This window comes from Pinus tabuliformis, chromosome 4_1 (genome assembly GCF_031772625.1).
Source record: "Pinus tabuliformis cultivar Carrire ecotype Pingquan chromosome 4_1, CPIR1, whole genome shotgun sequence".
Taxonomy (NCBI): domain Eukaryota; kingdom Viridiplantae; phylum Streptophyta; class Pinopsida; order Pinales; family Pinaceae; genus Pinus; species Pinus tabuliformis.
Genome location: NC_142303.1, coordinates 550,464,729 through 550,608,907, shown reverse-complemented (window position 1 = coordinate 550,608,907; position 144,179 = coordinate 550,464,729). Strand labels below are relative to the sequence as shown.

The following is a 144,179-nucleotide window of genomic DNA, read 5'->3' as shown; positions in this document are numbered from 1 at the left end:
TTAATTTAAGGGATAACTCTTGCATGACTTAAAAAATACTTCTAACTTGAATTTCTCCAACTAATTAATTCAAAATGAATTAATTAATTATTTCCAAGTAGCTGTTAAGACTAAATTCGATTTTAATTCACAATTTAATTGAAGGACAAATTAAATTGGAATATTCTTGTTGCCATATTTCAACACTTATGAGAGGGTGTGCATCGATATGATATGATATGAATTGGTTAAATCTAGTTGCATTGGTTGACTAAGATTCAATGATTGATTTGATGATTCTGTTGGTTCAATGATTGAATGATTTGATTGGTTTTAGAATTGTTGTTTAGTTTGAGCTTAATGATGGAAGTGGGTCTAGTATGAAAATATGATAAAATGTGGTCTACTGATTTGATGTTTTGACTCAGGTGGATCCAATATGAAACATTATGAAACGTGGTCCATAAGAGGTGTTGAGGGTTGGAGCCTTCAAAGAGGGAGTCACATCTTCCTTCCAGTAGTAATTGGAGAATTTGTGCAGGGGGTAGGAGCTTCCTTCCGGTAGGAGATGATAAACGAGATCAGGGGGTTGGAGCTCCTTTCTAGTAGGTTCTGGAGAATGAGAGAAGGTTGTAGCCTTCTACATGTGGGTATGAATCTATGCTAGTACAAGATTGTAATAATTTTTTCTTTATAATAAAAAAATGATAGAGACGACGAAAACAAGGTTTTCTCCCACATTGGGTTTCCACCTAAAATCCTGGTATTCATGTGTGTTGATATGTTTCTTGTGTTTTGATGATCTATTTGCTTCATACTACTCATGATTACTGTTTAATTAATGAATAATGAAGTATTGACACTGTTAGCTTTGTTGGCATTTGGCCAAAAAATGAATCCAAAATCACTCCCAAAGTCTCCAAAGTTTGCTTGATATCATCTAAAGATCCAAACAAGCGAGGGAGGAGAGCCTTTGGAGGGACAGAAATGAACTATCGGGAAGCTAAAACACTTCAAAATCATGAAAAACCATGTATCGGAGGCTTAAAACTCAAGAATGCACATTAGCCGTTAGATCTAGCCGATCAACGGCCCATATCTAAGCGGAAAATCACAAATCAGCAGTCGCAGGCAGTGGCAATCGGCGCTGGACACCGCCGATCAGTGATTGTCGATGATCGGATCGACGGGTTGCAATCAGCAGAGGCGAATCAACAGTATCGGCGCAAACAATATGGAAGTTGCGACTGCGATCGATGATTAAACGTGGACCGTCAATCACGTGCGCAGATCAACGGTCCATGTTACATTACCGGATTGCTATCGAGGGAAACCATGGGGTAGGGCCTTTGCATATACTTATGGGAAACCCGATAGTCGGACCCAACGACATTATAAATGATGTTTCATAAGATTTCAGGTCGCGCCAAAGCCATTTTTAATACATTTTTAATACAAAGGGAAATAGGGGCAGTGCGATAGCGATGGAACCCAGACCCGATGGGTTTTGGAAACGAAAATATATAAACTTTGAAGTCCGCAAAAGCCACTTTTTAATGTATTTCAATGTTTTTCGCGTATTTAAAAAATACAAAGAGAAGACTGTGGACAGGGCTTTCTGCGACTTGCAATGGTGACATGGGCGGACTCGAGAGATTAATAAACTATTTTTGAGGACTTTTGAAGTCCAAAATACACAGAGAAGGCGGGATTTATCATTGATTGCAACGTTTTATGTGTAAATACAGGAAACAGTCAAAGGAAACCTGTAAAGGGATTATAGAGGCAGAAGACCCATTCCATTACATGGCAGAGTCTGGGAGGCGGGCTCCCGGAAAACAAAGATTGGAAAGGGAATAAAAGGGCCCACAGGGCAACACAGCACAACACAGACACATCAACAAACATTTTGGGGCATCTCTGGCATGAGAGAGCTCCCAGACAACGCAACAAACCAACCAAAATATCTGAAAGCGATTACTCTTCTGTCAAAAGGAGAAAACCTATGAGCCATGCTTGCCTATTGAGGGAATCAATCAGTTAAGGGACAGATTAGACAGATTAAGACTATGAGTCTCTTAGAGCTCAAGAGCATTGAACGGGCTATAAATATATGAAAGTAAGATGTAATACGGGTTCAACTTCTGGAGATTATTCCTCCTCTGTTCCTTCAAGCTTCTCATCTTCATTCTAGCAATATAAGCTTCTTTTGCCATTATATGTTCAATGTCCATTCTCTTTGTTGTTTTATGCTTGCATTTGAACGCTTTGTTCATGTTTTCTTTGTGTCTAAGGCCAGATAACTATCATCTTATCTCTACTTTGATAAATTAGATTTGCAAGCTTCTTTGTTACCTGTAGCTAGCCATTCATATGTGGTCATATATGCATCTTTCAGTACAATCAGTATTCTCTTTTGCTGCCTGTAGCTAGTCATTCATTTATGTTTATGTATGCAATTTGCTGGTATAGTCAATATTATCCATCTATCCATTGAATTTATAAATTATTGAGCATTAGTGGTCTAAAGCCTTGTATTGGTGAGAGTGTTCATGCATGTCAAAATAGAGCTGAAATGGTTATCTAACTTGATCCAAAACATCATTTATTCCAATAGTTATGAGAATAATATTGAAGATTATATGTTACCAAGCATATCTGACCTGCAACCTAGGAGAGTTTCCTGGAGTGCTAACATAATTGGCGCCACTGCCGGGAGAGGAGATTCCCTGGGAGACGACATAGACCCAGCTTTGATGATGGACAAAGTCTAGGCACTTTTTGGTTGTAATCATCTATTTGGCAACTCTATTGAAGGACAAACCTCTTGGCGACTCCTCTTCATAGTTCTGGCTTAGTTTGTGAGGCATACTCAGAGAAATCCTCAGAAGGCACAAGATGATCTAGTACCTGACCTTGAAAAAATCATCAAATAGAGAAAGGCATTGCATAAAGGAGCTTCAGGTTCAGGTAAGCCTAAGAAATCTTCTATATCTCTTCAAGAAAATCCTGCAATAAAACAAATACATGTTGAGAGTATAGCATCTAATACTAGCAGTAAAAAAAACTCTCAGAGATTTATAAAGCTCCTTATTCTTTAGGTTCTCCTTTTGTTTTAAGCCCAAAGGAAACCTCACCTCCTATCCATCATAATCCCTTAGCCCGATCAATCACTCCTCAACCCTCTATCATTCAGACTTCCAGTACTCTTATAGCCACCACAGCTATGGCAGGCCCACAAGCACCTACCAAAATGGAGAGAATCATAACTGCTAGGTATGGACCTCTAGTACTGCCCACTCCTTTGAATGCCATGCCTACTAGAGAATATCAAAAGTATATGCCTAAGTTCACAGGGACTGAAGGTGTTACAGCTGAAGAACATCTTGAATCATTCTATAGTTATGTTGATAACCTGGAAATTAGTGAAGATGATGTCTGGATGAGAGTCTTTGTCCAGAGCCTAGATGGAGAGGCTAGAAAATGGTTCAGAGAACTGACCCCAATATCTATAGCTGATATTGAGGCTTTAGATGATGCATTCCTAAAGAATTGGGGGGATAAGAAGGATCTCCTCTATTACCACATTGAGTTTGGGAACTTAACAAGGGAAAATGGTGAGATGTTGTCTGATTTTAATAAGAGATTTAACCGCATGTACAGCAAGATACCAGCTGAAGTAAAACCCACCACTACCTCTACTAGACTCATTTATGCCAGTGCCTTTGATTCTAAATTCTATTTACTGTTGACGGAGAGGCGATGTGCTACTTTCGCTGATATGAAGGATGCAGCCTTGGAAGTAGAATCAAACATCATTGCTACAGAAAAGCTCAAAGGTAATGTTGAGAGAAGGAGAAAGAGGGATGAATCTTCATCACCTGCAGATCCCAAGATCGATAAAATGACCAAAATGATTGAGTCATTAGCCTCTGAGAACTTCAAATTAAAGGTCGAGCAGCACCATGGGAAAGGAAGAGTTCCTAACACCTTTGCTCCTCCAGATCCAAATCCATATAGAAGAGCAAATGAGCAGTTGTAGATTTTGCAAAGAATCAAAGATGCCAATGAAGATCAAAGGGTGAAGACCATTTTCATAACAGAGTCATGGAGGAAGAGAAATTTGAGGAAGATGATGTGATCCATTGTTTTGAAGACAAAGGCAGTGCCCCCTTTTTGACCTTTGCTGCCTATGAAAAGTCATTGTTCAATGACCAAATCAGCCAAGCGTGGGACAATGACGCTGTTCTACAAGCTGAAGATTATCAAAGATATAATCTGAGGTCGAAGATGAACAATGCCAAGGAAACCCCTATTCAAAGAGTTTTTGTCCCTACAATACATCAAGCTAATAAGCAGAAGCAACCGGCAGTGGATCCTATCATCCCCAAAGCTCCAGCTCATGAGGTAAGAGGCCTTGACAAGTCTCCTTCTCCTTTCAGTTTTCAATCAGAATTTCAGAAGTTAAGAATACCTATGTCTCTGATTGAACTAGTGAAGAATGAATCCTTCAAAAGATCCATCCTTGAGGCCCTTGAGCCTAAAGCCATCCAAGCCTCCACTGACTATGTAAATCTGCAAGATGACAAGCCAACTATTGTTCTTAGCCCCATAATTGAAAATTGTGAAGAAAACTCCCCATCATTCTATGTCTCTCTGAATATTCATGATAAAATGCTTCACAATTGCCTTCTAGACAATGGAGCCAGCCATAATCTAATGCCGAAGGCTGTCATGGATAAATTGGGTCTTGACATTACCAAGCCTTATCATGACTTGTTTTCCTTTGACTCTAGAAAAGTGAAATGTTTGGGATTAATCAAGGATCTAGCCATCACTTTGTCTCAGCTGCCCATGAAAAGCATGATGATGGATATTGTGGTAGCAGTTGTACCCCCCAAGTTTGGCATGTTGCTTTCCAGGGGCTGGATCAAGAGATTAGGTGGAACATTGCAAAATGATCTATCCTATGCTACTGTCCCAGTTTTTGGAGGTGAAAGCAAGAGAGGCTCAGTTGGCTTATACAATCAGTGATGAAAGGAATCCCACTAATCACCCCATCTATGTTGAAGACACTGATTTTGGAGCTTGTTTTCTTCAGATTGAAGAATCTCAGTTGGCCTCCATGCAGCTTAAAAAACCAATTTTCCAGATCATAGAGGAAGAAGGCCCACAGATCTGGGACATGTTCTTTGATGGAGCTTGCTGTAAAGAAGTTGCAGGAGTAGGAGTAATCCTTGTGTCCCCCACACAAGAATGCATTGATTCATCTTTTATATTAACTTTTTAGGTCACAAATGACACAGCAGAGTACAAAGCAGACCTTATTATTCAACAAGTGTACAAAACCTTCCAAGCAAAACATCCAAGGCTGAAAGCATACAGAGATGAGGTGAAAATGAGACCATATTTGCCTGATAATTTCAAATGCTGGAAATTTTTTGAAGTAGAGGATAAAATCAATAGGCTTTTTCAAGTATTTGATGAATTGGCTGATATGCACATTGACCAAGAGAAAGAAACCTTTCATAGAAAGATAACAAGGGTCAATTTTTAGTTTGGTGACTATTTTCTCAAAAGGAATGCATCAAAGGAAGGAGGAGATATTTTTGATGGCCCATTCAATGGGCTGTTCTTCGAACTTTATTTCAGTTAAGGCTTTCAATCCTCGGTATTATAAATATGTTGTTTTCAAGTTTTTATTTCATGCTAAATAGATTCCATGTCCAATGCAACACTAGGAGGAAGATTTGATCTTGTATTTTATAGGAAAGGCATTGTTCTGTAGTTCTTGAAATCTCACAGGCAGGCTTTCATCCCCAGAAGGAGCCAATGTTAGCTTTGTTGGTGTTTGGCCCAAAAATGGATCCAAAATCACTCCCAAAGTCTCCAAAGTTTGCTTAAGATCATCTAAAGATCCAAACAAGCGAGGGAGGAGAGCCATTGGAGGGACATAAATACACTATCGAGAAGCTAAAACACTTCAAAATCGTGAAAAACCATGTATTGGAGGCTTAAAACTCAAGAATGCACGGTAGCCGTTAGATCTGGTCGATCAACGGCCCAGATCTAAGCGGAAAATCGCAAATTGGCAGTCGCAGGAAGTGGAAATTGGCACTAGACACTGTCGATCAGCAATCGTCGATGATCGAATCGGCGGGTCACAATCGACAGAGGCAAATCAGTGGTATCGACGCAGACAATATGGAAGTTGTGACTGCAATCGGCGATTAAACGTGGACCGTCGATCGTGCGCGCAGATCGACGGTCCACATAACATCGTTGGATCGCTATCAGTGGAAACCATGGGGCAGGGCCTTTGCACATACATATCGGCGACCCGATAGCTAGACCCGACGGCATTATAAATGATGTTTCATAAGATTTCAGGTCCGCGCCAAAGCCATTTTTAATACATTTTTCGTGTATTTCGTTATATAACGAAATACAAAGGGAAATAGGGGCAGTACGATAGCGATGGAACCCGGACTCGATGGGTTTCAGAAACGAAAATATATAAACTTTGAAGTCCGCAAAAGCCACTTTTTAATGTATTTCAATGTTTTTCACATATTTCAAAAATACAAAGGGAAGACTATGGACAGGCCTTTTTGCGACTTGCGATGGTGACATGGGCGAACCAGAGAGATTAATAAACTATTTTTTAGGACTTTTGAAGTCCAAAATACACAGAGAAGGCGAGATTTATCATTGATTGTAGTGTTTTCTGTGTAAATACAGGAAACAGTCAAAGGAAACATTTAAAGGGATTACAGAGGCCGAAGACCCATTCCACTACATGGCAGAGTCTGGGAGGCAGGCTTCTAGAAAATAGAGATCAAAAGGGGAATAAAAGGGGCCACAGGGCAACACAGCACAACACAACCACAACAACAAACATTATGGGGCATCTCTTACATGAGAAAGCTCCTAGACAGTGCAACAAACTACCCAAAATATCTGAAAGTGGTTACTCTTCTGTCAAAAGGAGAAAACCTCTAAGCCATGCTTGCCTATTGAGGGAATCAATCAGTTAAGGGACAGATCAGACAGATTAAGACTTCGAGCCTCTTAGAGCCGAGGAGCATTATAAATAGGCTATAAATATCTGAAAGTAAGATGTAATATGGGTTCAACTTCTGGAGATTATTCCTCCTCTGTTCCTTCAAGCTTCTCATCTTCATTCTAGCAATATAAGCTTCTTTTGCCATTATATGTTTAATGTCCATTCTCTTTGTTGTTCTATGCTTGCACTTGTACGGTTTGTTCATGTTTTCTTTGCGTCTAAGGCCAGATAACTGTCATCTTATCTATACTTTGATAAATTAGATTTTCAAGCTTCTTTGTTGCCTGTAGCTAGCCATCCATATGTGGTCATATATGCATCTCCCAGTACAGTCAGTATTCTCTTTTGCTGCTTGTAGCTAGCCGTTCATTTATGTTTATATATGCAATCTGCTGGTATAGTCAGTATTCTCCATCTATCCATTGAATTTATAAATTATTGAGCATTACTGGTCTAAAGCCTTGTATTGGTGAGAGCATTCATGCATGCCTTGAGTGAAAACAGTGTTGAAATTGTTATCTAAATTGATCCAAGCCATCATTTATTCCAATAGTTGTGAGAACAATATTGAAGATTATATGTTACCAGGCATCTCCAAGCTGCAACCTAGGAGAGTTTCCTAGAGTGCTAACAGACACATTGGTTAGAAGATGAATAAATGATGAAATATAAGAAAAGTAGTTAACATGGTATATGTTGTTTCTATTCGTCACAGTCACCTAAATACGCTAGTTACCTAAATAATAATATCATATGAAATTAGAATAAGAAAAGAAAATTTGAAGTGAGTTTAAAATACTGATTCACCACATCGTCGCCCCCCCTCTCAGTATTTTTCCCAACAAGGGCTAATAGAGAAACACTTTTGAAGAATGTCCCACATAGGGAATTTTCCATTCATAATACTCCACATGAGAATCTTACCCTTCGGTTGGAATTTAGATTTCCAAACAATCTTCCACCACCATTATGAAACAATTAGATGAAGCTCAAAAGAAATAAAGATATAACTAGTTTTTGAGGAATATAACCCACTCTTAGCCCTGACCCAAATGAGTTGATCACCCCTATCCATTATACAAATAGGAAAAAAATGTAAGGCATTAATATAATTGTTCCTGTCTTCCAGGAAAGGGTCTGGGATTTCCATCTCAGTCGCTGATTTCTAGCCTTGACACCAAATAAAATTGGTAGTCGGGTCAACAATGTGTCCTAACTTTGAATAACCACAATCCCAAAGATAAGTAATTAACAGGGAGGGGAGAATATGTGCATGGGGACAGCCAGGCCAGGGGTCTTGTCAAAGACGACGTAAAGGCCCATGCCAACTTTCCAAATTAGACCATTGCATAGTTCTCCATATAACATGGATGTTTTCTTGAGGTTTGTTTGACAGACGCACCCAATCCTCCACCGAGAGAGGTGAAATTTATTTATTAGTTAAAACAATTTTCTAAACGCTCTATGTGGTAAGAAGTTGCCATCCACATTTTGGAGCTAGAGCATGAGATAATATAAAGATTTTCTTTAGGCCCCAATCGCTAAGGGCCTTTCATTTGGCTATTTTGTCCCACCTCATGTAGGGGAGGGTTACCTTAGAATTGGAGCCAAACCATAAAAAAATGTAACATACATGCCTTATGTGCTCCAGTGCACCTTTTAGAATCCATGCAAGGGAGGACCAATACATAGGAATTGCTTCAAGTACAAATTTGATTAAAACCAACTAACTTGCCTAAGAGAGCCATCTATGACACCATCTTTTAATAAATTTCTTAACCTTAGAGATCAACTAATTTCAATCCATGATTCTATAAGTATTTGATTTTAGGTGAAAGCCCAAATATTTGGGACCATCGTCAAGGTGAGATATTTTTATCGAAAGTAATATAGTGATTTGTTGGATTTCATCCTCCTCCAAATTTGAAACAAGAAGGGAGGATTTATGAAAATTTATCAACATACCAGTGTCATTCCCAAATAATGACATAATGTTCTTATATATTTCCACCTCGTGGGGGTCTCCATTACAAAAATTAAGAATATCATCTATATGAATAATAGATGGGATCTAGCAAGAAATCGAGTTATCAAGCACCCATAGAAATCTCCATTTTGTTTAGCTTCCTCCAAGAGCATGTTAAGACCCTAAATAATCAACATAAATAATAATGGAGAGAGGGAATATCTCTGATGAAGACCCCTCTAGACATGAATGAAAGGAGACGCCACACCATTGATCAACACAACAAAGGAGACCATTTGAATACAAATCATAACCCATGTTATGAAATCGAGGCTAAAACCCACATGAGTTAAAAATAATCAGAGATAGATCCAACTGACATTGTCATAAGACTTTGATAAGCCAAGTTTGAAGATAGTGCCTTTGAAATTCATCATCTTAAGGCTATGCAAACCTTCCTACACCACCCCAATTGCTTTGTGAATTTGTCTACCTTCAAGGAAACTAAATTTTTATTTAGAAATGGTGGCAGATTATCAGTTTATGACGAAGAGCAATCACCTTCATGATAACTTTGTAAACATCATTGCATAATGAGATGAGCCTGAAATCACCAAAAGAAGTAGGGGGGTCCACTTTAGGAACTAGAGATATAATTGTAGAATTTAATGCAGGAAGCATATGGCGGTTCTTATGATATTCCTCGACGATAGATAATAGATAATTCTCCAAAATTTCATAAAGACCCATGCATAATTCAATACCCCATCCATCTGGGCTAGGGCTCTTGTCTTTTTGGAAGTTGTGTTGAACAATATTTAATTCATTCTTTGAAACTTCAACCATTAGTTCATGATTATCCTCCTCATTGAGAAAATGGGGGAAGGGGAGAGCCACATGAATGATTTAAGCTATTATGGCCTCCTCTTGAGCTTTAAAGAGATCTTCAAAGTGGCAGACACCCAATAAGGCCAGATCCGAGAACATAGAAACATCCCTTCTCAAATGATCCTTTAATGGAAAAATTGTGTTTTCCATCTTACGAACTTTGGAAAATGCTTGGAATAATTTTGTGTTGTTATCCACACATTCGAGCTATATAGATCTACTCTTCAATCACCATTCAACCTCATGATTTTCCATAATTGTTTTCCTTCTCTTTTCCAACTGGAAGAGTAGGTCTCTAGATTCAACAGACTCATAACTTCCACTTCTTGTAATTCAATATCCCCAAGATTGTCATCAATCACCTTAAGTTTCAAAGAATTTGTCTGTTTCTTTACTGCAACTTTCTCCTTTGTTTTCTACTATATTTTCTTAAGTTTTTTCACAAACCGTTTTCAAGTCGAAATCCCTGAAAGTGGCAAGAAAGAAGACCAATGCTCTTTAACCATCTCCATGATGAGGCATCCTTCAACAAAGTGGAATTCATCTTGAAAGGGTAGGTCGTCTTACAAGTGGCACCTTTAATTTCAAGGAAGATAGTGGAATGGTCAGATTCCCCCATTGGTGCAGACCCATTATTTAATGGAAAATAATTGATCAATGATGGCTTCTGAAATGAAGAACTGGTCTAGTCTCTTGGCTATATAGTCCAGACTCAACCTCTTATTTCTATAGGTAGGCCATTGCTTCAGAGGCTCCACATCTATAAGGGATATATTAACTAAGCAGTCATGGAAAAAATCAACCAACAAATCGATATTTTCTCTATCCCCCAAGATTTAGAGGTTCCCATGGAGATGTTTAGGTCTCCCAAAATTATGGGAGCATCATGATTTAAGAATGTGCTATTGAAAAAATTCTCCCAAAATTGTCTTCTGTTTTTAGTAGGACCATATGCATTGAGCAATGAGAAAGAGTTAGACAATTCCTCTGAAGAAATTTATATACCAAGCCCTGCCACCATGATCCATGCATTAAGGAATTTGAAACTTTGACTAATCCATCCCACCACCAAACCCCCGAGTGGCCTGCAACATTAATACTTTGAAAACTCCAATCGTATAGTAGGTTTTCAAGAGATTGAGAAATAATGGGTCCAAGGCCTAGGGTCTCTTGGATGAAAATAACACTAGGGGATTCATATTAGATAAGGTGTTTTAGAGAGAGTCTTCTAGGGAGACTCACCAAACCACTACAAATAAATGAGAGAATTTTCATAAGGGCACATTTAAGGGGGCTACAATTGTTCTAAGGCCCCCTTGAATTGAAGCTTGTCTTCCCGCGACCATATCAACCTTGGCACACTCTTTCGCTTTGGTGATATTGAACTTCTTACCCTGACCCCAAGAATTTGGGCAAGTGATCTAAATTTTACCTAACCCTAAATTAGAGGGTTTTTGAAAATTACCATTTGAATGAGGTTAGAGGTTGTATGAACAAGAATCATCACCCCACTGGTAGGATAGAGAATGTGAGGGGGTGGTAACAGGTGAGGATAAATCACATTGAGGTAAAGAAAATGAGAAAAGGCTCGGGAGGGAGAAGTAGATGAGGTGGGAAGATATAAAGGAGAAACCCATAAAGATGAGGGTGAGGGGAGACTATGATTATTATCAATAGAGGGAAATATATAACTATCATGAGAAAAAACAAAGGAGGACGTAGGAAGGGGTACCTAGAACAATATGCTCCAGGGGATCCAAAGAACCACCATCCACATGCATAGGATCTAGTTGAGGTGTAGTTGTTGTGGATACCAGCTCCTCCGAATGCCTAGGAGGAATACCCATCTCCCCACTAGAAGAAGGCATCCTATTTGAAAACCTCACATTTTCCCAAAATAAATTCTCCTCATCTGTTGATGCTGACTGAACCATTGGGAAATGTTTTACAAGGTGACCATACTGATGACATTTGCAGGAACGGATAGGAACACCTTCATAATCAAGATCATGAAAAAACACTTCCCCACCTTCGAGGTCAATTTCTTCAGGAATACCATCCTTGAGGTCCACTTTGACCAGAATAATATTAAGAATCCTTAACATGATATATGAATAATGATGAGCCAAATATGTGCCTATAGTGTTTCCAATATCTTGAAATATCTCATCCACCCAATAGTCTAATGGCAGACTCGGCAAATGAACCCAAAGGGGTACAAGATCCAACAGCTCCTTGCAAGCATTAAATAGCGGTGACCAAAATTTAGATGTAACATCAAACGAATGTATACGCAAAATCTCTCTTTGACAACTTTTGCATCCCCTGAGTCCGTAGATTTTAAGTAAATCCACTTCTAGTTGAGTATGAACCAAGGGAGTAATATCATGATTGGGCCACTCGCTTAGGGTTTGAATTACAAAACAATGGCCTTGAACCCTTCCTATGAGCGATGTTTTGGTCATGACCACAACCCTCTCAATACAAATGTCACCCCCAACGCCTAAGCCAACTTAGGGCAAGATTTATTACGAATGCAATAAGGCTTCTTCGAGCTAGTCCTAATATAATTAGAATTATTGATGAGATGAAACCTCAAGCTAGGTTTCGTGGGGAAACCCCTAGATTGAGTCGATCCAGCTTGAGATACGAGAGCACTGTTGTTTTATGGGGTTAGTGCCGATAGGATTTGGAAAATGAAAACAACTAAATTCCGGCAACGAAACATAGGCATGATTAAGCACTTCCAACATGAAACCACTTGTGAATCCCATAATAATATCAAAGCCAACCGAATCTTGAGATCCCCATTAGATAATGTAATGGAAACATTTTAACTCCGTGAAAATAAAATAGAAGTAAAAATAAAAATAATTCTACTTGAAAACATTTTTACATGGTCAAAATAAATAAAAATAATTTAAAAAATAACTTTAAAATATTCACCCATGGTATGAAAATCCATGGTATTGACAGATGTGATTCATGTGGAATATATCTTATTTAAAGGGGTAAATTAAACTAGCTTAGCTTCATCTTAACTCTAGATCTACCAAGTGTCTAGAGGGATCAAATCTCTTGAGATGCAAATATCTTTTAGAGTGAAAACATATTTGATCCCTCTTGGTCCTTGGTAGATCTGGAGTTAAGATGGATCTAGGTTGGTTTAAACAATTACAATGAGTTTTTTTAAAGCAATCAAAATATAGTATTATTTTATGGATATCATTGTAATCTCCAATAAAGAGAAAGAATAAAAACTATTTAAAACCTCCAACAACCCAATTTTCCATAATAATAATAATAATAATAATAATAATAATAATAATAATAATAATAATAATAAAATTGTTTTACCATAAGAATTATAAGCCTAATGAGTAGTGCACATGTGGACTAATGATTAATGCACATGTGGACTAATGATTAATGCACATGTGTACGATGATGCATTCCACCATCTACAAAAGAACATAGAAATAACATTATTTTTTGTTAAAAAAAATGAATGCATACAACTTATTTAGCATTGAATTTACAATAATAAGGAATCATACCTGCATTGAATCAATTTTGATCCCTATTACCTATTGCCATGTATTCATAATAAGTAGGCATAAAGAACACATGTAGGTGATATGCAAGTGGTAAATGCAAGCAAGCAAAATAAGGAAAAGTGGAGTAGTAAGTGAGAAGATATGCAATAGGTAATAGCGGTGGAGAGAGAAAGGAGTGAGAAGGGAGAGATGGAGAGAGAGTGAGGGAGAGAGGAGAGGAGGGAAGAGAAATAAGAGGAGAGGATAGAGATAGGGAGAGAAGGGGAAGGGAGAGAGATGGAGACATAGAGATGGAGAATAACAGGGAGAGGAGGAGATAGTGATAGAGTTGGACAAAAGAGAGAGAGAGATGGAGAGTGATTTGGGGGGGAGATAGAGGGGGGTGCGAGCTAAGGGATAGAGAGGAAGGAAGATAGAGATTAGGAGAGAGAGATGGAATTGGAGGGGGCAGGAGAGGGAGGGAACAAAAAAAACATAGAGGGAGAAAGGTGGAGAGAGGGGGGGTAATAAGGGAGTCATGGAGAGAGAGTGAGGGAGAGAGGAGAGTGGGAGGTTATAGAGAGAAGGATATAGATAGAGAGGGAGAGAAGGGGAAGAGAGAGATAGACAGAGAAGGGGAAGAGAGGGAGAGAGAGTGTGTGTATGTTTGGGGGGTGAGATAGAGAGGGAATAACAAAAAGACACAAATACAAATATTGATATTATATAGTATTATATAACCAACCTAGATCCATATTAACCCTATAACTATCAAGTTCCAAGAAGGATCCAATCTCTCGAGGTGCAAACATTTCCTCAAGTTTTGCAATAGAAAAAAAGTTTTCACCTCGAGGGATTGGATCCCTCTCAGCGCTTGATAGATCTGGGGTAAAGAGGGATCGAGGTCAGTTAATATGACATTAAAGTAATTTTATTTGATATTATAGTCTTAACAATTAAAATTTCTCTTCAAATTAATTTCAAATTGGAACTAGATCCAATTAGATTTAATGAATAGATTTTTTAAAAATACATATAATAATTTTTTTTATTAAAAAATATATTTTTAAAATTACAAATTATTAGAGATAAATAATGCAAAGTTGGCTCACCTATACACCATGTGAGGATGAAGAAGCGTTTAAGGAAGGATAACCTTTCAACCAAACTTTAACAACCTTTTAATCCCCTATCACTTGTAAGTTTAGGTTGCTTGACACAATTAAGATGACTAACATAAAAGAATGATTCATATTATTGTAGTACTTGTTAGTTAGTTGTATTTTTGTTCTTAGAATAAATTAGTAAATCATGTTAGTCATTTTTAGTTGTATTACTTATTAACTAGTCAAATATTTTAATCCACGACTAAATTAGTGATTTATGTTAGTCGTTTTTAGTTCGGTCACTTAAGATTGCTCATTTTTGTAGTATTTCACTTGGAAAAGATGTGGTGACTAACTCTTTTAGTCACCTAATCACTAATTTCTGATTTTCTACTAGTGTATTGATTGCAATAGGAGGAATATGAAAGAGAAATATTACAATTCTTTTGCTCCCTTTTTGGGTCATATAAGATGTTATACTTGTAACAAGTATGGGATTTTAGAAAAAGAATGTAGGAACAAGTCAATGGACCTCCACAGACAACATGACAATCAATTAGATAAAAATATTGCTTCCAGATGACTTGAGAAAGATGGATCCACTAGTGCTTCTCATAGTAAGCACAAAGAAGAAGAACAATCAAGGTGTGGTCTTACTCTTTGCTCATTCAAAGATGAAGAATAATAGTACATAGACAACAGATGCTCTCATCAAATGACTGGAGATAAGGACAAGTTTGAATTTCCCAAGAAAAACAAAGATGGTAAGGTGAATCTTGGAAATAGTGCTCCAGCAAGAGTTATGGGAAAAGGTAGAGTCAAACTTGAGAAGTATGCAAAAGAAGTTGGTGCATTATTCGTTCAAGAGCTAAAGAAGAATATTCTAAGTGTAGGTCAAATGGATGACAAAGGACGAATAATTATATTTACATCAACTAAATGCAAAGTTATAGATGAAGAAACTGGAAAAGTTAGAGAAATAGGATACATAAATCCAAACAAATTATATGTGTTAGCATAGAAGAATTCAGGCAAGAAGTATAGTTCCTCTTCCTCTTTAGATTCAGAATAAAAGAAGATAGTTCCCATTGTAGTCTATTTTGTTTAAAGCATACTTCTAATGGTGACTACAGAAGTGATGTGAGAGCAGGTGATGATTATCAAGTCCATAGGATCACTGATATATGATCTCAAGGGGAGATATGCATAAGTATCTTGGTGATTTTTGAGACTGTGAGCTCGAATATTCCACAGTCTGTATTTTTATGTCGTCTATGTTTCGAGTCTAGAACAAGACTCATCCTTAGGACTGAATCTACAAATAAGAGAAATGAGAGTTATAAATATGATCTGCTATGCTGCTAAGGTGGGGAGCCGACCAACTCAAGATGAATAATCACTTTTTTATTTAAACAAAAATTTTATTTCAATTCATTTTTTATTATTTTGACATTTAATTAATAAATTATTTTTTAATTTAATTATAAATCTTTTTATGATATTCTATTTTATTTTAATAATGATTTTTATAAATTAATTCTTTAATTTATTGCTAATATATTTTAATAAAAGTTATATTATATTCAATTAATATAAATCTTGATATTATTAAACTCATTACTAAATTTATGTTTTAATAAGAATTTATCCTTTCAGATTTTTGTAATAAATTTTTCATACTTCTTTAATAAATTTCATTTTAATTAAATTATAAATTCTTTTTTATTTTTGATTTATTTATTGAAGAGTAGTATTAATTTATCTCTTTACTAATATTTAAATATTTGATTTTTATAAACCTATGTTATTAGTTTATTGATAATATATTTTAATATAAATCTTAACTATACCTAATTTCAAATCATGTTATTAGATTATATAAGGAATATTACTTAATAATACTTAATATTATTATTAGGGGTAAGAGGGGTAGAGTTGGGTTAACAAAGGATTGGGTCAAAGAAGGGAGGGGGTCAAAAGGGGGTAGGCCTAGTAAAATTCTTGGTGATAATTCTGTAGTTTGGTTTGATATTCATTTGGTGATGCTTATACTGCTAACATTGCATTGACGAGCTAACAATGAACAAGAACATGCATGATATGTTCAGGGGGAGTTGATGTCATGAAAGGTTCAAAATTTTACTTTCTGTATGCGGATACTATGAAGGACAATCACGTATATAATGATCTTTGACCTAGACAGTCGTGTATGTTTTTCTGAGATGATGAAACAGTGAGAGAAACTCAAGGGGAGTTTCTGATATGCTTCAATCAGTTATTATTTGGCTTTTTGGTTCTAATATTGACTTGCTGCAGACTATTAATAATGCATAGGAGTAATGGTTGGTTCATGATGATTCATGAGATGCTGCAAAGTGTCATTGTTGCTTTGGTTCTTTTGATGGATGTGTTGATTGATGAGTTGGATATAATTAGATTTGATGGAACAGGTTTAGCAGGAGCATCTTCTATGCTTCTAATAGTGCATTGTTGGCATTATGGTTTCTTAAGAACTTCTTATTGCGTGATGGGTTTATGATGAGTACATATCTTTGTTGATGTTTAGTTGTTTCTGTTGTTATTGGTGAAGATACATAAGCCGTTGTCATTATGTCATAAATGATGCATGGGTTGCATGTGGTGAAGTTATGGATGATGCCTATATATTACTTGAGCTACATTTAGAAAAGTTATCGTTGTCAAACATTGATAAAGAAGATACATACGTTATGTTCATTATGTATATGATAATGGTGAATGATGTTGTTGATCATATTTGTGATGATTGAAGGTTCTCTTTGTTTGCACACATGTTGTTGATGCATATGATGATGTATATGCTATGTGTGAAGAGAGCATGCTGATCTTGATGATATGAGATCAAGGAGATGAGTTACTAACAAAGCTTGATTGCACAATCTTATGCTACGATTGGTTGATGATGAGTTCATGATTTACTCACTATTGTTGGCATCTCTCATTGATGAGAAGATATATACAAATTGTTGTCACTATGTCATGGGTTATCAATGATGGATGGATTGCAAATAGGGATCTTACAGATGATTACTTGAGTTTCATTTTGATGAAGTTGTTTATGGTGTGATAATTCTACTTGATACACTTGAAGTATATGTTATGGTCATTATTAATGTTGAACGTTCTCCTTGTCTTTAATGGATGTATGAAGATAATATGATGGCATTGATATTTCTTCCTCTGGATTATAACTCTTCCTATATGTGGAAAAGACATGTTACATGAAGTTAAGGGGATTTTTATTTATATGTTGTTGCTACAACTGCTTGGTGATGCTTGGAAACACTGCACATTTGGTCACATATTGCTGACTACATTGTCCTACATAATGATGACGAGGAAGTCCATGTTGTTGTGATTATATGTTGATGTTGCAGGTTCCTATATGGTATATGATGGTTTCTGATGACTATCATGGTCTTGTTACCTCACTAATGAGGTCTATGGTTTTGGTTATAAATGTCATAATTCTCTTGATGTAAAGGTCATGAAAAGACCCATGATGTAACCATTGTAATATTCAGTCATGTATGGGCTATTGAGTCATGCTTTGAGACATTAATGTAAGTTGGGATCAAGTCATTCCTTGTATGTAATCCCATTATTTTTGGAAATTATTGTAATGTTGGGTCAAATATGTAACCCCATTGTGTTCGGTGATTGACGTAATCATGAGTCATTGGCGATAGGAAATGTACTATTTGATTGACTCCTAAAGACTCGAGCTTTTATTGCATATATTTAGATTTTTTTTAGGATATGCTCAGGTGGAGCATGGTCAATATGAAAATCAACCCTACTATGATTCTCTCTACAAATGGGGAAAGAAACCTTCCTTCAAAATTTTTCAACCCTTTTCGCTTGATGTCAAAGGGGAAAAGAAGCTCAGTGTTTGAAGTAGAATGCTTGGTGAGAAGGCTTGGAAGAGAAGCTTGGTGTATTTTCAGATGTATTTGCAAGTGTTTACAGGTGGTGACCAAACATCAAAGTGGTTGCCATCAAGTCCAAATGGGGAGATTGTTTACATTATGGCTAATGTGTTTTCATTGATGGTAACCTATTTGATAAAGATGTCAACATTGTGATAACGAGATGTTTATACAGAATAATATAGATGCCACAACTGGTATGAACAAAGAAATGACAGTTCAAGTGACAGATGGAAGGAAAAGAAAAAGTTTAAGAAAATATGTGTGGGTCCTATGAAGCAAGATTGCGTACATACTCAAGAATTAAGAAGCAAATTCACGTACATAATATGCACCATGGTAATTTGAATACCAGGGGTCTTTACCATGGTATTAGCCCATAGTAATAGGTGCATCAACGATTATTTGATCCCAACAAAGAATACCAATGACATTGATTATGGAGTGGCTTAACGTATTGCCTAAGGTAAAAACTATATAGGGAGATGGAGATCAAACTGTTCTGAGCGTAAGCTATGGGTTATTAATGTGTAATATGATCTGAAACAACTGTGTAGCAAGGAGCATGGAAGACGCTTAAATATGATATATCTGAATGAATAGTAATGAATATACTTTCTTGACCTATTTGTGATTATAGCTAATAATGATAGATCTAGGGTGATAATGATACTTTGATATGAATGTGTGACAATAAAGCTAGGGAAGTGTGTGTTGGTGTTGTAGTGAAAGTATGATTCAGTGATTTTAGATTTGTATGTTGGTTTTCCTATGAAATGTCACGTACATACACAAATCATATTCTAGATAGTCGCGTATATATTCTACAAAAGGATTTCAATATGCTCAGAATCATTACGTGGGTGTTATGTATGATAAGTGTGTACATATGCTGATATGCTTTGTGAAAGTCGCGTATATATACTAGGGTTTTACAATATGGCTTTTTGATGACATTTGATCAGTTCTATTATGTTTGTTTTGGTTTGTTGATGATGTCTTTATCATGATAATCTATGTTTGACAGTACTGGTTGGGTTGAGTTGGTTATGGAATGAAATGTTGATTAGTGATGATGCTATTGTGTTGTGATCTATAATTGGCTCAGTGATCTGTGATTGATTCAGTATTTGGTTCAGTGGTTATTTCAGTATTACAGTGATTCAGATTCAATTGTCATTATTCTGAGATCTGTATGCAACTCTTCTTCAGAGGGATCACATACATACGTTGGTTTGCTTCATAGAAGTAGCGTATACATTCTGACATGTGTTTGATCAAGGTTTTCAGTTATAGTAATTGGTTTCTGTGATGAACATTATATGGTTTGATATACTTATGAGTGGGTGTGCATTGATATGATATGATATGAATTGGTTTGATGCATTGGTTGACTAAGATTCAGTGATTGATTTTATGATTTTTTTTTTTGTTCAATGATTGAATGATTTGATTGGTTTTAGAATTGTTGTTTAGTTTGAGCTTAATGGTGGAAGTGGATCCAGTCTGAAAATATGATAAAATCTAGCCTACAGGTTTGATGTTTTGACTTAGGTGGATCCAGTATGAAACATTATGAAGCATGGTCCACAAGAGGTGTTGAGGGTTGGAGTCTTCAAAGAGGGAGTCAGAGCTTTCTTCCAATAGTAATTGGAGAATCTGTGCAGGGGGTAAGAGCTCCCTTCTGGTAGGAGATGATAAACGAGATCAGGGGGTTAGAGCTCCTTTCAAGTAGGTTCTAGAGAATGAGAGAAGGTTGTAGCCTTCTATGGGTGGGTTCCTGCATACTGTTATGAGTCCGCACTCGTACAAGATTGTAATAATTTTTTCTTTATAATAAAAAGAAGATAGAGACGACGACAACAGTGGTTTTCTCCCACATTGGGTTTCCACCTAAAATCTTGGTGTTCATGTGTGTTGATATGTTTCTTGTGTGTTGATGATCTATATGCTTCTTACTGCTCATGATTACTGTTTAATTAATGAATAATGAAGTAATGACACATTGGTTAGAAGATGAACAAATGATGAAATATAAGAAAAGTAGTTAACTGGGTATACATTGTTTGTATTCATCACAGTCACATAAATACGTTGGTTACCTGAATAACAATATCATATGGAAATTAGAATAAGAAAAAAAAATTGAAGTGAGTTTAAAATATTGATTCACCACATCACCGCCCCTCCTCTTAGTATTTTTCCCAACAAGGGCTAATAGAGAAACACCTTTGAAGAACATCCCACATAGGGACTTTTCCATTCATAATACACCACATGAGAATCTTAGCCCTCAGTTGGCATTTAGATTTCCAAATGATCTTCCACCACCATTATGAAACAATCAGATGAAGCTCAAAAGAAATAAAGATATAACCCGTTTTTGGGGAATATAACCCACTCTTAGCCCCGACCCAAATGAGTTGCTCACCCCTATCCATTATACAAATAGGAAAAAAATGTAAGGCACTAATATAATTGTTCCCGTGTTTTGGGAAAGGGTCTGGGATTTCCATCTTAGTTGTTGATTTCTAGCCTTGACACCAAATAAAATTGGTAGTCGGGTCAACAATGTGTCCTAACTTTGAATAACCACAATCCCAGAGATAATTAATTAATGGGGAGGGGAGAATATGTGCACGGTGACAGCCAGGCCAGGGGTCCTGTCAAAGATGACCCAAAGGCCCGTGCCAACTTTCCAAATTATACCACTGCAAATGGTTTTAAAAGTATTTAAGATAGCTCTCCATATAACATGGATGTTTTCTTGATGTTTGTCTCACCAACATACCCAATCCTCCACCAAAAGAGGTGAAATGCGTTTATCAATTAAAACAATTTTCCAAAGGCTTTATGTCGTAAGAGGTTGCCATCTACATTTTGGAGCTAGAGCATGAGAGAATATAAATATGTTCTTTAGGCCCCAATCGCTAAGGGCCTTTCATTTGGCTATTTTTTCCCACCCCATGTAGGGGAGGGTTACCTTAGAATTGGAGCCAAACCATACAAATTTGTAATATACATGCCTTATGTGCTCCAACACACCTTTTAGAATCCATGTAAGGGAGGACGAATACATAGGAATTGCTTCAAGTACAAATTTGATTAAAACCAACTAACTTGCCTGAGAGAGCCATCTGTGACACCATCTTTTAATACATTTCTTAACCTTAGAGATCAACTAACGCCAATCCATCATTCTATAAGTATTTTATTTTAGGTGAAAGCCCAAATATTTGGGACCATCGTCAAGGTGAGAGTTTTTTTATCAAAAGTAATATAATGATTTGTTGGATTTCATCCTCCTCCAAATTTGAAATAAGAAGGGAGGATTTATGAAAATTTATCAACATACCAGTGGCCTTCCCAAATAATGAAATAATGTTCTTCAATATTTCCACCTTGTGGGGCTCTCCATTACAAAAATTAAGAATATCATCTATATGAATAATAGGTGGGATATAGCAAGAAATCGAGTTATCAAGCACCCATAGAAATCCTCATTTTGTTTAGCTTCCTCCAAGAGCCCGTTAAGACCCTAAACAATCAACATAAATAATAATGGAGAGAGGGAACATCTCTGATGAAGACCCCTCTAGACATGAAAGAAAGGAGATGCTACACCATTGATTAACACAACAAAGGAGACCATTTGAATACAACTCACAACCCATGTTATGAAATCGAGACTAAAACCCACATGAGTTAAAATCAATCATAGATAGATCCAATTGACATTGTCATAAGCCTTTGATAAGTCAAGTTTGAAGATAGAGCCTTTGAGATTCATCATCTTAAGGCTATGCAAGCCTTCCTATGCCACCCCAATTTCTTTGTGAACTTGTCTACCTTCAAGGAAACTAAATTTTTATTTAGAAATCGTGGCAGAGGATAGGTTTATGACGAAGAGAAATCACCTTCAGATAGCTTTGTAAAGATCATTGCATAACGAGAGATAGGTTTGAAATCACCAAAAGAAGTAGGGGAGTCTACTTTAGGAATTAGAGATATAATTGTAGAATTTAATGCAGGAAGCATATGGTGGTTCTTATGAGATTCCTTGACGATAGCTAATAGGTCACTCCCCAAAATTTCATAAAGACCCATGCATAATTCAATACCCCATCCATCTGGGCTAGGGCTCTTGTCCTTTTGGAAGTTGTGTTGAACAATCTTTAATTCATCCTTTGAAACTTCAACCATTAATTATTGATTATCCTCCTCATTGAGAAAATGGGGGAAGAGGAGAGCCACATGAATGATTTCAGCTATTATGGCCTCCTCTTGAGCTTTAAAGAGATCTTCAAAGTGGCGGACACCTAATAGGGCCAGATCCAAGAACATAGAAACATCCCTTCTCAAATGATCCTTTAATGACAAAATCATGTTTTCCATCTTACGAACTTTGGAAAATGCCTGGAAAAATATTGTGTTGCTATCCACACATTCCAACTATATGGATATACTCTTCAATCACCATTCAACCTCGTGATTTTCCATAATTGTTTTCCTTCTTTTTTCCAACTGGAAGAGTAGGTTTCTAGATTCAACAAACTCATAACTTCCACTTCTTATAATTCAATATCCCCAAGATTATCATCAATCACCTTAAGTTTCAAAGAATTTGTCTATTTCTTTACTGCAACCTGCTCCTTTATTTTCTTAAGTTTTTTCACAAACTGTTTTCTAGTCGAAATCCTTGAAAGTGGTGAGAAAGAAGATCAATGCTCTTTAACCATCTCCATGAGGAGGCATCCTTCAACAAAGTGGAATTCATCTTGAAAGGGTACTCCGACTTACAAGTGGCACCTTTAATTTCGAGGAAGATAGGGGAATGGTCAAATGCCCCCGCTGGTGTAGACCCATTATTTAATGGAAAATAATTGATCAATGATGGATTCTGAAATGAAGAATTAATCTAGTCTCTTGGCTATATAGTCCAGACTCGACCTCTTATTTCTCCAGGTAGGGTGTTGCTTCAGAGGCTCCACATTTATAAGGGACCGATTAACTAAGCAGTCATGGAAAAATCAACCAACAAATTAATATTTTCTCTATCCCCCAAGATTCAGAGGTGCCCATGGGGATGTTTAGGTCTCCCAAAATTATGAGAGCATGATGATTTAAGAATGTGCTATTGAAAAAATTCTCCCAAAATTGTCTTCTATTTTTAGTAGGACCATATGCATTGAGCAATGAGAAGGAGCTAGACAATTCCTCTAAAAAAATTTATATAGCAAGACCTGCCACCATGCTCCATTCATTAAGGAATTTGAAACTTTGACTAATCCATCCCACCACCAAACCCCTGAGTGGCCTACAACATTAATAATTTGAAAACTCCAATTGTGTAATAGGTTTTCAAAAGACTAAGAAATAATGGGTCCAGGGCCCAGGGTATCTTGGATGGAAATAACACTAGGGGATTCATATTAGATAAGGTGTTTTAGAGAGATTCTTTTGGGGAGACTCACCAAACCACTACAAATGAATAAGAGAATTTTCATAAGGGTACATTTAAGGGGGCTACAATTGTTATAAGGCCCCCTTGAATTGAAGCTTGTCTTCCCATGACCATATCAACCTTGGCACACTCTTTGGTTTTGGTGATATTGAACTTCCTACCTTGACCCCAAGAATTTGGGCAAGTGATCTAAATTTTACCTAACCCTAAATCAGAGGGTTTTTGAAAATGACCATTTGAACAATGTCAGAGGTTGTATGAACAAGAATCGTCACCTGCCTGCTAGGAGAGAGAATGTGAGGGGGTTGTAACAGGAGAGGATAAATCACATTGAGGTAAAGAAAACAAGCAAAGGGCTTGGGAGGGAGAGGTAGATGAGGTGGGAAGAGACAAAGGAGAAACCCATAAAGATGAGGGTGAGGGGAGACTATGATTATTATCAATAGAGACAAATATATAACTATCATGAGAAAAACAAAGGAGGACATAGGAAGGGGTACCTGGAACAATATGCTCTAGGGGATCCAAAGAACCACCATCCACATGCATAGGATCTAGCTGAGGTGCAGTTGCCATGGATACCAGATCCTCTGAATGCCTAGGAGAAACACCCATCTCCCCACTAGAAGAAGGCATCCTGTTTGAAAACCTCACATTTTCCCAAAATAAATTCTCCTCATTCGCTGATGCTAACTGAACCATTGGTAAATGTATTACAAGGTGACCATACCAATGACATTTACAGGAACGGATAGGAACATTCATAATCAAGATCATGAAAAAACCCTTCCCCACCTTCGAGGTCAATTTCTTCAAGAGTATGATCCTTGAGGTCCACTTTAACCAGAATAATAATCAGAATCCCTAACGTGATATATGAATAATGATGAGCCAAATATGTGCCTATAGTGTTTTCAATATCTTGAAATGTCTCATCCACCTAATAGTATAATGGAAGACTCGACAAATGAACCCATAGGGGTACAAGATCCAACCCATCCTTGAAAGCATTAAATAGCGGTGACTAGAATTTAAAAGTAACAGTAGACGAATCTATATGAAAAATCTCTCTTTGACAACTTTTGCATCCCCTGAGATAGTAGATTTTAAGTGGATCCACTTCTAGTTGAGTTTGAACCAAGGGAGTAATTTCACGATTAGGCCACTCCCTTAGGGTTTGAATTACAAAACAATGGCCTTGAACCCTTCCTATGAGCGATGTTTTGGTCATGACCACAACCCTCTCCATACAAATGTCAACCCCAGCGCCTAAGCCAGCTTAGGGCAAGATTTCTTACGAATGCAATGAGGCTTCTTGGGGCTAGTCCTAATATAATTAGAATTCTTGTTGAGATGAAACCTCAAGCTGGGTTTCATGGGGAAACCCCTAAATTGAGTCGATCCAGCTTGAGATACCAAAGCACTGTTGTTGTATGGGGTCAATGCCGATAGGATTTGGAAAATGAAAACAACTAAATTCCGGCAACGAAACATAGGCATGGTTAAGCACTTCCAACTTGAAATCACTTGTGAATCCCATAACAATGTCAAAGCCGACCGAATCCTGAGATCCCCATTAGATAATGTAATGTAAACATTTTAACTCTGTGAAAATAAAATAGAAATAAAAATAAAAACAATTCTACATGAAAACATTTTTACATGGTCAAAATAAATAAAAACAATTTAAAAAATAACCTTAAAATATTGACCCATGGTATGAAAATCCATGGTATTGACTGATCTGATTCATGTGGAATATAACCTATTTATAGGGGTAAGTTAAATTAGCCTATCTTCATCTTAACTTTAGATCTACCAAGTGTCTAGAGGGATCAAATATCTTGAGATGCAAACATCTTTTAGAGTGAAAACATATTTTATCCCACTTGGTCCTTGGTAGATCTGGAGTTCAAATGGATTTAGGTTGGTTTAAACAATTACAATGAGTTTTTTTAAAGCAATCAAAATATAGTATTATTTTATGGATATCATTGTAATATCCAATAAAGAGAAAGAATAAAAACTATTTAAAACCTCCAACAACCCAATTTTCCATATCAAAAAAAAAAAAAAAAACTTAAAAGAATCTTTCACCATAAGACTTATAGGCCTAATGAGTAGTGCACATGTGGACTAATGATTAATGCACATGTGTACGATGATGCATGACACCATTTACAAAAGAACATAGAAATAACATTATTTTTTGTTCAAAAAAAATGAATGCATACAACTTATTTAGCATTGAATTTACAATAATAAGGAATCATACATGCATTGAATCAATTTTGATCCCTATTACCTATTGCCGTGTCTTCATAATAAGTAGGCATAAAGAACACATGTAGGTGATATGCAAGTGGTAAATTTAAGCAAGCAAAATAAGGAAAAGTGGAGTAGGAAGTGAGAAGATATGCAAGTGGAGCCATAGAGTATTGGTAAGTACCATTTGTAAATCCAAGGACCAAGAGGATGGGGAGTTGACTCAAATTGAAGTTAATTCCACTCAGAGTTGTAAGCAGCGAAAGGATTCATCACAACTAAAGCTTTGATATTCCATACCCACTATTAAGATATAATTTGATGATATGAATGCATGAACTCCATATCAATAAAATTATATTATATTAAATAATTTTATCCTAACAAATTAAAGTACCATGGAAAAGCAATAATTTCAAATAATTTTATTTTTATTATTATTATTTTTTTAATTATAAATAATTAAGTCTTAAGGCGTTCCCTTTGGGAAGAACTCCCATCCCATGTCACTTTGGCAAAATCTGCACCATAGGATCAATTGTTAGACGATTGAAACATCTTCCGTCCTTAGATCCACCAATTAAAATTCGAACGGATTCTTTGGTGTAAGCAAGTTAACACTGTGTTCAACTGTTCATTTGTAACTGTTCTTGTTCATCTATAACGACCTGCCTCTCATGTGATTACTTGTTCATCCATAATGAGTTGCCTCTCATATGGTTACTCGTCCATCATACGTGCTACAACGTCCACAGTCGACACCCTCCTGTGGAAACATGTAAATTTTTAGAGGGAAAAGAGATTTGCATGAGTCTGACTTAACCCGGTTTTTCACTGCATGATCTTTTACGCGTGTAAATTTATACGAGTATTTGATATCCAATGAAACTGAATCTGAATGGTTCAATGAGGTCGAATTTATGTTATGGCGTACGTTCATATCTGAAATGCCATGGTGAGCAGGGTTTGCTTTAGAATGTTGTGGCCAGTCTCCGTTTCTAGCTCAGATTCTTGCTCAAGTACAGGTAATTCATGAAGGTGTGACACATCAGTGAAGACAACAACCAATTCGAAATAACTGTTTTTTTTTTTTTTTTTTTTTTGTCTTTTGGCTACCTTGCCTTGCCGTGATTTGGTCCAATCACGAGGAAGCTATTGACAGATTACCTTATTATTATTTTGCAAGAATTAAAATCTTGATCGGCATCAGAATACAGTGTGTTTTTTCTTTCTGAAAATTAAAGTGTTGTGTAAATCTTTTGTGGCTCCCCATGTTCTTTCACGTTTGTGGATGCACATGCTTCTCTCTAAATAATATTTATTTATCAGAAGACAGTGTTTTTCCTTTCTGAAAATTTAAGTGTTGTGTAGATCTTTTGTGGCTCTCCATGCTCTTGTGTCAATAGTTCTTTCACGTTTGTGGATGCACATGCTTCTCTCTAAATAATATTTATTTACCGTGCGTAAGTTTTCGTCTTTGTATTTTAAATCCATTGAAATTTTTATTTATGCTAAGGACTTTTTACGTGAGAAAAGAAGAGGGTGCAGGTTTCCTTCCCTTTAAATTGAATTCTAAGTGTAGGTTGAGCTTTAACCAACTTTACCCTACATTAATCATTTAAAACTTACATTTCGGCTCAAAAAACTCCATTAACGAACTCTATTGAATATGTATTTTTTCAAAACTCTATTGAATATGTTTTATATAAAGTATACAAAGTAAAACTATAAATATAACGTTATGGAAATAATCGGTGCCCAATTCCGAAGATACAACTTTACGGAAATGATGAATGCCCAATTTCGAAAAATAATATGATGCTTAATTCCGGAATGTAGTATTAAAATAAGAGTGTATACGGTTATGGGCCTGGAGTATGCCCTAAAACTGCTTCTGCTTGGCTAAGAGCTCGTCTTCCTCGGATGTAAGGAAACAGGTTAACGGCCCAAGACCCAGAGGCATCTGGCAGGAGTGAAAGCCTGCTCCCTTACGGACCACCAGCGGGTTATTTCAGGTGGCGTGGTTTTCCTTGATAACAGTGATGTGTCAACTGACATTCGCGGATAGCAGCCAGAGATGGCTGTCCTCACTGTTGGTTTGACAAAACTGAGTTTGATAGGTTTTTTCACCTTTTGAAAAAAAAAAAAAAGAGTGTATACGGTCATTTTTCATGTAAATATCTTTTCAATTTGTTCCGGAACTTGTTATTTTCTATGTTAAATAGAACCTTTCTATTATATAAATTTTAAATACCAACCTTAGTTCATCGATTCTCAAAATATAGGTTGTGCTTCCATTTTAAATAGAAAATGAAAGAAAAAAGAAGACTGCATTCTAATACTTGTTGTGCACGTCGTTAGGGTTGTCTTGAATAAGAAAAGAAAGAAGCACAGTGCATTGTAATACTTTGCACACCGTTAAGGTTGTGAGGAATAAGAAAGTTGGTTTTAATGCCTAGATTGGACAGACTTCTCATTAATCATCGAGTTTCCATGAAATGTAGGAATTGGCTTAAGTTTGGCATGCTAATTATAATATATGTGTAATAGATATACACAAGAAATTATATAAGCACACATTATTATTGATCAAACAATGTTACATATATGGAATGTTGTTCTAAGATTGACTATGTTGGACACACAATTACTTGGTTGAGAAAATTCCTCAAACACATGTTAATCTTGGAAGCATCTACATTTAAACAACTCCTATTCTTTACTTAAAAAACATCACACCTAGGAATTATATTTTCAAAGTGATATATTTCATTATATACACATACACATGAATTTATTTCACATAGACATTAATGATATCATACATATTTTAAAATTCTCTATTAATTTTATTTTATAAAAACAAAATACAAATAAATACCCATTAAACCATTTTTATTGTCTTGGTTTTTTATTTTCAAAAGCAAAACAACATATTTGTTTTCAACAATTTTATAGGCCAAAATCTTTGCTTAAGCTGAAAATCCTTATTTTGATTGAGAATTTTCCATTTGGCTTAGAGATATTTTCACAAACTGTTAAACTCACATGGACAGTAAGACACATATGAAAGATAAAACAGTGAGTTCATTTTTTTATTAACATAAGATACACATTTATAGTACAATACGTGACTCTTGGGATTCAGATCCCAAGGTCTCTTGGACTGCTTTTGTCCATTCGAATTCCACACTAACCCTTTAGGATTAGGTGTCCAACATTCCCCCCCTTAATCCGAAGGGTTATGTATGAGTCCAAGAAGAGAGCTGTAATACAACATGTGCAAAAAATGCATGGCAGCACTAGGCTGAATGTGCTCTATGAAATGTTGGTAGAAAAGGGCGGTGGTTTAAGGATGACCACCAACACTGGAACGCTTAGTGCAGTTCCCGGAACTCTTCCAAAACTGGCAGGAAACTGAAGTTTTCTGCTAGAGGAAGTGATCCTATTGTTTTAAAGAGGGAAACCTTCAACCATGAAAGGGAGATCTCACCCCGCATAAAAGGTAAAACTTCAACCTGAAAAGGGAAGTCTCAACCTGTGATGGTTTAAGGATAACCAACAACTCTGGAATGCTTAATGCAATTCCTGAACTCTTCCAAAACTGGCAAGAAGCTGGAGTCTTCTACTAGAGGAAGTGTTCTCAATCTGTGTTCACGGGCATCTTTGTCTCTGGCTGCAACTCTGAAACTGGTGTGGCAGGTTGTGGCTCAGGCTCGCTTGATGTGACTTTGAAGCTTGTAGATGACCATCATTTCCCCCCCTGTCAGATACAAGGTGAGAAGATGGAGAAAACTCAACTGCAAGACTGTTCAATACTCTGGAGCAAGTTTTGATATGTGTTTGGAATATCTTCTTGGCTGTTGATGCCCATTGCCAAGAAGTGATCCATCCAAGATGAATCTTTGTTCTTGCAGGATGTTTGTTTCTGAAGCATCTGTGTGAAGAATGGCTGGTTTTATGACAGTGCTTACATGGATGAAGATCAAAACAGTGATCTTTCAAATGGCCAACTCGGTCACAGTGTTGGCATTTCACGATCTGTTGTTGTTGTTGTTGTTGTTGTTGTTGCTGTGGAAGAGGGGCAGAATCTGGAACAACTGAAGTTGAACTGTCATGAAGAGCAGGTGAACTGTCATGAATGAATCCAGCACTTTGAAACTGAATGGGCTTGGCATAGTCTGGAATATGAAAGGACAAGTCCTTGTCATATCCAAGACCAGTTCTGTGCTTGTTGTGGACAAGTTGTTCCCAAGGTCTGATGATGGGCTTGGGAAGTGTAGACTGAACCTCTGCATCTGCATGTAACTTTGCTGCTTTATCTGAATGAACTGTAACATTATTGACTTGCTGTTTATGGGAGTCTGCTTCATTGTTCTGAACAGAAACAGGTTCAGAATGATGACTCCACTGGTGTAATTCTTCCTGCTGTAGCTTTGTTTCAAGCTGCAAAAACTCAATATTCTCATGTGCAGTTTGCAGAGAGGTTTGGATGTCAAAGAGAGTTTCTTTGTTAACTTTGACCATCTCATCAACAGTGGAATGAATTAGGATATTCAATAACTTTAATGCATCTTCAAGTCTGGCCATTTTTCTTCAATGTCACTTAAAAAACACAACTGAGGCAACAACAACAGAAAAATAATATTGTACTCTTACTACAAGATATTGTAAGGGCTTATCAAGTGGCAACAATGTCACGAAAATGGTTGATGGAGCAGGACCTGAGTAAGCTGGATGTTACCAAGTTAAACTACAATAAACATTTCTCGTCAAGCTACAATAAACATTGGTACAATTGGGCACATGGTAAATCAACAGTCCACAGTTCGTTTCAAGAATGAACTGGAGCATAACATCACCAATGCAAAAAATATATAAATGTGAAGATGAGCGCTGTCCTCAACTTCAAACTTCAGAGCATCTAGCTGCTATGGAAATCATGCAAAATCTCTACAAGAAACTGCTCCAAAATCTCTACAAGAAACTGCAAAAAAATGACTTCAAAAAATGTCTTCAAAAATGCTTCAAATTCACTTCACAATGCTGATCACTTCTCCACGAATCACTTCACTCAGAGGTTGTTTCAAATTGTTCCATGGACAACACCAAATCTGCTCTTAAAATCTGCTTGAGCATGTGCCAAGTCATAAAAAATTTGACTTACAAATCATCTATCAGTGTTAACTCCAGTTATACTGCATTCACCATTCAACAATACAACTGCAACGAGGCACATCCATTTGTCTATAAGCGAAAGCTTGTGCACAGTATCAAATTAAACAGACATGCATGTAGATAGCCAAATTGAATTCTGCTATAGAATTTCATCCAAAAAACTCAAATTCAGAGAAATGACAACGATAATGCTTCCCTGCTCAGAGGAATAATTATCTCCGGATACCATGAACTGGTTTTGATGTGACTCTCTTCAACTGCCAGACTGCCTGTTGGAAACTTGTTTGAGCTGAAGAAACTCACGAATTTGTATCTGAGTTTCAACAACTTACGAGGATCAATTCCAAAAGAACTTGCGAATTTGCCAGAGCTTCGCTATCTCTACCTTCATGAAAATCGACTCACAGGACGAATCCCTCCAGAACTGGGAATTCTTCCCAACCTTCGTCACTTAGATGTTGGCAATAATCACCTGGTAGGGACTATAAGAGAGCTCATCCGTATGGAGGGTTGCTTTCCATCTCTTCGTAATTTGTATCTTAATAACAATTACTTGACAGGAGGAATTCCTGCACAGCTTGCCAACTTGACCAATTTGGAAATTCTGTACTTGTCTGACAACAAAATTTCTGGCGTTGTGCCACCGGAGCTTGCTTCTCTTCCAAGATTGACCTACCTGTATCTCGACCAGAACTCTCTATCTGGAAGGATTCCAGATGCCTTTTACCAACATCCTTACCTAAAAGAAATGTATATTGAAGGAAATCAGTTTCGCCCAGGTGTCAATCCAATTGGTGTCCATAAAATACTGGAGGTATCTGATACAGAGTTCCTGTTCTAGTAGTTTTCTCATGCTTCTAATTATGGACAATTATGGGCAGTATAGGCAAGCAGAAGCCACCCAAGAGGAAGTTACTGTCACAGCTCCCCTCAAAGTTCACCCCTTTAGAATTCGCAAGAAAAAGTGCCGACAACCCTGCCACCGCAACTCCTCAGGGTTTGAATTCGCAACCTGATGCGAGCTGTAGCTGCAGCGAAACGGAAGCCCGGCAGGAGGACGCTTCGGACATGGACTTGGAGGCCTCTGAGATGTGCATTGACGGCGCGAAGGAAGACGAGATGTTACAGAATGCGACGCCAAAGTATCAAACTTTTGTATTTGATGTCAAGTAATCAGAAAAGGGCATTATCAACGCTTCACGCAACACAATTAGCAGACAAAAAATCACGTTTTCATGAAACGCAGGCATCAACAGCTTATTGAGATTCTCAGCTATGCTATGGTTATCACGAAAAATCACATCTATACTTCAGGAGCTTCAGGAACAAATGCAGCTGTTATTCGGGGGGCTTTAAGAGCCGAGAAACCTGACTTTCAAACAGTCCAATACCCCAAGCAAACAAAAAACGCGCAATGATACTATTCACCTTTACCAATAATCGTGTAATAGTAAAACTGGCCTAAACCACCGAACACTGCCTTGGTGTATGCGTTGAAACACCTTTTGTTGATTGCATTAGTTCGTGTTTTTTGAACAGTGAAATTGACCACCAACATTTACTCATTGAACCTGTTTTGTTCACGTACCTCTGGAATTGTTGAATTCCTTGGACCCGGTGGTTGTATTCATCCCCAAAGGAAGCTTTGCTTCATTCTCAGCCGAAATCCACCGTGGGAACGCCTGCGTACATAGCCCCTGAGATTTTGTCCAGAAGAGAATACGATAACAGTTTACGTTATGTTAGTGGGAGCATATTCGTTTGAAGACCCGGACGATCCCAGGAATTTTAGAAAAAACTATTGGGCGAATTTTGGGGGTGCAGTACACAATCCCAGATTATGTCCACGTCTCTACAGAATGTCGTTACCTCCTATCAAGGATTTTTGTTGCAGACCCTGACAAGCGAATTACTATTCCTGAAATTCGGAATCATGAATGGTTTTTAAAGAAACTACCTGCAGATTTAGTAGATGCAGCTGATATTATTAGCAATGAGTCTGACGATCCTGACCAGCCTAGGAAATCCCGGAACAACCTCGAATTTCAGAGAATAAAAGGCACATCGCAGGTGGTGCAGCGCTTTGAAATGGAGCGAGAGCGTTATGCAGATGCGTTATGGACAGAGGGGGTGAGCGTTATGCAGAGAACTATGTAGATGCGTATGACAGATACGTAGGTGACAGATGCGTTATTCAACGTAGCGTTATTGAAATGATGCGTTATTCAACTAAATAGATGCCATGCCATCGATGCTGCAATAATCCGGACAACAGAGGCTGAGCGTATATGGACAGTGGCAGCATGTCAGGAGCGCTGGAAAAGAATATGGCAGAGGGCCAGGACTGACATGCACATAACAGGCCACAGAAAAACAAGTGGCTCTGATACCATGTTAAACTCACATGGACAGTAAGACACATATGAAAGATAAAACAGTGAGTTCATTTTTTTATTAACATAAGATACACATTTATAGTACAATACGTGACTCTTGGGATTCAGATCCCAAGGTCTCTTGGACTGCTTTTGTCCATTCGAATTCCACACTAACCCTTTAGGATTAGGTGTCCTCCTTTTCACTAAAAATTTTGCATTTTAACCTAGGGATATGCTACCTTACAAGGGATTTTGCAAGTTTCATCACTTTCAGCCACATGCTGAAAAGTTTCATCACCTTCAGCCGCATGCCGAGGATTTTACGCCTTTTCACCAAGAATTTCAATGGTTACAAGCTTTCTACCTTTTCAACAAGCATTTTAATGGGTACAAGGTTGTTAAGTATATGTGGCTGAAAAGTTTCATCACCTTCAGCCGCATGCCGAGGATTTTAGCGCTCTCAACTTTTTGCCTTTTCACCAAGCATTTCAATGGTTACAAGCTTTCTACCTTCTCAACAAGCATTTCAATGGGTACAAGGTTGTTAGGTATGAGTATTTTTTAGGTAATAAACTTTAAGATATTTTTAACACTAGAAAGATAACTATAATAGGCTAATGATATTGTAAAAAAAACTAAACTAAAATATTTATATTAATTTTATAAAAACATACAATTTTATTTAAAAAGTTTAATTATTTTGAAATTTTATAAGTATATTATAAGTTTAATAATTTTGAAATTTTATAAATTTATTATTTAAAATCAAATTAAAAAGGATAAGAGAGATAAAAAAGGGTTTAATTTCTTAGGTTTAAGATGGAATGACCAAAAGCAATGCGAAGAAGCTTCCGGTCTCTACAACTATTTATCTTACATGTTGGTTTTCATGCAAAGAGTATATAGGTAAATGTGATATTAAGCCATGCACAAGGGAGAATAAGATATTAAGTTTGATTAAAACCCCAACATTAGAATTTTTCAGAAATATTTTACGTTGTTGTTATTTTCAAATCAATATATAACTTGTATAGAAAATCTTTCACATTTTCTGGTCGTCCAGATAATTATTTTGTTGAGTAAGCCACAACTTCTTTAGTATTTATAGAGTATCATGTTCAACAAGCTTCAAACTGAATAGCCACAAAAAACCACTAGACTGATCATATAACCACAGTTGAATATAGGCATCCTCAACTCTATAGGGTTGGTTGGAACAAAAAAAGTCAGTGAGAATGGTAATAGTTGGAACAAAATAATATTCTCTCATACAAAAAGGCACAAACCTCCACAAATATATACAGATAGTAAGTAGGCGTAAGCATCCATTTGTCAACCTTTTTTTTTCAAATTTAAGACAATAAACAATCGAATCAAAAATCCCTTAACACTTATTAATGTGGGACGAACCAAGAACCGAGATGTAGAAAAGAAGCAACATATAAAACATAACAGTGACTCAACCAACAGTTACCATAATGATGTTGCAACTTGTTTAAATGCATTCCAATTACAGTGGAGAAGCGAAGAAAGAAAATGTCCAGACTGTTATAAGATGGAACATCTGTTTGTCAAGCACTATGGTAATCGTTATAAAAATGAACATTTGTGTGTCAAGCACCATGATAATCATTATAAATTGTTTCACTGCGTTCCAACTACCTTCCCTTGCTATGATCATTTAACACCTTAGCTTGTTACGCGGTAAGGTGTTCCTCTTTGAAAACAACTCCTCGAGCTGCCACTGTGTATTATTCTGCACCATTGGATGGAATGTCAGAAGATTGAAGATTTTTAGGCCATCAAATTAATAGTTAATAGTTAAGAAAAAACTAAAAGTTAGAGTTGCTTGTTGCAAAACAATTTCTTGATGGCTTAAGGGTTTCTTAATGGTTTCACCAAAAGAGCATTTCTCTTATAGGGATTCTCAGTGTTGAATGCAAAATATCGTTTTTGGGAGATAGACCCTTCAAGGAAACCAACAATATTTACTACAGGGAAAGTTCTTGTGTGTTCTTTCATAAGACTCGTGTTCATTTATGTGTGGGAGAGATCACTGGCAGATTCTGACATTTTGACTGCTCCGGGATGTGATGCGACAAGAGTGGTATTTTGTTATTCGTTGCGCCCATTTTTTCCTTCTTTATAATGGAGGGTGTCCGTCCTACCCTACGTTCAACGCTATTCTCTGCTATGAGATCTCTAAGTGACTATGTGCTATTTCTAGATGGTGGTCTCAGGTTCGAATCTTGTCTGGAGGAATTGAGGGTGTTGTTGTGGCTTCTTGCAATGATGTACATGGGTGCCATGAATGCTTTCATTGGATCTCGGCGTGGAGGAAGGCAAAATGGAGTGTTGGCTCGGTGGTGAAAATATCGGAAATAAAACCAATAAGCTCTCGAGTGGCTTTGGCTTTCAATAGAGACTTGTCGGTATGAAATCTGCACCTTGTTGTGTTTCAGTCATGTAAATGATCCCTTGTCGAGAATTCACATGCTTAGTGATCTGGATGAAAAGAAACATACGAAACATAACCCATTAGATATGGAAGAGGTGTGGTGGTGACATACAACTAAATATGCAAATTCTAATTTTTCTACTCAACATGACATAATTAGGGGAAAATTGATTAATTTTGCACAATTAAAGGAGTCAGTGACAATTGTTTGTATCAAATTCAAGCATACAGAAGAAAGGATACATGGTGAAGAAAAGTTGCCAACCTTACAATAGACCTTGAGAAAGAATAATGTTGAATGTGTGGAATCCATTTTCCCTGATAAACATGACAAGTGCAATGAAAAATCATGGAACCTGGAAAATGTCAAGAAGCCTATCTCAAGTGCCATTCATTTAGATCTGAAGGATATGGAAGAAGAAAAGTAGGCCAAAGGAAACTTATCAAGAAGAGTTGATTCTTTAAAAGGAAACGATGTTGAAAAGCCTAAATAGGACCAAGTAGCAAAATTAAAAACATAAGAAGCCTATCTCAAGTGCCATTCTGATGCAACCTTATGGCTGCACAACCAGTATACCTTATTAGGATTTAAATCCCCCTTAATGGCCAATAAATTTTATATCTCCATCATTCTTTGTCAGCACAGGTTGGGACTTCAAGAAAGGCTTGAGTTTATCCGCAAGGAAGTCCTCTCCAAAAGCCTCGATGTTATCCGTATTTATTTCAACTTCAAAAAGATATTTGATGGGCTCTCCAGATAAAACACATGCGATTACCTTTGGTTCATCTCCACTTAAGCCAAAGTATTCCATAATTGGTTTCCCAACATCAGCATTGTCAGAATCAACCTGCACAAAAAGGATCTTTCCCTCAAATGCTTTTGCAGCGTCTTGAAATGATGGAATGACCTCTTCATAATCCTTGGCAGTTACAAAGAGCAGGGTTTGGTTCTTTATAGAACTGTCAACTATCGTATTAGCACCTTCCCTGGTGAAAGTCGTCACTAATGGGAGCTTGTTTGCAAAGGCGAACTCAGTTACGGCAGCTTTCTCGAATTTTCCATCAAAATGGGATATTTTTTTAGGCGCCTTCTTCAATAGTACCAATGCTGGCCTCTTTGTATTTGTGTTAATGCTAAGAACAACGACTACGTGTTCACTAACTATTTGACAAAAGAACACGTCATCTTCTTTCCTGGACGCTGCTTCAACTTCTTATTTTCAGCGACCTCTAATGAGTCAAACAAACCAACAATAGTTGTGGTTCCTGAATCCAATAGAGTTTTTGTATCCTTAGTTGTGATGAGATCAGATACCTCAGGTCTAGTTTTGTTTTTCCACCTTTTAAGCAGGTGTTGGCTACTTGAATTGTTTCTTGATTAAACAGTCGAGTACCACATTAATTTGTCAACCCGGGAAATTCCTTTTATTTCAAAGGTGACCTCGTACTATATGTACTTAATTCTAAAAGCATTAAAAGCTGTAGTATACACAATTCTATTTTCTGTCAAACTCCTTACTCTATGTTATAACAGTTAAAGTATATTGCAGAGATAAAATGAAAGCAGTTAACTAAGAATACAAATCTACAAAGAGAAATAATGGTTTTTCTGTTAGCAGAGGATCAGGACCCTATCCTCAGGGTAAGGATGTTCAGCACCTGCCCCTATAACCAAGTTGCTAATACACACTGCAATTCCAAATCACCAGTGAAGTATTCTTTTACAATATCAAGCAATTAACAAAACATAGTATCAGCAAAAGGAAATTATCAGAGGTAATGCTACAGAATCCAAACAGAGTACCAGCAAAAGGAAATTATCAAACACACTCACACACTAACAGGAAATAAATGGGTGAATCTTGTGAAGAAGGTGGGCCCTGTCCTTCTCACAAGATTCCCCAGAACACAAATGCTGGATTAGATGCTCAGAACAACCTTTTATTCATCTGCCAAAATGTCCAGTTACAATAAAGATTCAGACTTGCTTTTTGTTTTTCAAAATTTCCCTTACAACTTGTTTCCTTTTTTCTCCCCTTTCTAATGTAGATGTCTCCTCTTTATAGAGGAGACATCTATTACAATAGACCGTCATAGTTCATTCAGTTAAACCTTTTTGTCAAAAATAAGAAATCCATCCTTGTTACAGGATGTCGTTACAACAGTGTGACGGTGTATTCCTTCTTGGGTCTCTTACTGTTACACAGCTGGTAAACAAACTTCAACCGTCTTCTTGGAATCCTCGTACTATCCTTTGCCGCTTCATTGTTGCTGATTTAGTAAACTCATGCTGTTCCTGGTCTTTTAGCAACTGTAACCGTGTTTTACCCTTTCTGGACAGTTGTTGATCGTGCTGTGTCAGCATGGAACTCTGCCGATCTTCTGATAGTTGCTGTTTGTCATTTCCGGTATTCCAGTTTTTGAAAAATAACGTTTTCCCTGCTTTAGATAGTTGCTGTTTTTCATTTCCGGTATTCCAGTTGTTGCAAAATAATGTTTTCCTTGCTTTAGATAGTTGTTGTTGCTGGTGTTGCAGCAACTGCGTAGTTGTTGTTTCTGGTGTTGCAACAACTACGTAGTTGTTGTTTCTGGTGTTGCAGCAACTACGAATTATAATTTCTGCAGACTTTAGACAGTTCAACGGTTACTTAGCAACTTGGTTAACTTCTCCAAAGATAATTATAAAGATAACATGAATATGTAATGAATAATTAAACATATAGTAATGCGGAGAGTTACTTCATACCTTGGAATGATTAGATCATTATATAATCAAAGCTTTCAACTTATGGACTGAAGAGGGTAATATTATAGCAAAAATACAAGGTCAAAAATGGTCAATTTGGAGTCCTAACATCCCCCCCAACTGAAAGGGTTGCATGTCCTCATGCAATGCTTACTCTGAATCTGAGTCGGAGTACTGGGATGAACAGTGTAAATTACTGATACAGTAGCTATGGAAAGTGTTATCAAACTTGTCTCTGAACCCACAGACAGTCTCTAGTTGCCTCCATGCTGCCACCTCTTCCTTTTTGGATGATCCAAACTGACCCTTGTATTGCTGACCAGATAACCATAAGAGGGGAAATTTAAATCTGTAGCCAATCCATTTTTCAGCACATTGTTCCATACATCTAACATAGTAAGATACCCTTGAAATTGTTCCCTGTAGATTAGGTGGATTGTAGGGATGATACTCTTGCCTTTCCTTGGGACAGTTTTCCCAGAATAGGTTGTTGGCTTTAATAGCCAAAGGTGGCTTCGTTTTCACATAGTGTTGGCAATCTCGCAAGACCACTGCTTGTAGTTGCCTAATGTGATCAGTCATTCCAGGTTCACTTAACATTCTTTGGTGTTGTGCAATGAAAGTAGCTGCATTTTGAGGTTCAGCCCTAATCCAAAGGAGGCAGTTCTGTTCATTATGTTGTGCTGAGATGAAGGCGTTTTGCCAAGTGAGTTGGTTGGCTAGAAAGGAAATGAAAGCTCTGAGTTGTATGTCGCCAACAAGAGGGAGTATATTCATTTTTCTGTCTTCAGACATGGCTTCGTTGTGGAGATAAAGCTCACACAACAAATTCTGATCATTCTTGGGTGCCTCTGCAAAGGTTTCAATAAATTGTTCTGATGTAATCACCTGATGAGGTCTACCATCTCTAACTGCCTTTATCTGTAAGAATGTTAGTCGTTCCCTCAAAAATGCTGCATAGTTGAAAGAGGGTTTTCTTGTAGCAAGTATTCTTTGAACCAACTCAAAAATCTGGGACAATCTAGCTTTTAGTTCCGTAATTTCTTTGTACTGAGCTCTAGACTGCTCAAGTGCTTCCCAATTCTTATATGCATAATTGAACCAGATTCCCTTTTGCTGTTGGAATGCTTTCCCTTGTGACATTTCATATTCTCTCCACCATTTTCCTTTTAATTCTTGAAAACTAGCGGTGTCTATGCATGCATCACTGACAGGGGGAGATTCAATTTGTGTAAAGGCATCAACAAGAATTTTCTGCTCTGTGATAATTGGAGTAGGCCGGGGTGATTCGATGTCTTCTTTTCCATTTCCAGCCAATGTTTCTTCTTCTTGTTCCATAACAATTTGGGTAGGCCGGGGTGATTTTATGTCTTCTTCTCCATTCCCTGTTGATTCCTGTGTAACAGCCAATGATTCTTTTTCTTGTTTCATAACAGTTTGGGTAGGCCGGGGTGATTTTATGTCTTCTTCTCCATTCCCTGCTGATTCCTGTGCAACAGCCAATGCTTCCTTTTCTTGTTTCATAACAGTTTGGGTAGGCCGGGGTGATTTTATGTCTTCTTCTCCATTCCCTGCTGATTCCTGTGCAACAGCCAATGCTTCTTTTTCTTGTTTCATAACAGTTTGGGTAGGCCGGGGTGATTTTATGTCTTCTTCTCCATTCCCTGTTGATTCCTGTGTAACAGCCAATGCTTATTTTTCTTGTTTCATAACAGTTTGGGTAGGCCAGGGTGATTTTATGTCTTCTTCTCTATTCCCTATTGATTCCTGTGTAACAGCCAATGCTTCTTTTTCTTGTTCCATAACTTTTGCGGAGCCTGCTGGTTCTTAAGTTACAACAAGTTCTTCTACTTCTTTCTTTACACTTTTTGGAGATCCTGCTGGTTCTTGTGTTACAGCAGGTTGCTTTGTTTCCACCTGTATAGTTTTTGGAGAACCTACTGGTTCTTGTGTTGCAGCAGGTTGCTCTGTTTTCTCCTGCACAGTTTTTGGAGAGCCTGCTGGTTCTTGTGTTGCAGCAGGTTCCTCTGTTTGCTCCTGCACCGTTTTTGGAGAGCCTACTGGTTCTTATGTTGCAAAAAGTTGCTCTGTGTGCTCCTGCACCGTTTTTGGAGAGCCTGCTGGTTCTTGTGTTGCAGCAGGTTGCTCTGTTTCCTCCTGCACCGTTTTTGGAGAGCCTGCTGGTTCTTGTGTTGCAACAAGTTGCTCTGTTTGCTCCTGCACCGTTTTTAGAGAGCCTGCTGGTTCTTGTGTTGCAGCAGGTTGCTCTGTTTGCTCCTGCACCGTTTTTGGAGAGCCTGCAGGTTGCTCTGTTTCAGCAGAGGGTTGTGGTGGTTCTGTTTTTGCTTCTACAATTTGTGTAACAGCAAGTTCTTTCATTTCAACTACAACAGCAGAAGGTTCTGGGATGACTTCAGTCATTAGTTCTGCAACTACCTTGTATCCTGCTTGAGTGTATATCTCACCACACTTGGCGCACATATATTCATTCTCTTTATTCTTCTCCGCTGTAGATGCTACCCGTGCTAAAATGTGCAGGTTACGTTCATTTTGATAAGCTTCTTTGACCCTTATTATTTCCTCCTGATAATCCTGAATTTGGGATTTCAGAAATTCAATTTCTTCCTGCAGGGCAGATATGGTAGGCTGAGCTTGTGGAGCGGCAGGTTCCAGTGGAGGCAGAGGTTGTGTTTCAACATTCATTTGAACATTTATACCCCCAACAGGTGGTTCTTGTGTGTCACCTGGTGGGGTAGTGGCTGTTTCTTGTGTTGCAGCCACTTGGCCAATATTACCTTGGGTGTCGGCAATTGGTTCTTGTGTGACAGCTGCCTCAAAAGATAATGTCACGACACTGTGAACACTCTGCATCTCAGCCCCAGAGGGTGAGGGAGGGGAGTTTCTAGGGCTGGTGGGAGTACGGGTTTTTAACATGATGGGTGGGACGCTGGGGAGAGTGGGGCTAGGGGATTCAGCTGTTACAGACGACCGAGTCCTTTGCTTGGGTAGAGAAGCAGGGAATTCAGATATTTTTCTTTTTCAGCTAGCTTTCTTTAAAATAGGGGCAGTGGCGGAAATAGCAGCTGCTTTAGCCGAAGCCCTAGTTCTTCTTCTTTTCGGTGGGGTTTCATTTTTCTGCTGCATCTTTCGTTTGAGAAGGGTAATAGGGATGTTATCATCAGAGTCGTCGGTAGAAATACCAAGTATAGGAACGGATGGGTCGGTTTTATTGGGGGATGGGGTTGTTTGCATGGGTATTTCTACTGCTGATTGTACATTTTCAGCAACTTGTGGGGGAGTTTGCTGGAGGATTTCTTCGGGTATTTGCTCTGGAATATCGTCTGTTTGCTGAGGAATTTCTTCGGGTATTTGTTCTGGAATATCCTCTGTTTGCTGAGGGATTTCTTCATCCTACTGAGGTATGTCCTCAACTTGGTGAGGAATTTCCTCTTCCTGATGAGGAATTTCCTGCTCTGGCTGAGGGATTTCTTCATCCTGCTGAGGTATGTCCTCAACTTGGTGAGGAATTTCCTCTTCCTGATGAGGAATTTCCTGCTCTGGCTGAGGAATTTATGCCTCTTGGTGGGGATTAATAAGGGGAGGGGGGTTATTTAAGGCAAGGCCTTTATTTATCAATAATTGAGCTAGACAGTGGTGTTTCAAGGAATGGAGTGGACGCTTTGCGTTGACAGTGTAACGTGACATATTTTTAAGACATCCCAATAGATAATATGGCATATTTATCAACTAACCATGCCTCAAGTGATTCAACAAGACGAAATCGTGCTGGTAAATTACCTGGTACCGACCTTCGCACGTCAGGTATTGCTTTACAAACTCAGCAACTTTCGGCCATGGTTGAGGCAGTGATTGAAGTGCTACGCCTTTGCCATTGGGTTCCACCTGCTCGCCTGGTTGAAGAAAATCCTGTTGCGCATTGAGGATCAGGTGCTTCCTACTGAACCATCGCGTGCCATTAGCTGGTAGCCCGGTAACTTGGGCTATGACTTCCTCTGTGACTGGAATTTGAACTCCCTAAACGACGGAAAACCCCTCTGTTAAATTGCATGCAAACTCAAGGACTTGCTGTGCGTCGAAATCTGGAAGTCTCCTAAAATAATCTAGCCATCCCGCTTGCAGGAAGATTTGATAAGCCTCGGGATAGAGCTCAAGAAGTGCTGTTGTGCCAGGTTCGTATGTGATGAGATTTCCTCCCATAGCTGCTGTTTCAGTGAAAATTCTCAGTACAGAGCCGAGCTTCCGAGTTCAGTCCAGAGTAAATCGTTGCAAATGGTAACATGACATGATGAGATGACTTTTACATATTACTGGGAGAGTTAAGGGCGGCGGCAGTTGGCGTGTTATACAATTATGACATCGCTTTGGTAATCCCCCCCCAAAAAGCTACGAGTAAGTGATATGATTGGAAGTACAATTATTCGGTAGTCCTATCAACGTCTGCACATTAACTATTATTTAATATCCATGCATAATCATGCGTACCTTTATATTTTACCTTTTTAGTTGCTGCGTTGAAAAGTCTTGTCTTGTCTTTTGCTGGATTCATAATGATTAAAGCGGGTCTAAAAGTATGGGAATATCGGCGATTTTTAGTACTGACGGGAAGTAATAGTGGAGGATTGTAATCATCATAGTGTATGGTTGGTTCTTTTGGTAGGAAATGGTATGTTTTATGCAAATAATAATTCATTTCTTGGGAGCTGAAGTGGAGAAACTGGTGCTTTTATAAATGAGAGAAATACTGAAAAAGGCATTACGGCATCGGGAAGTGGTGTTACAGCAACGGGAGTTGGTGTTGCAGCAACGGGGGTTGGTGTTGCAGCAACGGGAGTTGGTGTTGCAGTAACGGGAGTTGGTGTTGCAGCAACGGGAAATGGTGTTGCAGCAACGGGAGTTGGTGTTGCAGCAACGGGAAATGGTGTTGCAGCAACGGGAGTTGGTGTTGCAGCAATGGGAAATGGTGTTGCAGCAACGGGAAATGGTGTTGCAGCAACGGGGTTCCCAAGTCCGCAAAGTGATTCCTTTGAAGCTTTTGTTCTCAGCCATTTTCCAAAGCTAAGATCTGCAAAATAATGAATTGTAATATGGCAACCCTTGGCAGGGATTATTAGTTGAAAAGAATATCTAATCTAAAAAAAATGCATAAATGAACAGAAATTTAAGTGCCTTGAGGGACAGAAAGTTCCCCTAGGGAAGCATAGTATATATCTGCCATGCAAGTAGCTTTAAAATCTTCTTTAGAAATAGGCCGCTAATACAAATGGAGTCGATACCCATTCACTAGTAGTGGTGTTCTGCTATCATCAATCGTTAAAAGTCTGACTGTCCCATTTGGAAAAACAACATCCACTTCATAAGGCCCTAACCACCTTGTTCTTAACTTACCTTGGAAATTCTCGAAACGGGAGTCATAGAGTAGAGTCCACTTACCTTTCTGGAACTACTTTTGCTTGATGGTTCTGTCATGCCACCTGCTTCTTTGTTGTTGTATCATGGTTGTTTGATGGATGGCATCCAGTCTCTTCTCGTCCAATTCCTGAAGCTGTTGCAACCTGGCTGTCTGTGCATCAGTCAAGTCAAGGTTAACAACTAAAGCAGTTCTTAAAGTTTTGATTTCAAACTCTACAGGGAAAACAACATTTTTTCCAAAAACTAATTCATAAGGTGAAAAGCCCGTAGTATTCCTCCAAGTAGTTCTATAGGCCCATAATGCCTCAGGCAACCTTTGAAACCAGTCCCTTCTATTCTCCTTTATTGTTTTTGTCAAGATGGCTTCTATGACTTTATTGGTGCTTTCTACCTGCCCATTTGCTTGGGGGTGATAAGGTGTAGTCATTTTGTGCTTAATATGATATTTCTGAAGTGTATCCTTGAAGCCATGAGAGTTGAAAGGAGGTCCTCCATCCGTGACTAGTTCTCTAGGCAATCCAAACCTAACAAATATCTCTTCAAATAAAAATGTTAGTACTGCTTCTTCATTAGCTTTAAGGAGTGCCTTAGCTTCTACCCATTTAGTCATATAATCTGTGCATACTAATATGTACACTCTTTGATTGGATGGGGGATTAATGGGACCTATAAAATCTAATGCCCATCTCTCAAAAGGTTCAAGAATTACCTGGGGATTGAGTGGCATTTCATCCCTGTGATTAGGCTGGCCCATTCTTTGACAGCTATCACAGGCCTTCACATATTTCCTTACATATTTTAATAGTGAGGGCCAATAATAACCCATTCTGAATGCCTTGTGTGTTGTTCTTTTGTCTGCAAAATGCCCTCCACAAGGGCCATCGTGACAAGCTTTTAATACATCATAAATTTCATCTTCACCAATGCATCTCTGGATTTCTTGATTGAGTCCTGTGTGGAAAAGACACCCGCTTATCTAGCTGTACCTAGCACTTTGTTGGATGATCTTTCTTTTTTCCCTGTGTGATAGGTGCGACGGTAATTTTGCTGCAACTAAATAGTTGGCAATGTCTGCATACCAAGGTGAGTGAGCAGATACTGCAAATAAATATTCATCAGGAAAAGAATCATCTACTGGAATGTTTTCATCGGTTTTTAATCGAGAAAGGAAATCAGCAACTACATTTTCTTTTCCTGGCCTATCTACAATTGTGATGTCAAATTTTTGTAATAATAATAACCATCTGGTAACTCGAGCATTTGTAACTGATTTATTCATTAGATATTTAATGGCCGAGTGGTCAGTATGCACAAAAGTATAATGTCGAAACTTATTGATAGCATAAATGACTGCTAGGAATTCCTTCTCAGTGACTGTATAATTCAGTTCAGCTGGTGTCATATTCTTACTGATAAAATAAATGGCATAGGGAAGATTGTTTTCTTCTTGGCCCAAGATAGCTCCAATTGCAGTATCTAAGGCATCAGAGGATATATGAAAGGGTAGTGCCCAATCAGGTCCTCTCAAAATGGGAGTTGTAGACAACTGATGTTTAAGTTCATTAAATGCTTTTTCACAATCATCAGCCCACTTAAATTCAACATTTTTTGTTAATAACACAAATAGAGGAGAAGTTATTTTGGAAAAATTCTTAATAAATCTTCTATAGTATCCAGCATGTCCTAAAAATCTTCTTACATCAGTTTGTGTTTTGGGGATAGGGAGGGTCTGAATTACCTGTATTTTGGCTGGATCGACTTGAATTCCTAGGAATGAGATGAAGTGACCCAATACAATACCTTGATTCATCATCATATGACATTTTTCAGTGCTTAAGGCAAGGTGTGCTTCTACACATCGCTTAAGTACTTTTTCAAGATTCTGCAGTGCATCCTCAAAAGTCACTCCATAAGGAGTAAATTCATCCATAAATATTTCTAAGGAATCATTTAGCATATCAGAAAAAATCCCTATCACTTCTCTTTGAAATGTTGTTGGAGCATTACATAGCCCAAATGGGAGGACCCTGTAAGCAAAGGTCCCCCATGGGCTAGTAAACGTGGTCTTGTCCTGGTCTTGGGGTGCAATCTTAATCTGATTATATCCACTAAATCCGTCCAAAAATGAAAAGAATTTCTTACCTGCCAAATTATCTAATACCTGATCAATGAATGGTAAAGGGAAATGGTCTTTCTAGGTGGCTTTATTCAGAGCTCTGTAATCCACACATACTCTCCATTTGCCATTTTTCTTGGGTACAATTACAAGTGGGGAAACCCACTCACTATCAGATATAGGGTATTTAAATCCTGCATTCAACAGTTTTTGAAGTTCCTCCTTCACAATTTCCCTTAGATTGGGATTCATCCGCCGCTGGGGTTGACAAACTGGGCGGGATCCTTCTTTAATATAAATGCGGTGGGTGCATAGCTCAGGAGAAATCCCCTTCATGTCTGTATAATCCCATGCAAATGCTTCTTTATTTTCCCGGAGTAACTTTATTAACTGCTGTTTTTCATTATCAGTTAAGTTAGGATTTATATTTAATGTTTTTCCAGGCTCAATTTCTATTGTTGTACTTTTGGAGGAGCTGCCTACTATTGTCTGAGATAAATTTTTAGTTTTCAGGTTCTGCTGAGATTCAGATTCCAAGATTGCAGTGAAGTGATTATACATTTCTGGGCTGACTGAAGAAGGTTCAGAAATGAAGCTACTGATTAATTCATCTTCGGTAGAGTTTTTGAAAGTTAAAGCTTGTCCGATAGTCAAGATAGGTTGGGTTTCTTCATCCTCATAATCTACCCATACAGAGTTGTCATTATTAATCATGGGTGTAGCATGAGGATAAAGGGTAAGCTGTTTGGTTTCCTGCCCATTAGAGATGGTCATTGATCCTGATCTACAGCTGATGAAAGCATCCGTTGTAGCTAGCCAAGGTCTTCCTAGAATCAGTGGATGACCCCCCAACTTTGTTTTAGTTTGTAACACCACAAAATCAGCTGGGTAATTCCAGGATTCTACAGAAATTATTAGGTCTTCAATGACTCCTTCAGGTTTAATTGTAGAGCGATCAGCCAGCTCTAGAATGGTTGGAGTTTCCCTAATAAAGTTTTTTAACTGCAGCAGTTGTGTTGTTTCAAGTGTCATAATGTTTATTGCAGCACCTAAATCTACTAGAACTTTAGAGACAAAAGTTTTTCCAACCTGAACTGTTACTGTAGGGTGACTAGGGTCACCATATTTCACAAGAGGATCTTTTTCTGTCATTAAAGCAGTCAGCTCTCCCATCACATGAACTATGAGGGGGTCCTTAGCTTTTCTTCCAGGTTTTTTTATGCAAATATCTCTAACAGTCCTAACATAAATGGGAACATCTCTTAGCGCTTGCAACACTGGAATTTTAACATATAAATTTTGTAGTTCGCCTAAAAGGTTAAAAGCAGGTTGCTCAAGTGTTTTGTTGAGAGCCAGACATTCAGGGAATGGCGGATCTGTTGTTTGATCATTGTTGTTAGATGCTGATTCAGCTGTTTCAGCATTATTGTTAGCTGGTTTTTCTTTTCCAACTTCCTCTTTATCAGAGTCAGTAATGTCATCAATGATGGGTTCGACAACTCTCCCTGAGCGAAGATGGATATCGTTACATTGCATGGGGGAGACAGGCTGATTTTGAATATCAATTGCTTGCGGAGCTTTATTGTTATTTGGGTTGGGGTTGGGTTGCACAGGCAGCTGTGGTCTAATTGCTTGGTTATTCGGAGGAGTATTGGATGGTAAGGAAAAAGACTATTGATGTTGAGGAAATGGCATCTGCTAGCCTGCCCAGTTCGGATTCCATTGATTAAAATACGATTGCTGGGGAGCCCAAGGATTCCATATGGTAGGATCAGGAAAAGGAAGACTTGGTTGCTATATGGGTAGAAAATTCATCGTATTAAAGGGTGGGTACTGCATTCGGTTCATGGGTGGGTAATTTGTTTGAAAAGGAGAATGATTATTCCAACAACTAAATGTTGTGTTAGAATTCATACCTTGTCTTTGTGGCCATTGCCTCCTCTGTGTCATCAGGGACACTGCTTCAGCCTCTTCTTCAGTTGACTGAAATGCTGCTTTTATTCTAGGCAGAGAGGGGCATTTCTGGGTCTCATGGTCCTTTTCACAGATCGTGCAGATTGGTACCTTATCTAGTGGGCATTCCCTGAGTGGGTGTTTTTCTCTGCATTTAGAACAAAAAATAGCTAGGGCAGCTTCTGCTTCTGCCTGTTTCTTTTTTACCTGCAAAGCATCAATTTGTGAAGCAAAAGAGCTTAACATCTCAGTTTTAAATTCTTCCAACAAATTACCCGTTTCGGCCCTTGTTGCTCCTCCACTTGCTGACTTCTGGACTCTTGAATATACGTTGTCCCTGCTTTTTGATCTGCTTACTGCTCCTCTTGAACATCTCATGCAGAGGTTGATAATTTCATCAAATGGTTCCTTGGAAATGTCCCATTTTCCAAGCATATTCAACATGTCCAAGCAGTCATCTCGTACCCCTTTCAGCAGTATTGTTTTCAGAATATCTTTACTCATGGTAGGGTGGTCAGATCGCTGCAGATTATACTGTAGTATTTCCACAAAGTCCTCTAGATTCTCATCCTCCTTCTGAACCATTTTAAACCACGCTTCCTTCCTCTCTCTTGTTCGGCAGTAATCCTGATATTTGGCCAGAAAGCTTTCTTTCATCTGATCCTAGGTAGTGATTGCCTGAGCTCCTAAGCTCATAAACCACCTTAACGCATTCCCTTTCAGTGTTGCTGGAAACAGTTTTAGTTTCTGATTAGGGCTCACATAATCATAACTCCTACATAGTATATCAAATTCAAAGAGGAATTCATCCGGGTCTTCAGAGGATAACCCATGAAAGTTGGGTAATGTTGAAAGTGGAATCTTCTTTATAGGGGTTGCTCCTCTCGGGAGCTCCCCAATAGGGAACTCCAGGGTAGAGAGTGAGTTTTCCCCCCTTCCTTCTGCTCTGTTATCCTCCATTGGTCTTTTTCCTGAATCGCTTGCTTTATCTTCTGTATCTTCTGTCTCTTCAGGTTCTTCTACCGGTTCCTCAGTGTATTCTAGTACTTCCAGCTTCCTTTCAGGTCCTAGTACTTCCTCCGTCTGTCGATCTGTTTGTGAGGAATACTGGATCTGAGGTCTCCGGGAACTCATCCTCTGTGATGTCTCGGCCTTTGAAATAATTTCGTCAATAAAGGTTTTTCTTCCTCCTCCGCCTTTGCCGCCTGTGAAATTAGGTTTCCTGCATCCTCTCATGCACCTGTTATTCTTAAAAAGAAATCATTAATGCTTTTAAAATCTCTAGTCGCCTTCCTCGGCAACAGCGCCAAAATGTTGGCTACTTGAATTGTTTCTTGATTAAACAGTCGAGTACCACATTAATTTGTCAACCCGGGAAAGTCCTTTTATTTCAAAGGTGACCTCATACTGTATGTACTTAATTCTAAAAGCATTAAAAGCTGTAGTATACACAATTCTATTTTCTGTCAAACTCCTTACTCTATGTTATAACAGTTAAAGTATATTGCAGAGATAAAATGAAAGCAGTTAACTAAGAATACAAATCTACAAAGAGAAATAATGGTTGTTCTGTTAGCAGAGGATCAGGACCCTATCCTCAGGGTAAGGACGTTCAGCACCTTCCCCTGTAACCAAGTTTCTAATACACACTGCACTTCCAAATTACCGGTGAAGTATTCTTTTACAATATCAAGCAATTAACAAAACAGAGTATCAACAAAAGGAGATTATCAGAGGTAATGCTACAGAATCCAAACAGAGTACCAGCAAAAGGAAATTATCAAACACACTCACACACTAACAGGAAATAAATGGGTGAATCTTGTGAAGAAGGTGGGCCCTGTCCTTCTCACAAGATTCCCCAGAACACAAATGCTGGATTAGATGCTCAAAACAACCTTTTATTCATCTGCCAAAATGTCCAGTTACAATAAAGATTCAGACTTGCTTTTTGTTTTTCAAAATTTCCCTTACAACTTGTTTCCTTTTTTCTCCCCCCCCTTTTCTAATGTAGATGTCTCCTCTTTATAGAGGAGACATCTATTACAATAGACGGTCATAGTTCATTCAGTTAAACCTTTTTGTCAAAAATAAGAAATCCATCCTTGTTACAGGATGCCGTTACAACAGTGTGACGGTGTATTCCTTCTTGGGTCTCTTACTGTTACACAGCTGGTAAACAAACTTCAACCGTCTTCTTGGAATCCTCGTACTATCCTTTGTCGCTTCATTGTTGTTGATTTAGTAAACTCATGTTGTTCCTGGTGTTTTAGCAACTGTAACAGTGTTTTACCCTTTCTGGACAGTTGCTGATCGTGTTGTGTCAGCATGGAACTCTACCGATCTTCTGATAGTTGCTGTTTGTCATTTCCGGTATTCCAGTTGTTGCAAAATAACGTTTTCCCTGCTTTAGATAGTTGTTGTTTGTCATTTCCAGTATTCCAGTTGTTGCAAAATAACGTTTTCCCTGCTTTAGATAGTTGTTGTTGCTGGTGTTGCAGCAAGTGCATAGTTGTTGTTTCTGGTGTTGCAGCAACTACGTAGTTGTTGTTTCTGGTGTTGCAGCAACTACAAATTATAATTTCTGCAGACTTTAGACAGTTCAACGGTTACTTAGCAACTTGGTTAACTTCTCCAAAGATAATTATAAAGATAACATGAATATGTAATGAATAGTTAAACATATAGTAATGCGGAGAGTTACTTCATACCTTGGAATGATTAGATCATTATATAATCAAAGCTTTCAACTTATGGACTGAAGAGGGTAATATTATAGCAAAAATACAAGGTCAAAAATGGTCAATTTGGAGTCCTAACAGTAGGGTCTCCAGATCTCTGAGCAGATTCCTAATCAACAGAAGTATTGGTTCATTTGCACCCAGATGGCGATTTCTATGAACTGGAAATTAACAAACACCACGCAGAGACTTCCCATGGTGATTCTAGTGACATTAACAATTTATTATTGATTCTATATTTAACCTATGATAGGTTCCTCTGATACAACATACAGAACTTGAGTCATATCAATCACAACGATTTCTATGCCAAAAAGGTATTCCAACCATTCTACAAGAACCTCATAATTCCTATGCCATTAACTACCAGGAGAAACCCATTTAGCAATCACAATTCATGCATTCAAACTTTGCCATTACGTATTACAGGGATTGCACGCGAATTCCCAAGCAACATTTCATATATTCATTAATCATTCACAAACCATCATAGAAATCACAGAGAGATTTCTAAGCAGACACTTACACACTTGTCCAATTGATCATGGGGAGATCAAGTCATAGAAGCGTAGAATTATTACAAATTTAATATGCAGAATCTTTTATTAACGTATTATTGTTACCTCAATGCCCTGATCATACAAGGATGGGTGTGCTCTGCCCCAACCCTCTCTATCTGTCAGACCTCCCCTCATTCGATCTATCTCCCTCTCTCCTCTATTACATTCTTCGAATATATCTTCTATACCTAGGATTCTGAACTGGTTATGATTTAGTTCCACCTTTTCCTCAACTAGATCTTGATATCCCCAACGACCCACAAACCTCTAACTAACACCTAAATTAGGATTTCTTATCCCTTGAAAATCTCACCAGACTAGATCTAATCAGGTTCTCAAACATTCGAGAACACTTACAATTCAAACCTATTAATAACTTATAAAAGTACATTTAATTGACCCTAGGAAACCAACTTCCTAGTAATACCAGCAACCCCCTAAGCTAACATAGATATAATTTGGTACTTGAGCCAATGCTCCTGCATCAGACTCCCACACTTGAAAACATTCATGATCTCCTGATCATGTGCTTTCAAAAAGAAAAAATTTCCTCCTGGATCCCAGACTTTGTTCTGGAGTTGTCCATATGCTCTACTCCTCCGTTTCTGCTGCATGTCAGCTGCTTCCTGCTTCATCTTCCTTCTCTGGTCAATCAGGTTTATGTCTTGACTGATCACCTTTTCTGATGCTGCCAACCTTTGCCTTCTGGTCTGCTTCAACATCAACTTCCTTATGTTCTCAATCTTTGTTTCCAGTAGATCTTCTTGCTGGTCTTCTTCATTAATTCTTCCTTCCTGCTTTAGCTTGTTGCTGCTGTCCAGTTGCATCTTCCTCTGTTTCACACATTCAGACTGTGTGTCTCCTTTCAACAGTATTTCAACTTGTTGTTTTGGACTTTCTTCTTTCATCAACACTTCAGTGTGTTGATTTAACTCCTTCAAAGAGTTTTCAAGTTTTTCCTCTGCATCATCTATTCTAATAATGCTTCCTTGCCCTGGTTCACAGTTGTGAACTTCTTCCTCTGCTTCTGCTTCCTTTACTGCAAACCTCTTGCAGTCTTCATCAGGTACTGGTGCTTTTAGCCATTTCTCCAGTAACTCTAGCTCCTTCTCCCATACATTAGCTTCTTGATGAGAGCTTCTTTCTTCTTCTCCTTGATCCTGTTGTTGACTTCTTGTCATTGTCAACTCTTCTTCCTTTTCTTTGCCTTTTGCTAGGTGAATTTCTGCTTCATGTCTTCTTCCTTGAGGTATGTTTTTCAGGTTGATCAACTCAACATCTCCCATGGTTGACTCAATCATGCCTATCATCATGACAACATGATGATATTTTACTATGTTTTCAGAAATCATAGTCTCTTCTTCATGAACTTCTTTGACAATCTTCATTGGTTGTCCTTTTTCACCTTTATATGTTGCTTTCACTAATATTTTTGAGCTCTCGTCTTCTATGCAGTTTTCTCTTCCAGGACTGTCAACTACACTCCATGTGGGTGATACTGAATCACTTGAAAACAATGTTGAGGAGCCATTGGGTGGAGAGGAACAATAGCTAGGACCACATGCTTCCTGCCAAGAAATGTCTCTACCAACTATGGGCAACCCTGTTATTGATACATTAGCCAGCTCAGTGGAATCAGAATGTCCTGATGTGACAGGGTGATTGTTGTTTCCCAAAGTTAAATTTTCCAAATTTCGAGTTTCTTTTAATGCTGTAAGATTACCTCTATCACTGTGAAGACAAGATGTCAGCAACTTAACCCTTCCTTCAATTGATTTTATGTCCCCACCTGCCAACTTCTCAAGGGAACCAGCTTGATGTGCATCCCAAACCACAGGAGCAGAACAGGGTTGATCACTACATTTGATGGCATTTCTGCCAGGTTTCCGTTGACCAACAAATGAAATATTAAACGATGATTTGTCTTCCCCTGCCTGTCGAACTGATACTTCCACGTCATTTAAACCCTCTTTGACCTCTTCTGTCTCTCTCAGGCTGCTCTTGGAAAGTTGCACATCCTCTACAGAATATTTTTTAGATGTTACATCTTGAACTAACGAATTCTTTTCTACTGATAAAACACTCTTCTTGATGCTCATATGGCCTTCTTGCATACCTAAACTTCCTTCGAGGGGTAACATTGTAGACAAGATTTCTGAAAATGGTGTATGAACTGTTGGAAGCTTATGTGGAACATCAATTACTTCATTTGCGTCTTTCCCATAAGGTTGTGTTTCCCATCAGTTTTACAAAAGTCACCAGTTCAACCTGTTTCTCTGAATTTCCTTCTAGTCTTCCTGTCAACATTTCAGGATATCTCCTTGAGCTTTCCTCAAGGTTTCCTGTTAACATTTCAGTATGCTGATCCAAGTTCTCTTCTGAACTTTTGAGACCCTCATACAATCTCACCTCTTCCTCATCATCATCCAGAGATATTCCTTCCTCTGGCTTGCAGATAACTTCATCTGCTCCTCCTGCTTCTTCAAGCATTTTCCTTTGAACAATTTTGCCTGTGGCATCTTCAATTCTTATCCTTGACTCAAAGAATTTGAGTTCCTTTGTCCATAAGGCAATCTCCTTTTGCTTCCACCTCATCTGTAATGAGTGCCAAATCACCTTCTTTCCTTTTAATGGAAAGGTCCATCCTCTTTTCTGGTCTTCTGGTTCTTGTAGCAGCTTTGTCAATATCTCCAATCTTGCTTTCATGTTAGCAAGTTGCTTGTCAAGCTCCTCTTGACTCATCCTCTTCATGCCATTTGTCTTGGCATCCTTTCCTCTATAGTGGCTTTCTTCAGAACCTATGCAATGATATTCCATCATCTTTGTCTTCATCTTCTCTTCATGATCTCCTCACTCCACTGCAACAAGCCTCGGTGACAAGAAGTCCTCCTTACTGCAATCTTACCTCACTAAGCTCTCCTCACTCAGTATTTTAGTAAGCATGGTCCTCTATCTGGAACCTTCTCTTGAGCAACATCTTTGCTCCTTCTAGGCTTTTGAAAGCTCTCACTCTCCCTTGAGAACACTTCAGTTGTCCTCTCTATTTACTCTCTTGTTGGATTCTTCAGGTTCACTGCCACTTCAGAGTGCTTTCTTTGCTCCACTTTTCCCTTTGCCTGCTACTGAAAACCTTCAATCACAGTTTATCAACTTAGTTAAAACAATATCATCATATATATATTTTTATGATCCCTACAGGATCATGTCCATCTGCATTTTGCATGGACTGTCTCTAATTATTTGCTTTCTACAAATTCTTTCTTTGAGAGTAAAACTCTTCTCCTCTCTATTCTGTTATGTGTTCAGATTTAAAATCTCCCTTGAGAATGAAATTCTCAGCTCTCTCTGCTATATTTGATCTCTATTGTCCTTGGCCATTTGCCCTCTGCAACTTTTCCTTGGGAGTATTAATCACATCCCATCTTTGCTATCTTACCTCCTTGCTACTGTCAGCTTCTGTCTTTTTCCAAGACCTACTTTCTCCCTGTGCAACCTTTGAACCCTTGCACACAAAACACACTTGTTTTGTCTTTTTGTCCTGCTAGTCTTTCTGATTACCAGCTCTGTCACCTTGGCTGGTCACACTGTTACCATTATATTCAGATCAGCTCTGCCTTGTCATCAGGTGCTGGCTACCAAAATTTTCACTTCCTCTGTCAACTTTAATCTTCACCCTTGATCTTCCATCACACCATTCATCTAACGGTTGCAAAACTTCACGCTTTTGCACGTTCTGCTACAATTCTCTAAGAACTTCCCAAAAGTTCTTCTACAGTCTCGCTGCTGTAATCTGGTACCAAACTTCATTCATTCAACATGCTACTGTTTCCATACCTCTGTAGTCTTAAATCTTCATAAGCAAACATCTCTTCGCAGGAAATTTCTTCCTTAACCTGCTCTGATACCAAAAATGATGCAACCTTATGGCTGCACAACCAGTATACCTTATCAGGATTTAAATCCCCCTTAATGGCCAATAAATTTTATATCTCCATCATTCTTTGCCGGCACAGGTTCGGACTTCAAGAAAGGCTTGAGTTTATCCGCAAGGAAGTCCTCTCCAAAAGCCTTGATGTTATCCGTATTTATTTCAACTTCAAAAAGATATTCGATGGCCTCTCCAGACAAAACACATGCGATTACCTTTGGTTCATCTCCACTTAAGCCAAAGTATTCCATAATTGGTTTCCCAACATCAGCATTGTCAGAATCAACATGCACAAAAAGGATCTTTCCCTTAAATGCTTTTGCAGCTTCTTGAAATGATGGAATGACCTTTTCATAATCCTTGGCAGTTACAAAGAGCAGGATTTGGTTCTTTATAGAATTGTCAATTATTGCATTAGCACCTTCCCTGGTGAAATTCGTCACTAATGGGAGCTTATTTGCAAAGACGAACTCAGTTACAGCAGCTTTCTCAAATTTTCCATCAAAATGGGATATTTTTTCAGGTGCCTTCTTCAATAGTACCAATGTTGGCCTCTTTGTCTTTGTGTTAATGCCAAGAACAACGGCTACGCGTTCACTAACTGTTTGACAAAAGAACACGTCATCTTCTTGCCTGGACGCTGCTTCAACTTCTTATTTTCAGTGCCCTCTAATGAGTCAAACAAACCAACAACAGCTGTGGTCCCTGAGTCCAATAGAGTTTCTGTATCCTTAGTTGTGATGAGATCAGATACCTCAAGTCTAGTTTTGTTTTTCTGCCTCTCCAGATCTCTGAGCAGATCCCTAATCAACAGAAGTATTGGTTCATTTACACCCAGATGGCGATTTCCGTGAACTGGAAATTAACAAACACCACGCAGAGACTTCCCATGGCGATTCCAGTGACATTAACAATTTATTACTGACTCTGGATTTAACCTATGACAGGTTCCTCTGATACAACATACAAAACTTGATTCATATCAATCACAATGATTTTTATGCCAGAAAGGTATTCAAACCCTTCTACAGGAACCTCATAATTCCTGTGCCATTAACTACCAGGAGAAACTCATTCAACGATCACAATTCATGCATTCAAACATTGTCATTTCGTATTACAGGGATTGCACACGAATTCCTAAGCAACATTTCATATATTCATTAATCATTCACAGACCATCACAGAAATCACACAGAGATTTTTGAGCAGACACTTACACACTTGTCTAATTGATCATGGAAAGTCACAGAAGCATAGAACTATTACAGATTTAATATGCAGAATCTTTATTAACATATTATTGTTACCTCAATGGCCTGATCATACAAGGATGGGTGTGCTCTACCCTGGCCCTCTCTATCCATCAGACCTCCCCTCATTCAATCTATTTCCCTCTCTCTTCCGTTACATTCTTCGAATATATCTTCTATACCTAAGATTCTAAACCGGTTATGATTTAGTTCCACCTTTTCCTCAACTAGATCTTGATATCCCCAACGACCCACAAACCTCTAACTAACACCTAAATTAGGATTTCTTATCCCTAGAAAATCTCACCAAACTTGATCTAATCAGGTTCTCAAACATTCGAGAACACTTACAATTCAAACCTATTAATAACTTATAAAAATACATTTAATCGGCCCTAGGAAACCAACTTCCTAGTAATACCAGCAACCCCCTAAGCTAACATAGATATAATTTGGTACTTGAGCCAATGCTTCTACATCACATTCATTTAGATCTGAAGGATATGGAAGAAGAAAAGTAGGCCAAAGGAAACTTATAAAGAAGAGTTGATTCTTTAGAAGGAAACGATGCTGAAAAGCCTAAATAGGACCAAGTAGCAAAATTAAAAACATAAAAGGACTATTCAGAAAATGAGTCAAGAATTTTGGAATCCAGATGAGCCACATGTATGCTACTATTTCATTTATGCTACTCTTTCCTATGCTACCGCCTTACGACGTTTCCTTTGCAACATGTGGTGCAATTGCTAGTTTTATCCCAACAAATTAAATTGTCATTGAAAGGCAATGATAACTTCAAACTATTTTTGTTTGGCTAGGGAAAGAGCTCAATCTTCCTTGGAGGTAAGGAAACAGGTTAACGACCCAAGACCTAGGGCATGTGGCAGAAGTCTGCCCCCTTACAGATCACCAACGAGTTATTCTAAGTGGCATGGTTTTCCTTGAATAATGGTGATGAGTCACTGTGTATTAGAAATAGTTGTCCCACTGCTGGTTTGACAATTGAGTTATAACAAGTTTTACTACGATGTAAAATAATAACTTCAAATTTTAACACTACTCCTTAGCGACCCATTGATGTAGGTTCAAACTCTGTAGACTTGTCGACAACTGGTCAGACGGATTTAAATAATAATAAATTGCAATGCAAATTGACTTTGGGCTCAGAGGGATTGAACAGATAAAACCGCAGAGCTATACTCCCCTGAAAATGTAAATGCAAATGCAATGGGGCTCCGACACTCAACGCCAAAGTGGCAATGGATTACGAATCGCTGAAGTTCGAGAGGCACGCCAATTTAAGCCTCATTGTCGACCCCTTCTCGCAGCTGCCAAAGAACTCCATTTACGCACAATATGTCTTTGCCACTGGTGCCTAAATAGAGTAACTGTTCCTGCTCAATTATGTGCATATTTCGAGTCCACGGCCATGGTCAGTGACTTTCTATCCTTTCAGGCTTTGCCCAAAATGGGTTTCAGGGGCTTCCAACTTTTTTTTTTATTATAGTGAGAGGAGCAACCGTGAAACTAACATAACAACGAAGTACAAATTTAAAAATAGGGCAAGATTTAAAAGACAGAATAAGAATAGAAGCTTGAGATCCATACAAACATATTTTGGGACAAAGAGAGACTCTTTGGTGTTATGTGATTCTTTACTCTGCATGTATCTCTGTTTTTGAATTTTCGGGCGCTCTTTTTCTTTCTTTTCTTTGACGCTTGCATTATTGATTGTTTACGTTTATTTTGTTGAGACGAGAGAAGACAGAGGGCCACGAGATATATGGAGGGTTCATAAGAAAGATTAGGTCAGCATACTGAGTTTTATCATGGAGGTAGTATGTTAAATGTGTTTTTTTAAATTTGAAACCAAGTCTTACTCTGTTTAAATAATTGTTTGTTTTTTCCTTCCATTGATTTGAATCCCATCTGGCTTCGTCTTTGTTCTTTTTATCTAACAGTAAGAAAAATACCAAGCACGAACAGAATGAAATTAAAAAGCTTTGACTTAAAATTGTTTTTTCTTTTCATCTGATTTAATGAGTCTTGCTCCGTCTAGATTCCTTTTATTTACTAGTAAGAATAAGATCGGAACACGACGAAATAAAAAAATCTCCGAGATTCAGATAGACTCAAATAGCCACAATTAGGGTTTAATGACTTTAATTTCAGGGCACAATTAGGGTTTAATAAATATTATTGCATGGCACTTTCTTTGCGGTTTATTTATTTAACAGTTGAGTGTAGATAACAACTAAGCTCTGTACAATTAAATTATAGCTATTGTGATCTGTTCTTTAGAAAATTGTATAGCTTAGCAGAATAGAGAATAGCTGTGTAGACATAGTTTATTTGGTCGTTAGATTTTTTTTTTGGGGGGGGGGGGGGGGGGGGGGGGTGGTTGTGGATAAACACTCTTTTGATGGGTAAAGCTATGTTACGGACGCATCCAATGTTTTTTAATTGCATTCGGTGGGTTGCTTGCTGACTTTGTTTTGAGATCATAGTTTATTTGGTATTTTTCATTATTTTCGAATTTATTTTTGGAAAAATCCACGGATCAATATAGGAGGGAACAGTTTTGTAATGATCATTTATTAATAATAATTTAATAAAAATTAAGGTGAAGTTACGGTCGCAATGCATCCAATGTTTTTTTAATTGCAGTAGGTGGCTTCTTTGTTCGCTTGATTTTAGTTAGCATAGATCTTAGTTATATAATTTTATGGATTAATAGTTATTTCATGAGGTTCAGGGGATTTTAATTTTGAGGTTTGAATTTTGGTGAACTTTAAAAAGTTTGAGTTTTGGTGAACTTCATGGAACATCATAATCATTGGCCAAGGCCATAGATTAAAACTCATAACCCTATGTCACAACTCAAGCTTGTAATCTATCATGGCAATTTCTATATTCAACTCAAGCTTATAATCTATCATCCCAATTTCTATATTCTGGATAGCATTATTTATATTTATTGATGTTGATATCTTATTATTTTATCTTATATTTCATTTTAAAATTAATATATATATATAAAAGGTATATGCAAGTCCATAGATTAAAACTCATAACCCTATGTCATAACTCAAGCTTGTAATCTATCATCGCAATTTCTATATTCAACTCAAGCTTATAATCTATCACCCTAATTTCTATATTTTGAATAGTATTATTTATATTTATTGATATTGATATCTTATTATTTTATCTTATATTTCATTTTGAAATATATATATATATATAAATTTATACATATACATAAAGTATATAAATTAACTTAATGACTAATAGCATCCAAATTTCATTAAAACATTCTAACTCGAACCAAACCTAATCATTGTTAAACACAAATTCGAACCCAAATCACGTGACTTAGATTAATAATACAGAGTATATAGCTTAACGGTCACTTTCAAAACCATCTGGATTTATTTTTGGAAAGTTACAATGTTTAACATAGCAGAGAAAAAAAAATAAAAGTCACTTATTTTTGGAAAGTTACAGTGTTTAACATAGCAGAGAAAAAAAATAAAAGTTACAGTGTTTACATAGCAGAGAAAAAAATAAAAGTTACAGTGTTTAACAGAGCAGAGAAAAGCTCTGTACAGATCATTTATTAATTTATTAATCAATAGGTTCTTTATGTATCCACTGAATTTTTAATTACAATTGTGAGTTGCTTTCCGGTTCAAGTTTTTTCTTTATTCTTAAATAAAATAATTGCAAGGAAGTGCTGTCATACTCTCGTTGCAGTACGAGAGTGCATATAATTTGTCAAAGGAAAGGTACTGGAATTTGGAATCCTGTCTCTCTGTCATCCCGGAAAAGTTTGTTTTTGTTATATATTTGTTGATTATTATTTGCATAGGAATGCACATTCTTTCTAATATCTGAGTTGTGTTTTTTGGGGGCTAATTATTAAAACAAGCATACAATTTTCAGTCAATATGCTGATGCAATATCCTCCAAGTTCCAGAGTAAAAGTGTGGTTACTAGTAGTGTTTGAAATAGTCTTGTTCAGCTTTTTGCTCTGGCATCAAACTGGTAACCATTAGGGTTCGATTGTCACTGTAGCTTTACTTTGAAGATCCCAAATTTAACTTATCTGGATTTAGAGTGAACGATTCTGGCAGAAAGAGAGTTCTCAGACATAAAATTCAAAGGAGAGTAATTCAAGCAATACAATGACGCCGTTTTGTTCAATGGTGAGTGTTTGTTGAGAAAAGAAAGAAGAATAAGCACTGCAATATGATAAATATACCATCGTACATATCTCTGCCTTGGACGTCGAGCAATTATAACAGCCATTATATTGATATTATTTGAGATGATGTTTAACAAATGAAACCAAAAAGTTCAGACACCACAGTTGTTCGCTGATTGAAGTTATTTCTTTAGAGAACTGAATATTTCAGACTAAAAGCTTTTTATGTGGGATGCTTTGAAAATCGCTCGATTGTATTGCTGGCATAAGTCCATTTTAATTTCAATTTCAAATAATTGCATGGATTCATCTTAACTCAAAATCATAAAAGGGCCATAATAATTTTGAATGTCACTAAATCTTTTTTAATTAAAAAAGGACAAAGACGGAAAAAAAACCATTCTTGTTACAGAATATAACATTGAATAAGATGTGAAGCACTGATGACAACTGTCTGCTATAAACATATTCTTTTCCATAATCATGTCTCCGAACAGTCCAGTCTATCATCTGAGCCATCCTATTCCTCTCATGTGGGCATTTCTATTGGAGTGCTGGTGCCTTTGCCCATCGAAATTATTATATTTCCACTGCTGTGTTTTCTTCTGTTGTGAGCAACATATGCCCATTGCTCTGCAAACCCATTACCTTGAACAGGAACCCAAAATTGAGGCTGAAGAAGAGGAAGCAGCCATCATGGATTACTGTGAAGAGCCAGTTTCCATTAGCTTGAAGATGAACCCAAGATCGAGGCTGAAGAAGAGGAAGCAGCCATCACGGAGCACTGTGAAGAGCCATTATTAGAACCGGAGAAGGTATGTGATGTGAAAAAAGACTTGATGGAGTGGGCAAGGGAAGAGGCAATGGCTGCCTTCACTTGCCCTCTCTTAAGTATATGCCTGGACTCAGAAGGCATACTTATCTTTTGCCTGAAATTGGCCCGGGATGGCATGCTATGAATTCTCTCTCAATAAGTAAATCTGCACAAAGTGAAGGAAAAAGATTGGTGACCAACGCTGGAGGATCCGGTGAATATATAAGAAGCCTATATGAGCTTTAAGAGTGCTGTGAGTGCAGCGGCCAATTGTCTACCGGTGACTACTAAAAACATTTTACATAAATGAGTGCGGCAGTCAATTGTCTACAGGCGACTGCTAAAGATATTTACATGATCTTATTTGTTAGGTCTGACTGCCCAGGTTCGTCACGATCAAAAGCAATGCGGCAGTCAATTGTCTACAGGCGACTGCTAAAGATATTTACATGATCTTATTTGTTAGGTCTGACTGCCCAGGTTCGTCACGATTCAAAAGCAATTTGGTCGCGATAGTTTATAAAATTTTGATTTGATGTGTCCACATGTTGACTTGCTCATCAATGTGATATAACATTTTATATTATTATTGCTTGGGCTCCAAGCTCTTTATTTGCAGTCAAATTATTGAATTTTCAATTTTTATGTAACAAGATAATGACTTCATGACTCTGCTTCTTGATAGAAGTTTTTGTTCAAGCAAAATAACATTTCATCTTATCGCGTGGTTTAGATTCCAAGCTCTCTTTATTTGCAGTCAAATCATTGAATTTTCAATAATTATGCAACAAGATAATGACTTCTTGACTGTGTTTCCCGATAGAAGTTTTTGTGCAAAGTGAAATAACTTTTCTTGGGGTCCAAGCTCTCTTTATTTGCAGTCAGATCATTCAATTTTCAATTTTTGTGTAACAAGATAATGACTTCATGACTGTTTCCTGATAGAAATTTTTGTGGATGTGAAAAGTTTTGAAGAAAATCCAGAACAACGACAATTTTCTTGGATACCAAGACATGATAATCACATGTGAGGTGGATGGTTAGGAAAATGATCAACATAAAAGCCCCATAAATAGAAAAATATGTTTGACCTTTAAGATTGAGCCGAATAGGATGTCAGTTCTTTTCTAGTTGGTACTTTGATTTTAACCAATCATTTAGCTTATTAACACTAATAAAAAGCTAGATGTATCTTATGATTTTAAAAGTTTGAAATGAATTGAATTTATGTCTATTTTTTTAATATAATAAAAAAATATTTATATATTTATTTAAATTATTAAATTATTTTGACAAAGTTATGTAATGTTTTAGTTATATGTTTTTTTTTTAATTGCAATATTTTGTATTACTTAAAAAAGGGAATGTATGGTGGTTACATCTATAGTCAGAGTTTTATGAGAACAGAAGTTAAAGATCAAGAAACATAGATAACCTCAAAATAAGAAGAGAGTTGGACTCCTCTTAACAAACATAATTTAGAATATATACTCTCAGGAGCCGAAACAAGTGAAAATACATCAACATAAACCAAACACTTATTAAATGATTTTGACAAAGTTATGTAATGTTTTAGTTATATGTTCTTTTTGAACTGCAATATTTTATATTACTTGAAAAAGGGAATGTATGGTGATTACATCTATAGTCAGAGTTTTATGAGACAAGTCAAAGACCAAGAAACATAGATAACCTTCAAATAAGAAGAGAGTTGGACTCCTATTAACAAATATAATTTAGAATATATACTCTCAGGAGTCGAAACAAGTGAAAATACATCAACATAAACCAAAATAGTAGGCATCTAATAATCAAAGACCACTGTAGGACTACAATTGCAATAGAATTTTATCCAACGGCCTAACAACCAATCACAAAAGGCAACCACAACAAAAACAATAATACACCACAAATATATGGCAATTAAAATCTTGCAAGTTGCTCCGATTGCAAAATGTTGTCCTTGCAAGTTGCATTGGTTGCAAAAAATCTTGTCTAATATAGCGAGAGGTCAGCGACTGTGTAGAAGCATCCAACGTCGGTAAGAAAAAAAAGAGTTGATAAGCCAAACCAACTGTGAGGAACTGTGAGCAACTAATATCTTCGAAATAAGTGTTGCAAAACCCTGCTCACACCAAAACAAGTGCAAAACTAAAAGGACCACAAATACGACCCAATATCTCCATATGTCCTTGTTAATGAGAGCAATCAAACAATCAAAAACATTAAAACGAGCTTATCGATAGAAGGCCAAAATTGTGATACCATATTCTAGTCTTTTTACAAAAAAATAACAGTAAGGTCTGGATCACTATTAAATAGTGGATCTTTTGGATTTCTAAGAGGGTTAGTGAGATCCCCAAAGAAAAAATTCCACACCAGATAGCTCTCCATACGACTCAAGCGAGAATCAACGTCATTAAAGGTTGTATATGAGATTCTGTAAAATGCAGTTAATGTCCTCCAACCTAGAAAATACATTAAAAATGTCAACTTGCTTGTCCATGAATATTGAGCATAACAGAGTGTCCATTTGTTGATGCAAGGATAGAGAATGCAAGAAATGTAATCTCATCTTCCAAAATATACCTGGGTCTATAACACATTTTAGACCTTCGCATACAACTTTTGAGTTAAAGTGGTAAGAGGGATCCCCTGACTCTTTCAACTCCAACAACCAAATTTCCATACAACTTTTGAGTTAGAGTGGTAAGAGGGATCCCCTGACTCTTTCAACTCCAACAACAAAATTTCCCTACGCACTTCAAGGGGGATGAAATCAAAGAAAGGTGCCACTAAATCAAAGGAAAAAGGCCAACAACGTTTAACCCTCACATTACCAGCACCGCATCTTCTACTCTTCACTCTCTGGCGAGAAGGCATGGTGATTGATACAAGAGAACAATGCAAACAACTAGTGAGAGTACCACGACTAGAAAAGAAAGAAAATTGACGAACCACCACCCCTTCAATACCAGAACAAAAGGAAACCAGGTCGTCCCCCAAATTCCACACAAAAGGACCAAATTTGAGGAAGGTTTGAAATTCACCACACTCTAAAGACAATACATAGATAACTCCAAGGCCATACCAACAATCGAAAAGTGTGAATACCCAAACAGGCCACAAGATCAGTCCCAACCCTAAGGACAAATGACAACATAAACAAGGTGGCTCCAAAGTTAAAGAAGCATTTGAGGTCCACAATTGATTGGGAAATGCCCCAATTCACGAGTCCAAGTAGCTTCAAAGTCTTACACTAGATAAATCTTAGCAAAACCCAAGTTAAATATTAACCCTCTATAATTTGATACAACTAGAAAACCCCTCACTTTAAAACCACACAAAAAATGACCTAAATACCAACATCCACAAACCATAATTGGATAGGGATAAGAAATACCTATGAATTCACTATCCAAGATGGGTGAATTTGAGTGTATAACCACCAATTCAAGTATGGGCTCGAGTTTTGTGGCATGCTAATACAAAATGAAAAACAACAACCCCACACTCTAACCAACATGAATGAAATCACAAATAGAGTTACCTCCTTACAACTAGAGCCAAAATCATTAGTACACAGTCTGAAGCTTACAAAACTCACTACAACATGAAACCAAGTGCAGGAGGGTGAGGATTGAACCTCACCTCCACTCCCTTGTGTAATGTACTTCCACCACCCCATATCAACAAACATGCATTTATAGTGAAAGGATGTCGAGTGTAAAGCCCAAGTTCTCTTACCTGATCCTTGTCATGCCATTACCAAACAGAGACAAATGTAAGCCTGACGCGTCTTCCAAGAGATCACCCTTCCCTCCATTGATCGCACCCCCATGGGGGAAGTTATATGTTTAATGTTTGAAGTTATATGTTTTTTTTATTATAATATTTTAAATTCATTTTAATTTCAAGTTTGAGTAATTTGAAAGTTTGAGCGTGAAGATTTCATAGTTAGGTGCTAGAAGGTGACCGCTGAATTGAGAGATAAATGTTGGGAACAAGTCAAAGCATAAAAAGGTAATGTGAATTGTGAGATTAAAGTGTAAACTACTTTTAGTTATATTAATTAAATAAATGTAACCTAAACATAGGGAAATAGGGGGCTTGACCTAAATATTAAAAAAAATGGATAAAAAAATATTAAGATATGTGAGAATAATCAATTTCAACTAAGATAAATAATGGAAAGAATAGGGGTGGTGAACTAGGGTTAACACAAATAAAAGGAGGGTAAAAGGGGAAATAAGGAACAGTAAAATTGCATAAGAAACCAAAACGTTGGTTTTGTTTCAACGATGACACACATGTTATTTGGCTTGATGACCTCTCCTCCTTTAACACCTTCCTTATTTATTTAAACAACATCTACTCCAAAATCCAATTCACTATGGATCTTGAAAAAGATAAAGCTTTCCTCTTCCTAGATGTCCTTGTTTTTCACCTTTCATATGGTTCTCTTACCCACTGGGTCTATAGAAAAAATACCCACATAAACTGGTACCTTCATGCCCTATCTCATCATCATTTGACCCAAAAGTCTACTATCTTAAAAAAATTATTTAGTTAAGTCAACCAAAATTTCGAATATATACTCCTAGGAGCCGAAACAAGTGAAAATACATCAACATAAACCAAACACTAGGCATCTAATAATCAAAGACGACTATAGGACTACAATTTCAATAGAATTTTATCCATCGACCTAACAACCAATCACAAAAGGCAACCACAACAACAACAATAATACACCACAAATACATGACAATTAAAATCTTGCAAGTTGCTCCGATTGCAAAATGTTGTCCTTGCAAGTTGCATTGGTCGCAAAAATCTTGTCCAATATAGCAAGAGGTCAGCCACTGTGTAGAAGCATCCAACGTTGGTAAGAAACAAAGAGTTGATAAGCCAAACCAACTGTGAGGAACTGTGAGCAACTAATATCTCCGAAATAAGTGTTGCAAAACCATGCTCACACCAAAACAAGTGCAAAACTAAAAGGACCACAAATACGACCCAATATTGGCCTATCAACTATGAGGAACTATGAGCAACTAATATCTCCGAAATAAGTGTTGCAAAACCTTGCTCACACCAAAACAAGTGCAAAACTGAAAGGACCACAAATACGACCCAATATCTCCACATGTCCCTGTTGATGAGAGCAATAAAAGCGTCAACAACATTAAAACGAGCTTATCAATAGAAGGCCAAAACTGTGATACCATATTCTACTCTTTTTACCAAAAAATAACAATAAGGTCTGGATCACTATTAAGTAATGGATCTTTTGGATTTCTAGGAGGGTTAGTGAGATCCCCAAAGGAAAAATTCCACACTAGATAGCTCTCCATACGACTCAAGCGAAAATCAATGTCATTAAAGTTTGTATATGAGATTCTGTAAAACGCAGTTAATGTCCTCCAACCCAGAAAATACATTATAATTGTCAACTTGATTGTCCTTGAATACCAAGCATAACAAAGTTTCCATTTGTTGATGCAAGGATATGTTGAGAATGCAACAAGATGATGGAGCTTAGTGGAAAGAAGTCGCCTTCACTAAGTGGTCCCGCAAGCAAATTATGGCGCAAAGTCTATTTTTAGACTATGTCTATTTTTAGACATATGGATCAGGTCTATGAGTTGCAGTATATTGTTTATGGATGATTGGTCATGTTGGGAAAAATAGATGGACTTCTATTTTTGGATCACAGCAGGAGTGATTAGAGTCTATTTTTAGACTGCTAGTCAAAAATAGAAAAGTCAAATATTATTGTCTCATAATAATATTTGGACTATAAACATTATCTTATCCTCTTGGAGCACTTCAGTTTGAGCTACAGATGTGGCACATGCAGCTGTCAGAAGGAAATACACTTTTCTTGTGAGTCAGTTGAGCTATTGCATGCAGGACTTCAGTTAGAACTCAAGCAGTTGAGTTTGGTGGAGTTGGATGTGGAGTTGATGGAGTTGTGTTCAGTTTGACTTGGTTAAACTAGTTGTAATTAGTCTAACTGCAAATAGACTAGTGATGAGTTGTGTGAACTAATTATTAACTCATAAAGCGATTTAAGTATACATCAGTTAACTCAGTTCCATGTCAGTGCATGTACAGTTCAGTGGAGACAGGTGTTAGAGGTTGAGATTGCTATCAGTTGTGACTATAGTTGTGCATGAGATCTTGCACAATCAAAGGGCTTGAGTTATGCAAATGAAGACTGCATAGTGTGGGCCAATACCAAGGAATATAGCCTGTGCTCACGTGATTTTCAGAGTGAGTGATTCTCTTGAAGCATTGTGCAGTGGAGGCAGGCAAAGCAGTGGAGGAGATTTGAACCTATGGCTTGTTTGGATCTGAGCTAGTTTTGTGTGTAACAGGTGGAGATAGTACTGAGTACTTGTGAGGAGTATTGTACTATGTATCGTTACATGTTCTCAATCATTATAATATACAGATAGTGTGGGGTTTTCAGCTGTATGCTTTCCCCGGGTACATACTGTGTTGATATGTGTGATTGATGCTTCAATGTGCGCATGCGATTGTTTCTGAATACTTCAAAATTGATTATCAACGTAGAGGAGATTATTTATTGTGCATGTATTCCACAATAGTGTATAATCGGGATAATCTCTGTGAATAAGTGATTAATTATTCAAAATTTCTACATGGTATCAGAGCTGGTTGATTTGTAGAAAAAGTTCTACAGGATATCAAAGCGGGATTGATCATCAGATCTATTATTCAGAAAGTGTTTACATTTTATTTCTTCAGGCAGAGTCTGTAATCGGGCCAGGTAACTTCTGTATTCATCCTTCTTTTGGAAGGTGAGGTATTCGGTGAATTCCCATACAGTCGATCTCTGTACAAGAAATACTTTGTTCTCACGAATTTTAGATCAGAAGCGGTTGAGTTTTGAGCTGGTGGAATGGCGCTCAAGGATAAACTCAGAAACATCAAAGCTGAGAATGGAGATGCCACAGATTGTCCGCAGAAGAAGGAAAATTAGCAAGCTGTTGGATCTACAGCGGGAGAGGCCTTAGCCTCGCAATTTGAGCTCGATTTTTCGCTGATCGCATGCTTGGTATCAAGTGTGATGGGATCGGTATGGTTCTTGGATAGTGGTGCATCTTCTCACATGACAGGAGATCGAGATTTGTTTTCTAATCTGGATGAGAAAGATCTTGGAGTGCACATCGAGATGAGCGATGATGGTAGATACAGTGCGACCAGTATCGGTACCATTTCCTTTGAGAGGGAGTCTGGTAAACCCTTCAGATTGAAGGAAGTGATGCATGTTCCAGGATTGAAGAAGAATCTTATCTCTGTGGCGATGTTAGAAGACAAGGGATATGATGTTGTCTTTAGCGAGGGAAAGGCTTTCCTGCGCAGCAAGGCAACTGGAGAAACCCGAAGATAGGGGTTTGAGTGAGGAACCTTTATCAGTTTCATGTAGATGGTTGCGCAACAATGGCATGCAAGGCAGAAGGATTGGTGAGTCGGGATGATGGCGAGCTGTGGCACAGGAGATTGGGTCACCTTCACCATGGAGCCTTGAAGATACTGCACCAGATCACTACAGGGCTTCCTAAAGGAACTCTTGCGCAGTCAGATCAGTGCAAGGGTTGTACTTTGGGAAAGTTTGTGAAAGCCACCTTTCACGAGAAGGATAGTTGCGCCACGACGATCCTTGAGAAAATTCACACAGACGTGTGTGGACCTTTCTCAGTAGCTTCAACAGCAAAACACAGGTATTATGTGATTTTTTTTTATGATTTCTCTCGTAAGTGCTGGATCTTCTTCATGCAGAAGAAGAGCGAGACATACTCAAAGTTCTGTGAGTTCAAAGCACTGGTCGAGAAGGAGTCGAGGAAGAAGGTGAAGGCTCTTAGGAGCGATAATGGTGGTGAATACATCTCTGGCGAGTTCAAGGATTTCTGCAGTGCAGAAGGGATTCAAAGAGAGCTCATAGCTCCCCATAACCCACAGCAGAACAGGGTTGCTGAGCGGAAGAACAGAACGATCATGGGTGCTTCACGGGTGATGTTGCATGATCAGGGCCTACCCCTTCACTTGTGGGCGGAAGCATGCAATATAGCAGTATATGTGCAGAACCGTTGTCCTCACAGGATACTTGGCATGAGTACACCTGAGGAGGCTTATTCTGGTAAGAAGCCTGATCTTTCTCATTTGAGGATTTTTGGTGCTAACATTTACATGCATGTGACGAAGGATGACAGGAAGAAGTTGGAGCTGACCGCAGAGGTTGGGATATTTGGGGGGTACACTGATACGCCCCACAACTATCATGTGTATTTGCCAGACAGTGGTAAGATTGTTGTGTGACGAGATGTAAAATTTCAGGAGGAGAAAGCCATGAAGTGTTCGCTTGAGAGGGAGCCACACTTGCCTGCAGATGAGGAGCTATTAGTTCCTAAAGATGAGCTTGAGGACGTGGATCAACCACTGGACGAAGTTCATGGAGTGGAAGAAACCACTCATGCAGCGCCAACCATCAGAGGGCGAAAGCGCTTGACAGAAGCTGAGCGACTGGCTCAAGATGCAGAGAAAGTTGTAGGACCACCTACAGCCCAACGCAGGCACAGACAGTCACCTGATCGGTACACTGGATACATGGCTCTTGTGAGCAAATGTGTTGTGACTGAACCATCCTCTTTCGAGGAAGCTGTGGAGGATCCCACATGGGTAGATGCCATGGTGGAAGAGTATGATTCGATTGTCAGAAATAGTGCATGGGAGATTGTTCCTAGACCGAAAGGGAAATCAGTGGTGGGTTCGAGATGGATCTACAAAGTTAAGCAGGCAGCTGACGGGAGTGTGGAGAAGTACAAGGCAAGATTTATTGCCCGAGGCTTTTCACAGATAGAGGGGATCGATTATGAGGAGACCTTTGCACCTGTCACAAGGTATTCTTCCATACGGACGTTTCTTGCTCTCTCAGCGCAGATGGGGTGGCACATTCATCATATGGATGTGAAGACTGCGTTCCTCAACGGAGCCATTGAGGAGGAGGTGTACATAGAGCAGCCCGAAGGTTTCGAGATCTTCAGCAGCGAGTCGCATGTGTGCAGGCTCAAGAGAGTGTTGTATGGGTTGAAACAAGCACCACGTGCTTGGTACACATGGATAGACAGTTATTTCACCGGACTTGGATTCTCCAAGAGTGAGGCGGATCCTAACCTATACCAGATTGTGGTAGAGGGTAAGTTGTTTATCATTGTACTGTATGTAGATGATTTGATTCTAACGGGTGATGAGCTGTTGATACTTTCATGCAAGGATGATCTTGCTAAGGAGTTTGAGATGAAGGACTTGGGCCTCCTTCATTATTTCTTGGGATCGGAAATCTGGCAGCGCAGTGATGGACTATTTGTTTCTCAGGGTAAGTATGCTCGGGAGATACTGGAGAAGTTCAACATGCATGGCTGCAAGCCTGTTGATACTCCTCTTCCTGGAGGTTGGAGGAAGGAGGATGCCACTTCGGCAAAAGAAGTGGATGCCACTGTTTAAAGACAGTTGGTGGGGTCACTTATGTATCTGGTCAATACATGACCCGATATATGCTATGCTGTTAACCAGCGTTCACAAGCTATGGTTAAGCCAACCAAGCACTTCTGGAAGGCAGGCAAGCATGTATTGCGTTATTTGAGAGGCACATCGGGATATGGATTGTGGTACAAACAGGAGGATGAGGTGAAGCTATGTGGCTTCACGGATGCAGATTGGGCAGAGAGCCCAACGGACAGAAAGATCACATCAGGAGGGGTCTTCTGTATCGGGTTGACAGTAGTTTCTTGGTACAGCAGGAAGCAGAGATCCGTGGCACTCAATTCAGCAGAGGCCGAGTATATGGCAGCAAGTTTGGCTGCATGCGAGGCTATATGGATGAGGAAGATTCTGGTCGGTTTGTTCAGTTCTCACTTGGATCCTACTGTGATTTACTGTGATAACCAGAGTTGCATTAAACTCTCCGCTAATCTTGTATTTCATGATAGATCTAAGCACATCGACATCAGGTACCATCATATAAGAGATTGTGTGCAGCGGAGAATCATGTTACTTTCATACATTCCAACAGAGGATCATGATGCTGATATCTTGACGAAGGCGATCACCATGAGCAAATTCGAATACCACCGAGGCAGGATAGGGGTTACTGATAATCCATATCTTGTTGAGAGGGAGTGTTGAGAATGCAACAAGATGATGGATCTTAGTGGAAAGAAGTCGCCTTCACTAAGTGGGCCCGCAGGCAAATTATGGCGCAAAGTCTATTTTTAGACTATGTCTATTTTTAGACATATGGATCAGGTCTATGAGTTGCAGTATGTTGTTTATGGATGATTGGTCATGTTGGGAAAAATAGATGGACTTTTATTTTTGGATCACAGCAGGAGCGATCAGAGTCTATTTTTAGACTGCTAGTCAAAAATAGAAAAGTCAAATATTATTGTCTCATAATAATATTTGGACTATAAACATTATCTTATCCTCTTGGAGCACTTCAGTTTGAGCTACAAATGTGGCACATGTAGCTGTCAGAAGGAAATACACTTTTCTTGTGAGTCAGTTGAGCTATTGCATGCAGGACTTCAGTTAGAACTCAAGCAGTTGAGTTTGGTGGAGTTGGATGTGGAGTTGATGGAGTTGTGTTCAGTTTGACTTGGTTAAACTAGTTGTAATTAGTCTAACTGCAAATAGAATAGTGATGAGTTGTGTGAACTAATTATTAACTCATAAAGCAACTAAAGAATACATCAGTTAACTCAGTTGCATGTCAGTGCATGTACATTTCAGTGGAGACAGGTGTTAGAGGTTGAGATTGCTATCAGTTGTGACTATAGTTGTGCATGAGATCTTGCACAATCAAAGGGATTGAGTTATGCCAATGAAGACTGCATAGTGTGGGCCAATACCAAGGAATATAGCCTGTGCTCATGTGATTTTCAGAGTGAGTGATTCTCTTGAAGCATTGTGCAGTGGAGGTAGGCAAAGCAGCGGAGGAGATTTGAACCTATGACTTGTTCGGATCTGAGCTAGTTTTGTGTGTAACAGGTGGAAATAGTATTGAATACGTGTGAGGAGTATTGTGCTATGTATTGTTACATGTTCTCAATCATTATAATATACAGATAGTGTGGGGTTTTTAGTTTTATGCTTTCCCCAGGTACATACTGTGTTGATATGTGTGATTGATGCTTCAATGTGCGCATGCGATTGTTACTGAATACTGCAAAATTGATGATCAACGTAGAGGAGATTATGTATTGTGCATGTATTCCGCAATAGTGTATAATCGAGATAATCTCTGTGAATAAGTGATTAATTATTCAAAATTTCTACAGGATAGAGAATGTAGGAAATGTAATCTCATCTTCCGAAATATACCTGGGTCTATAACCCATTTTAGATGTTCGCATACAACTTTTGAGTTAAAGTGGTAAGAGGGATCCCTTGACTCTTTAAACTCCAACAACAAAATTTCCCTTCGCACTTCAGGGGGGACAGAATCAAAGAAAGGTACCACTAAATCAAAGGAAAAATGCCAACAACGTTTAACCTTGACATTATCGGCACCACCTCTTCTACTCACCACTCTCTGGAGAGAAGGCATGGTGGTTGATACAAGAGAACAATGCAGATAACCAGTGAGAGTACCACAACTAGAAAAGCAAGCAAATTGACGAACCACCACCCCTTCAATACTAGAAAAAAAGGAAACTAGGTCGTCCCCCAAATTCCACACCGAAGGCCCAAATTTGAGGAAGGTTTGAAATCCACCACACTCTAAAGACAATACATAGATAACTCCACCTCCATATCAACAATCGAAAAGTGCGAATACCCAAACAGGCCACAAGACCAATCCCAACCCTAAGGACAAATGACAACATAAACAAGGTGGTTTCAAAGTTAAAGAAGCAATTGAGGTCCACAATTGATTGGGAAATTCCCCAATTCATGAGTCCAAGGAGCTTCAAAGTCTTACACCAGATAAATCTTAGCAAAACCCAAGTTAAATATTAACCCTCTGTTGATACAACTAGAAAACCCCTCACTTTAAAACCACACAAAAAATGACCTAGATACCAACATCCACAAACCATAATTGGACATGGATAAGAAATACCTATGAATTCACTATCCAAGATGGGTGAATTGAAGTGTATAACCACCAATTCAAATATAGGCTCGAGTTTGGTGGCATGCTGATACAAAATGAAAAACATCAACCACACACTCTAACCAACATGAATGAAATAAAAAATAGAGTTACCTCCTTTTACAATTAGAGCCAAGATCATTAGCACACAGACCAAATCTTACAAAACTCTCTACAACATGAAACCAAGTGCAGGAGGGTGAGGATTGAACCTCACCTCCACTCCCTTTTGTAATGTACCTACACCACCCCATATCAACAATCATGCATTTGTTGAAAATGCAACGAGATGATGGAGCTTAGTGAAAAGAAGTCGCCTTCACTAAGTGGGCCCGCAGGCTATTTTTGGCGCAAAGTCTATTTTTAGACATATGGATCATGGTCTATGAGTTGCAGGATGCTATTTATGGATGATTGGTCATCTTGGTAAAAATAGATGGACCTCTACTTTTAGACATATGGGCGGAGTCTATTTTTAGACTGCCAGTCTAAAAATAGATTAGTCAAATATTATTAGCTCTTAATAATATTTGGACTATAAACATTATCTTATCCTCTTGTAGCACTTCAGTTCGAGCTACGGATGTGGCACATGCAACTGCCAGAAGAAAATATGCTTTTCCTATGGGTTAGTTGAGCTATTGCATGATGGACTTCAGTTAGAACTCAAGTGATTGAGTTTGGTGGAGTTGATTGAGGAGTTGATGGAGTTGTGTGCAGTTTGACTTAGTTGAACTAGCTGTATTTAGTCTAACTGCCAAATACACTAGTGATGAGTGATGTGAATTAATTATTAATTAATTCACTAATTATTAACTCATAAATCAACTAAAGAATACATCAGTTAACTTAGTGCATGGACAGTTCAGTGGAGACAAGTGTTAGAGGTGGGTGAAAGGGTGAGACTACTATCAGTTGTGACTATAGTTGTGCATGAGATTTGCACAATCATCGATTGAGATTGCCAATGAGGATTGCGCAGTACAAGTCAAGGGAATTCGAACTTGGATCAGATCTATTCTCAACTTGGATTGCGCAGTAGAGGCAGGCAAACAGTGAGGAGATTTGAACCCGTGACTTGTTCAGATCTGAGCTAGTTTGTGTGTAGCATGTGGAGATAGTACTGAGTACTTGTGAGGAGTATTGTACTATGTATTGTTACATGTTCTCTATCATTATAATATACAAATAGTTGGGGGTTTTCAGCTATATGCTTTCCCTAGTACATACTGTGTTGATATGTGTGATTGATGTTTCAATGTGCGCATGCGATTGTTTTTAATTTTGCAAATTGATGATCAATGGTAGAGGAGATTATGTATTATGCATGCATTCTGCAAATAGTGTATAATCAGGATAATCTCTGTGAATAAGTGTTATATTATTCAAATTTCTGCAGCATTTATAGTGAAAGGTGTCGAGTGTAAAGCCCAAGTTCTCTTACCCGATCCTTGTCATGCCATTACCAAACAGAGAAAAATGTAAGCCTGGCACATCTTCCAAGAGATCATCGTTCCCTCCATTGATCGCACCCCCATGGGGGAAGTTATATGTTTAGTGTTTGAAGTTATATGTTCTTTTTATTATAATATTTTAAATTCATTTAAATTTCAAGTTTGAGTAATTTGAAAGTTTGAGCGTGAAGATTTCATAGTTAGGTATATTGTTGTTCATAGTATTTTTGTAGTAAACTATGTGTCAAAGTGTGGAAACTCAAACAATTCTAGTGGACACTCCACCCATGAAAAGCATTAACAGAAGAAGGGAGGAGCAACTTGAGATTAAATAAATGTAGTGCTAGAAGGTGACTATTGAACTGAGAGATAAATGTTGGGAATAAGTCAAAACATAAAAAGATAATGTGAATTGTGAGATTAAAGTGTAAACTACTTTTAGTTATATTAATTAAAAGAAGGTAACCTAAACATAGGGAAATCAGGGGCTTGACCTAACTATTAAAAAAATGAATAAAAAAATATTAAGATATGTGGGAATAATCAATTTCAACTAAGAGAAATATTGGAAAGAATGGGGGTGGTGAACTAGGGTTAACCCAAATAAAAGGAGGGTAAAAGGGGAAATAAGGAACAGTAAAATTGCATAAGAAACCAAAACGTTAGTTTTGTTTCAATAATGACACACATGTTATTTGGCTTGATGACCTCTCCTCCTTTAACACCTTCCTTATTTACTTAAACAACATCTACTCCCAAATCCAATTCACTATGGATCTTGAAAAAGATAAAGCTTTCCTCTTCCTGGATGTCCTTGTTTTCCACCTTTCATATGGTTCTCTTACCCACCAGGTCTATAGAAAAAAGACCCACATAGACTGGTACCTTCATGCCCTTTCTCATCATCATTTGACCGAAAAGTCCACTATCTTAAAAAAAATTATTTAGATAAGCCATTCAAAATCCTCCGCTCACCTCCCCCCCCCCCCCCCCAATCTTCTTGGAAAGAGGGAGATCTCATTTAACAAAATCCCTTTTGACCAATGGATACTCTATTTCCCAAATTAAAAAAAACTTATTCTAAGGATGTAAATTTCAAAACTAAAGCTCTCTCCAACTCCCTTCTGTGTTTTTTCAACTCCTTATATCCAAGGAAACACCAATCATATATCCAAATGTTTAGCCAAGAAGAATATCATTCTCTTTTTAAACCTCATAAAACCTTCAAAAAATTATTTCATTATGGAAAGAGTAAGCTTGATTGGATGATGGGTTCAAAAGTTTATCAAGTTCCCTACTCATGTGGCAAATCAAACAATTGCCAAACAATTGTTCTTTCACAACCTCTCTCAAAGAACACATTGCAAACACAAACCACAATCACATTTCCAAATCCACCTTAGATAAACATTCTTATAAATCTCAACATCTAATTTTCTTTGACCAAACCAAGATATTCATTACAACACCTCATTCCTCTTCATACATATGATAGGAAAGCCTTACTTACGAGTTAATTAACAAAAATATTTGGAATATAAATATATCCATTAAGATAAATAATCAATATATAAAATGCATGAATGAATGATATGATGTGGTTACAAATGAGGACCTCATATAAATACTAGTTAGGTTGCCTTTTCATGAAGATTCATGCCCCAACTAACATGCATGTCCTTTTATAATTATTAATTATACTTATTTATGATTATTATTATTATTGATATATTTATGTTCATTACATTGTCTTTCCATTTAAAATTGTTTTGTCCTCAAATCATATTGTTGCAAAGACTTAATAGATTTTTCTTTGTCTTGTAATGTCTTTGTTTCTTTCCCAATTCTTGAAGCTGTCATTTTCGATGATACAAGATGATATGAACCCCTGAGTGCTGAACAAAATTGTCAGACTATAAAATAAGTTGGCCATCCTAATTTGACCCTCTATGGAACATTGTGTTTATAGGCTTTCTACAATGAATTTTTATCATGAGACTTAATAATATTGGTATAAGTATTCTTCGGAAGATATGCCAATTGTTTTCCGTTTAATTGATGTTGATACTCTCACTAGTTAATGTGCCTTTTCTTGTGAATAAGATTTTGATAAGGGGTCTTAGTATTCTCTCATTTCTTTCGTTTTGAAGTTTTATTTTCTCCATGGATTGATGTTACATCGTTAATTTATGACTTTTTATTATTGAGTACATTCGTAATTTATATTCTTCGTATGCTAATATTTGAGTATGTTTTTACTTCAATTGGTTTGACATCATCTTGAGTTGTGATATTCATTATATTTGTATTTGTTTAGTTTTCCTCAACTTGAATTTTCGCGTTTGAAGGTTTTGATGTTTCTGTTTGGATAAGTTATTTTATTTTGTTTCCCAATGACTGCTTCATAGTCTTGGACTCCTTGACTTGTGCAAGTAATTTATGATCATGATCTTTTAAGCAAGAAATTTCTTTGTTTTTATCTAAGATGATTTCATCAAACTCTTACTACATCCTTGATATTGACTTTTAATTTTCTTGAAACATCACCTTTGAGATATCTTTGAAGTATTCTAATGAAGGTATTATTGATTCCGACTTCATTGCAATGTCCTAAAATGCCACTATCTTCTTATAAGGAAATGTTAAAAACTTTTTCATATTTAAGATGAAGGGCACTAGTGTTTGCATCTAGGTTAAATTTAGAATTATGTCACCATCATTGCTCCATAAGTATTTACCAATGAATTGTGATTTAAATGTATAATCCCCAATATTTAGTTGTAATTTGACTATGTCATGTAGTTTTTGTGCCCCATATAGTATATTTTTCAATTATATTTGAATTAGGAATCACTAATTGGTTAACAAATCCATGACTAACATAATTATTTTTATTTGTCGAGAGCAATAGGAAAAGCAATATTTTTCTCTACAAGAGTCGTGTTTATTCTAAGTAGCACTGAGTAGATATTTTTGAAGTTTTAGGAAATATTTCTTTTTGCTTAATTATAGACTCCATTCCTTTCTCCTCAACAATTGACTTCATTTTACTTTATCAATAACGTTGGACACCTACTCTGCTAAGGGTTATGGTGTGGAAGTTGAATAGTCAAAGGAAGTCCAAGAAACCTTAGAAGATGAATCCAATAGTCATTTCATTGTATTATAAATGTATATCATGTGAATAATATAATGCATTCAATGTTTATCCTTCATATCTTCTGTCTTCTCCATGTGTGTTTAACATCGTATTAAAGCCACGATGTGTGGCCTTCTCCCACCATTAGTTGTGTGGTCTTATTAAAACTAGGTGTTCTTGCATTCGACCGTTAAATATTTGACCCTTTGTGCACTATTTAGTTGTCCTCTCTACCTTCTGCACTATCCTTCCTACATAATCGTTACATTTACCTCAAAGCGAATCCTGTCAGCTATATTCTAGTTGCGATTTCTACCCAGTTCTGTAATAGCTCTGAGAAACACACATGAGTCTGTCATATTTGTATTCGCATAGTCCTAGAGAAGAATACGCTTCCTTATTTGCATCCCTCAAATTTATGCAATCACTTAAATGAATCTCAACCATAGAGTTGCTCGCGTTGTTGTTGTGACCGCTCGAACTTTTCTATCATCTTCCTAGACATTCTTCCTCATCGATACACAGCCACACTGTCCGAGTTTTCTTTTTATCTTATTCAGCATACCTCTGGATTTCACTTTTGAGGAAGTTAAGTGATCGAATTCTTACAACTTCTTGATGCGAATTTGCACAAAATACTTTGATAAAAACTATTTAGGGACAATACGGGAACCATCTAGCTTGCAGGGACCACTATTCTTCTTTCAAGATACTCCCATGCATTATCATCTCCATGGTATGTGAAACAAACATTGAATGTGCTTCAAGGAACAAATGAAGCGTGGTGGATTCGTCACAGATATATGGTAATGGAATTCATGGATCTAATTTCTCATTACAACTGCTGGTGGTTATTCATTTAATAAGATTAGATGAGATGTTCTTTTTCTCTTTTGTATCCTTTCTAAAAAGGCTCGACAGTGTGGATGAACCCCATATTGAGTTTTGTACGTGGATTTGTTGACACACATTGAGCGAGTTCAATTATTTTGTAGTAGTGCTCAAGGAGACATTGAATTCAACTAATTCTCATCTACTTGGGGAATTCATTTCCAAACTTTGTGATGAGAGTCTATCTCACATGTGTGGCCATTGAGGAATCATATTTTGGAGCAATCAAAGTTTACAAAACTGAAGAAGATCACAAAGCTGAAGCCATGAGCAGTCATGGTGTTTAGATCTCACATTATCTTACTACCCACTACCTCATGGAAACATTGGAAGTAGATCCAGAAAGTGTCATTTAAGGAGGTGCGTTAAAATCCATTGGTTGTAGTGCTTGGTTGATTAAAAACTCATCATATGTGCGTTGGTTTGTTCATATGACTTTATCTCTAGTTCATATGTGAGTATATATGCAATCTGCATTGAATATATTACTCTTTGCGTTGAATTTTGTGCCTAATTCCAGCGTCGAAAATATTGTATGAGGATCGAGTTCTCCATATGTCTTGGTTTATATTTGTGCATTGAAGATGAGGTGAATTGTATGGGTAAAATTTGAACTATATGGTTGCACCAGTGTTGTTTTTATCGATAAAAGTAAGAGTTGTTAGGTGTAAAACGATTATTTTTGGAGGAGATAAATCATTAATATTGTTTGCCTTAAAGGGCTATTGCACACTGGTTATTTGCTACACATTTTCAAAAATATTTTGCGGTGACATTGTATTGCAAGTGAGTATTGTTTATTCTCTACAGGTTCATAATTGTGAACAATTTTAAGTGTAATTGTGATAATGGATAAAATAGCCAGAATTGGTGAAATATTGGAGTTCTTAAAAACTATGATACATTCCTCTTATCATGATACAATACAAATCAATAAATCTTCTTTTGCTGACATTAGAACTTGTTTTCAAAATGCACAAGATAAGATAGAATTTTTGGAGCTTGAATCTTAGCTTCAGCGAAAGGAATTGAAACAAAAGAGTTGTCATTTTGAACCTATTTTTGTCCAGAACATTGAGACAGATTGCAATCAGTAGCAAGTCAATAATGTTGAAGTTGATTCAGATCTAGTGCCCAATGGACTAAATTGCAGAAAGAAGAAAAAATCTAGCATACATTTCCCATGCCCATCGTCAAACCTTGGGAAGAGCTTGTCCAAAAAAAACACAAAACTGGTCTTAGATATGACAACAATGTGTCCTTTCATATTCCAGATTACTCAAAGCCCATCCAGTTCCATAGTGATGGGTTTCGTCATGATAGATCACCTTCAACTGCTCCAAATTATGCTCCTCTTCCACAATAGCCACAATAGATTAAATGCCAACGTTGCGCCATATGAAAGATCATTGTTTTGATCTTCAACCATGTGAGCATTGTCATAAAACCACTCATTTTTCAAATAGATTCTCCAAAAACAAGCCTCTTGCAAGAACAAAGATTCACCTTGGATGGATCGCTTCTTGGCAACGAGCTTTAATAACTAAGAAGATATTTCAGTCATTGATGAGCCTCATCATTGGGTAACTATATGGACCTCAATACACCTTCTATCTTATTCAAAATCAACTCTTCTCACAATTTATTACATATTTTGATTGTATTTTTCTTAATGAGATGAGTCAAAGTGAGATATTATGCACTAATGTGCATTGGTTGCAGGTTTCTGAGAGAAAATCATGGAAATTTTGGCTAATTAAGGGCTAAAACTCGAATGAGACATGGAGGAGAGATTGTAGAAGGTAGATCCTCCTCATTTACTCCTCACTCATTCGAATATTCCTCCATCAATCAAACTAGCTTGGAGTACAAGAAACCAAGTCATGGAGATCAAAAGGCAGTTGAGCGAGTGAAAGTTAAAGAGTTAGTTTTTCTCGAGTTTGGGAGCCGAGCCTCCCTAGATTTAAAGAAGTCATTGGAGACTTCAGTTGTATAAATAAGGAGGCCTAGGGCCTTATTAGGATTCAAATTTTTGTTGTAAAAACACTAGTCATTTTCCAGTTCAAAACTTGTGGAAGACATTGTTATGTAATTTTCTGATTTGATCATGAGAATGAGCATTTCCTTGGTCCAACACTGAGTTGACTCAAAGAGCTGAAGCTCTTGGGTTAGGGCCCAACCCTAGGAGCAAAGGCTCCTCTTCTTGTATTTGTATGTTTAGTTGATTTCATAGTTGAATTGTCTTTAGCATTGTTTCATTGCAAATAGTTGTGGATTTAATTAGTTTGCTTCCATTTGTGCCTTAATTCAGCAGTAGCTTAGAAGAGATAAAAGAATATAAAAAAGTTGTCAGTAGGTGTATTTTTCCTCACTCCTCCCTTCAAGGGTCATGGTTTGAGTAAAGAACTCCTATGCAGCCCCAAAAAGGAAAAAAATTAGTTTCTCATGGAATTTAGGGTTTTTTGTTACTTAGGCCAACATTTGCTTAGTTTGCAAGAATAGGATTTAGTTATCATTTCTTCCATCTTAAATATCACATTAGATCTCACCAATGTTTCATATTATTATGCAAGTTCTTCCCATGCATGAAATAGGCAGCTAGCTCATGAAATTCGGTTTTCCTTAGTTATTTGAAATCCTTCTTGTTTACATGATTTATGGATAAATGTCAATGTTTGATGCAGTGCAGGAGTTTCATCAGTACATAGAGATGTCATGATCAACAACCTCATCCCAACTTCATCCATCCATGGTCATGAATTTCTTTCACTAAAACCCTCACCAATTTCATTATTTCACAAGAGTACTTCTCCAAGCTTGTTGAGCAAATCTAGCCATCTCACAAGTCTGATTTTGAGCTTTAAAGGAGTCCTAGGCACTCTCTTGCCTCATTCTATCCACCATCCCCTTTCCCTAAGCCTTCCATCACCTTCAACATCCCTCCTTTTTCTCTCGGCTATATCCTGTAGGAATACAGGGGAACTTGTAGGAATTCAGGACATCATGTAGAACGCATTAGGACGTCCTATAGGTTGACCTGTAGTGGCCTGTTTTTGAGGCCAAATTGTGGAAAAATCCCTAGGAAGCTAGAAAATGATCCCTACTTTTTTCCCAAGCCTTCTAACCATTCACCATCATCCCTAAGCCACCTGCCACACCACCAAAAGAAGTTAGCTTTCACACTTTCACACAAAAAAAGACAAAGAAAAACAAAATTATTTTATTCTTTTACATGCACAATAATAAAATGTTTGATGTTCTAATTTTCATGCCTAGGACAATAGGATTGCATACATGTTAATTTAGCATTCTTTTGAAGCAAAGCCTCTTAGTAGTTGGTTAGAAGAATGGTGTGTTTAAGCATTTGATTTCGGTGTTTTTCCTTACTGCAATAGACAAGATTGCTTTTAGTGTAGATTTCTCTTTTCCTCATTGGTAATCAAGCTTCTTCTGAATCAATAGAAGTCTGATTTGAAAAACTTTAATGGTCTATTGCCAGCTTAGAAGTGACAAAGAGCAAGCCCATTTCATTTACTTTTGCATACAACACTGTCACCTCCAAGTTTGTACGAACCTCGGGTTGATAAAGTAAAGTTGGTAGCCCTAGGAGTTGCAACATTCTTGCTACAATACTGGTGCTCATCACTTTTTGGCACCATTGTCGGGGAGGTGTCTGAGTAATATGTGACTTCTGCTTTCTTTCTTCCATTTCTTATCTCTGACATTTTGTTATTAGCTTCATTTATGCAAAAGTAATTTAGTTTTCTTTCTTTTCCATTCTACAAGTGAGATTTCATTCAAGCAGTTAGTTTTCATTCAGTCAGTTAGTTTCCATTCAGTTTGTAATTTCAATTCTGCAATTATTCTCAAAGCTTGAAAAACACAAAATAAAACAAAAACACTTCTTTCATGTCTCGTAGGAATAGGGATAACTTAGGGAAATTTATACCAGATACCCCCACCACTTCAAACAATGAACCATACCTCTTCTTCAGTGGCTATGAATTGGAGGAACCCTTAGGTGAACAACCAGAGATATTTGAAGAGCCTACAGGGGAAGAAGAAGAAGAAGAACCCATTCCAACTGACCCAATGGCTGAAAATAGAAATGACAGAGGAAATAGAGAAAGAGTTGAGGGTGCCTTTCCCATCAGAGAAACTAATGGGGATACCAAGATGAAGAATATAAGCCCCTCTGCTCTTCCTCATTTCCATGGCCTGACCTCAGAAGATCTAGACACTTTCTTGTTTGAGTTTGTTGTCATATGCAGAACCTATGATTACACCAATGATGAGCAGAAGTTGAAACTATTCCCATCCACTCTCAAGGATGCAGCTTTGCATTGGTTCATGGGTTTACCTAGGGATAACATCACAACCTAGGCTCAAATGCAGCAAGCCTTCAACAACAAGTATCAAGACTACTGTAGGTCCAAAGACACTAAAGAGGAAATATTTAGGATGACCTTAGGGTATGATGAATCCCTAGAGCATTATGAAGAAAGATTCCATCTTAGCTACAAAAAGGCTAGGTGCACACTTGATCCTGAGTCACTGAAGCTAGTCCTACTTAGAGGGGTAAAGGAAGATCTTCTGGATACCCTAAACCTACTAGGAGGAGGGGACATCTACCAATTACCCTATGAAAATATCAAGACTCTCTTTAAGAACCATTCTAGGGAAGCTAGGAAAAAGGGTAGGAATAGTCAACCTATGGTAAGTCCATCCTCTTCCAATGCATCCATCAAAGGTGAAATTGGAAATATGCTGGAAGATTTCAAGAGTGAAATGTTGCAAACCCTTGCCCTACATATGGACACTATGCACATCAAGAGAAAGCAAGAGGAGGCAGAGAGAGCCTTCGCTATTTTTTGCCCTAGTTGCACAATGAGGCACCTGAGGAATGAATGTCCATTGGATATGATTGAAGTCTTCTCGGTCTGTGAAGAAAACCACTCCACAGAAAAGTGCCCTTCTCTACCTGGACTAAAAGTTGTGTATCAAGAAACTGAAGGGGTGACTGAACAACTCTACTACATAAATTAAAGAAGACCTCGTGGGCCTCGGCCATACCAGCAGGGCATGTAAGGGTCATCCCATGCCTATTACAACCCTAACCAAACCACATACATTCCCTCTTGGGGCCCCCCTACTCATCCTTCTGGTCTACACCTCCTCCTTGGTCCTTTGCACCTCAGTACCATTCCTATCCAACCAGCGAGTCATTTCAGCCATATCCTTCGCCACAACCTCAGTGGAATGCACCGCCCTAGGGGTGGAGGCCCCATACAACAATTCTCCATCTTTATTGTCTTCACCACCTACTCAACCACAACTTTTACACCCTGCTCCACTTAAACATCCCTTGATGCCTGCCCAACCAAATCCGAACCCGAACAATAGACAGGCAGAACAAGTATACAGTGGAGAGACATTCTATCTTGCTTATGTTGTGGAGATTCAGGAAATCAACCTGAGATATGGGAGAGTACTATCGAACAACCAACCTCCACCTCCACCTAGGGAGAGTGAGGAGTAAAGAGAGGAAATCATTCCTAAAGTAAATCCACCACCCTTTCCTAAGAGATTAACCCATCCAATCCAACCTACCCCAGAAGAGAATGAACTTCTGGGAGAATTGAAAGATCTATGTGTCAAAATTCCACTTCTCCAAGCCATAAAGGATGTACCTATTTACAACAAGTTGATCAAGGAGAAGTGCTTCAAACATCTAGGGAGGCGAAAAGAGACACCCCTACCATTAATGTCATTGGACAGTTGTCCAACTTAACACTGGGGCAGGTAATTTGCCCAAAGTATTTGGACCTTGGGAGCCTTGTAGTAGATGCGCACACCAATGACACCATTTTTCCACACACTTTGATTGATCTTGGGGCTTCCATTAATGTGATGACTAAGGACATCATGTTCAAGCTCAATCTCCAGGGTTCATTGAGAAAGACCACAACAGTCTTGCAACTTGCAGATCGTTCCACAGTGACCCTGAGGGGATTATGGGGGATGTGATGATCTCCATTGACTATTAGGAGTACACTGCAGATTTCTAGTTCTCCAGCCAAAGGCCAAGCTTATTGGTACCCTCTCATCCTTGGGAGGCCCTGGTTAGCCACTGTCGATGCCTAAAGTAGGTGTAGGGCTAAAAATATGACTATAAAAAATGGGCATATGTCCAAGCAGTTAGTCCTGTACCCTCCTGCTCAATCATCTCTAGAGAATGAATTACCTTTATCGCTGGAAGAGGAGGAAGAAGATAAATTCTACTCAGCCCAACTCTATACCTTAGAAATAGCCATGGCAGGAGGACCACCGGATGAAGATGATTTGATTGAGCACATACTCCAAAGTCCAACTCCCAGCACCTTATCCTTAGAGGAAGTAGTAAAGGAAACCCAGAACAACCATCAGATTGATCTATGTTTAGCTTATTCAAACCATGCCTGTGTCTAAACCATAGAATTTGGCCCTGAGAGAACTTTGAAAATCAACCCATCTCTTTTTGTACACCAAGAAGAAAAGTTGTACAACATGGTAATGGAACATCTAGATGCCTTTGCTTGGAGTTGCAAGGAAATGAAGGGAGTGCACCCCTCGGTGTGTACTCACCACATTTATATCAAAGAAGGTTGAAAACCAATCTAACAACCCCAAAGGAGAATGAATCCAGCTCTCAAGGATATAGTCAAAGAAAAACTGCAAAAGCTGCTAGATGTAGGATTCATTTACCCTATCTCGGACATTGAGTGGGTCTCTCCTTTTGGTGTTAGTTTCAAAGAAAAATGGGAAGTGGACGATTTGTGTTGATTACATAGAGTTAAACAAAGTAACAAAGAAGGACCATTTCCATCTACCTTTCATTGACCAAGTGTTAAATGGCTTGGCAGGGAATTTTTTTTTCTCTTTCCTAGATGGGTTCAGCGGGTACAATCAAATCCAAATCAGCCCGGAAGACCAGGATAAAACCTCCTTCACTTGTCCTTGGGGTACTTTCACCTATAGGCTCCTTCCTTTTGGCCTATGCAATGCCCCTGCCACTTTCCAGAGAGCATTCTTGAGTCTATTTGTCGAGCTAGTCCATGATACAGTAGAAATTTATATGCCCTATGGGTGTGATTTCTAGGAGGCTCTGTCCAACTTAGGTAAGGTGCTGAACAAATGAATTGAAATAAACATGTCCCTTATTCTCGAAAAATGTGAGTTCTTGATGACTACAAGGACCTTTCTAGGTCATTCAATATCCCAACAAGGACTATAGGTGGACCCAAACAAAATAGCCATCATCCAAAGGGTTCCACCTCTGCAAAAACGAAGAGATGTCAGAAGTTTTCTAGGCTTATCTAGATACTATCGGAGGTTTATAAAAGACTTCAACAAGTTAGCTTCTCCTTTATTTGGTTTGTTGGCCAAAGACTCCAAGTTTTTATGGTCAAAATGCTGTCAAGAGGCCTTGGACACCCTGAAGGACAAGTTGACCACTGCACTTATTCTCTGAGGCCCGAATTGGGCCCTTCCTTTTTATATACATGCTGATGCCTCACATAAAGCCATAGGAGAAGCTCTAGGCTAGATAGATGACAAGTTACCTTAGGCCATTTACTTCATCGGTAAGAATTTGTTAAAGGTCGAATTGAACCACATAGTGATCGAAAAAGAGCTCCTAGATGTTGTGCATTCATTGAACAAATTAGGCATTACATTACAGGTTACCAAACATTTGTACGTATTGACCATGCTGCAATTAAATACTTGATGAATGAACCTGATGTGAATGCCCGGATTATTATATGGTTACTTTTATTACAACAGTTTGATCTAACTATTGTTGATAAGCCTAGCAAGGAAAATATTGTTGCAAATTTTTCTATCGAGGTAAACTTTGCCTACAGGGGAGGAAGGAATGGTCGATGATCAGTTACCGAATGAAAACTTATTAACCATTTTAGTTCTCTCGCCATGGTTTGTTGACATAGAAAACTATATGGTGTCTGCACAGTTCCCACTGAATTTGTCCTCCAAAGAGAAAAACAAGATTGTGAAGAAGAGCGCCCCATTGGATTGGGGGGAACCTCTTCAAACTTGGCCAGGATCAAATTCTGAGAAGATGTGTCAGGGAGGAGGAAGTCTTTGACATCCTTCTGACCTGTCATGATGGGCCTTGTAGAGGTCACTTTGCAGCCAAGAGGACATCATTCAAGGTGTTACAAGTTGGTTATTATTGGCCCACTCTTCATTAGGATGTTAGAAAATATACTAGTCAATATGATTGGTGCCAAAGGATGGGAAAGCCTACTCCAAGGGATGAAATTCCTCTACAACCTCAAGTGACTTTTGAGCCATTTGAAAAATGGGGCATGGATTTCATTGGACCTATTGACCCTCCATCCAAGCAAAAGTAGGACATCATTGTGTGCACTGACTATTTGACCAACTAGGCTGAAACCAAGGCAATCAAAGCAGCAATAGAGGAGAAATTGGCTGAGTTCTTAAAGGAAAATGTATTTGATAAGTTTGGGTACCCTAGAGAACTCGTCACTGATCAAGGCAACCAATTTACATCTAACATGATTGAAGACTTGTTAAGCCAGCACAAGATCACGAATAGAACATCCACTCCTTATCACCCACAAGCTAATGGGCAAATGGAGGTGACCAACAGAGCATTGGAGGGCATTTTGACCAAAGTGGTTAGCAGAAGCAGAAAATATTTGGCAGATATATTAGTTGAGGCCACTTGGGCCTAAAATACCACCTAGAAGACCACCACTGGATTCACTCCTTATGAGTTGGTCTATGGGAAGAAGGCCCTGTTGTCCATTTAATTTGAGTAAAATACATTGAGGATGGCAGCCCTACTAGATCTTGATCTCAGCAGTGCACAAAAAAAGAGATTGCTCCAGCTAAATGGGTTAGATGAGTTTAGAATGCAGGCCCTCATGCACATAGAGGTGACTCAAATTCAGAGGAAGATTTGGCATGACAAGAACATCAAGGACAAGAAATTTCAAGAAGGTGATTGGGCTTTGTTATATGATTCCAGATACAAATATTTTAAGGGAAATTTAAGGACTAGATGGTTAGGGCCTTATGTCATAGAGAAATGTCATGATAATGGTTCAGTGCAGATTAGAACCATTGATGCAGAGGCTATTCCTTTACTTTTTAATGGGCACAGATTGAAGGTTTACAAGAAGCCCTTGTCAAAGCAAGAATTCATTAAAGGCATCAGCAAGACAGTGATGGTGGTGGAGCAAGTCTCAACTTCTACCTCATCAAGTCATTGAAAAAGAAAAAAGAAAAAAAAAGAGAAAAAATAAGGAGACTCAGGTGAAAACCTCCATGAGGCACCTGAGTCCCACTGTTGGGTTGAAAACCTCTTGAGGCAGCCCAATGGTGTCAAAAAAAAAGAGAAATAAAAATATCTCTGGGTGAAAACCTCTTTTGAGGCGCCCAGGGCAAGCAGCTAGGATGAAAACCTCTTGGAGGCAGACTAGTTGTTTTAAAAAAAAAAAAAAAAATTTCTTTTGCAGGTCAGAAGGAGGAGGATCAAAGCAACAAGGGAGGATTAAAAGTGACCTGTCCAATTCATGTTTTTTATTTCTCCATTCATTATCCTTCATCATTCCATCATTCCCTCCATTTTTCTACTCATTTAGCTCAGTTTGCAAGGGTTCTGTGTTTTCTACAGGATTCCCTGTAAACCTACAGGATTGCCTGAAAACCTACATGATGATCCTGTAGGAATTACAGTGACTTGGGAATCCCAAAGGAAGTGACCCTAGAGCAAGAGGATGACCTTCTTATGTCAAAAAAATAAATTTCTACTTCACCATCTCATCACCATGCTTCATGATCACCCCTGCATTCATCCAATAAAGTCAGTTTCAAAAAAAAAAATTATTACAGTTTTCAAAAAAATACATAGATAAAATAGGATTAAGGCAGAGAATAAGGGGACAACACCTAAAAGATATACCTCTCATTCACCAGTCCCTAGACCCCTTCTCTACCCATTTCAACCATCCTCATACTATAGAAGTGAAGAATGATTAAAAAAAAATGAGGGAGAGGCAACTACAGGACATCCTGTAGGAAATCCTGAGCAGCCTATCCCACAACAAAAAAAATCCTAGGTTGCAGTTAGCACCAGCATGGAGATCCAAATATCAAAGAAGCTCCTTCAGAGCTTAGCAGCAACATCAAGATCATCAGCATCACCAAGTACCTACACATCAAAGAAAAACATCAGAGGACAAAAAAAAAGAACGAGAAACACAGGCAGCAAATACACAGCAAGGACTTCACTCTCCAACAAACAACATCAAAGCATCATTACCACAAGTATGTATCTCGCTTCCACTCTCTCGTTAGCATAATATGATCAAACATGTAAAAGATGTGAAAGAATTGGTTTATAAGTGAAAGGTGGCCAGCTAACTTGGCCACCTTCGCTCATTCAACGAAGAGAATACAATTAGTTCTTTCACACGTGGCAACAATCAAGTCGAGAGAAAGGGGAGATGATTATGATGTAAGGAGAATGATGATGTGGTAGTGGGACCAACGATCCAAAAATGGATACCCGTACCTTGACTGCCAGCACACCACTCCACTCAAATCACCCATATGAGGAAATAAACGTTGATCCCCATGCATAGAGGCATTTTCATTCTCAAGAATACACACTAGCAAAGTTTCTCTCGGCCCTCAAGCAATCTAGAGGAAAGGCAGAATTCATTTTTTTCCAGCGCAGGAGCACGTACAGGATCCTATAGTAATTCCTACAGGATCCTACAAGAAATCCTACAAGATCCTACAGGATACAGAACAACACCTACAAGATCAGAAGTGAGTAGTTTTAAAAGGGAAAAATAGAGGTTGCCTTCATCAAGCAATGATAAGGAGATAGAATCTATACTTTCCCACATTTTCCAACTGAAAAGAATATATAAAAGCCCTCTAGTTTATTGAAAAAGATTATAGTCTAGGGGAATTGTATACACATAATTTTCATTCCTCATCCATTAAATTTGGTATCATACATAAAAAAACCTCTATCTGTCAGAGAAAAATGACAGGGGGATTTAGTAAGAGGGAACCCATCAACACAGTGAGGATTCATCACACCCTCCTGTACTAGAGATATTCACAAGGCACAATTGTATGGGTTTCTTTGAAAAATTGAGGGGATATGATGATGAAGTAGCCATCTATTTTTCTCTCTCCCTCATTCCACTGACTAGGACGCATGCCACTGTTGTGGTGAAAGGCCTCTCTATAGAACTCACCCCTAAAATCATATGCAGAATCACCACCCTTCCTTTAGGGATTCCTTGGAGAAAGGAGGATAAGGGTAATAGCCAAATTGCAAAGAAGAAATTATTTTTAGAAGGAGAGGAGGCAATGGAAGACAAAAGTGGAGTTAGAAGAGCAAGCATACCATATCCTTGGAATGAAATTAGCTACCACCTTATTAAGTCTATATCATGTGAAGATAGGTACAGTGTGGTATATGGATACCATTTTAGGCTTCTCTAAGAGTTGAGGTTTGGAGCAGACACACCTCAAAACAGACTTAGCATACCCTACTTCCTTCTTCAATCAGTGATAGATATGAGCATTAAGGTACAGGAAAGAAACTATCAACAACTAGCCCATCATGGGTTACTTAGACTTATCATATAATATGCCCTCCAAAACCTAAGACTCCCTATCACATGAGAAACTTTTAGAGACATGCAAACAGAGGAAGACATAAAAACCCTTGAGTATGACAAAAGCCCCACTATTAGTGAAAGGGATGAAGAAGAAATAGAGAAGGATGAAGAGGAAATAGAGGAGGAAGATGAGGAAGAAAAGGAGAAAGAAAGTGGTGAAGAGACATAAGAAGATGCAAAGGAGGAAATTGATAAACAGAGTGAGGAATTAGAGAGAGAAGAAGAGAAGAAGTGTCATGTGGAAAGAGTCAATTTTGCGGACAAAACCGACCTCCCTAGAAGCTAAGGCTTTCTAGTGACAAACAAGACAATTAAACACTATCTTTCCCTAAACATGTATTTAAAATACAAGCAACCAGGTGTTTGAAACATACCTTTAGTCCAACGTTCGTTTGTTGTAGTCCAGCCTCTCTGATCCAGATGAGCTCCTTCTCCTTGAAGCCTGCATTCACTAACAAGCAAACGATTACATAGCACCTAAATAACTCATATAATAAAACATATTCATCATAAAGACCAAGGAGTATATGAAACAAATTATATAAAACAACTTGCTGAGAAAAATGAGCTTAATTGTATTAATTGGAAACAAAAGAAACCATTAGAACCAGTGCCTTGGTGTTGTGCAGGTCCCTCCCAGGGTCCAGCAAGAGTTCTCCTTTAATTTGATCAGCTCACCCACTTCCAAATAAAGCTAAGAAAGGATTGGAATCTCTCCTCTCAAGCTCTAAAAGGGAGTCCTAATTTCAACAACATCTACCCTTAGGAATGTTCAGCTTTCAACCTCCTCTCCCTCTGGCCCAATGCCTGTATTTATAGTGCTTTGGAGGAAGTTAATCAGGTCCACCATGAATGGGATAAGCCCCTCTTTCAATGGGATAGCTCCCCTCTTCATGGGATAAGTTCCTCTTTCATTGGGATGCATGAACCATCTGGAGGCGCTCAATCCACGTCAAACCATCTTCTAGAATGCTCTAAAAATGACCACAAGTAACTTTTTTGAAGTGAAACTTGCGCCTTTTGACCTTTACAGGAGTACGCACCCACCCCTTTATATACAGAGCGTACAAGTACGCAGGTTTTATGAACTGGAGGTGTGTACACGCAGGTAAGGCTAAGAGAAACTGCGTAACCAGAGTTAATTGACTTTTTAAGGACTTTCTCTCTTTCTTGGAGTTTGACATGAGGAGCAAAGGTGTAAGACTTGCCAAGGAGGATAGTATGACAGTTGATGGAGCCATACTAACTGCAGATAGTCATGGTGACAAATTTTAGTGTAACAGATTGCCCCCTAAAGTGCGAAGCCTGTAGTAGATTAGGGTTTCATATCATCTAGGAAGGGTGAAGTACTTTATCATTTCAAGGATTATCTTGTGGAGAGCCCGGTTGGAACCTGCAAGTATTCAACACAAAATACATGTATGAGATCATATCATCGCTGAGGTAGGCATTCCCATACTCAGATCAAAAACTTTAACTAACAAACTAACTACTGCTCTGATACAGGAATGATTTCGCAGTACATCATAATCATAGACTCATGTAGACACAGTATGGACGCAACCATCTGTTTATAATTAGTCTACTATACAATGAATACAAAACTCCTCGCAGCCTGGATGGTGGAAACTAGATCCAGGGTCTTCATTTCTACTTCCCGAAATAGTACGATTCTATCCATGCGAATAAATGAGTTGATGTCGAGCATGGTAGAAACCACTTGATTACCAGTCAATGATGTAAACTGTTAACAAGTGTGAGAGAGACCACCAGTGATGTCAATGGTTCTCAAAGTACCCAGTACAATCCATGAGATGTGAATGAATGTGTTGATGTCGAACATGTCATGGAATCCTTCGATCGAAAGTCAATGATGTAAACTGTCGTCGAAGGCGAGAAATATGCCATTGATGCATGCGGATTTCAAGGTACTGACGATTTCTAGATCATCTTTCTAGATAATGTGCTGATGTCGATAGAAAGCGATCCGTCGTAGGCAAGCCCACAACACGAAATCATAAATCAAGTTGAAGAAATGTAGCTGTAAGGATTAACTCAGGGATGGTCAAGATGGATGACAGGTATTTTGCAGATGAATGGTTTATTTGCAGCGACCTCTTGAACACATAACGACACAACAGATGGCTTGGTGACATTTGACCCAAAGTTAATACCCGGCTGAAGACTTTCAATGTGGTTCAATCAACTGTGAGGCAAAGGATTTCCCAACCCAGGTGAATGAAAAGTGTCGTGTTCAAGAGTGGTGATAAGGTTTCTTCTGAGACAAAGGATAACAAATAGGCTCATTTTTCTCTCTTTTCCCCCACCATTTCTGGCAAGTACCTCTTTATTTTTTACAAGCTTGAGGAGGATAACATATGCTTGATTATAAGCTCATCCTTCGGATGAGTCCAACTTAGTTTAGATTCGAACCCTAAGAAGGAGTGGTTCGTTCCTGTTTGTAATCAAACAGGTCCTTTACTGTGAAATTTTAACGAGTCCAGTATAGGAGAAACTCGGCGTTTTTCAATTTTAAAGAGTCTGAAAAACTTAAGAAGACTCCAGGGTTGAAATTTTTCGTAAATCTGTGTCTCCCAAGCCCGGAAAAGTATAAAATAATACTTGAGAGAACTGCTTGATCTTTTACGACCAAGGAGTACTTTCATAGTTAGTGTCTTTGACCTGAAAAGTAAAAAGTGACCAAGGACACGTCGTTTTATTTCCAATATCGAATTTGAAACGACAAAAATCCGGCAATCTTTTCCTGTTTTTACGGTCAGAAAAGGGCTATAAGGGGACCGTCTTTTAATTCCATTTTAACGAGTGTAAAAGAAATGCTCAGCAATCTTTTCATGTTTTAGGAGTCAGAAAAGGGCTTAAAAGATGACTCTGATGTTTTTGTTTGTAAAAAATGACAATTTTTCCCGAAGATCCTTTATCCTGCACAAAAACCAACACATTACTCATACCTGTTTACGATGGATAAAAATACTTTGAAAAATACCTTTTCATGGTGAAAAATAAACAAATTTAACATTTATTTACCCAAAAAACCTATAAAAAGGGCTTTTACCAATTCATTTTTACCATTTTACTGTTGAGGAGAGAAAAAGGGCTTTTGGCAAGAAATTTCCCGTGGACATTGCGGAGAATCCGACCGTCGAAATCGAACGCCGTCTCATCAGGTATTCTACAACATCCTCCCTTGCATTTTCATCCGTTTAGAATTTGTTTTTAGGCCCTAGTTTCATTTTTTGGAGACTTTGGGGTTTCAAGGTCCGCCTTTCGGGGTACGCAGGTGCTCCACTGGTGACCTGCGTACCCCGACATTTTCTCAGTTGGGAAAATGGCGGGCGTACGCAACCTGCCTTAAAGGAACCCGCGTACCCACACCCTGTTCCTAAAGGTGGGGTGCGTACTCCGCGCAAAGGGTTTACAAACCCCAAATTCTCCAAATTGGACCAATAAAACTTAATTTTATGAATTCTAATGGATGTTTTCTGGTGTGTAGATTGCCCACCATGCTTGATTGGCGCGAGAGAGAGCACAAAGATGTTGATTTGGCCGCCATTAATCATCAACCTTCCATTGATGCTTTGAAGGCATGCGGCCTTTACAAATACTGGGCCATACCTGGCATGAGGGCCCAGGTGAGATTTCTAGAGTGGCTGGTAGAGAGGTGGAATGTTCAGGATCAGTGCTTTTACATCGGAGGGCACCAGCTCGAGATAGAACCCTAAGATATTTACTTTCTCACTGGTTTGCCCAAGAGAGGCGAACACTTGACTCTGTTCAGAACTAGGCCGGGTGGCCAGTCCATCGCTAGTCTCCATCTAGAGTGGTGTAATAATCAGAACCAGGAGAAGGGGATAGAGATTAAAACTATATCTCGCCCTGAACTTATGGTCATTGCTTTTACAGTTACCAGACTTTGCGGGGCTGCCGCTTTGCACATTGCCACCGGGTCCCAAATGCGGATGGCGATTGATTCCTATCAGGGCACCATTTTCAACTGGTGTGATGCTCTGTTGGCCAATTTAAAGGGCCAACTGACTAGGACTAAAAATGGACAATTAAAGACTTTTGGTTATGGGCCTTTAGTTGTGAGTTTTGCCCTAGAGACGGTTCCGATGCTGATCCCACAGCAGCTTACTGTTGAGGTTGGGCCTCCCCGAGAGCCTAAATTGGTGCGATGGGTTACGGTTATGGCCCGTCATCCTGACGACGGCACGGAGGTTGTCCGATTTACTCTGGAGTACTTTCACTGGTTAGAGGACCAGGTCTTTTCGATACAGGATTTTCCTTATGCCGGAGTTGATTTTCGTGGAGATCCGGACATGATTCTTCCACCGGGAGAACAGTGGGATGACACAGGTACTTCATTTTTCACAAGTTTTTAAATTATCTACTTTTTTTTTTGTTTTTATATCGTCTCAAAGCTGATAGTGACAATTTTCAAAATGCAGATGTAGGCCCACGTCGACCAGCCAATCTCCGGCCTTTCGAGAGGTGACTACCAGTTGCAGCGGCACCGGCCCCATAGGACGAGACCACAGAGACTTTAGCTGAGTTGGAGCATGACCTAGAGCGTCTTACAGCAGACATACCGGAGACTTCTATAGATGATATTCCTATTAGGCTTCAGCGCTTTGTAGTCGGAGTCCTAGGAACTTTTAGGAGGTTCTTGTGTAGGGTGGCTCGTGCAGTGGTGTCATATAGAGATCATCACCAGTGATTTAGATGGTCGTTTTTGTAGAAACATGTGACATTTTGGTTTTTTGTACTTATCATTTTTGCCGATCATAAGGTGTTTTTCAACCTATGATCGAAGACGATGTATTTTTTGACACACTCCTATCTATATATATATCATTATTACCGGCTTATCTTGTTAAACATGTATGATAAAATGTTTTTAAATTTACATATATGATTATTGCAAATGTCTATTTAACATTCGAGAAGCAATTGCATCTGCTAATGTATTTAAAGACTTTGGAATATGTTGATATTCAATGTAATCAAACTCACGTTCCAAGAGATGCACTCTCAAAAATAATCTTAATAACACTGGATTTCTAATGGCATACACTCTATTAAGCTGTAATACAACGAGTTCAGAATCTAACCTCACTATCAAACTCTGAATCCCAAACGAAATAGATTCGGACAATAACTCAATCACTGCACTGTATTCTGCAATGTTGTTTGTTGTTTGACCGAGGCTCACCCCATGCATAGAAACTAACTCGTCAGAGGGCGAATAAATAACCCAAGCTGCTGAAGAGATATTCCGTGTACTACGACAAGCACCATCAGCAAAACCAATGTATGTTTGGAGAGGCATCGACATCTGCATCATTAAGTGTAAAACCAAGATAAGCCAGAATAATGACGAAAACACACTTTCTAAGCTAAGCACACCGTCTAAATTAACAAACACACCAGCTAGAAAGAAAAACCTAACCTAACTAAAATCTCCATACCCATCTTTTAAGCATAATACCTCTTTAGGTAAAGTCCATTTCTGGGTTTACCCAAAGAGTCCCCGTCAAAGTCTACCAGCTCATAGGCCCTTTGGCAAGCTTTCGCTTGACAATATAGGGCCCATGCCACATAGGAACAAATTTTCCAGCACCTAATTTATCGTTAGCTTGATCATATAATAACACTAGGTCACCTTCCGAAAAATTTCGAGGGGTCACATTTCGATCATACTGAGCTTTCATTTGTTTTGCGTGAGTCTCGATTGCCAATGCGGCATCACGTCGATTCTCATCTAATTGAGCTAAGTATAATAAACGCTTCTCCTCTTCCGAAGTAGCTGGAAGTAACTCGATGGCCATTTGCAGTGACGGGATTTCGCATTCAATAGGTAGCACAGCTTCCAAACCATAAACTAGTTAGAAAGGAGTGAACCCTGTAGATGTTTTCACTGAGGTTCGGTATGCCCAAAGTGCTGAAAATAACATGTTGTGCCAATTCGACCGATGAATACCAATGATTCGTCGGATCATGATAACTAAAACTTTATTGATAGACTCAACCAGACCATTGGCTTGTGGATAATAAGGAGTTGAACTATCGTGACGCAAACCAAGATGGCCTGTAAGTTTTGTCATCATAACGTTTCGAAAATGGCGCCCATGGTCAGTGATTATCGCTTGTGGGACACCAAACCTAGCAATTATGTGATTGAATACGAAAATTGCAGTTGTCTTGCCGTCAGCCTTGAATGTAGGCATCGCCTCGGCCCACTTAGTAAAATAATCAACCGCAAGGATGATATACGCATGCCCCCCGGCCGAGTGAGGGTTACATGTAATAAAATCGATACCCCATTTGGCAAAAGGACCAATGGCAATTATAGGGTGGAGAGGAGCAGGTGGAGCGCGCATCTTTCGATCAAACACTTGACAGTTGTGGCATTTTCGGACCGCAGTAATACAGTCTTTAAACATGGACGGCCAGAAATAGCCAGCGCGCAACACCTTTTGGGCTGTGGCATACCCAGACATATGACCGCCACACGCTCCAGATTGACAGTCATTTAGAACCCTTTCTGCCTCTTCGTGAGTTAAGCAACGTCGAAAAATAGAGTCTGCCCCCCGTCGATAAAGAGTATCTCCAATAATTTTGTATTGTTGGGACTGGAATCGAATTTTCCGACGTTCCGACTTTGAAGCTTCGGGCCGAAAGGATTGGGTCTGGAGATAGATGATGATATCTCCAAACCACGGATCTAAAGTGCTGATAAGAAACAGAGATTCGTCCGCAATGGGTTCCTCTGCCACAGTTTCCGTGTCAGCACGCGGGAAGTCACACATCAACTCTGCAAAAACTAAGGATTTCTTAGACTTAGATTTTTTGAACTCCAAGTCGAACTCTTGCAGGATGACAATCCATTTGGAGTACTTGCCCCCTAGCAATTTTTTAGTCAAAATGTAAATCATAGGGTTGCAATCCGAAATGACTGTAGTTTTACGGAGTAAAATGTAGTGACGAAAACGTTGGACAACTTGAACGGCTGCCAATGCCAATTTCTCCACATGCGAGTATTTTAGCTCAGTGGGATTTAATGTCCTACTAAGATAATATATCACATGTTCCGTTCCGAATTCATCTTCCTGAACTAACACCATTCCAATAGTGGAATGGGAGGTGGCGAGGTACAAAAAGTAATCTTGGTTGTAGTTGGGAGGATGCAACAACGGTGCATGGGTCAACGCGTGTTTGAGTGCATCAAAAGATTTCTGAGCTATCTCATCCCAAGAGAATTGAGCGTTCTGTTTCAGCAACCGTGTAAAACCTTTTGTAACCTCGGCGTAGTTAGGAGTGAATCGTCGTAAAAAAATTTCTTTCCCCTGCAAACTGTGGAGTTGGCGAAGACTCGAAGGAGGAGGCAATTTTATGATAGCTTCTACCTTCGAGGGATCGACGCGGATGCCGGCTTTTGAAACTACAAATCCTAGCAATCGTCCCACTTCTATACAGAAGACACATTTGTGTGGGTTCAACCGAATACGATAATGCCTACACCTCATGAAGATTGCTCGTAAATGGACAAGGTGATCAGCTTGATGTAATGAATGAGCGGGCAAATCATCGAGATACGGTTGCACAATGTGTTTGATGTCATGAAACGCATAAGACATCGCCCTTTGAAAAGTTGCTCCGGCGTTCTTAAGCCCAAAAGGTAATTTGCAGTAAGCAAATGTCCCCCATGGACAAATGAAAGCCGTTTTTGGTTGATCGGCAGGTAGAATATTGATTTGATTGTAACCGGAAAAACCGTCCATAAAGGAAAATATTTCACTACCGGCACAATCATCAATGATTTGATCGATATAGGGTGTTGGGTAGTTGTCCTTTGGACAAGCTCGATTAATATCCCTATAATCGATGCATATTCTTATTGTTCCCTGTTTTTTGTTAACCGGAACAATATTCGATACCCAATCCGTTAACGGGATCGGATAAATGAAACCTGCTTTCAACAGCTTCTCAACTTCTGCTTTAATTGCAGCAGCTTTTCGTGGGTGAATCTGACGCAAACGTTGCCGGACGGGTTTAGCATCCAGGTAAGTCTTGATCTCATGAACAACAATTGCGGGATCAATTCCTGGCATTTCCTCATAGGACCAGGCAAACACATCGCGGAATTCTTGAAATAGGGCCTTGTATATCTGAATTTCGTCATCTGTACACGAGGCACCTATATGAATGTTTTCAACAATTCCGGGCTTTACTGAAATGTCAATGGGAAGAGTTCGAGAAATATTTCCCAAATTCAACTCTGAATCAGGATGTTTCATGGGATTCTGAGCCTCTTTGACATATTCAGCTGTGAAAACGGATGAGAAATCATTGTCAAAACGATCATCCTCAGGTAAAAACGAAGATCTATGATGGAGATCCTCCCATGGTAAATCGTCTACACACAGGACTTCACGAAGTTGTTCGTCAGATGACACAAATTCGAGAAACGCTAGTAACTCCGAGGTTGATGTGAAAAGTGATTCCTCACGGACCACATTCATTTGGTCGACTTTGGTTGAACACGGGTCGACAAAAGACTACACAGCTTCATAAGCAATTTCATATGGACTCAACGGCATATAATTACCAAACGAGTCGATTTCAGATTCAGAAGGAACGATCCATGGATCGTCATAATAAATGGTATCTGATGTAATCATATGAATAGTTGCAAATGAAGATGACGCGTTGAGTGGAGGAAAAGGAAAAGTTCCCAGTAAACCGGCATCTTTAACTAATCCTACACCAACATCCTTATATGGGATAGTCGTTTTACTGACATGCTGGATACTCTCTAAAGAGGTTGGGTCGGATGAAAAGTAAGTTAGTTGGTCTATTGTCACGATCTTGCCATTATGTGGAAACTTTATTACTCGGAAGACCGATGAAACGACCGCTATCATAGCGTAAGTCCAACTTCGACCCAAGAGAAGGTTGTAGTCTAGAGGGGCATCAACCACCTCCACGTCTAGACTAACAGTTTTTCCTTCGACCCCTATAGGCAAATCCTGTAAAATGCCAAAAGGACGAAACCCACGGCCATCAAAGGCCTTAAGAATTGTCGGGGATTGATTTAGTGAAGGAGAACCAAGCGATCTCTAGCACTGCATCGACATAATACACGTGGAAGCTCCCTCATCAATTACAGTCCGATGAATAGGCCTGTTTTTGACTATCACCGGGATCTGGAAAGCCATTTGATGAGGTAAACGTGGTGTACTATTTTCTAGATCAAAGATTATTAGGTTCGGGTCCTGAACATCAACAGCTCCTATAGCCGACAAAAGTAATTTGCGTTGTGCTGGGCATGATTGCAGCACTTCCAAAGCCGACATTGCTGAGGGTGAAACAGCTAAATCCTCAACAATGTTGTAATTCTGGGCTGCTCTCGCATGTGGATTGAAAGCAGACCTTCAAAGTACACCCTTGGCGGGCGATTTGATTACTAAGTCAGGGTTAGGTTTCTCGATCTGTAGTGGATCGGAACCGGGAGCTGAGGTTGATGGATTTGAATGAGAAGATTCTGCTTCTTTCGATCCATCAACAGGACTTTTACTACCATAATTGTGCGATCGAGTCGCAATCCTTACATGAGACATCATCAATATGGGTTCTTCAGTGGCACTCGAGGAAGAACCTATCATTTTGCTATCTTTCGGAAATGGGTCCTTCAAGACAACAGGAATTTGGGAACCCTTGACTATTTTCGCAACCTCGGCTCGATGAGGGCAGTCTCTTGTAAAGTGTTCTTCTTCACAAATAAGACACGGATAACAAGGCTTGCGTTTTTCATCATTGGATTCCGTTATTTCATTTTTCTCCTTTGGAGTTTTGTCTGCTTTCTTCTTCTTCTTGCCTTTCTTCTTTCCACTGGTTTTTGATTTAGCCGTAGATGACTCTACAGCGTGAATGTCGGTGGAAAGTTCTGCAGAAGAATCTCCTGTCGGGGAGTCGGGTAAGGTTATAATAGGAGAAGAATTCTTTGAAGATTTCTTCTTGCTTTTAGTATTCACCGTACCAATCATGCCATCAGCAGCATGAGATCCCGAAGGAGCAGCAGCGATTTGATTTGACTTTGGAAGATCTGGGATCTTTTCGTGTAACATACCTGACTGAGTGTAAACTAAGTCAAGGTACTGCGCTTGAGCAATCACTTGCTCCTCAGTAACTACTTCGACCTTAGCTACGTCTTCAGTAATCTTCGGTAATAATGATTTAACAAACCATTCAGCTAAGATTTGATCCGGGATAAAAACTTTCACTAACCGCCTTCGACGTCTCCATTCATGAATATGATCGGAAATATAAGTGGACGTCGATTGTTTTAATGAAGTTAGTAACTCCGTGCCATTATCATATCTGACCGGCAACTGAAAATGAGTTAGGAACGAGGTAGCTAACTAGCTAAAATTATAAAAAGAGGCCCATGGTAACTCAATGTACCACTTGGCCGCGAGACCAATGAGAGTACGCTGGAAGAGACGTAAACAGATCGAATCATCCGAGATGGAATTTGAGGCACACCAGAGGTGGTAAGTCATCACATGATTCGACGGGTCCTCTCCAGACTTACCCTCGAACTTGGGAATGTCACTGGGCAACTTATTCGACATTGGCAGCCAAAACGGAAGATAATTGATCGGATCGTTCGTTAGGTGCGTCAAGTCTGGTAAATCCAAAGTTGCGATAAATGGCAATTGCCGATTAGGATCCCTAAAACTCTGGGTCACGAGACCAGTCCCAGGAGGAGGATATCCAGGATAACTTGGAATAGAAATCGCATTCGGGATATTGTATCCTCCTGGAAAACCAGGATCAACCGGACCGTACTGGGGTTGCTGTGGTTGTTGATAAGTGTACCCAGGATATGGTTGATACTGGTAAATTGGCTGCTGGACAGCAGGCCCGAATTGGTACTGCCCCTGGTACGGTTGATAAGCGAATTGTGGTTGACTAGTGACAACCGTACTTAAACCAGGCTGTCCTACAGGCATCTGAACTGTAGTTTGAATCGTGGATCCAGACAATGGTAAAGATGTTTGAGGAGTAGTGGCAGAGACAGTAGAAACCGGAGCTGTCGATACTCTAGAAGTAAGTGTGGTGGATGGAACAGATGTTGCGGTAGTTTCAGCAGTTGTTTGAGATGGAGTACTAGGTGCAATAGGCCCAGACTGAGAAACTACCGAAGGTACAGAAGTTTGAACATTAGACTAGACTGGTTGCTGGGGTGAACCAGAAACTAAAGGTTGTCCAGTTTGGGATGACAACTGTACACTTGGCTGCAATACCTGTTGAATTTGCGATGGATCCCACACTATGTTTATTCCGGGGTATTGACCCATAACAGGTTGAGGATATTGAGATCCATAACCGGATTGAGGATAGGATTGATAATTCAAAGGTACATTTCCCGTACCTTGAACATAAGATTGACCTTGGGGTGGTTGATAACCTTGACTCGAGTACTGACCTTGGGGTAGATACCCTTGAGGTAAGTACTGATACTGGGGTTGACCTTGAGGTATAAATTGATACTGAGGTTGACCTTGGGGTACATATTGAGGCTGGGGTTGACCTTGAGGAATGTACTGTACCATGGGTACATACTGTCCTTGAGGTTGCCCCCCAGACGCAGTTTGTGTACCTTGAGGTTTCCCCCCAGGCGTTAATTGAGGCTGCCCCCCAGGCGGTAACTAGCCACCTTGAGGTTGAGAACTGGGAATTGAACCTGACATCATGTAAATGTCTCCTACACCCAACGGTTTATTACCATTGTTTCCAGTTAATAACCCATGTTCAATGGGTTGAGGAGATGCTCTCGCAAAAGTACCAGAAAGTGACTGATACCCAGCAAGAACAGAAGGACCGCCGTACAAGAAAGATTCAGGAGATTGAGTAAACATAGACGACTGACCAGACATATTTACAGGAGTATAAATACCTCCGGGTGGATAAGGAGTACGAGGTGGAGAAAAACTTGACCCTGAGTACTTCTAGGTGGACTGTAAAAAATGGATTCACGCTCCCTTAGATCAATAGTAGGTTGATCTTCAGGGATAGGGACGCCTATCTCTTCTTCTAGAGCAAGTTCTTCAATAGCTATCAAACCAGAAGGAAGATTTTCGGTGATGACTCTTTCTACCCTAGGTGAATCAGGAGCACTAGAAGTTGGAGTAACAGGTTCAGATATCTCAGGTTCTTCACCTATATCACTAGTAGATGAAAAACTACTAGCAAGCTCAGAAACTGCAATAGCTTCAGGATTATAACCTGTTTCTAGACTTTGGTAATCAGGATGAACTACCAATGAAGACTCTCCTTCTTCAGGTGAACCTACTTTACTGCCACTAGGAGTTACAAGGACCTTCAAACCTTCGTAATGACCCGGGACATCTTCAGGAGGTTGGCCCCGAAGTCTACGGGACTTCCTCAACAAATCGGCCTCGGTTACAATCTCAGGAGACTGGCCCCGAAGTCTACGGGACTGTCTCGGTAATTCAGCCACAGTTAAAAACTTTTAACTACTTCACACGCAAACAAAGTAAAATCTCAAAGCAAACCGCCTAAAGTCTCTAAAGAATCAAACAAATTCAAATCACACGCCTAAAGAATCTAGGGCGTTAAACCAAACACAAACAGTAACCTTCCGGACCGAAAGCACTAGTTGGTGATGAAATCCAACATCGCCGGATTCAGTACAGAAGTGGCGGGTGGAACAGTTACCCCGGCAACCTGCTTAATGAATAGACTGGACCAAGTTCCTCCACTTTAACCGTCTCGAGTGAAGTGAACCCCCCAGAAAATCCAAGTGAGTCTAGCCGACGTCTGCTCCAGGTACAGTGGGATCTTCCCTCCACCGTCACCTCGGGTAGAATCCTAAAGATAATGGTCACTAAGGTTACCAACAGCAACAAATATACCTGGGGGAACAGTCTACGACCGGATAGCACGCAAGGGCAGAGTAACAAGCTCAATCCCCTTGTCGGCTCCTTGACAATAAGCCAAGGTTTACCGACAAGTGACCCCTGGCTCCTCGACAATAATCCGAGGTTTACCGTTTGTAGTACGTGCGTATCTGGCGTCTTTCCCAATGAAGGAGGATTGATCCCCTCACTGGTTCGGACACGGTCTCGTGCTTCTCCTTTAAGAGGAGCTTTCCCAGAGTACAAATGAAACAATTGGATTTATCCTACCACAAGATAAGCTACTTGTTTGGTTTTACTGTCTTGGAGAGTTAATTACTCTCCTACTCCAAGGCACTAGCCTGATCTATATTGGTGTTTCAGAGCCCTAGTAAACAAAAAGTTACTAAGTTGATTTTACTTTAAGCGTTAATTTTTATGGCTTTTCTTTAGGACAAAAGGTAGCGGAGATGAAACTGATGGTGTGTAGACTCGACTCAAATCCACTAAAAAGATTCACTTAGGATGATTTATACTAATTTTCTTTTTCAATGAATTCCCTAGCTAAGAGAGTTGGAGAATGCAAAATTGATATAAAGACAACTTTCTTGGCAATGAAAATCAAAGAAACAATCTCTTTATCTTTTCCAAAGCATACAACACATGACCACTAATTATTTCACGAAAAATTCCTTTTCTTTTCAAAGACTCAAATGCTACTAAAACAAACTTTTCTTCAAAAGAGATTTTTTGGATTTTTTCCTTATATTAACAAAGCATATAAAACTACTTAACAAAAATCCAATTTTAAAAATCTATGACAATCAAATCAATTTTACTTAAAAAATAAATCGAAGAGAAATTCACCTAATAAGCAAATCTAATGAGGCCAAAACCTACAAAGTATGATTCCAGGATGTTTTACTCAGTCATGATTCAACCAAGGACTAGTTCATGCAGAATCATAAACTAGTCAAAAACAAAAATCAAAATCTTTTGTTCTTTTTCTTAAGAATGAAATTCACAGTTTAATCAACAAACTTTTTCGAAATTCCGCAAAGAGACAACACAAAGGTAGGTTTCTCACAAAGGTGGATTCTATGAAAGGTCCGACTCCTAAGAAGACTGAAAAGACCAAGGATATCCAAGGTTTTACAACTTCTAAAGCCAAAGTCACTACAGGACCAATGCAAAAATCAAACCCTAGGGCTAGAACCTCTATGAATTTCACTAAAACTCTTGACACTGATGAAACAAGTTTCGATGAAGACTTCTGGCAGGTAACCAGTGGATCTGGGTAGCAAAAACAAATTATAAACAAAATCTAAGAGGCAAAAAGGAAAAAATTGAAATTTTCTCAATTTTGACAGGGTACGCAGGCAACCTGTTTGCACAGGTGCATGTACGCTCTGTGTACAAAGTTGCAGTGCGTACAACTACGCACTGTGCTTAACTCAGAGGGTGTGTACTGCTAGCAAAACCAAGAAAAAATAAAATCTAACTTAACCCTAAGCTATTCCACCCAAATGCACAGTCAAACAGCCAAAAACCAGAAAGAAAACGACTTTTCTCAAATCAAAGTTTCACACAAAGGAGAAATCATTCAAATCATGGAGTTCCCCAGTGGAGTCGCCATTTTGTCATGCGGAAAGAGTCAATTTTGCGGACAAAATCGACCTCCCTAGAAGCTAAGGCTTTCTAGTGACAAACAAGACAATTAAACACTATCTTTCCCTAAACATGTATTTAAAATACAAGCAACCAGGTGTTTGAAACATACCTTTAGTCCAACGTTTGTTTGTTGTAGTCCAGCCTCTCTGATCCAGATGAGCTCCTTCTCCTTGAAGCCTGCATTCACTAACAAGCAAACGATTACATAGCACCTGAATAACTCATATAATAAAACATATTCATCATAAAGACCAAGGAGTATATGAAACAAATTATATAAAACAACTTGCTGAGAAAAATGAGCTTAATTGTATTAATTGGAAACAAAAGAAACCATTACAACCAGTGCCTTGGTGTTGTGCAGGTCCCTCCCAGGGTCCAGCAAGAGTTCTCCTTTAATTTGATCAGCTCACCCACTTCCAAATAAAGCTAAGAAAGGATTGGAATCTCTCCTCTCAAGCTCTAAAAGGGAGTCCTAATTTCAACAGCATCTACCCTTAGGAATGTTCAGCTTTCAACCTCCTCTCCCTCTGGCCCAATGCCTGTATTTATAGTGCTTTGGAGGAAGTTAATCAGGTCCACCATGAATGGGATAAGCCCCTCTTTCAATGGGATAGCTCCCCTCTTCATGGGATAAGTTCCTCTTTCATTGGGATGCATGAACCATCTGGAGGCGCTCAATCCACGTCAAACCATCTTCTAGAATGCTCTAGAAATGACCACAAGTAACTTTTTTGAAGTGAAACTTGCGCCTTTTGACCTTTACAGGAGTATGCACCCACCCCTTTATATACAGAGCATACAAGTACGCAGGTTTTATGAACTGGAGGTGCGTACACGCAGGTAAGGCTAAGAGAAACTGCGTAACCAGAGTTAATTGACTTTTTAAGGACTTTCTCTCTTTCTTGGAGTTTGACATGAGGAGCAAAGGTGTAAGACTTGCCAAGGAGGATAGTATGACAGTTGATGGAGCCATACTAACTGCAGATAGTCATGGTGACAAATTTTAGTGTAACAAGAAGGACAAGAGTAAAAAGGAAAATGGAAAAGGGGAGACAAAAGGCAAGGAAGAAAAGAGGTCTACAATGAAAGGAACATAAGGGGAGGAATCACCCAGGATATCTCCAGAACCCACTGAGAAAGAGGCAGCAGTTGCCCTCACTGCCCTTAGTACCCCTATCGATCAAAAAGGGAAGAGACAGAGACAAAATCCATTGTACTTTAGGACAAGAAAAAGTATAAGAATAAGGCAAGGAAAACCTCAAACTCCCACCAAGGTTCCTATTGTCATTGAAGACTCACCAAAACAGTAGGAAAAGCTAACCCCTCTTATGAAAAGTCAAGGAGAAGGATCATCAGGACAAGCCTCTCCCAAGTCTCCTATCACTTATGTTAGGAGGCCTGTCACTAGATCTACCTCATCTAGAGGAAAAGGCCTCCTATAGGATACATAGAAGGACCTATAGGAAGTAGAGGCAATCCTATAGGAAAATCTGCTAAACCTACAAGAAACTCAGAAATTGGACAAAGAATGGATCATGCAGCAAGAAACAAAGAAGGAGGATCCAAAGCTGAGGGAACCTAGTCCTCAACCTAACCTTGACTCCTACTACAGGTTCATTGAAGGGGGCAAGGTCATTCCACAGAAATTTTCCATCCCATTGTTCTTTGAGCTTGAGAAAGAAAGGGCAAGAACACATAGATGGATGCAAATTGCCAAGTCCAAAGGAGTGGAGGACATAGGTCACATGGAGGAAAAATTTAAAGAGATGGGAAGGGAACTGAGTAGCCTGAGGGATAGAGAGGCAATGATGAAAGCTCAGTTGGAGGCAGAAAATGCATGGCTAAGGGGACAACTACAAGAGAGGGAGAGAGAATAAATTGGCATCCATGGCCATTCTATCCTTAGAGGTAATCCAGTGCAGGATGCGGACTAAGTCCTATGCATTGTATCTTAAGGAATAATGGTTGCAGTTCCAAATCAAGAATTTAGCATAGAGAGGCACTATGCCCTTCCAAGATTATAGACAATTCATTGATCTCTGTGATCAAAGCACATTGGAAGATAGAGCTAAAATGTTTGAGTTTTACCTCCACAACTTGGCCTTGATTGATCTGAATGTGTGGGACCCTAATTCAAAACTAGGGGACTTACAGTTGATGGCTTTGGCATCATGGATGAATCATGAGGAAGAAAGGGCTACAAAAATGAAGAAAATAATGGCAAGGGAAGAAACATAACCTCTCATGATAATAGCTGAGCAGTCAAATCCAATGGTTGTCATCAACACCCATAACTTGATTGCAAATGACCCTCAACTTGCACCTAGGTACCTTGCTACCCAAGAGCAAGAAATCACACACTTTGAGGATATGTTCAGGTTGTTAGGGGATGACAACATGCAAGCTTGCCAAAGGAGATGGAACACTTTGCCCTACAACTTGAAAATCAGAGAGTACCATTCTCCTCAAAGAATGAGAGAAGCACTGAACAGGACACCCATGTACAAGCAAGCTCTCCAAAGACTCAAAGTCAATTGGATTGGCTTGAGACTCAGTCCACCACTGCTCTTAGGAATGTTGGAAGGAAGGAAGGAAGAGGAAGAAAGAAAGTAGTGGGAGGAGATAGAAATGAAGGCAGGATTCTATGCACAAGAAGAGGAAACTACAACATAAGCATGGGATGTCAGGGAAGCCACTAGAGCAATGAAAGACATGGATATAGATTGAGTTGCTCAGAGGATGACCAACACCTTCAGTAGGGGTGTGATCATGAGCCTCATCATTGGGTAACTATATGGACCTTAATAAACCTCCTAGCTTATTCAAAATCAACTCTTCTCATAATTTATTACATATTTTGGTTGTATTTTGCTTAATGAGATGAGTTAAAGTGAGATATTATGCCTAATGGACTAATGTGCATTGGTTGCAGGTTTTTGAGAAAAAATAATGGAAATTTTGGCTAATTAAGGACTGAAACTCGAATGAGACAAGGAGGAGAGGTTGGAGGAGGTAGATCCTCCTCATTTACTCCTCACTCATTCGATTATTCCTCCATCAATCACACTAGCTCATAGTACAAGAAACCAAGTCATGGAGATCAAAAGGCAGTCGAGCAAGTCAATGTTAAAGAGCTAGTTTATCTTGAGTTTGGGAGTCGAGCCTCCCTATATTTAAGGAAGTCGTTGGAGACTTCAGTTGTATAAATAAGGAGGCCTAGAGCCTCATTAGGATTCAAATTTTTGCTGTAAAAACACTAGTCATTTTCAAGTTCAAGACTTGTGGAAGACATTGTTATGTAATTTTCTGATTTGATAATGAGAATGAGCATTTCCTTGATCCAGCACTAAGTTGACTCAGAGGGCTAAAGCTCTTGGGTTAGGGCCCAACCCTAGCAGCAAAGTCTCCTCTTCTTGTATTTGTATGTTTAGTTGATTTCATAGTTGAATTGTCTTTAGCATTATTTCATTGCAAGTAGTTGTGGATTTAATTAGTTTGCTTCCATTTGTGCCTTACTTCAGTAGTAGCTTAGAAGAGATAAAGGAATATCAAAAAGTTGTCAGTAGGTGGATTTGGCCTCACTCCTCCCTTCAAGGATCATGGTTTGAGGAAAGAACTCTTATGCAGCCCCAAAAAGACAAAATTTTAGTTTCTCATGGAATTTAGGGTTTTCTGTTACTTAGGCCAGCATTTGATTAGTTTGCAAGAATAGGATTTAGTTATAATTTCTTCCATATTTAGTCTCACATTAGATCTCATCAATGTTTCATATTATTCTACAAGTTCTTCCCATGCATGAAATAGGTAGCTAGCTCATGAAATTTTGTTTTCCTTAGTTAATTGAAATCCTTCTTGTTTACATGATTTATGGATAAATGTCAATGTTTGATGCAGTGCAGGAGTTTCAGTAGTACATAGAGATGTCATGATCAAAAACCTCATCCCAACTTCATCCATCCATGGTCATCACTTTCTTTCACTAAAACCCTCACCAATTTCATCATTTCACAAGAGTACTTCTCCAAGCTTGTTGAGCAAATCCAACCATCTCACAACTCTGATTTTGAGCTTTGAAGGAGTCCTAGGCACTCCCTTGCCTCATTCCATCCACCATCCACCTTCCCTAAGCCTTCCATCACCTTCAACATCCCTCTTTTTTCTCTTAGCTATATCCTGTAGGAATACAGGGGATCTTGTAGGAATTCTAGACATCCTGTAGAATGCATTAGGACATCCTGTAGGTTGACCAGTAGTGGCCTGTTTTGAGGCTGAATTGTGGAAAAATCCCCTAGGAAGCTAGATAAATACCCCTACTTCTCTCCCAAGCCTTCTAACTATTCACCATAATCCCTAAGCCACCTTCCGCACCACCAAAAGAAGTTAGCTTTCACACTTTCACACAAAAGAAGACAAAAAGAAAAACAGAGTTATTTTATTCATTTACATGCACAACAATAGAATGTTTGATCTTTTAATTTGCATGCCTATGATAGTAGGATTGCATACATGTTAATTTAGCATTACTTTGAAGTAAATCCTCTTAACAGATAGTTAGAAGAATGGTGTGTTTAAGCATTTGATTTCAGTCTTTTTCCTTACTGCAGTAGACAAGATTTATTTTAGTGTAGATTTCTCTTTTCCTCATTGGTAATCAAGCTTCTTCTGAATCAATAGAAGTCTGGTTTGAAAAACCTTAGTGGTCTATCGCCAGCTTAGCAGTGACAAAGAGCGGGCCCATCACATTTACTTGTGTATACAACACTGTCACCTCCAAGTTTGTACGAACCCCAGGTTGATAAAGTAAAGTTGGTAGCCCCAGGAGTTGCAATATTCTTGCTGCAATACTGGTGCTCATCAATCATATGTCAGAATTTTTTCTAAAGTATTGAAAATTCTTGGAGTTGATTTTTTTCCATCATCTCACCTTGTATCTAATAGGGGGGGGAAGTGATGGTCGTCTGCAAGCTTCAAAGCCACATCAAGCAAGCTTGAGTCATACCTGAACATGCTGCCTAATTTAGAGTTGTAGCCAAAGACACAGAAGTTCAAGCGAGCCTAAGCCACAACCTGCCATACCAGATTCAGAGTTGTATCCAGAGAGAGAAATTCCCCTGAGTATGCCTTTGGTTGGTGGTCAGCCTTAAACCATTTATGCAGGGTTGAGGCCTCCCTTTTCATGTTGAGCTTCTCCCTCTTTAAAGAATTGGGGACACTTCCTCTAACAAAAGACTTTAGCTTCTTGCCAGTTCTGGAAGAGTTCCAGGAATTGCATTAAGCATACTAGTGTTGGTGGTCATCTTTAAACCACCGTAGGCTGTAGACCTTCATTTTCTAGGTTGAAGGTCTCCCTCTCTGAATCATTAGGGACACTTCCTCTAGCAAGATATTTCATCTTCTTTCCAGATTTGGAAGAGTTCCAAGAATTTCACTAAGCGTGCCAATGTTGGTGGTCATCCTTAAACCACCACCTTATACCAACATTTCAGAGAGCACATTCAACCTAGTGCTATCATGCTTTTTTGCACATTTTTGTATTACAACTCTCTTCTTGGACTCACACATACACCTTTGGATAAAGGGGGGGATGTTGGACACCTAATCAGCTAAGGGTTATGGTGTGGAAGTTGAACAGTCAAAGGAAGTCCAAGAGACCTTGGAAGATGAATCCAAGAGTCACTTCAATGTATTATAAATGTATATCATGTGAATAAATGCATTCAATGTTTATTCTTCATATCTTCTATCTTCTCCATGTATGTCTAACAAATAATTTTACTTAAAATAATACTTCGATTATGAACTTTATATATTTCTTTCTTTCTTCTTAATAATTAATAATACTTTAATTTAACGTTCTACCTCAATATTAAAAATCATTCAATAGCCTTTTTTTTTAACTTTTATTTCTTATAGCATTGTACTTTAAAATTTCCTTTGAATTGAAAATTCTATCTTGGATTTTTTCTCTCTCTCTCTCTCTCTCTCTCACACACACACACACATATAACTTTTACTCTTTTTAAATTTTACTTTTTATTTTTTATTTATTTATTTAATTTTAAAAATTAACCCCCTTTTCATAAATTATCTCTAAATAATTTTTATCATATATATATAGAGAGAGAGAGAGAGATAGAGAGAGAGAGAGAGAGATTTTAACTTTATAAAAAGTTTTAACACTATTTTATAAATTAAAAAATTTAAAACAACCTTTTTTAATGATGTTGATGTTGGAAACTAGGAAAATACTTAGAGGATTTTGGTGAATCAATATTTTATAACTTTTTAACAATGCTTAGCCAATTTCATTAATAATTAATAGAGCTATTTAAATATTCAACAATTAACCATGAAGTCAATATACATCAATATTATTAACATCACACATAAGCAACACATAGAGACACTGTATATATGTGGAAATCCACAAAAAGAGTAAACCACCAATCTTTTTGTTTTTGATGTAAATGCAAGTACCAACTTATTTTTACATCATATTATGTAGACACCAACCTACATGAGGATCCAATCTCTTTTTTCATTTGCACGCACCCACTTGCTGGAAGCACCAACTCTCTATGTTCATAGCCACCAACTTGCTGATTTTTTTCATGCACCTAATTGAAGGAGACACCAATCCCCTAATATATGAGACAAATAATTGTTCTAACACATTCCTTTGATTTTGTTCCAACAACACTATCTATGTTTATGATCCTTTATACTTTTCTTTACAACAACTTCAACTTTCACCCAATCTCCTCCTACAACCTCTATTTTTATCCTTATGTTCTTTGTATGCTTCAGAGTTTTGACATTTGACAATGTTTTCACTATTTTCTTACGTCAACAATCTCTATCTATTTCTCATGTCGTTTATTTGATAAAAAAAAAAAGAGAAAAAATCTCAATTGCAACTCAAGGCATCAATTTATATTAGTCTCAATTGTGTCTTTTCACATTCACATATACCAAAAATCAAATTGCTTCAAGTCATGCCTTCCAAAATTCATTGGTGACTATGTAGCACCAAGTTTTGAGATAAAATGAAATGATAATCATCAAATTCATTTTTAACGTCATATGCAACACCAGATATTGAGGAAAATCAAAGCACCAAACACCAAAAACCATTTAAAGTTGAATGCAACAAAACACCAAATTTACGCCAAGGATTTTAATTTATAGCTCCAAAGGTTTATCTTTCCACCGCACAATACCAAGAGCCATGACTAATGGCTTAAGCACAAAGTTGCTTAGGGGTGAATGCATGAAGACGGGTTACACTTTTGGGCCAAATGTAGTGATGAAATTTCAAATTTTTTCTCTTTTATCGAATTGAAGCCCTCAAAATTCATATAAGCATTGTGAATTTTGATTCAGAGTAAAAAGACAAATTGTGGAGAATTGTGTTGTTTCCCTAATGATGTTTTTTACAAAAAAAATTACGGTCGTATTATCTGTCAATTTTCCATTAAATGAAATTATTGTCCTTGCGAATTTTCACACATCTTAAGAGGTATGCATGCGCTCACATAGCATAAATTATTCTAAAATATGTAATTTAAAAAAATACATATATGAGCATGATCTACATGGAGAGAACTAAGATTTTCATATTAAAACTTTGTTTTTTTAATGAAAAGTTATATTTTTTTTATTATTTTTCAAAGTTGGCGAAGTAATATTTCAATTTCATTTTGCAAACACATGTGTTCGCATAAAATTCTTTTCAACTGTTTAAATAAATTGAAAAAAGAAGAGTACCATTTTGAAGAGAACTCGTAAACAAATATAGCGGTATTTTTTTTTTGAGAAAAATCATTTTATATATTTATGTTATTGATTTTTTATTCAACCCCTTTGAAACTGTCCCAAAAAAAATTCAAACATTATGTTTAACAGAAATTAGATGAAAAATAACATATGAATTCGAAAGTGTCAAACTCATATGCCATTGGATAGAGGATTCTTTCACGAATCCAACATGATCAAGTCCACCACTTAAGGAAAAATTAGTCGCTAAATTCGTTAGGGTACAAAATGTTGTTGCAAAGCAATTTGTAGAATGGGAGCTAAAACTCTGTTTTTTAGTACCTCAACAACTCGATCAAGCCCTTAATGTTGTTAAATAAAGGCTCGATCTAAATTTAAGGCTTAATATAGCCTATAGCTTGATCTAGCCTATAATTCGATCTAGCTTAACACTTGATCTACCCTACAGCTCAATCGAGCCACTTTTTAAAATTCGATGCTAGGTTGTATTGGGAGAAAAATTTAAAAACATGGCTTGATCAAGCCTATTTCTTGATTGAGATCCTAGATAACCTCAGGTTACACATGAGCGCAGTCAAATGTTTTTTTTAACACTCGATCGAGCTATCTTTAAGCCCTCAAACAACTCTTTTGAGGGATTAAATATTGATCGAACGAGGGCTCAAATATTTCTTGATCGAGCACTTAAAATGAATCGATTTAGTTATTATTTTTCACCTAAAACACACCCTCTCCTGCTAAAAGGTATAACTCGGATTCATTGTTAGGATATTCCGACACATAGGATATAGTTAAGTTCAACTTGGTCTAGCATAGAGTTAGGTTAGAGTTAGGTAAAGTGTGTTTCTTTACCGTTGTACATATTGTAACTTACAATCCGACGGTCACGATATGTAGTGATCCGACGGTTCACTCTCACCTCGGTATTATCGACACTTGATCCGTGGCTTGACACCCGATTGGTCCATGAGTTCTATTTAAAGCGCATGGAGGGTCATTGTTCGGGTAATCCGTGCATGAGAGAAGCTTATGTAAATTTTCATTCTTTGATTAATAAATTGTCTGTACCCACGTTGGGACAGGCCGTGGACTGTTTCCCTCCTTGCACTCTGAGGGTTTTAACCACGTCAAAAATACTGGTGTATTGATTTGAGATCTGGTTGTGAGCGGTGTCCTTTTGGTATTCTTTCTGAGGAACTTACCCTGTAAATTCCTACATGGTATCAGAGCTATTTGAGGGCCGCGTCCGTTGGTGATCCAAATCTGAAGCCGGTAGAACTGCATGCGGCTGTCGTTTCCTAGATCTGCTGTTTCTGACTGCTTTCGGGCCGAGAGGACTGCTCTGTTGCGTTCGGAGCATCTGTTTCAGTGAGGAACCCCTTTCGTTTCACGCGAAAAGGTTTCCGGTAGCCCTAGCTGCGTCATTTTTCAGATCGGGAGGTATACAGTGTTTTTTTTGCAGTTTACTGTCATTTTCTCTCTGCTTATTTCGGTTTCGGTTTATTTAGCCTTTTTTTTCCCGGACCTTTCATTTCTGCGTATGCTCTTTGCCCTGCGACTCTGTGCGATCTGGGCAAATCAGAAACAGAAAGAAAGGATTTTTCTCATGCGTATGCTCTTTTCCCTGCACCTTAGTGTGATCTTGGAAAATCAGAAACATTGAGAAAAATATTTAGTTTTTCGGTTAAAAGCTAACTTTGAGATTTTTTTTTAAAATTCTAGTTTTTTGGCTAAAGCTAACTTTGAGCCGTAAGGTTCGTTTTTCTTTGCATATTCGTGTTGGGTTTTGTGTTTTGTGTTTTGTAGGGGAAAAGAGCCTTCCCAAGGCAAGCACGCAAATCGAGGCCCCCCCCCCCCCCCCCCTTCTCTCTCTCTCTCTTAAATATTTTGTATAGATCAATTGGTTCAAAGACTTTTTAAGAGAGTAGAGGTCTTGGGTTCAAGTCTCCATTTTGTGGGGGCGGATTTTTTCATTCCCGCACATTCGCGCACTTTGCCGGCAACGTCAACAATTTTTTTTAAAAAAGCCATAACTTCTTCATCCGGAAGCCTTTTTCAGAGCCGTTTTTTTTAAAACCGCCTATTTTTTCGAGATCTATCCATTGGACCACTTACTTTCAGCATCTTCAGCTTCAGTTTTTTTTCAAAAAATGGAAAGTCCATGCCAAGTCATTCTTGACAGCACTAACTACTTCCAATGGGTAGCCTACATGGGAGATTTACTTAGAAGTAAAGGTCTCTTCAGAATAGCCACAGACCAAGAGAAGAAACCCAAAGATGAAGACAAGGCCGAAAAATGGGAAAATAGACAAGATCAAGCACGTGGTTTGATAGGAATGTCTGTTTCTCCTGATCTTAGATTCCACATTGCAGAAATTGAAACTCCTCATGAAGCATTAGAAAAACTTGCTAAAGTTTTTGGGATTAAAAATGAAATTAGAGCCCATCAACTTGAGAATGAGTTGCTTACTTTGGATCCTAATAATTTTTCTTGCATTGAAGATTTCTTGTCCAAATTCAAGACCCTTAGATATCTCTTGGAAGGTGTTAAAGTTAAGAAAGAAGATGGTAACCTTATTTATTCCATCCTTACTAAGTTGGGACCAGCCTACTCTGTATTTGTTTCCACTTTCCATTCTACAAGGGAAGCTTTCATTTGTCAAGGCAAAGACTACAAACCCCCTTCCTTTGACTCCTTTTGTGATTCCTTAATAAGAGAACAAGAAAAACTCTTACACCTTGGTCTTCTTAATCTTGGAAACTCTTCCTCGAAAGCGTTAGCCGCCCAGCAGCAACCAAATTCAAAGAATCCTAAGAAGTCTTATCCTCAAAGGAATGGTCCTAAACCAACTCAGCCTCAAGATGAAAGATCATTTCAGCAAAATGACAAGACCAATAAAAACAAATGGAAGAAGACTGATAGACATTGTAACTTTTGTAATCGAGATGGCCACTTAGAATCTAAATGCTTTAAGAAGATGGAAGCCTTGGAAGCCGCAATGAAGAAACATAACATCCATCTGGAGCCTACTTCAACTTCAACTTCCGGAACGGCACTTTCTGCATGTCATCGTCAATCATCTCAGTCTGGTTATGCATTAAATGTATCTTCTTCTTCTTCTCATTCTCATGAGTGGCTCATTGATTCTGGAGCCTCTTGTCACATGGCCAAAAACCAAGCCATGTTTTCTTCTTTAAATGATTGTAACACCAAAAATATATATGTTGGTGATGATAGATCTCTTAATGTTGTAGGGACTGGAACTGTTCATCTAGACAATGGTCAGTTCAATGATGTATTATGTGTTCCAAACTTATCCTGCAACCTTCTATCTGTCTATCAGATAACTCATTCAGGTGAAGGTAAAATTGTTGAATTTTCACCTCATGATGTTGTAATCAAGGATCTAAAAGATCCTAAACAGATTCTAGCTACTGGTCTTGCTGATGATTCCAAAAGGTTGTATAAGTTTCACAACTTTGGGTCATCCCATCTTCCCTCAGTATTTGTTGCTCATAATGATGAAGTGAGCAAACTTTGGCATGAGCGGTTTGGTCACTTAAACTATCGCTCCCTTCAGCATCTATGTAAAGAAAATATGGTGACAGGTCTTCCTATGGTATCTTGCAAAGATGGTGTTTGTTCCGGATGTGTACTCGGAAAACATCATCGGGACAGTTTTGACAAACGTGCCTCTTGGCACGCCTCAGCCCCTTTACAGCTTGTGCACAGTGATTTATGTGGTCCTCTTCCTGTTGCTTCATTCTCTGGCTGCAAGTACTTCTTAACTTTCATTGATGATTTCTCCAGACGCACTTGGGTATACTTCTTAAAACTCAAGAGCGAAGTATTTAACACTTTTTTGGCCTTCAAAGCATTTGTTGAAAAACAATCTGGACATCAAATTCTTAAGCTAAGAACTGATAATGGTGGAGAATATGTTAAAAACGCATTCATCAACTTTTGCACCGAAAATGGAATTCAAATGCAACATACTGTTCCATACACTCCACAACAAAATGGTGTAGCTGAAAGGAAAAATCGCACCTTAAAGGAAATGGCTAATTGTATGCTGCAATCTAAAGGACTCAGTCTTAGTTTTTGGGCCGAAGCAATTAATTGTGCAAATTATATAATCAATCGCACTCCTACTAAGGTTCTAGAGAATATCACTCCAGAAGAAGCTTGGAGTTCCATTAAACCAGATGTAAGTCACTTTCGTGTGTTTGGAAGTGAAGCATGGGCCCATATTCCAGATGAAAAGCATAAAGCTTTAGAACCTAAGAGTGAGAAATGTACTTTTGTTGGATATTCTGAAGATGTAAAAGGTTATAGACTTATTCCATTTAAGTCCAAAAATGTTATCATTAGAAGAGATGTAAAATTTGATGAAAATAAATCGGCCTGCGAGCCTAGTCCGGCGGATGTGCCACCTCTTCCTATCTCTTCTATCTTTGAAAACATTTCTTCTTCTGATGATGAAAGCGAGGATGATAATCCTCCCCCACCTTCTCAGGATCCTCAACTTCCAAGATGGGTCCGTGCTACTCGGGATGCAGCAGGTGATCTTGCCGGTGATCCTACAGATCAGCGACGTACACGTTCTCAGTTTGAAAGAGCCTCTTCTTTACTGGCTCAAGCTCCAGTAAATCATGATCCTGACACTTTTGCAGAAGCTTCAGGCCATCCACATTGGGAAGCAGCTATGAATGAAGAATATCATTCATTGATGACAAATGATACATGGGATCTTGTTCCTCTACCAAAGGGACGCAAACTTGTTAGATGCAAATGGGTTTACAGAACCAAGTATGGACCAGATGGGAAAGTTGATAAACATAAAGCTCGTCTAGTTGCTAAGGGCTTTTCACAGGTTGAAGGCATTGACTACACTGAAACCTTCTCTCCAGTTGCCAAAATGAACTCTATCCGCCTTGTTCTTTCCCTTGCTGCCTCTTTAAAATGGGAAGTCCATCAAATGGATGTTAAATCTGCCTTCTTGCATGGGGACTTGCAGGAAGAAATCTATATGGAACAACCCATTGGCTTCATACAAACAGACTCCAGCCTCGTTTGTCGACTTAAGAAATCCCTTTATGGCCTCAAGCAAGCTCCTCGGGCTTGGTATGCCAAAATGGATAGCTTTCTTTTAGAATCTGGCTTTTCTAGGTGTCATTCTGACAATACTGTCTACACCAAGAAAGTGGGCAACTCTCTTATCATCCTTGTTCTTTATGTTGATGATCTTATTCTTACTGGTAGTGATCCCAACCTTATAAACCATGTGAAGTCCAGCCTTAAAAAGAAATTTGAAATGACAGACTTAGGACACTTACACTATTTTCTCGGTCTTCAAGTCTTGCAATCCCAAGAAGGTATTTTCCTTTCCCAGTCCAAGTATGCTTGTGATATTCTTCGTCATTTTCACATGGAAGACTGTAAGCCAGCCCCTTCTCCCTTTCAGTCTGGAGTCAAACTTTCAGTCTCTTGTACTTCTCCTGAAGTTGATGCTACCTTATACCGTCAACTTGTCGGAAAACTCTTGTATTTAACCCATACTCGTCCTGATCTTTCCTTTGTTGTTGGCCTTGTTGCTCGTTTTATGCAAAACCCCCGTGAAAGTCATTGGAAAGCAGCTAAAAGAATACTTCGTTATGTTCGAGGTACAGTACAGTTTGGGATTCATTACAGTGCCAAAGCAGCTCCTCTGTTAGTTGGTTTCACTGATTCTGATTGGGCTGGTGACCTTGATGATCGGAAGTCTACTGCCGGTTATGTCTTCACTCTTGGTTCAGGACCTATTACATGGGCTTGTAAGAAACAGGCTGCCATTTCTCTTTCGTCAGCAGAAGCAGAGTATCGTGGTGCCGTGGAAGCTAGTAAGGAAGCCTTGTGGCTTCGTCAGATCCTATCAGAGTTTGGCTTTGAGCAGCAGCATCCAACCACACTTTGGTGTGATAATCAAAGTGCCATTCAGCTATGCAAAGATCCAGTCCAGCATCAGCGCAGCAAACACATTGAACTACACATGCACTTCATCAGAAAGCTCATTCATGACCATGTTCTTGAAGTGCAATATTGTCCAACGGATGATCAGGTTGCAGACATCTTCACAAAGGCTCTCACAGAGGCGAAGTTCACTAAACTTCGATATATGCTTGGAGTTCAGGAAGTTGTCACTAAGGGGGGATAGGCTCTAGTGCCTCCTTCCTTCTCCTATTGTGTCATATTTGTAAATCCTTCAATCCTATCCCAAGTTGTTCTTAAGGGGGGATGTTAGGATATTCCGACACATAGGATATAGTTAAGTTCAACTTGGTCTAGCATAGAGTTAGGTAAAGTGTGTTTCTTTACCGTTGTACATATTGTAACTTACAATCCGACGGTCACGATATGTAGTGATCCGACGGTTCACTCTCACCTCGGTATTATCGACACTTGATCCGTGGCTTGACACCCGATTGGTCCATGAGTTCTATTTAAAGCGCATGGAGGGTCATTGTTCGGGTAATCCGTGCATGAGAGAAGCTTATGTAAATTTTCATTCTTTGATTAATAAATTGTCTGTACCCACGTTGGGACAGGCCGTGGACTGTTTCCCTCCTTGCACTCTGAGGGTTTTAACCACGTCAAAAATACTGGTGTATTGATTTGAGATCTGGTTGTGAGCGGTGTCCTTTTGGTATTCTTTCTGAGGAACTTACCCTGTAAATTCCTACATTCATGCATAGACCCTTAACTCCATAATTTGTGAAATCTAATTCTACATGTAATAAGTGATTTTCCACCAAATTTGGTTATCCAAGTGTTTTAAAACTTTTTCATCGCACAAAATGTTTCACCCTCAAATTTTTATATGAGCCAATTATCATATGCCTTTAGAACTTTGCCACAGTGGAACCTTGACTTGTTTAACTACATTTAGTATCCAAATAATTTGGCATGCTTATCAAGATTAGAGGCTCAGACCATTGGATGCATTATATATTCATTGCTCTCAGATCATCTAATTGTCATAACGGTGTTTTAAGTTGATTCAGGACCACTTCCTAGTCACACATTTTTCAAAGAAATTCCTACTACTCCAAAAATGTTTACAAACTAACCCCTTGGCGTGAATCTTAATAATGTGCCACATCATCAAATGAAATCATGCTTATGTCATGATGATATCATCATGCTGCATGGTTTCCTCTTAGTGGTGCCATGTGTCATATGGAAATAGGCCACTTGGCCACCCAATAGAGCCAAAACAGCTACCATGTGTCGTACTCCTGAGGCACCATATCATCAATCTGCCATGTCATCTGCCACCTTCCAAGTGTCCTCTTATCATTAAGTCGCATTGTCTTCATTGTCGTGTCGTCGCTAGCCATCATTCGCATGTACTGCTATGTCATCATCTAAATACCACATCAAGTGAGTTTCATGTGTTAATGATTACGCATGCAAAAATATTGATGGAAATTTGGGCTGTTAGATCAAATCAATCTCCAATACCATCAGATCCATCACATGTAAGTAGGCATACTAAAATTCATCCATGTTGTGCACCCAATATCAATCATAGTCATTGATCTCATTGGTGATGATGAATCATGGTCGTTGAATATTTATTCAACAACTCCACCGTGTGTTCTCTTGCCACTTCATTTCCACATGTACCAATCATCACGACATCCATCTTGTATGGATGGGAATTCAATGTCCTAATGTTTTTCCCTATTTTCCTTTGTTAAATTTTATGAGGGTCAGATGGGTGGATGCCTAGATTTACCCTTATGTGGAACTGCAATCGACGAAACCACAATCTAGATCTAGGTCCTTTTCTAACTTGTAGAGTGTTCAAATCTCAGATGTCCCAGATATTCAAATATCTAGGTATGTTGCTTTAGTCCAGATATTTAGATCTTTTAACCACACACCAATTGTGTGTGCTCTGGATTTATCCAAAGGCATAAATGGGCCTGATATGTCTAGATGACTTTCAAACCAAAAGTTGCTTAGTTATGCCTTAACCTCAAAAGGCCTTTTCTCCTTTATCCTTGGGATATTTTCTAACTGTCATATGCCATTGGAAATGTATTTGAGAGGAATACAAAATGAAACACTTAGTTTTATCATTTGAGTTGAGGCATTAAGGTAGGAATGCCTTCAAATATTCAAAGCTATAGCCTCCAATCTCCCCTAAAATTGACACAAATAGACAATAATGACTCATTTCTGACATCATTGACAACATTTGACATCAATGGAAATATGTTTCTAAAAAATCTCCACCTTTGGAATTGATGGAAACATATTCAAGCATTGTTTGTCATTGATGAAAATAATCTTCTTCTTCTTCTTCAGCATATCTATTTGTTCATTGCATTGCTTGATGCCAATTTTTTCTCACACTCCCCCTTTGACATCAATGGAAAAGGGTCTGGATACTCTATACCTAACTATTCTCCCCCTAAGGAAATATAATAGGATTTTCTTGATTGTTGTTGTAAGTACATGTTCCCCCTAAAATTTTGCGAGGAAATTTCATCTATAATGTTTCAATGTTTGCTCATTCTCCATCTTTGTATGATTTTAAGAGTCAATTTCTAAGGAATCTCCCCTTTTGGCCATCCTCTCTCTAAATATGTTGTTTAGAATACATGGGTTTCTCACTCTTTCAACCTACAGATGACTGTTCACTTTAATACTTACTCATGATGTTCTCCCCTTATGAATTTTTCCATTTATATTGTAACCATAATCCGCAGTTGTTGTTTCCTCACTATTCCGCTTTGATTCTATGAAATTATAAGCTAATCACTCCCTCCTTGAACATAACCATTTTCTTCTCTCACTAATCGTTTACTAGTCCTACTAGTCTTAAGACTCTAGATTTACTTTCCCGACTTATTTTTAGCATTTTAATCATACAACTATCCTTAACTAATTTAGATAATTTCCCTCTTTAAAAAAAAAATTAACGAAGAGATGAGGGAGACATCACTACCAAATTTTGTCTCATGTACTCAATGGGTACTATAGCAAGAGTCTTAGTGAATATATCAAATATTTGTTGCTTTTTTGATATATACTCCAATTTTACAATTTGATTAACTACCTATTCTTTGAGAAAGTGATACTTGATGGGTATATGTTTGTTTTTTGAATGAAGAACATGATTCCTTAATATACTTATAGTGTTAGTATTATGACATTGATGGGAATACATTCATCATATGTTATCTTCATTTCTTGAAGTGTCTGCTTCACCCATAGTATTTGAGTGCAACATGCTACAACTGCTATATATTTGGCTTGAACAGTAGACAATGAGACAAAGGTTTTCTTTTTTCTCAACCATGCTACTAATGAGTCTCGAAGAAAGAAGGCACTACCCCCTGTGCTCTTTCTATCATGTATATAGATATCCTAGTCTACATCTATGTATGTTGTTAGTAAGAAGTTAATTCCTTTTGGATACCATAGTCCATAGTCCATTGTGCCTTTCAGATATCTGAAAATCCTTTTTGTAGCTAATAGGTGGCTTTGCTTGGATGATGATTTATATCTTTCTACCAAACCAACAACTTACAATATGTTTGGTTGTGAGGTTGTTAGATACAACAAACTACCAATCATTGTCTATACAATTTTTTATTAACTTTTTATGGCTCATCATCTTTACTTAGCTTACACCTAGTGACCATAGGAGTGTTAACAGGTGAACACTCCCATTCCAAATTTGTTTATATTTATTTTAGATACTTTCCTTGGGAGATGAGTATGCATTTTGAAGTTTGTGTAATTTGTAAACCAAGGAAAAATGAGAGTTCTCCGAGCATAGACATTTCAAATTCAAAATTCATCTCGGTTGCAAACCCTTGGCTTAGTGAATTTACATTATTTCCAAAAATTATATCATCAGCATAAACAAAAAAACTGAAATATCCTAATTATTAGATTATATATATAAATTATTGTCACTTTTCCCTCTTTTGAAGCCTTTCTTTTGTGGATATTTGTCTAATAGGCAGTAACATGCCCTTGGTTCTTTCTTGAGTCCATATAGTGTCTTTTTCAACCTACATACATCATAAATATTGTAGTATCTCAAAACCTTTAGGTTTTTCTATATACACCTCTTCTTCAAGTTCTTCATTCAGGAATGTTGATTTCACATCCATCTGATATACTTATAAATTCTTATGATAAACAAATGCAAGGAATATTTGATTGCTTCTAATCTCGCTACAGGAGCACAATTTTCTTCAAAATCCAAATCTTCAACTTGAGCTTAACCCTTGCACACTAATATGGATTTTTTTTTGATGATTTGTCCATTTTTATTTAGCTTTTTCTTGAAGACCCATTTTGTACCTATGACATTCTTATCTATTGGTATTGGAGTCAACTCCCAAGTCTGGTACTTTGTAGTTTGGTCTAATTCCTCATTCATGGCGCCTATCTAATACTTGTATTTACTTGCTTGAGATAATTTTTCATGTTTGATCATGGATAGCATGACACTCTATGCCTAACTAGAAGTGTGTACTAGTTTTCTTCTTGTTTGAACCCCTACTTCCTTACTACTAAGAATTTGACTTTCGGGGTGGTTTTTTTATACATACATTGAAGGTGATTTTGAAAGAGTGTATCATACTTCTTTCTCTTCCTCCTTTTTTGATTCTTCAAGCCAATCTCCTTCCTCTTCAATGGTGGTCCAATGAGGCAGATTAATGAATTTTATCTTCTTTCTTTTTGAAAGGTGATTCCTTATCAATAAAATCAACTATTTTGTGCAACCTTTTATTGTAGCATTTGTAGCCCTTTATCTTTGTTGAATATCCTAAGAATATTCCTTCATCAGCTCTAACATCAAATTTACCTAGTTCTTCATCATTATTTTTGATGTAACAATTGTTGCCAAAAACTTTGAAGTGTTTTATTGATGTTGGTTTTCCATGCCATAATTCATAAGGTGTCTGTCATTGTTTGTCCTGAGATGTGATTTGTTTAAAATATGGATTATTATATCAATAACTTCAACCCAATATCTGTGGAAAATTTCTTTCATCCATTATTTCTCTTTCCATTTCTTGCACTAACGTGTTCTACCTTTCAACTACTCCATTTTGTTGAGGGGTGTCTGCAATTGTAAATTGTCTCTTTATGTCATTTTCTTCACAAAAGTCATCAAACACATTTGAAGTAATTTCCCAACCCCTGTCTAACCTTACACACTTTATTTTACAACTAGTTTGATTCTTAGAAAGGGATTTCAAAATTTTGAACTTGTCAAATGCTTTTGATTTCTCCCTTAAGAATGTGACCCAGGTGTTTTATGGGCAAATCCCTCCTGTAGACAAAAGCGATCTCCCTAGGTTCATTGGATTAAACTAGAAACAACCAGACAATCTACACTATATTTCCCTAGAGATATTCTAAATATAAGAAGAAGACTTATGGTATTTAGTGCAATCTTCCTTCTTGTCTTCACGTGCTCACTCCAACTTTAACTTTAACTCTTGAAAGAAAAAACTACAAATTAGCCAAGACAAGCGAATAGATCGAGAAATACAACACGATATATTCAAATAAATCTAAATAAGATATCAAGGAACCTTATTCTACACATGTATAATAAAAGACATGATGTATGGGAAAAATAATGTTATTTTAATAATGATAACAGAGAAAGATTACAACCCTTGTTGAGGCCTTGATGTTGTGAATCTCTCCCATATTTCTTGTCCTTTCTTTACCATAATGATAAAGCTTTCAATCTAGCCAACACATAAGGATGGATTATGGACCTACAAACTCAAATTGACAACATAAGGCAGAATTAGAGTCTCCAAAATCCAACCTAGACTCTATAGTAGGTATTGCTTTTATAAGGAAAATGAGGTAGTTTTAGATCCACCATACTGGGGCTAGATCCACTTTTAAAGGAGGTAAGTTCCATGAGATAAGAGATAAAGCATCATTAGTAGGAATTTGAGATCATATTCAATAGAAAATGGATGAATATGTTACCAAAGCTTCTAAAGGGGGAAGCTTCGAAATTCTATTTTATTTTTCCTCATTTCTAGGTGTCATCACACTTTTAGTAAGAACAACCAGCAACGTCTTGCTCAAGTTGCATGTCTGCAACCTACAACATCGCAAGTTGTGAAGAAGCTAAGCGCAATGGAATCTCAAATCGGGGTTTTGAACCAATGTAATCCAAGATTCTTATAACTTGTGGGAATATTTTTGCTTTTGGCCTTGTAGGGGATTTATGCAAAGTGTAACAGATGACAATAGATCTAGGTTTGGGGCCTTTTTCTTACGTGTGACAAAAAGACTTGTAACATATTGCCTCGTAAAGTATAGAGTCAAAAGCTATGGATGAGGACTGAAGTGCTTTACCATGTGAAAATTCTGGATCGAGAGTCGATTGGTTGAGATCTAATAATCATCAATTGACTGTTACAATACATTATCATCATTATATCACCAATGAGATAAGCATACCCATACTTAGCATAAAATTCATTTTACATGTACAATAATTAAAGTCACGTCCACTAATTGATTATGGTGGACCCATGCTTAGAGGAATTGTTGGATGACCATAGCCATCATACTTCATAGATATATGTATGAACCTTCAAATCACAGCCTAGGTGGATGAAACTAGATCTAGGGTCTTCCATCTTGTCACTCGACAGTATGAATCTAACAATGTGAATAGATGTGTTGAAGTCTAACATGGTAGAGACCATATGATTACCAACCAATGATGAAAGTCGTTAACCGATGTGAGAGGAACCACCAATAATGGAAATGGCCCTCAAGGTACTAAGCACAATCTATAAGGTATGAATAGATGAACTGAATTCGAACACCACACAAAATCTTCCAGTCATAGGCCAATGATGAGAAACTAGCACTAAAAGCGAGGAGACTTTCCATTAATGCATGTAAGTTCCAAGGCACTAAAGGGAGTTTCTAGATCAGCTTCCTAGATAATGTGTTGAAGTCGATAGGAAGTGACCCATTGTAGGAGGAACTTGATGTATCTTCGATCAATGACATGAAATAGATACCAAGAATTGAGACAAAATGTGATGATTCAGAGTTGGTTCAGGGACGGTTGACATGAAAGAAGGATATAGGTATTTCATTAGATGTCAACTAAGGACAGACTTCTCTTGAACATATCGGTGACACTTATATGGAATTAGCAACATTGAGTTAAAGACCCAGTACAAAGACTTTTGATAAGGTGTAATAAACAAGGAGGAAAGCATATTTCCCAACTGAAAATAGTCACAAAGGTGAAAGAGTGTCATGTTCAAGAGCAACTTACTACCAAAAAATAGGTTTTATGCCCTATTCCCCCAATTTTCCCTTCCCCCTATTTTTAACAAACCCTGAGAAGGAGTGGTTCATTGTTGTCATGCTTGACAAGTCCTATGCTAAATATGTTTCTAGTAGCCTAGGGAATGTGTAACTAAACTTTCTTTTCACATTTAGAGAGTTTGAAAAATAGGCAAAAAGAAGACTCTGAGAGATTCCTTTTTGTAAATTTAGTCCCTTGAGTCCAAAAAGGCATAAAATAATACCCAGGACAACATTTTAGTCATGCTTGACTAAACCATTCCTTTTTCAAAAATAGTCAACTCACTATATAAACGTCCTTTCATATACTTTAATGAGTGCGAAAGAGACATGTGCTTGGCAATATTTTCATATTTTGAGAGTCTGAAAAGAGATTAAAGAAGACTCTGATGGGGGGGGTTCCTTTTTCATAAATTTTAGCGAGCCTGAAAAAGTGATAAAATTATGCTTGGTAACTTATTCTCATGTATATACGAGCACTGGAAGGAACACAGACTAAGCTTAGTCACATATTCTAATGTATTTACAAGCATGAGAAAGAATAAAGACTAAGTTTAGTGACATATTCTCATGTATTTACGAGCATGAGAAAGAACAAAGACTAATCTAGGTGACATATTCTCATCTTTTTACGAGCATGAGAAAGAACAAAGACTAAGCTCGGAATAGGTTTCATTTTTACACGAGCTTGAAATAGAGAAAAACTATGCTTAAGAGTGATTTCATTTTTACACAAGCTTAAAACAAATAAAACATATGCTTGAGAGTGGTTTCATTTGTACATAAGCTTGAAACAGAGGAAAACTATGCTTGAGAGTGGTTTCATTTTTACACAAGCTTGAAACAGAGAAAATCTATGCTTGAGATAAGTACATTACCCTTAGCATAACAATAGAGGCATGCCCTCCCAACTTCATTTCCTCCAACAACTATTCTCATGGACCCATATATACTGTTGGTTACGAATAGAAATATGTTCATCAGGAAGGAAGGAAGAGGATCATGTGATATGGTAAGTTGAAATGAAGATGACACGCCAAAAGAACTATGTTCATAGGTTTGTTTCATATTTATGTGAGCTTGAAACATAGAATAAATTATGCTCATGGTGACCTATTTCATTTTTTAATGATCTTGACACAATAAAAGAATTATTCTCATAGGTTTGTATCATTTTTATGCGAGCTTGAAACATAGAAGAAACTATGCTCATGGTGACCTGTTTCATTTTTTAAGGAGCTTGACACAGTAAAAGAACTACGCTCATGGCTCCCAAGAGGCCAAGGCTATAGAAGGAATACATATCAAGGGATTGATCATGGATTCCAAGAGGTTTTCATCAGATGGAAGAACAATGCTCTAGAAGTAATACATATTGTTAGGTGTAGGCATGGAACAAGTTGCCACATAATTAACCTTTGGTGAGGGGGATGCCAATTGCATATTAGGAATGTTTAGGGAAGTTGGATGGTCGAAATTCAAATCATGACTAAAAAATGAAAGATGGTCAATATTCATAATAACTTCATCATGCGAGAAACACATCACTCGAAAGAGTGTGGACACGACAACTTTCATGGCATAAACATAGTCTTTCCCAAGGAGAAAATTGAAATCCAAGGGGCCTTGAACTACCATAACATCAATACATATATTTTTTCCTTTTAAGGTAATAGGAAACTAAGGAAGGACCCCTAAAGGTTCACTGGTTCTTCTATTGAAAGCCAACAGATTCTGAGTAATAGACACAAGCTTTGGGGAACCTAAAGCTTGCCAAGCAATCAAGGATATAATGCTAAGAGAAGTTCCCTCATCTATAATAGTGTGATTTATGTTATTATCAAAAGCCTTCACCATTATTTGGAAGGGCTTGTAAGAAGGGAGACGAGGCTATGTCAGTTGATTCCAATTAAAGGAAGTGACCTCATTACCTAAAGGGGGTTCCATGAAAACGGGAGAAATTCCCACTTGTTTGGTGGAATCTAAAGTAACAAGAAGAAATTCAGTGGTATTAGATTCACTCTCTAAGGGGAGCATACGATCGATTGAAGATGGAATCAAGTCGACTACTTTCTCAACCAATGGTTGGTTGGAAAAGGACTCATGGGATTCACACCTAGGGAGAGTGGGATTGATTGAAGATGGAATTAGATCAATCACTTTATCAACTAATGGAGGACTCAGGGAAAACTTACAGTAACCAGTTGGAAGTTACTACTGAGAAATAGTAAGCTTTTCCAATAATTTTGGGGCATCATCCATATGAGGGAAAAGTTGAGTTTGATGACTCTCCACATAACCTACAAGGAAACCTAACTTCATCCTTTTTCTTGGGAACCTTATTATCATTAGATGATGGTTTGTCACCAGCATGATATCCAGAGGCTGGCGAAAAGGGTTGATGTGAGCTTGTGGACCACATTTATAATACTTGGGGAATACCAGGGAAATCTCTAAGAAGGTGATCACCCTTACAAAAATTACAAGGGAATTTAATTTTACGAGGCATGTTGGAAGGTTTTTCAACATTATCAACATTCATAGAAATGGTTGGTTGGTTGCCCCCTTACTTATTTTGCTTCTTATTCTTCTTCTTAGCTTCTTAGTTGTGAACGTCAAGATTTTCACTAGGCGAAGAAGAAGAAAGGGAAGAAGAAACGATGGGAAAATACAGTAAGGTTTAACATGAGGTTGGTGTTGTTGAGGAGAGATTTCTTGTGAAGTAGTTTGGAAATTCGAGACCAAGGAGGTTGAAAATAACCATACTAGTAAACCTATCATGAATCTAGGAAGTGACAACGTAGCCATGTAAGGAGGACCAATATTTCCAAAAGAAGGAAAAGGACTAGGATTCTCATCAAAGGGGTTACCTTGAATGACAGACTCTAGAAGTTTTCCCATTAGACTCAAGCTAAGGTATACTAAGGAGTAAAAGGTGAGAATTTAATCAAAGAAACAATAACAATGAAAAGGGTAACTAGTTATTAAAGGACTACCAGGTTGTTGTGAGATGTAATATACTGTTAACTACATGTAGGAAATCTACCTGAATGATGTGTTCAGTGTATCACAAACAACAAGTCAGATAACTCGGTTACCTAGTGCTACCTTGATGGGGCCTGATCCAAGTTTAACTTTAACTGTGCCAATCAAGAAAACCTTAATTGTTGGCCCTTTTAGAAACAACCTGTGTACCGCAGGCTACAGTCTCACTTGAAGCAGTATTGGGGGATGCTAGAACCAGGTTTCTGCATCCAGAGGCTTGTGTGATGGTTTCCTGATACCCTTGTGGCTTAGATTTGCCTTAGCACAGATCTAACCCTTTCGATAGACAACTACTGCAACCTTATCTAAATGACTTTTAAATCTTTGCGAAGGTGGTTAATTATACTTATCATGGATAAATTTTACAAATATATTAGTTCCATGCAATAAATAAGCATTAATTCACATAAAAAAGATCATAGAACGAAGATGCATAAACTTAAACAGAAGTAAATAACAAGGCATATATGCATTAGAATTTCTTCCCAATCAATATTTAGTATGAATAAGCATTCAATTATAGACTTCTCCTCCCTATGCACTCAGTTGCACAGGCCCGCACACTCAGCTGTAGACTTACCAAGGTCTTTGCGCACTCAACTGCAAGAGCCTTCCCCTTTCGCTTAATGATAGGAAACAAACTTTTCCTGCCTTGGCACCTTTCCCTTACAATTATTCTTCACAAAAGTTATCTTTTTTAGACTTGCTATGACTCAACTATATATAGCCTTTTCATTACAATACCATGGTCCCCGGACCGTGGGCTAGTCTCAATGCCATCCTATCACCTACCATACAAGGGACTAATGCCCCTTTGACTCTTACTTAGCTTCGCGCTCCGCTTCCACATTTCATGGAGACTTTACATTCTTTAACAAAAACTATTACAAAAATTGACTTAACTGACAAAAATTGACCCCAGGGACCCCATCCCAACAGGCCCCCAACACAAATATGGTGACTTGCCCTTGAGTCACTCAACTGGCTTCTCCACTTTATTGCAGAGGTCACTGAACTCTAGCTTCAATACTTCAAGGTCCGTTGTGCTCTGTACTACAGCCTGCTGCACTTCTTCGACCAGCTTCTCTGTAGTTGGCCCCTCCATCACGAGGCGCATGGTCCTTTGTGTCTGCTAGAAAGTCTTCATCTTCTCTTGGATAGCCAGAGTAATCTAGCTCACTTCCTCTATCCATGGTTGAATCTGAGCCTTCAAAACTGCTTCTTTGCGCTGCAGCTCCTCAACCTGTGCCTGCAACAACTTCCCTTCTTGTAAGCACGTGAAGTGCTGGATTAGTTCCAAAGTGTGCACAGTCACTATGATCTCATCAACTTTTTGTTGTGCCTCTCTGATCTCTGTACCCAATCACTGCAGGTTTGAGTCCTCCTACAATGTGGTCCATAGCTCCATTGCATTTTCAAAAATACCATTGCAGCCTAATACTGCATTATCCAAAGTAGACATGTGTTCTCTGATGGCTACGCTATGTTGCACCCTGACCTCTGGCGGAGTAGTCGACTGCAGTTTCAATTGTAGTTCTGAGATCTTCATCTAAAAGTCAAAAGTAACTTAGCCTACCTCATCCTTAGACTGTTGCACGACATCAGCCAATTTATGAATCTTTGTTGAAGCTTTCGCATCCTTTGGAATGTGTAGTTTTGGTACTGAATTACACGCTTGTGTAATTGTTGCTTAGAGGCTCTGGCTTCCCGCTGATATATTTTCTTTTTCCTTAATCTCCTAAGCCTTTTCGGTGAAGGTATGCTCATTGTTCATTTTTACTTCGATAATTACCGATAGCGCGTGCTGCTCTCTGATCTGAAGCTCATTTGAGACCCCCTGATGAAGCACGTGGAGGGTCTGAAGTGGAAGTGCAACTAAATTCACACCCATGCCTTTGATCTTTCCAAGTTGGGCATTATCTTCCTCTGACTCTATATGTAATGTTCCTTCTGGAAAGGGAATGACTCTGAGGTTCAGATTCCATTTTGTTTCCATTACACTCTCACTCACTTGTTGCAGGCTCACTTGAACCCCACTCACTTGGTCCACGCTCACTTGCAGCTGACCTGTCTATATTTGTAGCTCGTGCAGACATTAATCCACACTTCTAAGTGATTGTTGGAACTCCTGCTCAAACTATTGTCACAGTTACATTGTTGTATCTCTGACCTTATCCCCAATTTCATCAAGGTCCCCCTCTGTGAGGACCATTGGGTCAATGCACGCTTGCTTGTCTGATTTGTGCTTTTTCCTTGGTCTGGTAGTTGTCTCCTTTTGGTGCTTTGACAACCTGAAGGGAGTGCTCTGCGCATCACCCCCACCTCCTTCCTGCTCAGACCATTCCTACTCTTTAGTATGCTAGGAAGCTGACTCCTCGACTTCTACTGTGGCCTCTTTTGCAGCGCACCCTTTTTTGGTAGCTGCCTTAGCGACAACTGCTTTAGCAACAATTTCTTTCTTCTTTTGATTGGGAAATTCCCACACTGTAGCTTAAGCTGCTTCTTTCTATTTCTGTGCAGTTATTGTCTGCGTAGAAGAGATGTCTTCACCTTTGCTGGTACCTGCGACAATATCTATGGGTTGTCGCCACTCCCCTGGCCATGTTCCCACAATCTCCTGTACATCGGCCTCTGTAACTAGGTATGGAAACTTGTGCCATATCTTCTTAGGATCTCGCCTCACGTGGATGTATACATTATGAAAATCAACCTTAAAGTCTGCATAGGCCCGCAATTTCTCAAACAAGGTTGGAGACAAACTTGGTCTCTGACTGATCACTGTGTGGAGGTCCATCTCGACCAGTATCCAAAATACTTTTGTTTCTGTGAACCTCTCGGGGTCCTTCGTCGCGCACAACGAAGCGAACTTCGCTGCCTCTAATATATCCTCATCTTGCGGAGGGAATTGACTATCCTCTAGAAGTCATCATGCAGTGAGTATAATCAACAACAAGAGCCAGGCATAATGAAATTCCTTGCCATCATCTTGCGCTTCATGACAATTTTCTAAGAACTCCCTGCGGAGGTGTTGCGCCCAGTCGTACTAAACCCCCTTTGCGCATTGTGCAGCTAATGAAATTACTAGCGCATGAAACTCGTCCACGTGACATTTTCGCATGACCTTCCCGACTAAAATATGAGCGGAAAACTGCACCGCTTGGTCTGTAATAGAGTGAATAGAGTGTCTGTATGACTTCTTGGCCAGTCCAAACTCAGTTTTAATTTTATCTACAAGCTCCTTCTCCTTGCTTTTTCCCCCAAACTCCTTGGCTGGATCCTCCCCTTTATAGGGAAAGTTCTTAATTTTCTGGATTGGCATGTTTATTATGGGGATGGGTTCACCTAACCACAAACACCCATCATGCACCAGCGTGAGAAATTGACGCACACATACAGTATCAATAACTGACCTACTAAATTGTGGCACACACAACATATGTAGCAATCTGGCCTGCTCAACGCCTTTTACCCATTTCATTGGTTCCATCTTTGTGACCCCAGTCTCTTCATAGTAAATCTTGGTCATGTACTTATTGGTGGCCAAATGCAGAAATTTCTCATGATTGGCTAGATCCCAATCCTCCATTTTTAACACAAGGATACGCGCTAAGAGCGCGACTTCAAAAACCACTTCTTACGGAAATAACAGCATAGAGATCGTGAATTTCATGTTATTGGATCCTTTGGAACCTTTGCTTTCCCTTTTCGCGAAGGGATATACTTGGGAGACTAGTGAGAGGCTCTCCCTCATCATCATCCAGCTCTTCAACTACTTCATGGAGTTCTTCTTCATCCAAATCTAAGGGTTCATCAGGTTGCTTGGACTTCTCCAATTTTCCTTTTTGCCGAACCTCTGTCAGAATCTTCCTTGGTGACTGCCTCACCGGTACAACTTGGGGTTTCTTCTACTTTTCCTTAGCAGTAGATGGCTTTTGCCTAGGCGACCTCAACGTCGTAGGCATTGATGGCGTGGCTTCCATTGACACAACTTTCGAGGCTTCTGCTTGAGAGACAACGGCTTTAGAATTTACAAGCTCAGTGGACATTTGTTCAAGGATAATATTCTGGTTCCACTCAGGCAGTCTCGTAAATGTTGAGCTTGAAAACAAATCCTCCCAAATTTGTCAATTCATAGAGTAAAAGCAAGAGGGCTCATATGTGATTTTCAGAAGGCAAAGTGTTCTACAGCAGAACAACATGCCAGATTTGTAGGCAATTTTAAATTCAAATCTGACCATTCCCTCCAATTTCTGATCATAAATGTATCTTTGGCGCCATATCTCCAAATATTTTCACCATAAGTGTCGCCTACCTACTCCTCATAATGGGATTTTCGCTATCCAATCATGAACAGTGTCTTCAACGGCTACTTTTGGACCCCCGATGCGCAGCAGCAACCCCCATGGCACAGCTCATCCATCGTAGCTTCTTCTGTCATAGCTTCTTCTATTGTACCCCTTATGTCCATCACACATCCCCCTTACTTCGTTTTCCTTTTCTTTAGGCAATGTAGTTTATATTCCTACTCTCGCTTGCAGTTACCTAGAGCGCTAAGACTGTCCTGCTACCATGTAGTCATTGCACAGGGGGCAGGATCCCCTCTATAAAACTTCAACCGACTTCCATTCGCTCTTCCCATAAATATTTCTCCATTCAGGTTCGCAAGCTAAACTGTGCCACCATCTGTAATTTTCTTGACTACATAGGGTCCCAACTAGTGCATTTCGAACTTCCCAGGGAAATTTGTGAACTTGCTATCATAAAGTAAGACAAAATTGTTTACCTTGAAGGTGCATTGCTTAATATGTCGATCATGCCATGCCTTTTCATGCTCCTTTTGCACCTGTTGGTGAAATCCTGCTAAAACCTATCTTCTTCTAACTCTAACAACTGCGTGAGGCGCGCCTCCATAGTCTCGTTGTCTGCCATATCAGTCAATGCGGCAATTCGCAAACTCAACACAATATACTCCATGGGCATGACTGCTTCTATCCCATAGACCAGTTTGAATGGGGTTTCTCATGTTAGCTTCTTACATTTCGTCCTATACGCCCATAGGACTACAGGTACACACACATCCCAATCGTTCCTCTGCGTGTTGCAGACCTTAGTCAATGTGTTTTCTAGTATCTTATTAAATGCTTCAATTGTTCTGTTTTCCTAAGGGTGATAGGGTGTACTCTTCTGATGATACACCTGAAATTCTTCGAGCACTACAACAATAGTTTCATTGAGGAAGTGCATACCCCTATCGCTCATCAATATCTTCAGACATCCAAACTTTATCAACACATACTCAAACAGGAACTTCGCATCTATATAAGTAGTACAATCCTTCACTGGTTGCGCTTCTGCCCATCTAGTTAAGTACTCTATCACAGTAATGATGTACCGCATCGTTGTCTTCCTTCTCAGTGGTTGTATCGGACCTATAAAGTCAATTTCCCATTTATCAAATACTTGTAACAAAACTTGAGGATTTAAAGGCAAGTCATCGCTTCATGATAGATTTCCCATCCTTTGAAAAGCATCGCATGCCTTACAGTATGCCTTAGAATCCTTATGCATTGTTGGCCACCATAACCCTGCGCACAGAATCTTCTACACAGTCGCTCTACCTGCATAGTATCCTCTCACCACTCCTCCATGTGCTTCAGCGAGGATACTAGCGCGCTCAAACTCTGGAACATATCAACGAAATATTTCATATGTTCCCATCTTATACAAATGTCCCTCTATAATAGAAAAATCAACTGCGCAGACCACTAATTCCTTTTTTTGTTGAGTAGAATAGCCTTCCGGAGCTATACCCATGGTAAAAAATTGAATGATATCAGCAAAGTGGTCATCCACAATGTGCACAACAAAGAGCTATGCATCCGGTAATCCTTCTTCCAAATTGGTTGGTTCTTCACCTATCTCGATTCGGCTTAGGTGATTCGGTCCTGCGTTCAACCATCCAGCTTTCACTATTACTTCAAAGTCATACTCCTGGAATAACATCAACCACCTGCAAATATTCCCCCCCCCCCTTCCCAACACAACCTTGTTGAACAGGTACTTGAGAGCAGAGTGATCGTGTACATTTTGAAATGTTCACCCAACAAATAATTTCAAAACTTTTGTAACACGTAGACCATCACTAGCCCTTCACGCTCTGTAGTGGAATAGTTATTTTCGGCTTTTAACAGTTTCCTACTTGAAAAGGATATTGGATGATCAATATCGCCTTCTCTAAGTTGGGTTGATATTGCACCCAACGTAATACATGAGGCCTCTACATGCACATGGAAATCTTTCTTCCAATCCAGAAATACTAAGATGGGCGCAGTCACCATCTTATCCTTTAACACATCAAGACTCTATTGACACTCCTCATCCCAACAAAAAGTCACATCCTTCTTTAATAGTTTCTCCATTGACGCGGTTATCTAGGCCTAGGACTTGATAAACTTCCTATAGTAGCTTGTGTCGCCTAGCATTGCACGCAGTTGCTTAACATTCTTAGGAGCTTCTAAATTCACAATAAATGCTATCTTCATAGGGTCCACCATCAAACCCTGGTTACATAATACATGGCCTTGCAAAATTCCAAAAGACACACAAAATATACATTTCTTCAATTTCAGCCCGATCTAGTATCTGTGACATGTATCCAACATGAGGTGCAAACTTGCAACATCGCGCTTCACCAATCGTGACTACTACCCTAGAGAATATTGCGGGCGCATTCTTCAGCTCGAATGGAATTACTGTATACTGAAAGCAACCCCACTCTGTTGTGAAGGTTGTTTTGCTACGATCCTCCAACATGATCTTTATTTGATGGTGTCCTAAGAATCCATCAGTGAATCAATATGATTCCTACCCTCCAACATTCTCCAAGACTTCATCTGTAAATGGTGTTGGAAATGGGTCATGAATGTATGCATCATTGAGCTTTCTTAGATCTACGCATATTCTAATTTCATCTTGTTGCATCTTCTCTTGAACTACCTTAGGGCTCACCTAATCAGATTCTTCTACTAGTTCAATAATACCCTTCAGATCTGAGAATGTCATTGGGAATAGATCTTGGTATTCACACAACAGTTTAGCCACCTTATCAATTGTATCTTTGTCCCAATAGTCTCCTATCTTCGCGAACTTAGGCTCCGCATCAGATCCAATATTTACTTGCCAAGTTTTCAGCGGCTCTGTTACATCAGGGTTCTCTGTCTTAGGTCCTTCAACCTTGCGCTGTCCTTCATTCTATGGAATATTGATTTTTCATGGATCATCTTCTTCTTCTGCAGTCACATTGTAGCACTCTAGCCCGTGGCGCAACTGTGTACTCCAGTCTGGTTGTAACCATTCCACTGGTTCTTAAGGCGTTCTAAAGATAACGACCTCAATCTCTTGTATTTCTTAATAAACGTATTCAAATCCATCCTCAAAGGTGAAAGTCAATAAGAAGTTTTCCCTCAAGATATCCCATTTATTTGTCCTATGGTGTAGCTCTGTTTCCAAATACCAATTCATGGGAATAGTATCTAATGTGTGACAGAAAATGTGCACCCATTCCTGTTGTGGCTCTTCGCCCCATGCTTTAATCCACCGCACCAAGTGTTCTTGTGGATCATCCTTTCCACTGTACTTTTCAGTCATCCTGGTATTAGCATATCCAAACCTCAACTTCATCATTCACTTGTATTCGTTCCAGTCAATGAAGTTTTCCTTATGCGTACCCCACCAACTGGTAGGCGTAGCGCACAGTGCTAATTCAAGTGCCTGGAATCGATGTTCCTCGAGCACCTCCCCTTCAAACTCATCCAAAAATAAATTAACATCATTCAAACCATCGTAATGCAGGAGTTTTCTTACCTCCATAGATACGCACCACAATGATTTGGTCATCATATTGCAACGTAGCGTATAGACCTCATGCAATCGGTTCTACTAGTGTTTGAGCTCTTCATTTGAGTCTAAGGTACATGAGTTTTCTCTATCCCACGTGATCCATCCATCTACAGTAGGATTGATCCAATCTTCATCGTGCACAATAATTTTGTAGATTTGATCCCAATCATCATCCTCCTCATAGTCGCGTATTGGTTCAGTGTAGCTTGCTCCTTCAATAGGGTCTAGTGGCACAATAACCCTGAGCACCTTCTTCTCAAATGTCATCCTCCGCTTCTTTATATTAATCACCGCATCCATTTCGAAGGCCCAACCAATTCCTAGTAGCGCAGGGTAAGGATTGTTGTCATCCACTATTTCAATTACTTCAAAATCAACCAACGCACTCGCTCCTTCAATGTCCATTGTTACCCCATATAGGCACCCCATAGGAATGATCTTTTGCTGATTGGCCATGTGTAGTTGTATAGGAGACCATTGTATCACATGTCTCTCCATCTTTTTCCATGTTTTTTTAGGTAGTACGTTCGGGTCAGAACCCAAATCCAGGATGACTTGGTCCATTTCATACTCTCCTATTTGTGTGGTCAACCTCATCTCGCACCCTGTCTACTTCTTATGCTTACCTAGTTTCCTCACAACACATTGTTTTGTAGGAATCTTAATTTTTCCTACACTATTGTCAATCAACTCTTGGAGCCCTTCTATTACTTTCTGATCTCTCAACAACTTCATACAGGCTTTTATAAAAGTAGCTAACAACGAAGGATCCACATCTTTCACTTCACTGTTATCAACCTATTTTTCTTGACTCCCCGACGTAGAAGCCTTAGGAAAGTTCTTCTTAGCTTACATGAAAGTTTCTTTAGCTCAGTTGTGGTGAAACCCAACTTCCTTTTCAGTAGCCTTGCACACTCATCCCTTGGTTTTTGGTTGCTTTCCTTTATCTTCTCCTCTGGCTATACCACTGCACGTTACGATATTGATGTTATGATCCTCTTCGCAAGGCTCTGCCCTCATCATCTAGATATTCTGCATAAGCTACTATGTCTGCATCTCCTTTTCTTGCATATTTCTATAAGTATTGGGAAATCTTCTATCATGTGATCGAAATGTCTGTAATATTGACAAGATGGATGCATTGGGTTCTGACAGTCGCACGCAAAATGTCCAGCTTCACCAAAATTATAAAAAATAACTTGTCCATGACCTTGCCAGCCCCCCCTCCTCTTCCTTGTCCATGGCCTTGGAATCTTCCTCGCACTGCACCCACGCCCTGATCTTAAGGCCGATTCCACCTGCATTCGATAGGTAGGGGTTCTATACATCATTAATTCATAACTTCGACAATGGCATTGATCATGACCTATAGATTTGCAGAAATCACAAAACAATTATTGAGGGGTTTGTAAAAACTTTTGTAGTAGATGACAATTGTCTGTCGCATGTTGTCCTATAACATGAAAAATAGTGCACCACAACACTGCTCCTATGCTAGGCCCAACGATATTTTCCCACTTCAGGGGAACAACGATAATTCTGATAAAATGGGAAATGGTCCTTATCGTGCCCATGGCCCTTGCATTTTAAGCACCAAACTTCAGCGCGCACCTCAGGCTAGCATTCCTTTCCATTCTTCGGGATTTTCAACTCAAGGTGCATAATTTCCAGCTGCGAGTGAATCTTTTATACTCCAATGTTCATATCTTGTACTGACGAGGCTCCCAACCTCATCACGATCTCCACAACTTTTGCTTGTGTTGCTATCTTCTGTTGCGATAATGGTAATATTAGGTGAGGAAATAATGAATAAATTTACAAATCTTTATGTTGTTCATCTCTGATGTTCATATTAGCGTACCAAATCAGGCGTTTTAGCCTCTGATTGAAATCCCACAAGGATTCATTTAACCTTTTTTGTATCTACTTAAACTCTATGATAGACTATGCCTAAGACTTAGGCGTCTTAAACTCACTATTCAACTCTTACTGAGTATCTGCCAATGCTGCGATAGGGTGATCTTGATAATACTTGATATACCAAGTCAACGCTCTATCCTACAATGTTGTGACCAGCTGCACTTTCTTTAGATTATCATCAGTGATCTGCTACGCTGCTCACACAGCATTTGCAAAAAACCAAAATTTCTCGAGGCCTTCGCTCCCTACCCCCTTCAAGATCGACATCTTCATTGCGTTTACCATGATGAATGGCGGAGGTGGAGGTGGAGGTCGAGGTCGAGGTGAAGGTGTAGGTGTATGCGATGGAGGTGGATGTGGAGGCGAAGTGGATGGATGAGGTATTCACGGGATACCCTGACGTACCAACTGCAGCACACTTCACCCAGAATAGTGGATTCGTCGTTGCTTGAAGAGGATCCCAATAGAGGACTATATTCAAAGCTCAATTCTCCATTCCTTCTGAAGGGTTTTCTACTTCACGTAGTCCCAAACATCAAGGTAATGGCATAACCCATTTTTCACACAACAACATATTAATTGAAGTTTTCAGATATTTAAATACTTAACTCGCTATCCCTTGAAGAGCTTTCGCTATATCTGATGAATATATCAATCGCAAGCTCAGTGACAAATCATCCTATGATACGATCAATCCAGTGATGAGAAACTTGCGCGATGCTATTTTTTGAAGCTTCCAGGCACCTCATCAGCTCTGGAGTCCACATAATAGGGCTGTCAAGTCTCCACTTACCCTGACTGTCTACTAATCTAGACAGCCACTCATGCAGTTTGCAGGGGAAGAAACAGAAAAAGGCTTCAGTTTCGTGTGAGTATAGGTATCTATTCAGCCAATGTTCCTTGGATAATCACGTATTTTTGTTCTCCTGAGCTATGAACGCGTGTTCCTTCTGATCAAGCCACTTCTCAATTTCTTTCTTAGTAGGGAACCACTTCTTCAACATCACACATTCCTAAGATTGATCCTGGTCCTGACAATGAAACCATTTTTTGGCTTGATGGTGCCTAACCCAGGTTCAGTTTTAAGTGCGCCAACCAATAAAACCCTAACTGTTGGCCCTTTCAACAACAACCTGCGTACCACAGGCTGTAGTCTCACCCGAAGCAGTATTGGGGGATGCTAGAACCAGGTTTCTGCATCCAAAGGCCTGTGTGATGGTTTCATGGTACCTTTACGGCTTAGATCCGCCTTCGCGCAGATCTAACCCTTTTGATAGATTATGAATAAGCATTTAATTACAGACTTCTCCTCCCTGCGCACTCAACTACAGGGGCCCACGCACTCATTTGCGGACTTACTAAGGTCTCCACACACTCAGCTACAGGAGCCTTCCTCTTTCACCTAAGTACAGGAAACAAACTTTTCCTGTCTTAGCACCTTTCCCTTACAATGATTCTTCACAAAAAGTTAAACATTCACCTTAAATTCCTATAATGCAACTAATATGAGAGAAATATTTTCAATGCAATGAAGATATAACTAGAGAAAGGGAAGAGGTTTAACACAATGGTGTAGAAAACAAAACTCCCAAAACAAGACCTTCAAATCCACTATTGCAATTTCACAAATTCAAGCCCTAATTGTAGAAATGGCAAGAAATTTGCTACTAATGATGAATTCAAACTAAAAACAAGAGATACAAATTTCATCTACAATCTATGGAAGAGAAAATCACAAGATAGAAACACATGCAATGAAATGAAACCATCAAAACACAAGGAACACAATTATTTTACATGGGAACCCAACTTGGTAAAACTCCTCGACTGCTTTTCATTAATCAAATGAGAAAGAGAAATAACTATAATGTCTTGCTTCAAGTCTGAAGCACACCCTACATTGTAAAATTGTTCTCCTGCTTCTTGACCTGCTCTGGCCAACACTTAGCCAATTCAAGCCTTAGCCAACCTCCTATTTCCTTGCATAATCTTGGAGAAATTAAGATCCTAAAGAATAGGAAATTCCATATTTCCTTGCACAATTCCAAGGGGAATTGATCACCTGCTCAGTGCAAAAGAACTGTACACTCAACAATATCCAATTGTAAATACACATGTGCCTTTTCCATCCACTCAGATAGGCAATTCGAATTCCATGCATGATTGGATCTATTTTAGCTGATTATCTAGTTAACCGAGAGATTAGTGAGTCAACAACACTGATAATTACTCAACCGACCTTCAACTAACTCAACTAATGACTAGAGCTCAATTAACTGAGTTCAACTAATAATAAATCAACTAGATTTCTAAATATTAGCAGTGAATACATGAACAACTCTATTCTTAGCCTACAAACTTGAATTTTCTGATCTAACTAGTAGACAAGGCCACGTCACTCTAGCTAACTACAATCCAAGTCATCATGTTGATGTGTAAAATCAAAATTTATCCATTTGACTAAGGTGATAGTCAAATGAAGCTTTTCTTTCTACATTCTAACGCTCTCTCTTAGCAAGAAAAGAGTATTGCACAACCCTAATCCAACTCCCATGTAATGTATTGTAGCACAAATAACACTACCACTCAGTATTGTTGTTGCTATTGCAACAACTATAACTGATAAGCATCCAAAATACTGAATCAAATGTGTCTATGGGTTTCAACTGCCTCTTAAGCATCTAACTACTACTAGTCTCTACATTGTCTATTGGGAAATATGTGTTGTTGATGACTCTACTACTGAGCAAGACAAATATGTGTTGTTGATGACTCTACTACTGAGTGTCTTGCTCTGCTATTAAAATTGCTCTATACTCCTCAGTGTTTTGACTTCTTCGACTCTAGCTGATCCTCCTGCTACTGAATACTATGGGCCCCTATAGTAGGGTAATGATCCATGAGGAAAGTATACTGCAACTGCTACTTCTCTCCTATGGACCCTACCCAAACCCTTGCAACTCTGGGACTAAGACTCTACATTTCCCCACCTCAATCTTGGAGGTATAAATGCATGCATGGCGAAATCTACCTCTAGCTTTTAGATATTTTTAACTCTAACTCCAATCTATTTCACTAGGCTAATGGCAACATGCTTCAGAAAATATTTTTCCCTACTGAACACAACATCATAACCTTTGTCCTCCAATACAACTACATAATTCAATTTTTTCTTCAGCCCCAGTACATACATACAAAATTTTAGATGAAGATGGGATCCTAACTCCCTCTTAAAGGTGACAATATCAATTCCATTGGTACTATACCTCCCATCATCTCCAAATTCTATGTGAAATTGGAGATCCTTCTCCTCTAGGCTACTGAAGAATTTCTTGTTTCTTGTCATATGATATAAGGCACCAAAATTTGGGTACAACTCACTCCCTCTTACTATGCTTGCCATGCAAGAAAATAGGATGAAATCCTACTCGAATTGAGATGCCAGAGCATCTTCTCCTACTCTTGTTGTAGGCTCCTTGTATTTCTTGTGCGGGAACTTGGTTGCATAATGTCCATATTCATGGAAGTGAAAAAATTATATTTTGTTGAGGTACTTCTTCTTTCCATTGTTCTAGCTAGACTCTGCCTCACCTTGGGCCTTATTTCCCTTGTCATTGTTTCCTTTTCTAACTATACCAAATTCCTCTTCCTCTACTCTGGATGTGATACCATCCTTGGTGTTCGTTGTGATCTCATCCTACACCAAATTAGGAAAAAGTCTCTCCCAATTTGACAACTTGTCCCTTCCATTTACATAGTCATGGTAGCTATGCCAAGATTTTAGAAGGCCTAGGAGAGCTAAGATCACTAGATCAGTTGATGGAACATTTTTTCCAACTCCTTCAATATCATCTTAGAATTGAGTGAATCTGGAGAGGTATTGGACTATGGTTTCATTTTTTTGTATTCAGATATTTTTGAGCTTGTCCTTCAATGCCAATTTTTGGCATCACTACTACTTTTGAATAAGTCGGTGAGGGTCTTCCACATAGAAAATGGAGTCTCATTTCCATGTATATTCGAGACCAAATGGTCTCTTACATCCTCTGGAATGATCCTCCTGCTCTTGCATTATCCTTCTTCCCTTAGGCTAACTAATGTGCATCCAATGTTGTTGGTTTTGGAATTTCAGTTTGGGTGTATTCT

The 144,179-nt window shown here is 38.6% G+C and overlaps 1 protein-coding gene and 1 pseudogene across 1 annotated transcript; one reads left to right on the top strand and one right to left on the bottom strand.

The window, feature by feature from the left end:
• The first annotated feature begins 4,086 nt into the window (after nucleotides 1-4,086).
• Nucleotides 4,087-32,290, top strand: LOC149177017 (uncharacterized). Its single transcript, XM_089421643.1, has 3 exons — nucleotides 4,087-4,386; nucleotides 5,270-5,319; nucleotides 31,681-32,290. Exons 1-3 carry the CDS (start codon nucleotides 4,087-4,089, stop codon nucleotides 32,255-32,257), a joined length of 927 nt encoding a protein of 308 aa, XP_089277769.1. The 3' UTR covers nucleotides 32,258-32,290.
• Nucleotides 32,291-55,764: 23,474 nt separating this feature from the next.
• On the bottom strand, nucleotides 55,765-131,407 carry LOC149177016 (protein disulfide isomerase-like 1-4 pseudogene; annotated as a pseudogene).
• Nucleotides 131,408-144,179: the final 12,772 nt, after the last annotated feature.

What these genes read in the sequence shown, in the direction of transcription:
- LOC149177017 (XM_089421643.1), top strand. Translation starts at nt 4,087, where the DNA reads ATGGAGGAAGAGAAATTTGAGGAAGATGATGTGATCCATTGTTTTGAA. An exon ending in CCAAAGCTCCAGCTCATGAG is followed by an intron (nt 4,387 to 5,269) that starts GTAAGAGGCCTT and finishes TTAACTTTTTAG; the next exon opens with GTCACAAATGACACAGCAGA. An exon ending in GACCTTATTATTCAACAAGT is followed by an intron (nt 5,320 to 31,680) that starts GTACAAAACCTT and finishes TTCAACTGCCAG; the next exon opens with ACTGCCTGTTGGAAACTTGT.